This window comes from Haliotis cracherodii, unplaced genomic scaffold (genome assembly GCF_022045235.1).
Source record: "Haliotis cracherodii isolate W230 unplaced genomic scaffold, xgHalCrac1.p SCAF_13, whole genome shotgun sequence".
NCBI classification, from domain to species: Eukaryota; Metazoa; Mollusca; class Gastropoda; order Lepetellida; family Haliotidae; genus Haliotis; species Haliotis cracherodii.
In genome coordinates this window covers 9,795,773-9,916,933 of record NW_027266268.1, presented here as the reverse complement: position 1 = coordinate 9,916,933, position 121,161 = coordinate 9,795,773, and the positions used below count along the sequence as shown (strand labels likewise).

The 121,161-nt window shown below is 45.3% G+C and overlaps 6 protein-coding genes across 8 annotated transcripts; 5 read left to right on the top strand and 1 right to left on the bottom strand.

The window, feature by feature from the left end:
- Positions 1–1,453: 1,453 nt before the first annotated feature.
- On the top strand, positions 1,454–12,152 carry LOC139459601 (1-acyl-sn-glycerol-3-phosphate acyltransferase alpha-like). Its single transcript, XM_071241164.1, has 6 exons — positions 1,454–2,332; positions 4,196–4,329; positions 7,615–7,790; positions 8,194–8,289; positions 10,052–10,118; positions 11,888–12,152. The coding sequence occupies exons 1-6, from the start codon at positions 2,163–2,165 to the stop codon at positions 12,010–12,012; spliced, it is 768 nt and encodes a 255-aa protein (XP_071097265.1). The 5' UTR covers positions 1,454–2,162; the 3' UTR covers positions 12,013–12,152.
- A 3,696-nt stretch (positions 12,153–15,848) lies between these two features.
- Positions 15,849–25,862, top strand: LOC139459600 (1-acyl-sn-glycerol-3-phosphate acyltransferase alpha-like). Its single transcript, XM_071241163.1, has 6 exons — positions 15,849–16,549; positions 17,919–18,052; positions 19,120–19,298; positions 20,927–21,022; positions 22,506–22,578; positions 25,454–25,862. Exons 1-6 carry the CDS (start codon positions 16,374–16,376, stop codon positions 25,600–25,602), a joined length of 807 nt encoding a protein of 268 aa, XP_071097264.1. The 5' UTR covers positions 15,849–16,373; the 3' UTR covers positions 25,603–25,862.
- Positions 25,816–27,297, top strand: LOC139459450 (uncharacterized). Its single transcript, XM_071240896.1, has 2 exons — positions 25,816–25,824; positions 26,107–27,297. The coding sequence occupies exons 1-2, from the start codon at positions 25,816–25,818 to the stop codon at positions 27,295–27,297; spliced, it is 1,200 nt and encodes a 399-aa protein (XP_071096997.1).
- A 606-nt stretch (positions 27,298–27,903) lies between these two features.
- LOC139459595 (epidermal growth factor-like protein 7) lies at positions 27,904–52,384 on the top strand. 3 transcript variants are annotated; one of them, XM_071241157.1, is made up of 8 exons: positions 27,904–27,981; positions 40,782–40,913; positions 43,754–43,872; positions 47,101–47,196; positions 48,645–48,761; positions 50,000–50,088; positions 51,007–51,217; positions 52,169–52,384. In XM_071241157.1, the coding sequence occupies exons 2-8, from the start codon at positions 40,813–40,815 to the stop codon at positions 52,243–52,245; spliced, it is 810 nt and encodes a 269-aa protein (XP_071097258.1). In that variant the 5' UTR covers positions 27,904–27,981; positions 40,782–40,812; the 3' UTR covers positions 52,246–52,384. The 3 variants fall into 3 exon arrangements, with proteins under 3 accessions (XP_071097258.1, XP_071097257.1, XP_071097259.1); XM_071241156.1 differs by lacking the exon at positions 27,904–27,981 and adding an exon at positions 29,997–30,248; XM_071241158.1 differs by lacking the exon at positions 27,904–27,981 and adding an exon at positions 38,615–38,653.
- A 4,177-nt stretch (positions 52,385–56,561) lies between these two features.
- LOC139459597 (epidermal growth factor-like protein 7) lies at positions 56,562–95,038 on the bottom strand. Its single transcript, XM_071241159.1, has 8 exons — positions 94,226–95,038; positions 67,511–67,636; positions 65,587–65,705; positions 64,802–64,897; positions 63,361–63,480; positions 62,966–63,054; positions 62,401–62,620; positions 56,562–61,772 (listed from the first exon to the last, which is right to left on the bottom strand). The coding sequence occupies exons 1-8, from the start codon at positions 94,327–94,329 to the stop codon at positions 61,726–61,728; spliced, it is 921 nt and encodes a 306-aa protein (XP_071097260.1). The 5' UTR covers positions 94,330–95,038; the 3' UTR covers positions 56,562–61,725.
- Positions 95,039–103,898: 8,860 nt separating this feature from the next.
- On the top strand, positions 103,899–104,450 carry LOC139459449 (uncharacterized). Its single transcript, XM_071240895.1, has one exon. The coding sequence runs from the start codon at positions 103,899–103,901 to the stop codon at positions 104,448–104,450; it is 552 nt and encodes a 183-aa protein (XP_071096996.1).
- Positions 104,451–121,161: the final 16,711 nt, after the last annotated feature.

Genomic DNA, 121,161 nt, shown 5'->3' with positions numbered 1-121,161 from the left:
TATACAGTGATGTGTATATGGATAGAGAGTATGAAATATACAGTCAGGTCTATGTGGCTAGAAAACGGAGTTATTCAGCAAGGTGTATGTGACTAGAAGACTTTTGGGTTATACAGTAAGGTGTATATGACTGGAAGACTATGCTTTATATTGATAGATGTTTTGGGCCAGAAGACGGGGTGTATTTGACTGGAAGACTATGGGTTTATTCAGTAGGGTGTATTTGGCTAGAAAACTATGGGTTATATTGTGAGATGTGTTTTGGCCAGAAGACTGGGTTATACAATAAGGTGTATATGACTAGAAGACTATGGGTAATACAATAATCTTTTTATTTGAAGTTCACCCAATATACAGTTTTTCCATTGGACTAGAGGTCGGTTACATGACTGCGAAGTTGTTCATTTAAGAATCGACTTTCACGTTGTGTAAGTTTATCGGAGAATGAACCTTCATAGAGTGAGGGCCAAAATGTATGAACATCGGAGCTTGTGTTCAAGAATAAAGGGTCTAAATGTACAGAAAGTACGTTTCTGTATGTATTCATATAGTTATGAACAATTTTGGGGTCATGTGACCGACCTCTCGTCCAATGGAAAAGTAATATATCGTGTAAACTTCAAATTAAAGAAATTATAAGTGTGTTGACGACACAATTTGACGATCTTTGTTTGAAGCTGATCCGGAAAGGTTGTTCTCTTCCACCAGGGCAATTAAATGCGCCAATATACATATCAGTTCTTGCCATAGCTATCTACGTATGTGGCTTTAAACTCCTTCAGCACTCAACATCTGGCTCCGTCAGACTTCCATCTGTTGCCAAGCACGAAGAAAGCTCCATCAGGAACCTATTACGACTCCAACGATGACGTTATAGCAACTGTGGACAACTAAGGGGACGTCTATGAAACCGGCCTAAAATCTTCCCAACATCGTTACCCCACCGTTAACAAAAGATGGAAAGGGGTTATGTTGACAATTACATCATTTTAAAATCATTAGGTCAAGTGATTCTATGTTGTCTGACCAATACTCGATTACATACAGACCGCCGTCATATAGCTGGAATGTTGCTGAGTGCGACAACAAAGAAATAACTAATAGTACGAAGTTCATTCGAGTGATGACAGATTACAGTTTCATGTGATGGGTTTGACAGATAAGTTGAGCATACCACCATCTGATAGCATAGATGGTTATAACGTAAGGGAAGACATATACATCCCATGATGGCTGTATTGTATTATTACACCGATTTACAAGCTCGGACTACGCGTGGCACATTTGTGCCATACCTATTGACTATAGTCATACTGTGTGAGAGATAGCCGAGTCCCCGTGACATCACCGGCAGCAGATAAGCGTGGCTGTCGAGATATGAGTAGCAGGTCACACGTGGTCGCTAGACTATGAACTCAGCTCTCTATTATTCACTATCGTTCGAAGGGTTTCCTCTAACGGCGTTATGCTACTTGGACCACTTTAGCTGCCCGCAGTTTGAAGAAGTAAGGCCTCTCTTTTTGTGGAGGTTTCTCTGTTGGCTGAAGACGTTATCACATCTGAAACGCGTCGTCGCTCTCGACTGATACACAACACGTCGTCGCGCTCGGTGGATACCACGACAACACAAGTCGTTCTCTGTGGCTACCACGACAACACAAGTAGTCTTTCTCGGTGGATACATCGACAGCTCAACACATCGTCGCTCTCTGTGGCTACCACGACAACACAAGTCGCTCTCTGTGGATACCACGACGACACAATACTTCGTCGCCCTCGGTGGATACCACAACAACACAACACTTCGTCGCCCTCGGTGGATTCCACGACAACACAACACTTCGTCGCCCTCGGTGGATACCACGACAACACAACACTTCGTCGCCTTCGGTGGATTCCACGACAACACAACACTTCGTCGCCCTCGGTGGATACCACGACAACACAACACTTCGTCGCCCTCGGTGGATACCACGACAACACAACACTTCGTCGCCCTCGGTGGATACCACGACAACACAACATTTCGTAACCCTCGGTGGATACCACGACAACACAACACTTCGTCGCCCTCGGTGGATACCACGACAACACAACCCTTCGTCGCCCTCGGCGGGTACCACGACAACACAGAGTTCCTCCATCTGTCCAGACCGAGCGTCATGTGGCTGGTGGGTTTGGGCCTGCTGGGCGTGGCGTGGGTGCTGTGTAAACTGAAGCCCACGGTCCAGCTGTATGTGAAGTTCTTGACGTACTACACGTTTATGTCGGCGTCTGCTGTCGTGGTGATGTTCCTGTCGATGCTCAGCCCCGGTAACGCCAACAACTTCAGGTGAACGATGATTCTATGATATATGTGTAGAGATCTGTGATGGATAGAATAGTGCGAATAGAGATATGTGTGTGATGGAAAAACACGTGTAGAGAACTATCTGTGTGATAAAATATCGCGTGTAGAGATATGTGTGTGATAGAGTGAGTGAGTTGGGTTGTAACGCCGCTTTTAACAGTTATATCCCGGCGTGTCAGCTTAATGTGGGAGGAAAGCCCGAAGTGATGCAGGTCTCAGACGTTTACCACTTCGGTGAAACCCACGAGCACGGGTATGGTGCTGACAAACCTAGAAACATAATCGGGGCGAACTGGGATTACAATCCACAAACATAGGTTTCTGACGTGCCGAAGGGACGTGTAAAGAGTGTGTAAAATAGTGTGTGTAAAGATCTATAAGTGATAAAATAGCATGTGTAAAGATATGTGTGTGAAAAATAGGATGTGTAAAGATCTATTTGTGATAAAATAGCGTGTGTAGAGATATGTGTGTGATGGAATGACGTTTATAGAGATATGTGTATGATAGAAAGAAGTGTGTAGAGATATGTATGTGATAGAATGGTGTGTGTAGAGGTATGTGTGTGATAGAACGTAATGGACAAAGGGCACACACATCTAAAATCGCACAAGTTCAATCACACGTCACATTAATAGCGTGTATGACCACCCCCTGCTACCAGACACGCAATAACTCCCCGGCTCATCATCTGATGACCTCACGTGGGATACGTCGCCATTCTTCTTGTCGGGCTTTGATCAGTTCTTGTCGGTTGGCTGGAGGATGTGGTTGGTCGCTGTTGAACACGACGATCCATGGCATCCCACAGGTGTTCTATAGGGGACATGTCTGGGGAGCGTGCAGGCCACGGCAACACGTTGACGTTGTTGGCTGCAAGGAAGCTCTGTACTATTGGGGCTGTATAGGGTCTGGCGTTGTCATGGATACCATGGACAAGGACACCACGTGGCAGCTGTTGTAGAAGTGGTAGGACAATCGGACGATGAATGTCACCAATGTATCGCTGAGCTGTCAAATTTCCGTTAACGATGACCAGTGGTGTTTTCACCTGCCCTCCAGTTCCTCCTCACACAATCAACCCCCTCCTCCATACGGAACTTACCTCCTGAACGTCATATGCCGACGTTCGTCCTCACCTTCGACGATAAACACGCTGTCTTCCTTCAGCTCAGAACAGACAGAACCGGCTTTCATCAGTGAAGATGACTCTCTGCCAGTCACGTCAACGCGAACGACGTACAGTTCAGGCCCAACTCTGACGATGATTTTGCGCTGTCCTCTGTAATGTCTGTAAGCCCCTGTTCCTGGCCTGGTCACTGTCTGTCAACTAATTATATGCCCTACAGAGGCAATCATCGCTTTTAACGTCACTATCAGGAATGGATTTCGGAAATGCAAAGCACGCGATTACCGGTCTCATTGGGCGTAGTTACCCTGGGTCTGTCTGTTGTTTGCGTGCCTAATGTCTGTCCGGTCTGTCCGTTAACGTTGCATCAGGTCAGCGATGTGGGCATGGATGCCTCCAATCTGTGTCATACCCAGGTCCTGCTCACGATGTTCGAGTGTCAGTCGTGGCATTTCTTTTTTTCTTTCTTTTTTTTTTAATCAGTTTGAGTGTCTGACATGTCGTCCGTATCATTTATATATTCTTATTGCACGGGTATTTTCGGCTTCCCAAGCGGCACGTGTTTTTCACATTTTCTAAGAGAAAAAATGTGCCGTGAACGTGTATCACTTTATGCATGGAGCATTGTTGTGTTGTAACTGTGTAGCTAGTTATGTTAGACGACATAGCTCACGCTGTGGACTGAGACCTACCATGTATATATACGTGTGTTTCAGATATCTGATACCACCGTTCGGTGTCTGTTCTTTATTGCTCGGGATCCGTGCAGAGTTGCGAGATCTGCACAACTTGGAGTCAGACAAGCCCTATATCCTCGTGTCCAACCACCAGAGCTCGCTCGACTTCATAGGTATGGTATGTCCAACTTACTCGTTAGTGCGATGTGTGAAATAGTTTGTCATCAGTACTGACAAGCCGGACTAGCTGGACAGTTCTTAACTCGTCACATTCAGAGTTAAGTCGCCATTTTCCCTTCCAAATACAAGGAGAAATCTGGTAGCAGAGAGGGGAAATATTTCAAATTTCAAAAAGGTTTGAACTACAAAGCTAGCGAGATCGCGGGAGCTGAATAACAGGAGCTATTGCTTTTGGAACTTGATCTTATTCTTCAAGCGAAAATTTTCTATTTTAGAAGGGGGCAAATCTAAAAAAAATAGGTTAGCCAGTCGCCAGATTGTTTTCACTCGCAGGAAAGCAAAGAAACAAGCCACGGGCTACCGGACAGACGCATATTTTTAACATCCTGCGTGTATGTAGGCGTTGTCCAACCGCCAGAGATAGCTTCTCTTTTAGATAATTAACATAAATAAAAGCACCAAAATATTCCCATAATCCTAAGAAATCTCTGCTAATGTTTACCCACCAGCGCCACTTTGACTTTCTGGGTAAGAGTTTGTCAAACCGTGGATTTTCTTACCTTAATCAATAAGAAGGTAATCTACTTTTTTTTCGTTACTGACCTAGGTTATCTGTAGATATAAATTGAATTTGGAACCGAATGCTCAGCTCCACATTGAAAACACATTATTTTTATCTCCATTCTTCCATGACTAAATGAAACGCGAACGCGTGGTGTTAGTGAAGATAGTGATTGAAGCGCCATGGGTTGTAGCCAATGTTTTTCAGAGGGTTTTCGATTTGATTTAAAGAAACACCGACGCTAGCCTATAAACACAATATGTAGCTGAATATACTCAAACACGGTTATTTTACATCATTATACGTTACTGTCAAGCATTGCTTAGGGTCACACGTGGCTAAGTCGACTGAGGCGCAGCAGTGCGCTGTGCAGAGTTGCGTCCCTTCGGCACGTCAGAAACCTATGTTTGTGGATTGTAATCCCAGTTGGCCCTGATTATGTTTCTAGCTTTGTCAGCACCCTACCAGTGCTCGTGGGTTTCACCGAAGTGGTAAACATCTGAGACCTGCATCAATTCGGGCATTCCCCTCAGTATTAAGCTGACACGTCGTGATATAACTGGAATACTTTTCAAAACTCACTCATTCACTCAAGCATCGCTTATTGTGACGCAAAAGATATGACATATCAGTCGGATATAGAAACGCGCCAAATTCCAAGCCCAATGTCCAAGCACAAACTGTTTCAGTGTTCACGTGAGTCCGTCAGGGCTGTGTGTTAACTGTTTCAATGTTCACGTGAGGCCGTCAGGGCTGTGTGGTAAGTGTTTTAATGCCCACGTGAGTCCGTCAGGGCTGTGTGTTAACTGTTTCAGTGTTCACGTTAGTCCGCCGGGGCTGTGTCTTAACTGTTTCCGTGTTCACGTGAGTCCGTCAGGGTTGTGTGTTAACTGTTTCAGTGTTCACGTGAGGCCGTCGGGGCTGTGTGGTAAGTGTTTTAATACCCACGTGAGTCCGTCAGGGCTGTGTGTTAACTGTTTCAGTGTTCACGTGAGTCCGCCGGGGCTGTGTGTTAACTGTTTCAGTGTTCACGTGAGTCCGTCGGGGCTGTGTGTTAACTGTTTCAGTGTTCACGTGAGTCCGTCGGGGCTGTGTGTTAACTGTTTCAGTGTTCACGTGAGGCCGTCGGGGCTGTGTGGTAAATGTTTTAGTGCCCACGTGAGGCCGTCAGGACTGTGTGTTAACTGTTTCAGTGTTCACGTGAGTCCGTCAGGGCTGTGTGTTAACTGTTCCAGTGTTCACAACAACAACCTGTCTTCACTCTAGGTGACCACCAACGAAGAATTGAAATTGGCCTGTATGAGCTAGGCTCTGTGCAGTCGCCTTTTCTTTTGTAAATAGGCCTAATTATTCAGCTAGCCAAATATCAGGTAATATGCCAGTGGTAAAAATAAAGTTAAAATATTTAGTATGAAATGGTCATAATTTTTAAGCTGAAGAGATTAGATATTCATTTGTAATACGATCTAGTCCAGAAGACTTCCTCGTTTTTATTCCATTAATGGATGTCAATATTGCTGGAGTGAACCATGTGTCACTGTAAATGTATTACAGGTCTGAGCTAAGTGATACTGTATTCTTGTATTGCTGTGTCACTCCGTAAATGTATTAAGTTGTGAGCTAGTTGATGCCGTGTACTTGTATTACAGGTGTGAGCTAGGTGATGCTGTGTAAATGTATTACAGGTGTGAGCTAGGTGATGCTGTGTACTTGTATTGCTGTGTCACTCTGTAAATGTATTAAGGTGTGAGCTAGGTGATGCCGTGTACTTGTATTACAGGTGTGAGCTAGTTGATGCTGTGTAAATGTATTACAGGTGTGAGCTAGGTGATGCTGTGTACTTGTATTTCAGGTGTGAGCTAGGTGATGCTGTGTACTTGTATTACAGGTGTGAGCTAGTTGATGATGTGTACTTGTATTACAGGTGTGAGCTAGGTGATGCTGTGTACCTGTATTACAGGTGTGAGCTAGTTGATGCTGTGTACTTGTATTACAGGTGTGAGCTAGGTGATGCTGTGTAAATGTATTTCAGGTGTGAGCTAGTTGATGCTGTGTACTTGTATTACAGGTGTGAGCTAGGTGATGATGTGTACTTGTATTACAGGTGTGAGCTAGTTGCTGCTGTGTAAATGTATTGCAGGTGTGAGCTAGTTGATGCCGTGTACTTGTATTACAGGTGTGAGCTAGGTGATGATGTGTAAATGTATTTCAGGTGTGAGCTAGGTGATGCTGTGTACTTGTATTTCAGGTGTGAGCTAGGTGATGCTGTGTTAATGTATTGCAGGTGTGAGCTAGTTGATGCTGTGTACTTGTATAACAGGTGTGAGCTAGGTGATGCTGTGTAAATGTATTTCAGCTGTGAGCTAGGTGATGCTGTGTAAATGTATTTCAGGTGTGAGCTAGGTGATGCCGTGTTCTTGTATTGCAGGTGTGAGCTAGGTGATGCTGTGTAAATGTATTGCAGGTGTGAGCTAGTTGATGCTGTGTACTTGTATTTCAGGTGTGAGCTAGTTGATGCTGTGTAAATGTATTTCAGGTGTGAGCTAGGTGATGCTGTGTAAATGTATTGCAGGTGTGAGCTAGGTGATGCTGTGTACTTGTATTTCAGGTGTGAGCTTGGTGATGCTGTGTAAATGTATTACAGGTGTGAGCTAGGTGATGCTGTGTAAATGTATTTCAGGTGTGAGCTAGGTAATGCTGTGTTCTTGTATTGCAGGTGTGAGCATGATGATTCCCCGCAGGTGTACCTTCCTTGCGAAGAAGGAGCTGCTGTATGCCGGCCCTTTCGGCCTTGCGTGTTGGCTGTGTGGTTGCATCTTCATCGACCGCATGCACCACGAAAGCGCCATCTCAACCATGGTTAACACCGCGAGCACCATCAAGAGGAAGAATGTGAGTACTGTGTCAGTTCGGTAACGTCAACGTGCGTTACCCCTCACTCACCCTAACCCTCCACCATCAAGAGGAAGAATGTGTGTCGGGTGACATCAACGTGCGTTATCCCTCACTCACCCTGACCCTTACACCGTCAAGAGGAAGGATGTTTGTCTGGCGACATCAACATGCGTTATTCCTCACTCACCCTAACCCTCACACCGCCAAGAGGAAGAATGTGTGTCTGGTGACATCAACATGCGCTATCCCTCACTCACCCTAGCCCTCACCGTCAAGAGGAAGAATGTGTGTCTGGCGACATCAACATGCGTTATCCCTCACTCACCCTAACTCTCGCACCATCAAGAGGAAGAATATGCTGTAAACTAATCCTTCGCTGACCACTTAGTTGTTTTTTTAGGTCATTGTCTGGATTTTCCCTGAAGGAAAACGCAACCCCAAGAAAGGACTGCAACCATTTAAGAAGGGAGCATTTCACCTAGCAGTACAAGCACAGGTGAGCTATGGGACCACAGTACTAGCACAGGTGAGCTATGGGACCACAGTACTAGCACAGGTGAGCTATGGGACCACAGCACAAGGTGAGATGTGGGGAAACAGTACAAGCACAGGTGAGATATGGGGAAGCAGTAAAAGCACAGGTGAGTTATGAGGAAGCAATAAAGGCACAGCACAAGGTGAGATGTGGGGAAACAGTACAAGCACAGGTGAGATATGGGGAAGCAGTAAAAGCACAGGTGAGATATGAGGAAGCAATAAAGGCACAAGTGAGTAGTGAAACCACAGCACAAGCACAGGTGAGATATGGGGAAGCAGTACAAGCACAGGTGAGTTTTTTTAAAGCAGTACAAGCACACATGAGATGTGACACCACAGCACAAGCACAGGTGAGATATGGGGAAAAAGTACAAGCACATGTGAGATATTAGGGAGCAGTACAAGCACAGGTGAGACATGGGGAACCAGCACAAGCACAGGTGAGACATGGGGAACCAGCACAAGCACAGGTGAGCTATGGGGAAACACTTCAAGCACAGGTGAGATATGGGGAACCAGCACAAGCACATGTGAAATATGGGGAACCAGCACAAGCACATGTGAGATATGGGGAACCAGCACAAGCACAGGTGAAATATGGGGAAACACTTCAAGCACAGGTGAGACATGTGGTCACAGTACAAGCACAGGTGAGACATGTGGTCAAAGTACAAGCACAGGTGAGACATGTGGTCCCAGTACAAGCACGTGTGAGACATGTGGTCACAGTGTAAGCACAGGTTAGACATGTGGTCACAGTGCAAGCCCAGGTTAGACATGTGGTCACAGTACAAGCACAGGTGAGATATGGGGAAGCAGTACTTATACAGGGAAGCAGTACAGGTATATTCACTATATGTACATGGCAGTCAGCGGTCGCCTGGGTAATCTGCATGTTTGTTGTGTCGTCTTGTACAGGGCAGTCAGCGGTCACCTGGGTAATCTGCATGTTTGTTGTGTCGTCTTGTACAGGGCAGTCAGCGGTCACCTGGGTAATCTGCATGTTTGTTGTGTCGTCTTGTACAGGGCAGTCAGCGGTCACCTTGGTAATCTGCATGTTTGTTGTGTCGTCTTGTACAGGGCAGTCAGCGGTCACCTGGGTAATCTGCATGTTTGTTGTGTCGTCTTGTACAGGGCAGTCAGCGGTCACCTGGGTAATCTGCATGTTTGTTGTGTCGTCTTGTACAGGGCAGTCAGCGGTCACCTGGGTAATCTGCATGTTTGTTGTGTCGTCTTGTACAGGGCAGTCAGCGGTCACCTTGGTAATCTGCATGTTTGTTGTGTCGTCTTGTACAGGGCAGTCAGCGGTCACCTGGGTAATCTGCATGTTTGTTGTGTCGTCTTGTACAGGGCAGTCAGCGGTCACCTGGGTAATCTGCATGTTTGTTGTGTCGTCTTGTACAGGGCAGTCAGCGGTCACCTGGGTAATCTGCATGTTTGTTGTGTCGTCTTGTACAGGGCAGTCAGCGGTCACCTGGGTAATCTGCATGTTTGTTGTGTCGTCTTGTACAGGGCAGTCAGCGGTCACCTTGGTAATCTGCATGTTTGTTGTGTCGTCTTGTACAGGGCAGTCAGCGGTCACCTGGGTAATCTGCATGTTTGTTGTGTCGTCTTGTACAGGGCAGTCAGCGGTCACCTGGGTAATCTGCATGTTTGTTGTGTCGTCTTGTACAGGGCAATGAGCGGTCACCCGGGTAATCTGCATGTTTGTTGTGTGACAGGTACCAGTCGTCCCCGTAGTGTTTTCGGGCTATCATTTCTACGAGAAGAAGAAAAGACTTGATGCAGGTGAGTAGTGTGTGTCCCACAGTGTGGCTGTGTCCTTGTGTGTGCGTTCGTGTGTGTGCATGCGTGCGTGTATACATATATGTACGTGTGCGTGCGTGCGTGTGTATGTGTGTGTCCCACAATATACATGTGTCTTTCTGTGTGTCTCACATGATGACTGTGACCTGTTGTAAGTGTGGGGAAAGTATCATTTGCGAGATGCGTTTTCTATAATGGGATTTAAGAATAACATTATGTGATTTAGATGGAGGTTATCACGACATGGCTGTATAAGTACAGTGTTTATTCCTAGTATGGGATACTTATAGGATAACTAAAGGAGCTGTACTAGGACCGGACTAGGACTATTTACACTACACCTCTGTGAGATATTGCTCGGTCACATCTGCCACTCATCATATGCTCAATGTCAGCCAGACGAATTAATACTCCCACCTCTCAGGCTGTTTGTTTGTTTGTTTGTTTGTTGTTTAATGCCGTACTCAGCGATATTCTAGCTATATGACGTCGGTCTGTAAATAATCGAGTCTTAACCAGACAATCCAGGGATTGACATCATCAGCACTGATCTGCGCAATTGGGATACGATGACATGCATCAACCTAGTCAGGGAGCCTGACCATTCGATCCCGTTAGTCGCCTCTTACGACAAGCATAGTCGCCTCTTACGGCAAGCGCGGGTTGCTGAAGACCCCGGATATTCACGGGCAACAATCTCAGGATCAGAATTTGGGGCTTGGTCATGGAACCCAGAGACGTGGAAGCCCGAGACCTGGATGTGATGTTTCACTTGTTTCTAAGCGCCGTGTCAAACATCAAAAGGGCACACTACAACATCAGGAACATCAGCCAAATTAGAAAGTTGATTATCACCAAGATAGTTGCCACTTTGGTACAGCCATGTGTTATGTCACATCCTGGCTACTTGTCCAAAAAAAACAAGAAAATGCCACCATCTAAGTCCCGTCTTACAAGACAGAATAAAGTTCAAGATCCCCATGCTGGTGTTGAAAACTAGACATGTCCTTTCTTCACTCTACCTCCTGGAGCTCATTCAGGAGTATACGTCAACCAGAGCCTTGAGATAAAGAGGCCAAATTCTTCTTTGTGTCCTCTAAATACGTTTGGTGACCATGGTTTCTCCAGAGCAGATCCCATGCTCTCTCCCACCCAACATTAGAGATATTCAGGAGCCGAAAAATTCAAGGCACAATTGACTGACCTTTTCACATAGGCTTAATATCAAACAATACGATTAGTTCTTCCCGGGCCTGTGTTATGTTCGGCCATCATCATGATTGCAAGTAGTCACAATTTGCTGTTATGTATCAAGTCGGATGTGGTCTCTTCAAGCGCTTTCGAGCAATTGTTTTAAGTGGATTCTAGCTCTATACAAATGTCTAGTTATTATCATTATCCCAAAAGATACTCGCGTGAAAACTTCTACAGCAAACTACGGTTATAATATAACGAAGTGAAAGGGACCACTAATTTTAATTCGTTTTAACCGTAGTTCGTTATAAGCAAATGTTCGGAATATATACAGCAAATGGACAGGACCAAAAACAGTTGGTTATATCCGTCAGTTCGTTATAAGCGTGTTCGTTATAAACGTTATTTTACTGTATATATGTGCTAGTTGTATCTGTGTGTGCGTGTGCGTGTGCGTGTGTGTGCGTGTGTGTGTGTGTGTGTGTGTATCCGATGACTATTTTTATGTGTGTAAATTGACATCATCGACGACTTTCGAGGGTGTATTGTCTCCACAGGACGTTTCACCATCACTGCACTGCCGCCGGTCTCCACAGCAGGGTTGACTGGGGACGACGTCGGGGCCCTCACTGAAGATATACGACAACGGATGCTGGATGTTTACAACAAAACGACGTCATAGCAACGTTATGCGACGTGATATTGACAACCTTTGACGTTGCCACGTACCTTGAGGTGGTTAACATAGTGTGTAATGTGATGTGAAACAGCGCACAAGGTCAAGGTCTTAGTGTACATATGTGTATAGAATAAACAAACTTCCCGCCGTCAAATAGTTTTGTATTGATGTTTCGCTACAGACAACAATCTTTAAAACAAAGTTAAGGTGTTTTGATTTACAGAATTGTATTTGGCTATTTATAACTTGCTTGGGAGGCATTTGAAAATTGGTGTACTAAGTAAGATACTAGGTAAGGTGAAATGGGGTTCACGTCGCGCCCAAGATTATTGCACTTATATAGCGACGTGTGTGTGTGTGTGTGTGTGTGTGTGTGTGTGTGTGTGTGTGCGTGTGTGTGTGTGTGTGTGTGTGTGTGTGTGTGTGTGTGTGTGTGTGTGTGTTTGTGTTTGTGACTGCTTTTACTAGTCGAGGCCGATGCCGATTTTATTGTGCTTGCCCACTGAGATAACATGCCGCAGTTTAACATGAATACCCCACACAGAGACAGTCTACTAACTCCGAGCCGACCAGTCCTTGTTTTAGCCCGTTAATGCCGAGCGCAAGGAAGGGTAACATCCATGGTAAAGTGCCATCTTTTTACCTCTGTTGGTATTAGGCGAGCGGGGATCGAACCCCCTACCTTAAGTAAGATAATAGTATGGATAAGATAGATAACATATATGGATGAACATCTTCTTTATTACAATTAGAAGCGACGTTTCTGTGTAAGTTATACACCGTTATCAAGCAAGTGACTCCAACAATCAATCAACCGTAATCAAGACATTTACATACATCCTCTTTACCATCCTCTCTTCAATGGGTCTAGTCATGGCGCCATCCCTCCACATGATGCGTGGCCCAGAGGATTAGTCATGGCGCCATCCCTCCACATGATGCGTGGCCCAGAGGTTAAGTCATGGTGCCATCCCTTCAGAAGATGCGTGGCCCAGAGGTCTAGTCATGGTGCCATCCCTTCAGAAGATGCGTGGTCCAGGGGTCTTGTCATGGTGTCATCCCTCCAGATGATGCATGGCCAAGAGGATTAGTCATGGTGCCATCCCTCCAGATGATGTGTGGTCCAGGGGTCTTGTCATGGTGTCATCCCTCCAGATGATGCGTGGCCCAGAGGATTAGTCATGGTGCCATCCCTCCAGATGATGCGTGGCCCAGAGGTCTAGTCATGGTGCCATCCCTCCAGATGATACGTGGCCCAGAGGTCTAGTCATGGTGCCATCCCTCCAGATGATGCGTGGCCAAAGAGGTTTAGTCATGGTGCCTTCCCTCCGGATGATGCGTGGCCCAGAGGTCTAGTACTGGTGCCATCAATCTAGATGATGCGTGGTCCAGAGTTCTGAACATGGTACCATCCCTCCGGATGAAACTTGGTGCAGAGGTCTTGTCATGATGCCATCCCTCCAGATGGTGCGTGGCCCAGGGGTCTTCTATTGGTGCCCTCCCTCCAGAGGATGCGTGGCCAAGGGTTTTGGTCATGGTGCCATCCCTCCAGATGATGCGTGGCCCAGAGGTCAAGTATTTGTGCCATCCCTCTAGATGATGCGTGGCCCAGAGTTCTGAACATGGTGCCATCCCTCCAGATGATGCATGGCCGAAAGGTCTAGTCATGGTGCCATCCCTCCAGATGATGCATGGCCGAAAGGTCTAGTCATGGTGCCATCCTTCCAGATGATGCATGGCCGAAAGGTCTAGTCATGGTGCCATCCCTCCAGATGATGTGTGGTCCAGGGGTCTTGTCATGGTGTCATCCCTCCAGATGATGCGTGGCCAAGGGTTCTAGTCATGGCGCCATCCCTCCACATGATGCGTGGCCAAGAGGATTAGTCATGGTGCCATCCCTCCACATGATGCGTGGCCCAGAGGTCTAGTCATGGCGCCATCCTTCCAGATGATGCGTGGCCAAGAGGATTAGTCATGTCGCCATCCCTCCAGATGATGTGTGGTCCAGGGGTCCAGTCATGGTGCCATCCCTCCAGATGATGCGTTACCAAGGGGTCTGAGCATTACCTGTATTACCATTGTCCAGAAGCCTTCTATTCATTGATGGCACCAGATTCATCCACAGTGACCCCAGAGTTCTTGTAGGGAGCTGGAGTTTAATGTTCTGGACAAAGGTAGATAAGTTACATTTGCAAACAATCTATCCATAATACCGTAATATGTTGTGGTTTAGTCCACTGAGCGATTCCTGACTATGTCAGGCGTATGTGCTTATGAATAACTATAATGACACCAGGTGTTCGCATAAAGGTGCGATTATCCTGCTTATCCTATGGTGGCACCCGTCACAAACACATACAAAGTCGAATAGCAGGTGAGCCCCGCACTCCCAGTGTTATGTCCCTTCCGACACATCGCTGTTACTGGTGAGCCCTGCCCTCCCTGTGTTATGTCCCTTGCTACACATTGCTGTTATTGGTAAACCCCACCCTCCCAGTGTTATATCCCTTCCGACACATCGCTGTTACTGGTGAGCCCCGCCCTCCCTGTGTTATGTCCCTTGCTACACATCCCTGTTACTGGTGAGCCCCGCCCTTCCCAGTGTTATGTCCCTTGCTACACATCGCTGTTACTGGTGAGCCCTGCCCTCCCTGTGTTATGTCCCTTGCTACACATCCCTGTTACTGGTGAGCCCCGCCCTCCCTGTGTTATGTCCCTTGCTACACATCCCTGTTACTGGTGAGCCCCGCCCTTCCCAGTGTTATGTCCCTTGCTACACATCGCTGTTACTGGTGAGCCCTGCCCTCCCTGTGTTATGTCCCTTGCTACACATCCCTGTTACTGGTGAGCCCCGCCCTCCCTGTGTTATGTCCCTTGCTACACATCCCTGTTACTGGTGAGCCCCGCCCTTCCCAGTGTTATGTCCCTTGCTACACATCGCTGTTACTGGTGAGCCCTGCCCTCCCTGTGTTATGTCCCTTGCTACACATCGCTGTTACTGGTGAGCCCTGCCCTCCCTGTGTTATGTCCCTTGCTACACATCGCTGTTATTGGTAAACCCCACCCTCCCAGTGTTATATCCCTTCCGACACATCGCTGTTACTGGTGAGCCCCGCCCTCCCTGTGTTATGTCCCTTGCTACACACCCCTGTTACTGGTGAGCCCCGCACTCCCAGTGTAATGTCCCTTCCGACACATCGCTGTTACTGGTGAGCCCCGCCCTCCCTGTGTTATGTCCCTTGCTACACACCCCTGTTACTGGTCAGCCCCGCCCTCCCCAGTGTTATGTCCCTTGCTACACACCCCTGTTACTGGTCAGCCCCGCCCTCCTCAGTGTTATGTCCCTTGCTACACACCCCTGTTACTGGTCAGCCCCGCCCTCCCCAGTGTTATGTCCCTTGCTACATACCCCTGTTACTGGTGAGCCCCTCCCTCCCCAGTGTTATGTCCCTTGCTACACACCCCTGTTACTGGTGAGCCCCGCCCTCCTCAGTGTTATGTCCCTTGCTACACACCCCTGTTACTGGTGAGCCCCGCCCTCCCCCGTGTTATGTCCCTTGCTACACACCCCTGTTACTGGTCAGCCCCGCCCTCCTCAGTGTTATGTCCCTTGCTACACACCCCTGTTACTGGTGAGCCCCGCCCTCCTCAGTGTTATGTCCCTTGCTACACACCCCTGTTACTGGTGAACCCCGCCCTCCCTAGTGTTATGTCCCTTGCTACACACCCCTGTTACTGGTGAGCCCCGCCCTCCCCAGTGTTATGTCCCTTGCTCTACATGAGCTGATAACCGATATTTGTCACACGTCGCCACGGTGGCCTCGCTGACACTGGTAACAATACATGTCATATATCAGTGCTGGAAGTGTGCACTGTGGGAGGTCATCCCGACCTGACTGGCTGATTGTAAGTCCCCTCAGTCAAAGCGAGGGTTTCTGCCGCTGTAACCGCCGCCCCATCTCACCCACATCACACCCGCACCTCAAGCCAGACCTCACCCGCATCTCACCTCCTCCGGCAACAGATTCACGTGCTCCACACAAACAAACATCCGCCTCGTGGACACTTGCTGTCACGTGACCCACATACCAATGTTGTCAAGTGTACAGTTCGGCAAGGCTCCCCGTATTTGCGCTCACGGAATGTACAGTTTGTGAAGCTTATAGCTGATCTAACCCCTACGGGCAGGACATAACTGACCGAAAACAGACGTGAAAAGAAGAGTGTAAAGGAAAGTGAAAACGAAAGTGAAAACAGAAGCGGAAACAGGCGAATCAACCCGTGCAGCTAGCGTGAACCAAGCCGCGTAACTACAAGTGTGTATTGTGTGTCTGTATTGTGCCCCCCCGTGCTGACCCCCCGGAATGTATGTGTGGGTGGTACTGCTGGTCTTCCTCCTGGTTCTCCCGGTCCTCCTCCAAATTAGCCACACCCTCAAGTACTACGTCAAGTTCACCATCTACTACGTGCTCCTCACAGCCATAGGGTCAGGGGTCACAATTCTGTCTCTCTTCAAACCGAAAGACTTAAACAACTTCAGGTATGTCCGCCATGTTTTCCCAGCCCCTCTGTTGGTGGGGAGAGTCTGTTCTCTGTTGTATTAGTGGGGAGTGTCTGTCATGCAGACCCTGAAACAAATATATCCAATACAGCCCATGCAAGCCGATAATGTTTGGTAAGTCTAGATTACCGCATTATCTTAAAATGAAGAAAGTCTCTGGGCTCCTTTTTAAAATATTTTCTAACTATAATTTAACAACTTTTTTTTCTGTAAACGATGTTTATTTCAGAGACTAGATGTTAGTGTAGTGTGGAGTGTCAGTTACCTGTTATATAAGTGGGTAGTGTTCGTTTCGTATTGTATAAGGGGAAAGCGTCTGTTATCTGCTGTATAAGTGGGGAGCGTCTGTAAGCATGATGCAAAGGAGTTGAGCGTATGTTACTTATTGTATAAGGGGGTAGTGTCTGTTAGCTGTTGTAGAAGTGGGGAGTGTCTGTTACCTGTGGTATAAGTGGGGAGTGTCTGATACCTGTGGTATAAGTGGGTAGTGTCTGTTACCTGTTGTAGAAGTGGGTAGTGTCTGTTACCTGTGGTATAAGGGGGTAGTGTCTGTTACCTGGTGTATAAGTGGGGAGTGTCTATTACCTGTGGTATAAGGGGGTAGTGTCTGTTACCTGTGGTATAAGTGGGGAGTGTCTGTTACCTGTGGTAAAAGGGGGTAGTGTATGTTACCTGTGGTATAAGGGGGTAGTGTCTGTTACCTGTTGTAGAATTGGGGAGTGTCTGTTACCTGGTGTATAAGGGGGTAGTGTCTGTTACCTGTTGTAGAAGTGGGGAGAGTCTGTTACCTGGTGTATAAGTGGGGAGTGTATGTTACCTGTGGTATAAGGGGTTATCGTCTGTTACCTGTGGTATAAGGGGGTAGTGTCTGTTATCTGGTGTATAAGTGGGGAGTGTCTGTTACCTGTGGTATAAGGGGGTAGTGTCTGTTACCTGGTGTATAAGTGGGGCGTGTCTATTACCTGTGGTATAAGGGGGTAGTGTCTGTTATCTGGTGTATTTGTGGGGAGCGTCTTTTACCTGGTGTATAAGGAGGTAGTGTCTGTTACCCGGTGTATAAGTGGGGAGTGTCTGTTACCTGTGGTATAAGGGGGAAGTGTCTGTTACCTGGTGTATAAGTGGGGAGCGTCTGTTACCTGTGGTATAAGGGGGTAGTGTCTGTTACACAGTGTATATTGAACCAGTGGGTAGATGCGGCTGAATACTCGCCCACTAACTCACTTTAGTATCAGGTATAGCGTGTTTGTTATCTGTCATACCAATAAGTAGTGCCTAGCTCGTTTGTGTATTAAAAGGCCGCAGATCACTCTGACATAACTCTTTATTATAACCGGATGCTATATTTCAGTTATGCTGCTGTAGCGTTCAACCTGGTGCGGAAGGCGTTTGGTATCCATACGGAAGTGATTGATGAGGAGAACCTCCGTTCAGATGAACCGTACATCCTAGTGTCCAACCACCAGAGCTCCTTGGATCTAATGGGTGAGTCAAAGCTCCCTGGATCTAATGGGTGAGTCAGAGCTCTCTGGATCAAATGGGTGAGTCAGAGCTCCTTGGATCCCATGGGTGAGTCAGATCTCTCCACATCTCATGGGTGAGTCAGAGCTCCCAAGACCTCACTGGCGAGTCTCAGATTTCCCTTGATCTCATGGGTGAGTCAGATCTCAATGGATCTCACGGGCGAGTCAGATCTCCCTCTGTCTTATGGATGAGTCAGATCTCCCTGGATCTCATGGGCGAGTCAGATCTCCATAGATCTCACGGGCGAGTCAGATCGCAAAGGTGAATAAGATCTCCTTGGATCTTATGTGTGAGTCACAGATCTCTCAGGGTCTCAGGGCCTAGTGGTTAAAGCGTTCGCTTGTCACGCCGAAGACCCGGGTTCGATTCCCGACATGGTAACAATGTGTGAAGCCCATTTCTGGTGTCCCCCGCCGTGATATTGCTGGAATATTGCTAAAAGCGGCGTAAAACCATACTCACTCACTCACTGAACCTACTGGATGATTTTTATGAGGGGCGGTCGGGTGGCCTAGTGGTTAAAGCGTTCGCTCGTCACGCCGAAGACCCGGGTTCGATTCCCGACATGGTTACAATGTGTGAAGCCAATTTCTGGTGTCCCCCGCCGTGATATTGCTGGAATATTGCTAAAAGCGGCGTAAAACCATACTCACTCACTCACTGAACCTACTGGATGATTTTATGAGAATACAAAGCGCTCGTAAAATATCATCATTATGCGTGTCAGGTGATGTGGCTTTGTGATCTGGGTGTAACGCAGCTTCGAACTGTATTCCAGTTATATCACGGCGTATCAGCTTGATGTGGGAGGAAAACTCGAAGTGATGCTCGTCACTGATGTTTACCGCTTCGGTGAAACCCACGAACACAGATATGGTGCTGACAAACCTAGAAACATACTCGGGGGGCGAACCGGGCGAAACAATCATAGGTTCCTGGCGTGCACAAGGGACAGAACCCTCCTCAGCGAATTGCGGCGCGTTTAGGATGACGTGTTTACTGACGTGACGTTATATTTGTGCACCCAGGAATGGCTGTTATCAAGCCCCCGAATTGTACTTGTCTGGCTAAGAAGGAGATTAAGTACGCAGCAGGACCTTTCGGACTGGCGATATGGTTGAGCGGCGGCATTTTCATTGACCGCCTGGACAAGGAGAAGGCCATGTCCACCATGGCGAAGACAGCTGACATCATCAACAGAGACAAGGTGGGTCAAGGTCAACGCGTAACTAAAGTTCTCACGGAAATGAAAAAAACCTGTTTTTTCGATCTCAGATTTTAAATAAATGCAGTTGATATACAAAATATATAAATATTCAAACAACTCAATTGGTACTAATTGGGCCTTGGCACAAATACAGCGTATCAAAGGTTTTTATGTCTTTTTACACGTAAAAGTGTGTAAAAATATGAACATAACAGACTACTGTGAAACTGAGCATAACCAGGTGTTAGTAGATCAAGGTGAATGTCCATGACCTATGACACCTTGACGACAGGTGAAAACAGGTGCTTGAAACCCACGTGCATGTGATTGTCAGTGGTTAGTGATTTGTCAGTGGCATTGTGGGATAGTGAATCATCGTCAAAATATCAGAACGTAAAAGTAACATATTCCCTTCTCAAACAACAACTTACATGTCATTATTTTTATGTACATAAACATACCTGTTCTTTTTATTGTTGTTTTGATAACTTTTTTTTCCAGGCTAATTTGCATAATGCCTATAGCCTGTTTCTGCCATGTCAATTTGGACTTTTTTCATTTCCATGAGTACTTTAGTGTAGGTCAGGGATAAGGTGCAGAAAAGCTATAGGTCCGGGGTGACGTACAGAGACGCTATCAGTCGAGGTTGACGTACACGGACGCTATAAGTCAAGGTTGCCGTACAGAGACACCATCAGTTGGGGATGCCGTACAGAGACATCAGTCGAGGTTGACGTAAACAGACGCTGTAGTCGAGGTTGACGTACATAAACGCTGTAGTTGAGATTGACGTAAAGAGACGCTGTAGTCGAGGTTGACGTAGAGAGACGCTGTAGTCGAGGTTGACGTACATAAACGCTGTAGTCGAGGTTGACGTAAACAGACGCTGTAGTCGAGGTTGACGTACATAAACGTTGTAGTCGAGGTTGACGTAAAGAGACGCTGTAGTCGAGGTTGACGTAAAGAGACGCTGTAGTCGAGGTTGACGTAAAGAGACGCTGTAGTCGAGGTTGACGTAAAGAGACGCTGTAGTCGAGGTTGACGTAAAGAGAAGCTGTAGTCGAGGTTGACGTAAAGAGACGCTGTAGTCGAGGTTGACGTAAAGAGAAGCTGTAGTCGAGGTTGACGTAAAGAGATGCTGTAGTCGAGGTTGACGTAAAGAGAAGCTGTAGTCGAGGTTGACGTAAAGAGAAGCTGTAGTCGAGGTTGACGTAAAGAGATGCTGTAGTCGAGGTTGACGTAAAGAGACGCTGTAGTCGAGGTTGACGTAAAGAGACGCTGTAGTCGAGGTTGACGTAAAGAGATGCTGTAGTCGAGGTTGACGTAAAGAGATGCTGTAGTCGAAGTTGACGTAAAGAGATGCTGTAGTCGAGGTTGACGTAAAGAGATGCTGTAGTCGAGGTTGACGTAAAGAGATGCTGTAGTCGAGGTTGACGTAAAGAGATGCTGTAGTCGAGGTTGACGTACAAGGGCACGCACGAAGCCCATAAGCACGAGTGCCACAGAACATGTAGTACAGTGCATGTTTATGCAGAGACAGTTGATTGACACACTACAGGTACCTCTGTAGTGTAGTGTGTTAGGGACGTGACAGTCTATAAAGACAATGTAATTCATGTCCTCTGCAGTGCAAGGTGTGGATCTTCCCCGAGGGAAAGAGGAACCACGGGGGATCCCTGCTGCCCTTCAAGAAGGGGGCGTTCCATCTGGCAGTACAGGCAAAGGTAAGTAGAGCGGGAAGGGGAATATCTACTAGACTAGAACAGTCGAGCGTTGTCACTAGTGGGTTGAGATATAAGAAAGTGGTCAGTGCATGTGTTGAGACATGTAGTAAGTGCAGGTGTTGAGACGTGTAGTAAGTGCAGGTGTCGAGACATGTAGTAAGTGCAGGTGTCAAGACATGGAGTAAGTTCAGGTGTCGAGACATGTAGTAAGTGCAGGTGTTAAGACATGTAGTAAGTGCAGGTATTGAGACATGTAGTTAGTGCAGGTGTCGAGACATGTAGTTAGTGCAGGTGTTAAGACATGTAGTTAGTGCAGGTGTCGAGACTTGTAGTAAGTGCAGGTGTCGAGACATGTAGTTAGTGTAGGTGTCGAGACATGTAGTAAGTGCAGGTGTCGAGACATGTAGTAAGTGCAGGTGTCGAGACATGTAGTAAGTGCAGGTGTTAAGACATGTAGTAAGTGCAGGTATTGAGACATGTAGTTAGTGCAGGTGTCGAGACTTGTAGTAAGTGCAGGTGTTAAGACATGTAGTAAGTGCAGGTGTTAAGACATGTAGTTAGTGCAGGTGTCGAGACTTGTAGTAAGTGCAGGTGTCGAGACATGCAGTTAGTGCAGGTGTCGAGACATGTAGTAAGTGCAGGTGTCGAGACATGTAGTAAGTGCAGGTGTCGAGACATGTAGTAAGTGCAGGTGTTAAGACATGTAGTAAGTGCAGGTGTTAAGACATGTAGTTAGTGCAGGTGTCGAGACTTGTAGTAAGTGCAGGTGTCGAGACATGCAGTTAGTGCAGGTGTCGAGACATGTAGTAAGTGCAGGTGTAAAGACATGTAGTAAGTGCAGGTGTCGAGACATGTAATAAGTGCAGGTGTTAAGACATGTAGTAAGTGCAGGTATTGAGACATGTAGTTAGTGCAGGTGTCGAGACTTGTAGTAAGTGCAGGTGTCGAGACATGTAGTTAGTGCAGGTGTCGAGACATGTAGTAAGTGCAGGTGTTAAGACATGTAGTAAGTGCAGGTGTCGAGACATGTAGTAAGTGCAGGTGTTAAGACATGTAATAAGTGCAGGTGTTAAGACATGTAGTAAGTGCAGGTGTTAAGACATGTAGTAAGTGCAGGTGTCGAGACATGTAGTTAGTGCAGGTGTTAAGACATGTAGTTAGTGCAGGTGTCGAGACATGTAGTAAGTGCAGGTGTCGAGACATGTAGTATGTGCAGGTGTTAAGACATGTAGTAAGTGCAGGTGACGAGACATGTAGTAAGTGCAGGGGTCGAGACATGTAGTAAGTTCAGGTGACGAGACATGTAGTAAGTGCAGGTGTCGAGACATGTAGTAAGTGCAGGTGTCTAGACGTGTAGTAAGTGCAGGTGTCTAGACGTGTAGTAAGTGCAGGTGTTAAGACATGTAGTAAGTGCAGGTGTCGAGACATGTAGTAAGTGCAGGTGTTAAGACATGTAGTAAGTGTCAACCGTCTGTCAGTGCAGGTGCCCGTGGTCCCCGTGGTCTTCTCCTCCTACTCTGGATTCTATGACAAGGAGAACAAGCATTTTGATACGGGTAGGTGCTCAGTACTTTGATACTTTCTCCTTCAAAACTCTAGAGAACTCGCTATGTATTCAGTGACCTGCGACCAGAGCTCGTGCGTTATAACTAAGGTATGCATTACGTCATGTTTTTATGCCACATTAAGCTGTGATTCAACTTAAATACTTTTCATAGCGGCGTCAAACCAAACTCACTCACGCCGTCTATATCCTTCTCGTTGAACTCGGGGCGTGTTTGTAGTCTAGTGGTTAAAGCGTTCGGTCGTCACGCCAAAGACCCGGGTTCGAAAACCAACATGGGTACAATGGGTGAAGCCCATTTCTGGTGTCTTCCTTCGCGATATTGCTGGAATATATCAAAAAATTGTGTAAAAGCATACTCACTCACTCTATACTCTTCTCGTTGAACACTCATTTTTCTTGCTATGCACTTTTATTGACTTTAAGTCAATACTCTAACTACATCGTCTCAAAGATCTATCGGGGCGGTCGGGTAGCCTAGTGGTTAAAGCGTTCGCTCGTCACGCCGAAGACCCGGGTTCGATTCCCGACATGGGTACAATGTGTGAAGCCCATTTCTGGTGTCCCCCGCCGTGATATTGCTGGAATATTGCTAAAAGTGGTGGAAAACCGTACTCACTCACTCACTCACTCGCTCACTCACTCACTCAAAGATCTATCAATGTTCTCTCTCCACGCTCTCACAGATCTCTAAATACCCCCCCCCCTGCACCTTCTCAAAGATCTCTCAGTGCTCCCTCTACATCCTTTCAAAGATTTCTCAATACCCTTTCTGCATCATCTCAGAGATGTTTCAAATCTCCCTCTTCACCCTCTCAGAGAACTCTTAATGTTCCCTCTCCACCCTCTCAAAGATCTCTCAGCGCTGTCAGTGCTCCCTCTACACCCTTGCAAATTCAATTTCTCAATATCCCTTCTACGTCGTCATTTCAGAGATATTCTAAATATCCCACTCCACCCTCTCCACCCTCTCAGAGAACTCTCAATATTCCTTTGTGAGTTCGAAGCCCGGTTGGTTCTGAATATGTTTCCTGGGTTGCCAGCACCATACTCGTGTTCGTGGGTTGCACCAAAGTGGTAAATGTCTGAGACGCGCATCACTTCGAACTCCCCCCTCTACATCCGCTCAGAGATATCAACACATCAGGTGTATGACTGACGCATAAAATATGAAACATCAACGCCAGAGAATTAGAGCCAGTCTCGATCAGACCACGAAACAGATTCCATTGGGGTGAACATTAGTTGAATGGATGACATCTGATCGTATGTATCATAGCAACCGGATATAACACACCAGGGCAATGTGTGTCATGTCCATGGTATTAACACATCAAGTCAACATGTGTCATGAACCACTGACTGAATCCGACAGTGAAGTGAACCACCGCACCAGAGTAGATGTCGCATAATGTCTGTCTTGAGTCGTATTGTGTAGTTTATTCTATGGTGTAGAACATCAAGTGTTTCATTTTGTGTGCTGAGTGTTGAGTGTTGTTTGTTGTTGTGTCGTCCTGTGTAGAACATCATGTTATGTTGTACGTCGTGTTGTGTAGAACATCATGTTGTGTTGTACGTCGTGTTGTGTAGAACATCATGTTGTGTTGTACGTCGTGTTGTGTAGAACATCATGTTGTGTTGTACGTCGTGTTGTGTAGGACATCATGTTGTGTTGTACGTCGTGTTGTGTAGAACATCATGTTATGTTGTACGTCGTGTTGTGTAGAACATCATGTTGTGTTGTAAGTCGTGTTGTGTAGAACATCATGTTGTGTTGTACGTCGTGTTGTGTAGAACATCATGTTGTGTTGTACGTCGTGTTGTGTAGAACATCATGTTGTGTTGTACGTCGTGTTGTGTAGAACATCATGTTGTGTTGTACGTCGTGTTGTGTAGAACATCATGTTGTGTTGTACGTCGTGTTGTGTAGAACATCATGTTGTGTTGTACGTCGTGTTGTGTACAACATCATGTTGTGTTGTACGTCGTGTTGTGTAGAACATCATGTTATGTTGTACGTCGTGTTGTGTAGAACATCATGTTGTGTTGTACGTCGTGTTGTGAAGAACATCATGTTGTGTTGTACGTCGTGTTGTGTAGAACATCATGTTATGTTGTACGTCGTGTTGTGTAGAACATCTTGTTGTGTTGTACGTCGTGTTGTGTAGAACATCATGTTGTGTTGTACGTCGTGTTGTGTAGAACATCATGTTGTGTTGTACGTCGTGTTGTGTAGGACATCATGTTGTGTTGTACGTCGTGTTATGTAGAACATCATGTTGTGTTGTACGTCGTGTTGTGTAGAACATCATGTTGTGTTGTACGTCGTGTTGTGTAGAACATCATGTTGTGTTGTACGTCGTGTTGTGTAGAACATCATGTTGTGTTGTACGTCGTGTTGTGTAGAACATCATGTTGTGTTGTACGTCGTGTTGTGTAGAACATCATGTTGTGTTGTACGTCGTGTTGTGTAGAACATCATGTTGTGTTGTACGTCGTGTTGTGTAGGACATCATGTTGTGTTGTACGTCGGGTTGTGTAGAACATCATGTTGTGTTGTACGTCGGGTTGTGTAGAACATCATGTTGTGTTGTACGTCGGGTTGTGTAGAACATCATGTTGTGTTGTACGTCGTGTTGTGTAGAACATCATGTTGTGTTGTACGTCGTGTTGTGTAGAACATCATGTTGTGTTGTACGTCGGGTTGTGTAGAACATCATGTTGTGTTGTACGTCGGGTTGTGTAGAACATCATGTTGTGTTGTACGTCGGGTTGTGTATGGTATCATGTCGTGTTTAGGGCCGTGTTCTGTGGCCTGTTTAGTGTGTCATATCACTGACCAATTCTCACTGACTTTGTCCCAACAGGACGGTTCACCATCACGTGCCTGCCTCCCGTCCCAACTACCGGGATGACGTCGGATGACGTCACGGAGCTCACGGACAACGTCTATACCCGGATGTTGGAGGTTTATAACCGGACGTCACCACCTCCATCTGGTGGCTGTACCCAATGATCCTTCTTCGCTGCCGGAAGTGGAACAAGTTGTTTGTTGTTTCGGTGTATTTGTGTTTCCCGACTGACGCCATGACACACAGTACTACTTCCACAACACGGGGAGACCGCTATCTCCATGGGGTGGAGAGAACCAGAAGACAACTGTGGCAAATATAGGATGTAACATCACATGCCTGGGCTGTGCTAGACCAGGTCGTACTCCAAGAAAGAAATGAACAGTGTATATAATGCCCTTGTAATAAATACTTCTGTGGTTTTTGTTTGCTCTTATTAGACTTCTAATAGGTCCGTTGACCGACCCTTTGAAAATCGTGTGTCTCCCTTCCCCACACAGCCGGCCCCCACCCGAGCCCGTGTGTCTGCCTTCCCCACACATTACCGGACCCCACCCCAGCCCGCGTGTCTGCCTCCCCTACACATCACCGGACCCCACCCCAGCCCGTGTGTCTGCCTCCCCTACACAGCCGGACCCCACCCCAGGCCTTGTGTCTGCCTTCCCTAGACATCACCGGACCCCACCCCAGCCCGTGTGTCTGCCTCCCCTACACAGCCGGACCCCACCCCAGCCCGTGTGTCTGCCTCCCCTACACATCACCGGACCCCACCCCAGCCCGCGTGTCTGCCTCCCCCACCACATTACCGGACCCCACCCCAGCCCGTGTGTCTGCCTCCCCCACACGGTCGGACCCCACCCCAGGCCTTGTGTCTGCCTTCCCTAGACAGCCGGACCCCACCCCAGCCCGTGTGTCTGCCTCCCCTACACATCACCGGACCCCACCCTAGCCCGTGTGTCTGCCTCCCCTACACATCACCGGACCCCACCCCAGCCCGTGTGTCTGCATCCCCTACACAGCCGGACCCCACCCCAGGCCCGTGTGTCTGCCTCCCCTACACAGCCGGACCCCACCCCAGCCCCTTTGTCTGCCTTCCCAACACACTACCGGACCCCACCCCAGGCCCGTGTGTCTGTCTCCCCTACACATCACCGGACCCCAACCCAGCCCGTGTGTCTGCCTCCCCTACACATCACCGGACCCCACCCCAGCCCGTGTGTCTGCATCCCCTACACATCACCGGACCCCACCCCAGCCCGTGTGTCTGCATCCCCTACACAGCCGGACCCCACCCCATCCCGTGTGTCTGCCTCCCCTACACATCACCGGACCCCACCCCAGCCCGTGTGTCTGCATCCCCTACACAGCCGGACCCCACCCCAGGCCCGTGTGTCTGCCTCCCCTACACAGCCGGACCCCACCCCAGCCCCTTTGTCTGCCTTCCCAACACACTACCGGACCCCACCCCAGGCCCGTGTGTCTGTCTCCCCTACACATCACCGGACCCCAACCCAGCCCGTGTGTCTGCCTCCCCTACACATCACCGGACCCCACCCCAGCCCGTGTGTCTGCATCCCCTACACAGCCGGACCCCACCCCAGCCCGTGTGTCTGCCTCCCCTACACAGCCGGACCCCACCCCAGCCCCTTTGTCTGCCTTCCCAACACATTACCGGACCCCACCCAAGCCCGTGTGTCTGCCTCCCCTACACAGCCGGAGCCCACCCCAGCCCGTGTGTCTGTCTTCCCCACACATCACCGTTCCCCACCCCAGGCCGTGTCTCTCCCTTCCCCACACATCACCGGACCCCTCCCCAGGCCGTGTGTCTGCCTCCCCGAAAATGCCCAACCCCACCCTAGTCCGGGTAGTCTGCGTAAAGCCTCAAGGGTGACTTTTAAACATACAGGGGCGGTCGGGTAGCCTAGTGGTTAAAGCGTTCGCTCGTCACGCCGAAGACCCGGGTTCGATTCCCGACATGGGTACAATGTGTGAAGCCCATTTCTAGTGTCCCCCGCCGTGATATTGCTGGAATATTGCTAAAAGCGGCGTAAAACCATACTCACTCATTCACTTTAAACATGAACCTGTTGCTTATGTCAACTAATCAATCGGTGACCAGCACAACTGTAACTACCGTGCACATTTCCGTGTACGTTAGCAGTGGAGCAGACACTGTTTCTGGCACTGGCTTTGGACCAGGAAATGTACAGATGCTATGACGGACGTGTCAAATTCTTTATAAATATTCCACTGCTGCCAGATGAAAGAGCAGCACAGTTTAGCAACAGGAACCTCCACTTAACTCCGTCGCCTGCTTCATCAGCGTTGAACACATTCTGCAAACACAGGCGACGTAGAACATCTACACAAGACACGCCAGCACACATACTATCAAACTGGAGAAGACAATCCGTAACACACACGATTAGACACTGCAGAAGACACTCCGCGACACCTACCGCGGTCTAGTGGTAGAGCGTCTGTCCGGAGGGCGGAGGGTCAGGGGTTCGATCCACGGCCGCATCATAGCATAGACGATAAAGGTAGTATTTGTTGCTACTCTGCCTGGCGCTCAGCGTTAAGGGTCTAAAACAAGGACTGGTCGGCTCGGAGTAGATATACTGTGTCTGAGTATGAGCGAATGTCAGATGTGGTGGTTGATGCTTGTGAGATATCAGACAAATGTTGGACAGTTAAAATTAGTGTCTGTGGGATATCTGGCGAATGTTGGACAGTGGGGTTGGTGACTGTGAGATATCAGACACATGTTGGACAGTGGGGTTGGTGACTGAGATATCAGTCGAATGTTGGACAGTGGGGTTGGTGACTGTGAGATATCAGACACATGTTGGACAGTGGGGTTGGTGACTGAGATATCAGTCGAATGTTGGACAGTGGGGTTGGTGACTGTGAGATATCAGACACATGTTGGACAGTGGGGTTGGTGACTGAGATATCAGACAAATGTTGGATAGTGGGGTTGGTGCCTGATATATCAGTCGAATGTTGGATAGTGGGGTTGGTGACTGAGATTTCAGACAAATGTTGGATAGTGGGGTTGGTGACTGAGATATGAGTCGAATGTTGGATAGTGGGGTTGGTGACTGAGATATCAGACAAATGTTGGATAGTGGGGTTGGTGACTGAGATATCAGACAAATGTTGGATAGTGGGGTTAGTGACTGAGATATCAGACAAATGTTGGATAGTGGGGTTAGTGACTGAGATATCAGACAAATGTTGGATAGTGGGGTTGGTGACTGAGATATCAGACAAATGTTGGATAGTGGGGTTGGTGACTGAGATATCAGACAAATGTTGGATAGTGGGGTTGGTGACTGAGATATAAGTCGAATGTTGGATAGTGGGGTTGGTGACTGAGATATCAGACAACTGTTGGATAGTGGGGTTGGTGACTGAGATATCAGTCGAATGTTGGATAGTGGGGTTGGTGACTGAGATATCAGACAAATGTTGGACAGTGGGGTTGGTGACTGAGATATCAGTCGAATGTTGGATAGTGGGGTTGGTGACTGAGATATTAGACAAATGTTGAACAGTGGGGTTGGTGACTGAGATATCAGTCGAATGTTGGATAGTGGGGTTGGTGACTGAGATATCAGTCGAATGTTGGATAGTGGGGTTGGTGACTGAGATATCAGACAAATGTTGGACAGTGGGGTTGGTGACTGAGATATCAGTCGAATGTTGGATAGTGGGGTTGGTGACTGAGATATCAGACAAATGTTGGACAGTGGGGTTGGTGACTGAGATATCAGTCGAATGTTGGATAGTGGGGTTGTTGACTGAGATATCAGACAAATGTTGGACAGTGGGGTTGGTGCCTGAGATATCAGACAAATGTTGGATAGTGGGGTTGTTGACTGAGATATCAGACAAATGTTGGATAGTGGGGTTGGTGACTGAGATATCAGTCGAATGTTGGATAGTGGGGTTGGTGACTGAGATATCAGACAAATGTTGGACAGTGGGGTTGGTGACTGAGATATTAGACAAATGTTGAACAGTGGGGTTGGTGACTGAGATATCAGACACATGTTGGACACGAGGTTTGGTGACTGAGATATCAGACACAGTTGGACACGAGGTTTGGTGACTGAGATATCAGACATATGTTCGACACGAGGTTTGGTGACTGAGATATCAGACACATGTTGGGCACGTGGTTTGGTGACTGAGATATCAGACACAGTTGGACACGAGGGTTGGTGACTGAGATATCAGACACAGTTGGACACGAGGGTTGGTGACTGAGATATCAGACACAGTTGGACACGAGGGTTGGTGACTGAGATATCAGACACAGTTGGACACAATGTTTGGTGACTGTGGGATATCAGGAGAATGGGGGACGTGGAGTTCACTTTGCAGGACCTTAGGTGTGTACGTACGAGATGGCAAATGAGAGATAGATGTTGTTATAATAATTTGCCAGCGATTGAGTCACAACACTAGTGTTTGCCACTCTACAGTCTACTGGAGTGTATGCATCGGGATGACTCGCAGCGACTCACGGTCACAGTCGCTGCAGGCTGCCGCTGGGAGCAGCACGGAGACGTGCTGGCAGTGTGTGAGGATGGTTGCTTCATGACAGATGCGAGAGGTGTTTGCAATGACAATTCTTGTCCTCTGAAGTTACAGACTAGTGTGTACGCATCCAAAGCGGCATGGGATTCGCCACGTGGATGATGTCGCTTGTGGCCGAAGTGGTGGTAGTGACAGCTCTGACCCAGAAGCAGAGTACAGCACCACGATCTGAATCTGTACAAGGGAATATACTACGACCTGGGTATGTACAGAACACTTCGACCTGGATATGTACAGAACTTAATACTACGACCTGGGTATGTACAGAACTTAATACTACGACCTGGGTATGTACAGAACTTAATACTACGACCTAAGTATGTACAGAACATTATACTACGATCTGGGTATGTACGAAACATTATGCTATGATCTGGGTATGTGCAGGACATTATGCTATGACCTGGGTATGTACAGGACATTATGCTATGACCTGGGTATGTACAGGACATTATGCTATGACCTGGGTATGTACAGGACATTATGCTACGATCTGGGTATGTACAGAACACTATGCTATGACCTGGGTATGTACAGGACATTATGCTATGACCTGGGTATGTACAGAACATTATGCTATGATTTGGGTATGTACAGGACATTATGCTACGATCTGGGTATGTACAGAACACTATGCTATGACCTGGGTATGTACAGGACATTATGCTACGATCTGGGTATGTACAGAACACTATGCTATGACCTGGGTATGTGCAGGACATTATGCTATGACCTGGGTATGTACAGGACATTATGCTATGACCTGGGTATGTACAGAACATTATGCTATGATCTGGGTATGTACAGGACATTATGCTATGACCTGGGTATGTACAGGACATTATGCTATGACCTGGGTATGTACAGGGCATTATGCTACGATCTGGGTATGTACAGAACACTATGCTATGACCTGGGTATGTACAGGACATTATGCTATGACCTGGGTATGTACAGAACATTATGCTATGATCTGGGTATGTACAGGACATTATGCTACGATCTGGGTATGTACAGAACACTATGCTATGACCTGGGTATGTGCAGGACATTATGCTATGATCTGGGTATGTACAGGACATTATGCTATGACCTGGGTATGTACAGAACACTATGCTATGACCTGGGTATGTACAGGACATTATGCTATGATCTGGGTATGTACAGGACATTATGTTATGATCTGGGTATGTACAGAACACTATGCTATGACCTGGGTATGTACAGGACATTATGCTATGATCTGGGTATGTGCAGGACATTATGCTATGATCTGGGTATGTACAGGACATTATGCTATGACCTGGGTATGTACAGGACATTATGCTATGACCTGGGTATGTACAGGACATTATGCTATGACCTGGGTATGTACAGAACATTATGCTATGATCTGGGTTTGTACAGGACATTATGCTATGACCTGGGTATGTACAGAACATTATGCTATGATCTGGGTTTGTACAGGACATTATGCTATGATCTGGGTATGTACAGAACATTATGCTATGATCTGGGTTTGTACAGAACATTATGCTATGACCTGGGTATGTACAGGACTTTATGCTATGACCTGGGTATGTACAGAACATTATAGTGCGATATTTTGGTTGATTTACGACTGGGTGAGCAAAAGAGGGAGTTGGTGAATGATTCTGTGGGCGAGCTAGGCGAAGTTATTATTAAGATTCATATTGGAGCTTACAAAAATCATAAATGAAACTATCATCTTTACCATACTTCTTTTACAGCATATGTACTAATGCATCAGAAAGCAATAAACAAATCAAGAAAGAAATTAGGAAGCAACGAACAAATTAGGAAGAAATGAACAAATCAATGAACAGAAGCGCTCTGCTTTGTTTACAATTCTTGGATATTAACAAAGTGATAGACGAATTCACAGTGCTACTTGGAGTGTCACACGTCACAGATTAGCATCATGTTGGCCATTAATGGTCGGATTGATTTTGAATCCAAGAAAACCGAAGCCATCATCTTACCATTTGATGGAACAGATTTTGCCTTCTTTCTTCTCCGTGGTTGCTCAACAAAATCAGCTTGGTCTGCTTGAGAACGACGTAAATTCTCACGAATGACGACGAACCAGTGCCCCGTTCCACAAAGCCATCTTAGCGCTACGACTACCGTAAGCCTATGTAAAAGTAAGGGAGTTACGATCATCTTAGCGCTACGACTACCGTAAGCCTATGTAAAAGTAAGGGAGTTACGATCATCTTAGCGCTACGACTACCGTAAGCCTATGTTAAAGTATGGGAGTTACGATCATCTTAGCGCTACGACTACCGTAAGCCTATGTTAAAGTATGGGAGTTACGATCATCTTAGCGCTACGACTACCGTAAGCGCTAGCCTATGTTTAAGTATGGGAGTTACGATCATCTTAGCGCTAAGATGGCTTTGTGGAACAGAGACCAGGAGCGGTTTCTGATGAGGAGGTACCTATGTCAGGTTCATTCACCCAGACTGTTCTCAACTCGCTTATGTCAGATGCCGACTGTATTGGCTATATGACGTGGATGAGTCCTCGACCATCCATAATCAGATCATGTATTTTATGAACTTTCGTTGAAGGTCTTCCTGAGCTTTGATAATCTTTGAGGCTCCCTCTTCCCTCATCACCCCATCTGTACAACAGTGTAAAACGGGTACCAAAAGTCCCCTGAGGGGACAACAAGGATGTCCGCAAGGATTGCTTGTTGTAGTTGGCTTTTTCCATCGGAGATACTTGATGATGGCCAGTTTTGCCCATTGTCATCCAGCAAAAATACCTAGTCATTTTTTATGCCTGCAGAAATATGCAGCCTGGTTGTGTGTGAGCTCAAATGCATACGCTGGATAAGGGGGTACTATCGTCCTTCGCAGTTCATAACGTTTCAGCTCCCCCAACCCCGTCCCCCTTGTATATGGGCAGCTCTGTAGTATTTGAACACCCCTACAGAACACAAAATGTATAAAGCAGATCTATATTGTTTGAACACCTGTTCAATTTCCCACATGATTGCATTATGTGAAACTTATTTCTGGTGTCCCCTGTCGTGACGTTGCTGGAATAATGGTAACGTTTGATGTACTTGTGTGTAATAAACTTGAACACAGTGTTAGATTTGGAAAGCGTGCTGTAGCTGGATGTGTTATTGTGTTGACATTCCTTCCATGGTCGTTCACTTGGTGCCCACTCAGCATTAAAGTAGATCCCCAGACGATTCTGCACCACATCTCCACATCTAACCCCGCCCCCACCCATCACCCCCAACAACCAGTCCACACCACCCCCATTGTGTCCACAACCCCACCCATCAGCCACCAGTCCACCCCACCCCAACCCTCCCTCCTAGACTCGACACTTCGCTCACTGTTTCACATGAGCGAATCCCATGCGTAAACCACGGCACATCTGCCAATGAGGGGCATCATGTTTTCATGTTTATTTGACGGCTGCACACGATTTTTACATTATATAATCATGCAGTATTTTCATAAGCCTCTGGCTGCTACGCCACGCTCCCTCATTACACGGCCCTTCACAGATTAAGTTGATGTCACGTGACATTGGCACTACAGGGGGATTTATGGAAGTACACACTGTGATCATTAGTTGCGGCAAAAAAGGTTGTCTCTCGTGACCTCTGACCTCATTAACAAGGCATGGGCGAATCTCTGGTTAACGCCCAGGGCGGATCTGAGAGGACAGTGTTACAGTTACCCCACTGCCCTCAATGATGCATTAAGTACACCTCTGTTGTCCTGGCTGTCAGGTGTTAAGTACACCTCTCTTGTCCTGGTTGTCTGGTGTTGAGTACGCCTCTGTTGTCCTGGCTGTCTAGTGTAGAGTACACCAGTGTTGTTCTGGATGTCTGGTGTAGAGTACACCTCTCTTGTCCTGGTTGTCTGGTGTTGAGTACGCCTCTGTTGTCCTGGCTGTCTGGTGTAAAGTACACCTCTGTTGTCCTGGATGTCTGATGTAGAGTACACCTCTGTTGTCCTGGATGTCTGGTGTAGAGTACACCATTGATGTCCTGGATGTCTGGTGTAGAGTACACCTCTGTTGTCCTGGATGTCTGGTGTAGAGTACACCTCTGTTGTCCTGGATGTCTGGTGTAGAGTACACCTCTGTTGTCCTGGATGTCTGGTGTTGAGTACACCTCTGTTGTCCTGGATGTCTGATGTAGAGTACACCTCTGTTGTCCTGGATGTCTGGTGTAGAGTACACCATTGTTGTCCTGGCTGTCTGGTGTAGAGTACACCAGTGTTGTCCTGGATGTCTGGTGTTGAGTACACCAGTGTTGTCCTGACTGTCTGATGTAGAGTACACCTCTGTTGTCCTGGATGTCTGGTGTAGAGTACACCACTGTTGTCCTGGATGTCTGGTGTAGAGTACACCATTGTTGTCCTGGATGTCTGGTGTTGAGTACACCAGTGTTGTCCTGACTGTCTGATGTAGAGTACACCTCTGTTGTCCTGGATGTCTGGTGTTGAGTACACCTCTGTTGTCCTGGCTGTCTGGTGTAGAGTACACCTCTGTTGTCCTGGATGTCTGATGTAGAGTACACCATTGATGTCCTGGATGTCTGGTGTAGAGTACGCCTCTGTTGTCTTGGATGTCTGGTGTGGAGTACACCATTGTTGTCCTGGCTGTCTGGTGTAGAGTACACCAGTGTTGTCCTGGATGTCTGGTGTTGAGTACACCAGTGTTGTCCTGACTGTCTGATGTAGAGTACACCTCTGTTGTCCTGGATGTCTGGTGTTGAGTACACCTCTGTTGTCCTGGCTGTCTGATGTAGAGTACACCTCTGTTGTCCTGGATGTCTGGTGTTGAGTACACCTCTGTTGTCCTGACTGTCTGATGTAGAGTACACCTCTGTTGTCCTGGATGTCTGGTGTAGAGTACACCTCTGTTGTCCTGGCTGTCTGGTGTAGAGTACACCTCTGTTGTACTGGCTGTCTGGTGTCGAGTACACCTCTGTTGTCCCGACTGTCTGGTGTTGAGGACACGACTGTTGCCCTGGCTGGCTCTCATCTTATGTCAATATTCTATCGTTGACTGAGGATCACAATCTCGAGGTTGACTGAGGATCACAATCTCGTGGTTGAATGTGGGTCAGTCTCGTGGTTGAATGAGGATCACAGTTTTCAGATTCACTGCGGGGCAGAGTCTCCTGGTTGACTGAGGGTCACTATGTCCTGGTTGTCGGGTACTGAGTTCACCACTGTTGCCCTGACTGTCTAGTTTTGAGTACTGCGTTGTTTTCCTGGCCGTCTAGTGTAGACTGAAAATACATATTTCTTAATACGTCTTCAAATACTAGCTACTTCATCACTAGCTGATTAAGATAACCACACAAAACCAAATCCGTGTGAAAACAAAATAAACAACCTCGATTATATGACAAATAATCAATATATCTAGAATTATCATAACATAAAAGCACACTGTAGGCTTTCTTCAGTATCCTACCGTCATGCGTCTCTATTTATTTTAGCCAATACTCAACAGCTCTACACGGAGCGTTGACATACAAAGAGTAACGGTCGCAATCACCAGGCAATAACATTTGGTGTCTGAAGTTCAACATTTAGAAGTTTCTGACATGACATTAAATTTATATATTATATCTTGTCAAATCATTTAGACCCTACAATTCAGAACCATATAATATAATTGGTTGTATTTGTTTATCAAGATGTTTTTAATGATACAGTCGACAATGTAAAGTTTGCTGAAGTAAACAGTTACCTTCTTTATAACTTATGTCGCTCTTGAAGCTAAATCTTCAATACTTTTATTCATTTTTAAAGTACTAGAGGAAATAATTCTTAAATATTTATATGCATTTGAAAATAACATTTGCTTCCCTTTATAAAACCACACTTCTTTTGGCGTCCACCTACATGAAACAATATTTGTCTGTTTTAAATTAACTCTTACACTCCACACATCTGCGCATTATTCAAGAATGGGGTTGCTCCTGTAATCCAGATATTGCGTCAGATACCAGAATGACATCATCAGCAACCTTAAGTAGCACGATATCTTACATGTCAGGACATTTGTTTTGCAGATAATTCGATATGAAGAATGAAATAACAATGGACCTTTTATGCAGCCCTGCCTTAATCCTATAGGACACACAAAATAATCTGTACAAGTTTTGGTATTAGTCATTACACATGTTTTTACAGAGAAATAAATACTGTTAAATTTCTTTAACGTTTTCCCATTTAATCAAGCTGAATACAGGCAGTGCCAAATCTTAGTAAGATTTTCAGAGTCAAATGCTTTTCTAAAATCAAAGAAGGCAAAAACAATTTTTCTTCTTCTTGGTAAATGTTTCTGAATATATTCATGCAAAGACAAAAATGATCTCTCACCTGCGTCCTTCTTCCATGAAGCTGACAAGTCTGATTTCACTGGAATACTGATAAAAGTGGCGTCAAACCAAACCCACTCACTCACTCTTAACTCACTCTTAACTCTCTCTAACCTGTCTCAGGTTTAACTCTAGGTTTATGAGCTCTTTCAGTCTGAAGTCTACCTCTCTCAAAGTAACTTGTCTCAACTCTAGATTCTCAAATCTAGCCACCTAAAATTTGCTTGTCTCAAATCCACTTAACTTAACTCAATGTACTCGCCAAGTTGTAGGACGTGAGTGTACTCGCCAAGTTGTAGGACGTGAGTGTACTCGCCAAGGCGTAGGACGTGAGTGTACTCGCCAAGTTGTAGCACCTGAGTGTACTCGCCACGGCGTAGGGCGTGAGTGTACTCGCCAGGGTGTAGGGCGTGAGTGTACCCGCCAAGTTGTAGGGCGTGAGAAGTACTCACCACGGCGTAGGGCGTGAGTGTACTCGCCAAGTTGTAGCACCTGAGTGTACCCGCCAAGTTGTAGCACCTGAGTGTACTCGCCACGGCGTAGGACGTGAGTGTACTCGCCAAGGTGTAGGACGTGAGTGTACTCGCCAAGGTGTAGGACGTGAGTGTACTCGCCAAGGTGTAGGACGTGAGTGTACTCGCCAAGTAGGGCGTGAGTGTACCCGCCAAGTTGTAGGGCGTGAGTGTACCCGCCAAGTTGTAGGACGTGAGAAGTACTCACCACGGCGTAGGGCGTGAGTGTACTCGCCAAGTTGTAGGACGTGAGTGTTCTCGCCAAGTTGTAGGGCGTGAGTGTACTCGCCAAGTTGTAGGACGTGGGTGTACTCGCCAAGGTGTAGCACGTGAGTGTAATTGCCACGGCGCTGGAAGTCAGTGTAGTCGACAAGTTGTAGGACGTGTGTGTACTCGCCCAGGTGTAGCACATGAAGATACTCGCCAAGGTGTTGCACGTGAGTGTACTCGCCAAGGTGTAGCACGTGAAGATACTCGCCAAGGTGTAGGACGTGAGTGTACTCTCTAAGGTGTACTCGCCAAGTTGTAGGACGTGAGTGTACTCGCCAAGGTGTAGCACGTGAGTGTAATTGCCATGGCGCTGGAAGTCAGTGTAGTCGACAAGTTGTAGGACGTGTGTGTACTCGCCCAGGTGTAGCACATGAAGATACTCGCCAAGTTGTAGCACGTGAGTGTACTCTCTAAGGTGTACTCGCCAAGTTGTAGGACGTGAGTGTACTCGCCCAGGTGTAGCACGTGAAGATACTCGCCAAGGTGTTGCACGTGAGTGTACTCGCCAAGGTGTAGGGCGTGAGTGTACTCGCCAAGGTGTAGCACGTGAGTGTACTCGCCAAGGTGTAGCACGTGAGTGTAATTGCCACGGCGCTGGAAGTCAGTGTAGTCGACAAGTTGTAGCACGTGAGTGTACTCGCCAAGTTGTAGCACGTGAAGATACTCGCCAAGGTGTGGCACGTGAATGTACTCGCCAAGGTGTAGGGCGTGAGTGTACTCGCCAAGGTGTAGCACGTGAGTGTACTCGCTAAGGTGTAGCACGTGAACATACTCGTCAAGTTGTAGCACGTGAACATACTCGCCAAGTTGTAGAGCGTGAGTGTACTCGCCAAGTTGTAGAGCGTGAGTGTACTCGCCAAGTTGTAGCACGTAAGTGTAATCGCCAATTAGTAGCACGTGAGTGTACTCGCCAAGGTGTGGTACGTGAGTGTACTCGCCAGGGTGTAGCACGTGAGTGTATTCGCCAAGGTGTTAGACAAAGATTTTTCTGTAAAAGTGCAACGAGTCTGGGACATTCTATTGCCAGATAAAATACATGTATATAAATAGTGATGTGTATAATTCTAATTTACTGTAAGTGAAAGAGCTTTTCTAACCTTAGGTAAGGCATAAATACAAGCATTATGATAATTCCGGCTGCACGAAATAGGCAGACAGTTTTATGTTGTTCTTTATTCAATTATGCCTGCCTCCAGCCCTCCGCCGCTGTCTTATCAGCAGCATCCAGATCTAGCCTGCGGTCTTAACTGTTTACAAGTGTATATACAGCTTGCTTTGGTTAAGGCTCATAATCCAGAAGGATCAAATAAAATATCCAGTGTCACGTATTTCATGAGCTAATATGCTATAATTTGCAGGTGCCGTGCTATAAACGGCAGTAGTTATCAACCTATGTAAAGCTAGCACCATGGGCCATAATTGACTCCAACACAGGTAGGTACCACCACATCCTCCCGTTGTCTAGTGGGGTCAACTCTTGCTCCCTGTGTTGGAGGTACCACCACGCCATCCCGTCGTCTAGTGAGGCCAACTCTTGCTCCCTGTGTTGGAGGTACCACCACTTCCTCCCGTCGTCTAGTGGGGTCAACTCTTGCTCCCTGTGTTGGAGGTACCACTACGTCCTCCCGTCGTCTAGTGGGGTCAACTCTTGCTCCCTGTGTTGGAGGTACCACCACACCATCCCGTTGTCTAGTGACGCCAACTCTTGTCCCTGTGTTGGAGGTACCACCACGTCCTCTGTCGTCTAGTGGGGCCAACTCTTGTCCCTGTGTTGGAGGTACCACCACGCCATCCCGTTGTCTAGTGAGGCCAACTCTTGCTCCCTGTGTTGGAGGTACCACCACGCCATCCCGTTGTCTAGTGAGGCCAACTTTTGCTCCCTGTGTTGGAGGTACCACCACGCCATCCCGTTGTCTAGTGGGCCAACTCTTGCTCCCTGTGTTGGAGGTACCACCACGCCATCCCGTAGTCTAGTGAGGCCAACTCTTGCTCCCTGTGTTGGAGGTACCACCACGCCATCCCGTTGTCTAGTGGCGTCAACTCTTGCTCCCTGTGTTGGAGGTACCACCACGCCATCCCGTTGTCTAGTGGCGTCAACTCTTGCTCCCTGTGTTGGAGGTACCACCACGCCATCCCGTTGTCTAGTGAGGCCAACTCTTGCTCCCTGTGTTGGAGGTACCACCACTTCCTCCCGTTGACTAGTGAGGCCAACTCTTGCTCCCTGTTTTGGAGGTGCCACCACGCCATCCCGTTGACTAGTGAGGCCAACTCTTGCTCCCTGTGTTGGAGGTACCACCACTTCCTCCCGTTGACTAGTGAGGCCAACTCTTGCTCCCTGTGTTGGAGGTACCACCACTTCCTCCCGTTGTCTAGTGGCGTCAACTCTTGCTCCCTGTGTTGGAGGTACCACCACGCCATCCCGTTGTCTAGTGAGGCCAACTCTTGCTCCCTGTGTTGGAGGTACCACCACTTCCTCCCGTTGACTAGTGAGGCCAACTCTTGCTCCCTGTTTTGGAGGTGCCACCACGCCATCCCGTTGACTAGTGAGGCCAACTCTTGCTCCCTGTGTTGGAGGTACCACCACTTCCTCCCGTTGAATAGTGAGGTCAACTCTTGCTCCCTGTGTTGGAGGTACCACCACTTCCTCCCGTTGACTAGTGAGGCCAACTTTTGCTCCCTGTTTTGGAGGTACCACCACGCCATCCCGTTGACTAGTGAGGCCAACTCTTGCTCCCTGTGTTGGAGGTACCACCACGCCATCCCGTTGACTAGTGAGGCCAACTCTTGCTCCCTGTGTTGGAGGTACCTCCACTTCCATCCAGTTGACTAGTGGGGTCAACTCTTGCTCCCTGTGTTGGAGGTACCACCACATCCTCCCGTTGTCTAGTGGGGTCAACTCTTGCTCCCTGTGTTGGAGGTACCACCACGCCATCCCGTTGACTAGTGAGGCCAACTCTTGCTCCCTGTGTTGGAGGTACCACCACTTCCATCCAGTTGACTAGTGGCGTCAACTCTTGCTCCCTGTGTTGGAGGTACCACCACATCCTCCCGTTGTTTAGTGGGGTCAACTCTTGCTCCCTGTGTTGGAGGTACCACCACGCCATCCCGTTGACTAGTGAGGCCAACTCTTGCTCCCTGTGTTGGAGGTACCACCACTTCCATCCAGTTGACTAGTGAGGCCAACTCTTGCTCCCTGTGTTGGAGGTACCACCACATCCTCCCGTTGTCTAGTGGGGTCAACTCTTGCTCCCTGTGTTGGAGGTACCACCACGCCATCCCGTTGACTAATGAGGCCAACTTTTGCTCCCTGTGTTGGAGGTACCACCACTTCCTCCCGTCGTCTAGTGGCGTCAACTCTTGCTCCCTGTGTTGGAGGTACCACCACGCCATCCCGTTGTCTCGTGACACCAACTTTTACTCCCAACTACATTCTGTATATATAACCTCTCCCCGTGGATACATCATTAAAGAAGAAACATGTCTTTATTTGCAGAAACGTACACTCTTATAGTTAGTGTCATAGTTGCACACCAGTTATCGCCCTTTCTCTCTCTCGTTCTAGACTTCACATCTGTCGCCAAGATGCAGTTGTCATGCAGCCAGTTCCCACAACAAAAGCAGTATGTGTTCCATACTACCAAAGGAGTTATCTACCTTGCAGAGGAAACAAGACAGGAGTGTGTCCACATATTAGGTGAGACGCCGCCGTTCACAACAGCTGCACACGCACGCACACACGCACGCATACACGCACGCACGCACGCACGCACCCTGAACCTTCTTGTCATGACATGCAATGAAGGCACAATCGATATCTGTTATTGTCAGATATGGAAGGTATTTAACAGATAAGTTTGAAATACAATCTGTCATGTACACATATTGAAGGTACAAGCTGAGTGTTTGTATCACTGTCGTGTATGGAAGATACAAGATGTGCCTGCCTCTGACCATTCAGTTACTGGCACACCTTGTACCTTCCATACATTGCAAATACTGGCACACCTTGTACCTTCCAGACATGACAGTTACTGACACACCTTGTACCTTCCATACATGGCAGTTACTGGCACACCTTGTACCTTCCAGACATGACAGTTACTGACACACCTTGTACCTTCCATACATGGCAGTTACTGACACACCTTGTACCTTCCATACATGACAGTTACTGACACACCTTGTACCTTCCATACATGGCAGTTACTGACACACCTTGTACCTTCCAGACATGACAGTTACTGACACACCTTGTACCTTCCATACATGGCAGTTACTGACACACCTTGTACCTTCCATACAGGACAGTTACTGACACACCCTGTACCTTCCAGACATGACAGTTACTGGCACACCTTGTACCTTCCAGACATGACAGTTACTGACACACCTTGTACCTTCCATACATTGCAAATACTGGCACACCTTGTACCTTCCAGACATGACAGTTACTGACACACCTTGTACCTTCCATACATGGCAGTTACTGACACACCTTGTACCTTCCATACATGGCAGTTACTGACACACCTTGTACCTTCCATACATGGCAGTTACTGACACACCTTGTACCTTCCATACATGGCAGTTACTGACACACCTTGTACCTTCCATACATGACAGTTACTGACACAGCTTGTACCTTCCATACAGGACAGTTACTGGCACACCTTGTACCTTCCATACCTCACAGTTACTGACACACCTTGTACCTTCCATACAGGACAGTTACTGACACACCTTGTACCTTCCATACATGACAGTTACTGACACACCTTGTACCTTCCATACATTGCAGTTACTGACACACCTTGTACCTTCCATACATGGCAGTTACTGACACACCTTGTACCTTCCATACATGGCAGTTACTGACACACCTTGTACCTTCCAGACATGACAGTTACTGGCACACCTTGTACCTTCCAGACATGACAGTTACTGACACACCTTGTACCTTCCATACATGGCAGTTACTGGCACACCTTGTACCTTCCATACAGGACAGTTACTGACACACCTTGTACCTTCCATACATGACAGTTACTGACACACCTTGTACCTTCCATACATGACAGTTACTGGCACACCTTGTACCTTCCATACATGGCAGTTACTGACACACCTTGTACCTTCCATACAGGACAGTTACTGACACACCCTGTACCTTCCATACATGACAGTTACTGACACACCTTGTACCTTCCATACATGACAGTTACAGGCACACCTTGTACCTTCCATACATGACAGTTACTGACACACCTTGTACCTTCCATACATGACAGTTACTGACACACCTTGTACCTTCCATACAGGACAGTTACTGACACACCTTGTACCTTCCATACATGACAGTTACTGACACACCTTGTACCTTCCATACATGACAGTTACAGGCACACCTTGTACCTTCCATACATGACAGTTACTGACACACCTTGTACCTTCCATACATGACAGTTACTGACACACCTTGTACCTTCCATACATGACAGTTACAGGCACACCTTGTACCTTCCATACATGACAGTTACTGACACACCTTGTACCTTCCATACAGGACAGTTACTGACACACCTTGTACCTTCCATACATGACAGTTACTGACACACCTTGTACCTTCCATACCTCACAGTTACTGACTCACCTTGTACCTTCCATACATGACAGTTACTGACACACCTTGTACCTTCCATACAGGACAGTTACTGACACACCTTGTACCTTCCATACAGGACAGTTACTGACACACCTTGTACCTTCCATACAGGACAGTTACTGACACACCTTGTACCTTCCATACAGGACAGTTACTGACACACCTTGTACCTTCCATACATGACAGTTACTGACACAGCTTGTATGTTCCATACAGGACAGTTACTGACACGCCTTGTATCTTCCATACATGACAGTTACTGACACAGCTTGTATGTTCCATACAGGACAGTTACTGACACAGCTTGTATGTTCCATACAGGACAGTTACTGACACACCTTGTACCTTCCATACAGGACAGTTACTGACACACCGTGTACCTTCCATACATGACAGTTACTGACTCACCTTGTACCTTCCATACAGGACAGTTACTGGCACACCTTGTACCTTCCATACATGACAGTTACTTACACACCGTGTACCTTCCATACACGACAGTTACTGGCACACCTTGTACCTTCCATACATGACAGTTACTGACACACCTTGTACCTTCCATACAGGACAGTTACTGACACAACCTTGTACCTTCCATACAGGACAGTTACTGACACACATTGTACCTTCCATACAGGACAGTTACTGACACACCTTGTACCTTCCATACATGACAGTTACTGACACGCCTTGTACCTTCCATACAGGACAGTTACTGACGCGCCTTGTACCTTCCATACAGGACAGTTACGGACACGCCTTGTATTAGTTACGTGCCACGTTCTGTTGTAGATTGTCATACAGGACAGTTACGTGCCACGTTCTGTTGTAGATTGTCATACAGGACAGTTACGTGCCACGTTCTGTTGTAGATTGTCGTACCGCGTGGAGATGAGGCGCATGATTGAGATGAGGCCCCACTATAATACCCGCTTCTCCTGCTGTCCGGGCTGGGCGGGATATGACGCCCAAGAAAACGCCTGCCTGGAACGTAAGTCATTGTGTCTACATACCGTGTCTCGATCTATTCATGACTTGTCCAAAGTTGCTCACAACAAAATATCATGACTTGTATCAGGTTTCTCACGACAAAATATCGTGTAAATGGTTTGGTTTTGGTTGATTTGGTTTGTCGATAGAATTGTATTTCAAGGGAGATCACTCGTGATACCATGTTGGTCAACTATGCAGCACTTCTCTATCTTAGCATACATCAGCGTATATCGGGCGTCGCTATCTCTGTAAAGACTATTTGACCAGCACATATCAGGAGTGAGTTCCCTGCGACACAATATATACATCCGGTTCATCTACAGGTGTGACTCTTTGACTCAACTACAGGAGTGACTCTGTGCCCTGCAAAACAATAAATACAGCTGGTTCATCTACAGGAGTGACTCTGTGTCCTGCAACACAATATGTACATTCTGATTCATCTACAGGAGTGACTCTGTGTCCTGCAACACAATAAATACAGCTGGTTCGACTACAGGAGTGACTCTGTGCCCTGCAACACAATATATACATTCTGATTCATCTACAGGACTTAACTCTTTTACTCGTCTACAGGAGTGACTCTGTGCCCTACAACACAATATATACATTCTGGTTCATCTACAGGAGTGACTCTTTGACTCGTCTACAGGAATGACTCTGTGCCCTGCAACACAATATATACATTCTGGTTCATCTACAGGATTGACTCTTTGACTCGTCTACAGGAGCGACTCTGTGTCCTGCAACACAATAAATACAGCTGGTTCATCTACAGGAGTGTGTTTGTGCCCTGCAACACAATATATACAGCTGGTTTATCTACAGAAGTGACTTTGTGTCCTGCAACACAATAAATACAGCTGGTTCATCTACAGGAGTGACTCTGTGTCCTGCAACACAATATATACAGCCAGTTCATCTACAAGAGTGACTCTGTGTCCTGCAGCACAATATATACAGCTGGTTCATCTACAGGAGTGACTCTGTGTCCTGCAACACAATACATACAGCTGGCTCATCTACAGGAGTGACTCTGTGTCCTGCAACACAATACATACAGCTGGTTCATCTACAGGAGTGACTCTGTGTCCTGCAACACAATACATACAGCTGGTTCATCTACAGGAGTGACTCTGTGTCCTGCAGCACAATATATACAGCTGGTTCATCTACAGGAGTGACTCTGTGTCCTGCAACACAATATATACAGCTGGCTCATCTACAGGAGTGACTCTGTGTCCTGCAACACAATACATACAGCTGGTTCATCTACAGGAGTGACTCTGTGTCCTGCAGCACAATATATACAGCTGGTTCATCTACAGGAGTGACTCTGTGTCCTGCAACACAATATATACAGCTGGTTCATCTACAGGAGTGACTCTGTGTCCTGCAACACAATACATACAGCTGGTTCATCTACAGGAGTGACTCTGTGTCCTGCAGCACAATATATACAGCTGGTTCATCTACAGGAGTGACTCTGTGTCCTGCAACACAATACATACAGCTGGCTCATCTATAGGAGTAACCCCGTGTCCTGCAGCATAATAAATACAGCTGGTTCATCTACAGGAATCAATCTGTGTCATACAGCAACAATATATACAGATGGTTCGTTTATAGGAGTCTGTCTATGTCCTGCAAGACAACATAATAATTATAATAAACATATACACGTCTAGGAAAGGGGGTCGTGAAGGTTTGCAAGCCTCTCATCAGAAAGGTTGTTTGGGGTATGCTGGGTGGGGCAGGGGGAGGGACCACGTCATAAGAGACATTGCAGACATGGTAAGGGGGAGGGGTGGGGGGGTGGGGGTACATGCCAAGCAGGGAGTGGGTCAGGTAATAAGACTTGGGATATTGGAATTAGGAGGTGGGTTTAAGGGGTACTTAACGCCACATATGTTATCATAATCATTCTGATTAATGAGCTTCACATGTATGTTGTGCACACGTAACCTGCTATCAGCCAGGGTCAAGAAGAGTTTGTTGTCATTACGCTAATTAGTTACTTAATGACGATAATGCACCAATGATCATTACACGCCACACAAGGACGCAGTGCCCTCTACAATCACACATACATGTTAAGCACTGGTGTATCACGTGTAACAATATATGCTGCGCCAGTAGGGGATCTGCAAACTGTGACAAACACACCAGTGCAGGACCCATCCTAACTGCCTCACCAGTGACACTTGACTCTCCCAACTGAGGAAAGACACCATGTTCACACTTGTAACTGGCAGATCGACATGTGCCTTCTGCATTTACGGGTTCATTGATGGAAAATACTGAATTACAGCTTCGCTTTCATAAACCTGGCAAACATAATTGCCTGTTACGTCGGCTAATTGATAAGTTCTGAGCCTCTCATAGTAAGAATTGACGTCAGGGCGGTATTATGATATAGTTTTCAACATAAGCCCCTTCCACGTTGATACGCTTTTGCCAACGATGTTGGAAGGATCAGTCCTCTTGGCTGTCCAAACGTTTTTCACAGCTGCTTTGTCGTCATCGTTCCCCGAGTCAAAATGGGTTCTGGCTAGAGTTTTTTTTATCTTTGGGAAGAGATGGAAATCTGACGGAAATATATCAGGAGAATAACATGGAGTTTAAAATCACACTCGTGGATTGTAGCCATGGCATTGACTGAATTGTCGCATTGTCCTGGTGGAAGAGCACCCCCATTTCTCAGCTTCCCTCGTCTCTTGGTCTTAATTTCATCTTGTAATTGCCTCATAATATGCTCCGTTTATTGTCTGGCATTTAGGAAGATAGTCCCCCACGATGACACCATAGACATCCCAGAACAAGGAGGCCACACCCTTTCCAGCTGATGAGACAGCTTTTGCTGTCTTTGGTGGTGGTGATGTCAAAGTTTCCACTGTTTTAATCCCGTGAAGATCCGGGGCAGAATAGGTCTTCAGCAACCCATGCTTGCCGTAAAAGGCGACTATGCTTGTCGTAAGAGGCGACTAACGGGATCGGGTGGTCTGGCTCGCTGACTTGGTTAATGCATGTCATCGTATCCCAACTGCGTGGATGGATGCTCATGATGTCAATCACTTGATTGATCACTCGATTATTTACAGACCGCCGTTATACAGCTGGGATATTGCTGAGTGCGACGTTAAACAACACAAACAAACTACATAGTTGAATGTATTTAGAGATGCGGCATCAGTCAGATTGCTTCGTCTACATTTGTTTTCCCCAGCTGTCTGCATCCCCGCGTGTCAACACGGCGGCAAATGCCATGTGCCTAATACGTGCAACTGTGATGAAGGATGGAGTGGCAGTTCTTGTCAATCTGGTGAGTTTTTCAGACTGATTCGTCATGCATCAACTGTAAGTGTATGTGTATCGTGACTCATGTGTATCAATATTATGTCCATCGCATCGCGTATAAATACATGACTGTAATGCATGTATTCATCATTTAACTAAAGTGTGTATCCATTACGTAAATACATATGAATGACCGGAAACGGCACTTTTTTCACTGAAATGACACCTTTTCACTGAAACGGCGCTTTTTTTCCCACTGAAATGACACTTTTTTCACTGCCACGACACTTATGTCACTTAAACGGCGCTTTTTTTTCACTAAAACGGCACTTGTTTCACACCAATACCTCTACGAATGTAACGAGTTGTGTTACATCGGTACATGGTTTCAGCTTGCCTAAAACTTGTGGCCAATGCTTGACGGAAATCGTACTGAGAACGTCAAACCATCCACTGTAGACGTCAATCTGTAGACGTCAACACCACTTACACATCGCTTTGCGCTCCACCAAATCAAAACACGCAGATAACTGGTTACAATAACCATTCTGTGAATAATTACTGTCTCAAAGCACAAACAAACATCTAAAATAATTTCAGGAAGCATTCCATCAAACACAATAACACCCCAGTTTGGTTTGTTCCCAAAACGGTCTAAAACATAACCATTAAGGTTGTTATACCTCCAAGTCCAGTTCCAGCCCAACGACATCTGGATCGAAAGTGACGGTGTCGCCGACTTAAATTTACTGTTGAGACCTATCCGTCCTCGTGACGCCCCACAAGTGATAGCGACATGCCTGTAACGTGTCTGTATGTTTCGCGAGGACATGCCTATAACACATCTGTATGTATCTGTAGGACATACCTGTAACGTGTCTGTATGTTTCTAGAGGTCTTGTTTGTAACGTGGCTGAATGGTTCTGTAGGACATGCCTGTAACGTGTCTGTATGTTTCTGCAGGACATGCCTGTAACGTGTCTGTATGTTTCTAGAGCTCATGTCTGTAACGTTTCTGTATGTTTCGCGAGGACATACCTATAACATATCTGTATGTTTCTGTAGGACATGCCTGTAACGTGTCTGTATGTGTCTTTAGGACGTGCCTGTAACATGTCTGAATCTTTCTGAAGGACATGCCTGTAACGTGTCTGTATGTTTCACGAGAACATGTCTGTAACGAGGCTGTGTGTTTCTCAAGGACATGTCTGTGACGAGGCTGTGTGTTTCTCAAGGACATGTCTGTAACGTGTCTGTATGTTTCACGAGAACATGTCTGTAACGTGTCTGTATGTTTCACGAGAACATGTCTATAACGTGTCTGTATGTTTCACGAGAACATATCTGTAACGAGGCTGTGTGTTTCTCAAGGACATGTCTGTGACGAGGCTGTGTGTTTCTCAAGGACATGTCTGTAACGTGTCTGTATGTTTCCCAAGGCCATGTTTGTAACGAGGCTGTGTGTTGTTTCAGACGTTGACGAATGCCAGAGCAAGCCCTGCGAGCAGAGATGCGTCAACAGTGACGGGAGCTACCACTGCGAGTGTCACCATGGTTACCACCTCTCCGGGGACGGCCGCACCTGCACTTGTGAGTACATGGACATCATCGTGTCCTTTTATTTCCAGTAAATTTTCAAATATAACTATGTAACCACACACTGATACAGATCACACATACAAAGAGGCTCGCATGCTTGTGGTGAGGTTAACATAGATGGTTAATACATGTACAAAATGACCGATATGGCCATGTTGATACTTGAGTCTGTAGTTCACACAGGCACTCACATACCCGTATGCCATGTTGATATTTGAATCTGTAGTTCACACAGGTACACACATACCAGTATGCCATGTTGATACTTGAGTCTGTAGTTCACACAGGAACACACAGACCCGTATGACCATGTTTATACTTGAGTCTGTAGTTCACACAGGTTCACACAGACCCGTATGGCCATGTTGATACTTGAGTCAGTAGTTCACACAGTTTCACACTGACCCATATGACCATGTTGATACTTGAGTCTGTAGTTCACACAGGTACACAAATACCCGTGTGGCCATGTTGATACTTGAGTCTGTAGTTCACACAGGTTCACACAGAGCCGTATGACCATGTTGATACTTGAGTCTGTAGTTCACACTGGTACACATAGACCCGTATGGCCATGTTGATACTTGAGTCAGTAGTTCACACAAGTACACACAGACCCGTATGACCATGTTGATACTTGAGTCTGTAGTTCACACAGGTTCACACAGACCCATATGACCCTTATGGCCATGTGATGTTTGCATGAGTGGTTCCTACGGGTACAAACAGGCCTACATGGCCGTGTTGATACTTGAGTCTGTAGTTCACACTGGTACACATAGACCCGTATGGCCATGTTGATACTTGAGTCAGTAGTTCACACAAGTACACACAGACCCGTATGACCATGTTGATACTTGAGTCTGTAGTTCACACAGGTTCACACAGACCCATATGACCCTTATGTGATGTTTGCATGAGTGGTTCCTACGGGTACAAACAGGCCTACATGGCCGTGTTGATACTTGAGTCTGTAGTCCCTAAAGGTACTCACAGCCCCATAGGTTGATTTGTGAATCTGTAATTCATATATACGGGTGCAAAGAGACCATAATATGCTTGTGTCAATGTTTGAATCTGTAGTTTAAATATTTATATGGGGATAAATAGAATCCATATGATTGTGTTGATGTTTACACATGTAGTTCATGTGGGTACAAAGAGACCCATATGCCGTGTTGATGTTTGAATCTGTAGGTATAGAAAACTACCTGCTGTTGATGTTTCAGTCTGCCTGTCCTGCACAGATGAGTTCACGACCATGTTACAAGACCAGAAGCATCTCACGCAGACCGTCAACATCATACATGTCGACAATGTAAGTTACAGCCCTGCTACACAGGCTAGATGTCACTATATGTCTACAATGTAAGTTACATCCCTGCTACACAGGCTAGACGTCACTATATGTCGACAATGTAAGTTACAGCCCTGCTACACAAGCTGGATGTCACTGTTTGTCTACAATGTAAGTTAAAGCCCTGGTACAAAAGCAAGATGTCACTTTGTCGACAATGTAAGTTACAGCCCTGCTACACAAGCTGGAGGTCACTTTATGTCGACAATGTAAGTTACAGCCCTGCTACACAAGCAAGACGTCACTATGTCTACAATGTAAGTTACAGCCCTGATACACAAGCTGGACGTCACTTTATGTCGACAATGTAAGTTACAGCCCTTCTACACAAGCTAGACGTCACTATATGTCTACAATGTAAGTTACAGCCCTGCTACACGGGCTAGACGTCACTATATGTCTACAATGTAAGTTACAGCCCTGCTACACAGGCTAGATGTCACTATATGTCGACAATGTAAGTTACAGCCCTGCTACACAGGCTAGACGTCACTATGTCTACAATGTAAGTTACAGCCCTGGTACACAAGCTGGACGTCACTATATGTCGACAATGTAAGTTACAGCCCTGCTACACAAGCTAGACGTCACTATATGTCGACAATGTACGTTACAGCCCTGGTACACACGCTGGACGTCACTATGTCGACAATGTAAGTTACAGCCCTGCTACACAAGCTAGACGTCACTATGTCGACAATGTAAGTTACAGCCCTGGTACACAAGCTGGACGTCACTATATGTCGACAATGTAAGTTACACCCGTGCTACAAAAGATGGAGGTCACTTTATGTCGACAATGTAAGTTACAGCCCTGCTACACAAGCTAGACGTCACTATATGTCGTCAATTTAAGTAAGTCGTATTTTAACTTTCCAGGATATACTGACGCTGAACGTAACCAAGCTTCACAAAGATTTGCGGACACTGTCAACATTCCCAACTTCCCAGCCCACCCAGGAGCTACCACGCCCTCCTAGCTCAGCCACACCCTCCCCCGAGCAGCAGGTGCCGGATGCGGCCAAAATAAACACCTATTTGTCATCCCTGAGTGAACAGATTGCTATGCTGGAGGAGAGACTGGATGTCTGTAAGTTGGGGGTGCACACATGTTCGCAATGGACTGGATTTGTGCATGGAAGGGTGGGTAGAGAAGGATATGCAGGTGGGTGATAGGTGCCGGGTAGGTGTTATAGACGGGTGGTTTAGTGGACTGATGTATTGATAGATGGTCGGATGTATTGATAGATGGTCGGATGTATTGATAGATGGTTGGTAGTATTGATAGATGGTCGGGTGGATAGGTAGGTGGGTGGTGGGCTGGTACATGGGTGGATGAATAGATGGGTGGGTGGGTGTTGGATGGTTAGAAGGGTGGGTGGGTGGTGGGTTGGTGCAGGGATGGGGGCATAGATGGGTGGATGGGTGGGTGGTGGTCTGGTACATGGGTGGATCGTTAGATGGGTGGGTGGGTGTTGAGTTGGTGGATGGTTAGATGGGTGGGTGGGTGGGTGGTGGGCTGGTACATCGATGGATGAATAGATGGGTGGATGGGTGTTGGATGGTTAGATGGGTGGGTGGGTGGTGGGTTGGTACAGAGATGGGCGCACAGATGGTGGATGGGTGGGTGGTGGGTTGGTACATGGGTGGATGGTTAGATGGGTGGGTGGGTGTTGAGTTGGTGGATGGTTAGATGGGTGGGTGGGTGGTGGGTTGGTACACGGGTGGATGGATAGATGGGTGGGTGTTGGATGGTTAGATGGGTGGGTGGGTGGTGGATTGGTACAGATATGGGCGCATAGATGGGTGGGTTTGTACATGGGAGGACGGATAGTTGGGTGGGTGGGTGGTGGGTTGGTTCATATCTATTGACGCATAGATGGGTGGGTGGTTTGTGGATGGGTTGGTACATAGGAGGACGCATAAATAGGTGGGTGGTGGGCAGGCTGGTTGGTTGGTACATGGGTGGAAAGAGATTTTTGACCTGCATATATACTCCCACACAACCTGACCTGTACAAATACTCTCCCTCTTTTTCCAGGTACATGTACCAAGCAGTCACGCCAGATGACGGCGATGCCCGGGCCCCGTGCGAGATCCAAACCTCGACACGGTTAGATAAATGAGGCCAGTGATCGGACCTCAGCCCCACCTCAGCATAGAGGTCGTGTGTTGCCGCCGAACGTTGGGCTTCATCTTGAGATAGTGACTCAAATGTGACAGCGTTAACTTTTCAGATAGTAAATATCTATAGCGATATAGTGATCTATTTGTTTCTTCTTTCTTATGAACGCATATCATGCATACACATATAACTATTTTATTGAGTGATTGAGTGATTATTTGGTTGGTTGATTGGTTGGTTGGTTGGTTGAATGGTTGATTGGTTGGTTTGTTGGTTTGTTGGTTGATTGCTTGCGTGCTTGATGCAAGTAGTCCCCAGTGAAATGGTTAGCATGGGACAAGTATATGATGTAATCTAGATCTATGTGTAGAAATATCAGGTATATGGACGTACGTACATGTATTATTTCGGACAAAGTCCTACGGATCGGGAAAGGTTCAGAGAGGTCGGCCAAGCACTCCCGACAGTATGGTGCGTCCGGTAACATTCGGGGAACTCAGCCGATTTTGTCTAGTCGGATTACAATCGTGACTATGTCGTGGCAGATTCTGCTGTATCGGATCAAAATCGTAACAATTTCCTGTGTTGTCGGGACGGTGTCCTGTGGATCAGGACGCTGTCCTCATGAACGGGCATGAATTGTCGGGACAGATTCGGTCGTTTTGTACCATGCGGAATATACAAATCGGATAAGATTCGGATTGAGAACGGGAGAGTCGGGACGAATTCGACTGGAAACGGCTGAATCGGGACGCTTCCTAAACAATATCTGATTGTTTGTGAAATTCCCGCAACCAATCACTGGATCTTGATCAGACTTTTGACAAATTTTAATCGGGAATGGTCCTATCAAGGGCGGCAGTCAAAATCCTGAACTGGTGACTGAGCCCTGATAATGGCATAGGATGAGGCATGAGTAGGTCTTCAGCAACCCATGCTAGCCGTAATAGGCGACTATGCTTGTCGTAAGAGGCGACTAATAGGATCGGGTGGTCAGGCTCGCCGACTTTGTTCATGCATGTCGTCGTATCCCAATTGCGTAGATCGATACTAATGATGAACGTCGATCACTGAATTGTCTGGCCCAGACCGCCGTCATATAGTTGTACTATTGCAGAGTTAGCGTTGAACAGCAAACAAACAAAACAAACAAACAAAACAGATATACGGACATGAAGAACACGAAATGACATGATCATAGAATGTTTAATACGCTGACTATCCTCCATCAAGCAAATTGAATTTCACGAAAGGCACTTTACATATATCAGACAACGCCATGCTTCCTATTATCTACCTGTATGTCAGTAGACTGCAGCCGCCTGTATTTCGTCCTAATACAACAACCACCTGGCAATGTCCGCTACACACGTGTGTGGGAGTCAAGAACGTTTTGTCATGGAGTCAACGATGTATTGTGAGACGGCTACGTCAATCCACTGATAAAGGCTAGCCTGCGATATTTATATACCTAGTAGAAACATTGTCTTTAAATAACTCCCTTTTCCGCTCCGGACGTAAATCGGGCCTGGTTATTTCGGCGATTGCCAAAACGAGGCTGGCCCACACACACCTGGTCTGCAGACCGGGGGCAGGATATTCACTTCATAACTCTCACATTATTACATGAAAAATATGTTCAAAGAACTTTCATTATCCTTCCCCTCGTTTTTCCATCACCCAACCTGACCCCCCAGCCAGCTCCCGGAGCTTTGCCTCACATGTGGACGTACGGCTGTCAGTGTTGCTTCTCCATACATTCATCCTCTTTGAACTGATGTATGATGACAGCTGCGCAAGCTGAACCGCAAAAACCGGAAGTGAGTTCAGAACCCACGTCAGGTCCTCGGGGACCTCCTTGACGTAACAGATAGACAGGTGTTAAGCCATTGTGACAGACTTACATGTATTTAGGCCATTGTGACAGACTGACATGTATTTAAGCCATGGTGACAGACTGACAAGTATTTAAGCCATGGTGACAGACTGACATGTATTTAGGCCATGGTGACAGACAGACATGTATTTAAGCCATGGTGACAGACTGACGTGTATTTAAGCCATGGTGACAGACTGACATGTATTTAAGTGATGGTGACAGACTGACGTGTATTTAAGTCATTGTGACAGACTGACGTGTATTTAAGTCATTGTGACAGACAGACATGTATTTAGGCCATTGTGACAGACTGACATGTATTTAAGCCATGGTGACAGACTGACAAGTATTTAAGCCATGGTGACAGACTGACATGTATTTAGGCCATGGTGACAGACAGACATGTATTTAAGCCATGGTGACAGACTGACGTGTATTTAAGCCATGGTGACAGACTGACATGTATTTAAGTGATGGTGACAGACTGACGTGTATTTAAGTCATTGTGACAGACTGACGTGTATTTAAGTCATTGTGACAGACAGACATGTATTTAGGCCATTGTGACAGACTGACATGTATTTAAGCCATGGTGACAGACTGACAAGTATTTAAGCCATGGTGACAGACTGACATGTATTTAGGCCATGGTGACAGACTGACATGTATTTAAGCCATGGTGACAGACTGACGTGTATTTAAGCCATGGTGACAGACAGACATGTATTTAAGCCATGGTGACAGACTGACATGTATTTAAGCCATGGTGACAGACTGACATGTATTTAAGTGATGGTGACAGACTGACGTGTATTTAAGTCATTGTGACAGACTGACATGTATTTAAGCCATGGTAACAGACTGGCATGTATTAAAGCCATGGTGACAGACTGACGTGTATTTAAGCTATGGTGACAGACTGACATGTATTTGAGTCATTGTGACAGACTGACATATATTTAAGTCATTGTGACAGACTGACGTGTTTTTAAGCCACGGCGACAGACTGACATGTATTTAAGTCATTTTGACAGACTGGCGTGTATTTAAGCCATGGTAACAGACTGACATGTATTAAAGCCATGGTGACGGACTTACATGTCTTCAAGGTGTGGAGACGAGCCTGTTTCACTTATCTTCAGCGAACTAGCCGTGGTGGCGAGCGTTTGTGACATTCAAAGAGCTCAGACAGCGCTCTACATGACTGAAATACCCGTGTTTAACAACCATATGTGTGGGTTCTGATATATATGTATTTAACATGTGATATGTGTTTGAAAACCTTTTTGTGTACAGCTCTTGGATAGACGTGTTTGACAACCACCTTTGTTAACAGGCTTGTGATACATGTGCTTCACAACCGCCTGTGTGTTCAGCCCTGAGATACACGTGTTTGACAACCCTCTGTGTTTACAGCTCTGAGATACACGTGTTTGACAACCGTCTGTGTTTACATCTCTGAGATACACGTGTTTGACAACCCTCTGTGTTTACAGCTCTATGGTACATGTGTTTGACAACCCTTTGTGTTTACAACTCTATGGTACATGTGTTTGACAAATACATCATAGTGTAATATGGAAACCTAGGTGGGACATTGTCGCCTTGTCGCCCTCACAAAAACAAGTAAAAAGTTTCGAACCTATTCAAAGCGCGACAATGCGACAATACAACACGACAAATATCGCGTTGTCAAATTGTGGCGCTTTGGTTAATTTTGACACCGTTTCATTGTTTGGGTGACAATGCGACAATGTCCCTTCTAGGGTTCCATATAATATCCAACATGCGTTGGCTGTGACAGGGTGCGACAGGTCTGCATGATACTGCATGTAATGCATACGGAAGGGTGATGGTCACAATGCTTGACATATAATTAGCGTAGTATGATTGCACTGTTTGACCAGAGGGAACGCTGCACGAATGTGCGCACACAGAGTGCTCCAGCGTTGTATGAATAGCAGGTTTGACGGAGAGGGTTGGTGGACATAGGGAAGCTATTTTACATCAACCCTCCCAACGCCTCATCAACCTGTTCAATGCCCTGTCAACCCTCTCGCCGCCTCCGTGGTCTTGAGGTAGATCGAAAGGTCCGGGGATCGATCCCCGGCCACGTCAACGTTTCATCAACCTTCTCAACATGTCTTCAACCCTCTCAACGTTCCATCAACCTTCTCAACGTGCCATCAACCCTCTTAACGTCCCACCAACCTTCTCAACGTGCCATCAACCTTCTCAACGTTCCATCAACGTTCCATCAACCTTCTCAACGTTCCATCAAGCCTCTTAACGTCCCATCAACATTATTCACGCCCCATCAACCTTCTCCACAAGCCACCAACCTTGTCCATGCCCCATCAACTTCATCTACATTCGATGAACCCACTACATGTCCCATCAACGTCAACCAACCAGGAACAATTGAACTCATAAAACGAACAAGTGTGTTTATTCGTCTGGAATTCTTGCATGACAAAGATTATAACTAATAACTAAGCTATACGGGGCGTAGCTAACCCTACCTTTGCTAGGTATGGAATCGTTTCATTGATATGAGGCATGTTAAGAGCTGTCATTGTATATATCTTCTTCACCTCAAGGCTGAATGTATTATTCACATGCTAATTTGAGAGTGTCGTCAATTTTATCTAACAGGACTAAAGTTCTTAAGTGCACCTAGTCAAGTTACTTGTAAATGCTTAACCAGGGCTAAGATGTGGGAATATGTTACAAGGAATATGTATAGGGAGTGGGTGTAATACCTGGTTTCGTTATGTGATAAACATAATCCTTGAAATAGTGATAATAGGATTATACATATTTTCTGAAGTGAATTTTTTGTCAGAATAGGTTTTGAATGGATGCATGGAACATGTTCTTCTCCCCCTTTTACGAACACCTGGTGTCGTCACTGATTTTTAGTGATTCATATAATTTTCACGTCCAATGGAATCTTCTCGGCGTATAATCGAGACTGGTTATTCTCTGGCGTTGACGCTTTATATTCAAGCTCTGTTTTACTGGTCTGCCAGTACCGTGCAAGCCTTCGTCTTCATAACCCATTTTCCTTATTCGTACTCGCTGTCTCTACAACTGACACCCGGCAAGTAAAGGATAAGGCGGATAGGATCCCGAATACTGAAACGTGTAAATGTTGCCATGTTAATTGCTGACAATAGTCCATGTTTATACTTACACATACTTGTATCTTTCTTACATGTTTTGGACTTCTCACAAATACTTCAATAAGGATAAGTGAGCGAAAAGATGATTTCTGGATCGTCAGAATGGGTAAGCGTGTTTCTGTGTTTCACATATGTTTAGACTAACATTTAGTCTCAGAAATAGTTATCCTTTTCAAAAATATATATCTACAAAACAAAACAAAATATAATCTAAATGAAGCCTTGATGACCCTTAATTTCCTAGATCCGAGGCAAACTAGACTTGCCAAATCATTCTAGACTTAAGTTGAACTCCTTTTTCAATTTATTCTGTTGGGTCAGAGAGACAGGCCAAAAGTGATGTAAAGTGCCGGGTAAACGTGTTCTGCTGCCTCACAGCAGTGATGTATAGTGCTTAGAAGGTGTGCTTCTGTGGCGCAAATTAGTGATGTAAAGCACTTGATAAGCGTGTTTCTTGTATCTGACAAAGGTGATGTAAAGTGCTGAGTAAGCATGTTTCTGTGTCTCACATAACTGATGAAAGTAATGGGTAAGCATGTTTGGGTGTCTCACATACGTGAATTAAGTGATGGGTAAGCCTTTTTCTGTGGCTCAAATAAGTGACTTAAAACACTGGATAAGCGTGTTTGTGTGTATGACATAAGTGATGTAAAGTGCTGAGTAAGCGTGTTCATGTGTCTCACATACGTGAAGTAAAGTGATGGGTAAGCCTTTTTCTGTGGCTCAAATAAGTGTCTTAAAACACTGGATAAGCGTGTTTGTGTGCATGACATAAGTGATGTAAAGTGCTGAGTAAGCGTGTTTATGTGTCTCACATAAATGATGCAGAGTGCTAGGTAAGCGTGTTTCAAATGTCAATTTCGAGTGAATCAGGCATTACACATCAGCCCTGACACTTCCAGAGATTATGCCCTGAGTATACGTACTCCCTGTAACATATATACATAACCAGGACATGGACTATTTTACTCCTTTTGTTTTATATAACGGAGGACTTAATTCAAACATTACCGTAGTCGACGTAATAAGCGCCCCGCTCTAATAAGCGCCCACGCCGATATTTGTTGATATATTAGCTAGTGAACAATCCCTATTAGCACCCTTCCGATTGATCCATGTACACAAGACTAATTTATTCGTGTATAATACGCACTAGTGTGTTATATGCACTCTTCATTACGGGCAATTAAATTTATCTGTCGTGATAATACGCACATACTTTTCTTTTGTATCATTTCAGGCTGTCAGCGTAAACCACGAAATTTACGATCTTTCAACGCTTTTATCAACATTATATTCTAATAAGAACCCCCTATTTCTAATTTTGAGAGCGCCCTGGGCGCTTATAACGTGGAATACGGTAATCTATATTTGTCTATATTCTAGCAGTATTTGTCTATATTCTAACAGTATTTGTCTATGTTCTAACAGTATTTGTCGATGTTCTTACAATACTTGTCTATAGCTTTACAATACTCGTCTCTATTCTCACAGTATCCGTTTATATTTTTACAGTAGTCGTCAATATTCTTACAATATTTATCTATATTCAAACAATTGTCGTCAGTATCTACTTATCTATACTCTCACAGTACACAACTATATTCTCACAGTGTTACATAGCGCACAAAGGACTCAGCGACAGAGATATATCTAAATATGAATCAATTTTGTAATATTTACATACATATTTGAAAATATTCAAGACATAAAATACACAGGCATCCAAGCACGTGCATCTACACACGAGATCCGACAGACGTCTCGATATATGATGTCCTGTAAAAGGGTACTATTTGACTATTATATCGGTTACCTAGCTAGACATGGGATAACCGATTTGAAAAAATCTAAATTACAACAGTTTCAATGTCCGCGACGACAGAGGTTGAACACGGTATTCCTAGTGGCAGCATGCCTACCTCTAACAAATCGTTATGTTTATAACTGATAAAGTCATAAGGTTATAACATGGTCTCACCATGTGACATTAGGACGTCACAATACTGTCTCTTCATGGTGACATTCAAACATCCCAACATCGTCTCACCATGTCGACGTCATTACGTTATTACATTGTCTCACCATGTCGACGTTATTATGTCATAACATTGTCTCACCATGTCGACGTTATTGTGTCATAACATTGTCTCACCATGTCGACGTTTTTACGTTATTACATTGTCTCACCATGTCGACGTTTTTACTTCATTATATTGTCTCACCATGTCGACGTTACTGCATCATGACATTGTCTCACCATGTCGACGTTATTACGTCATTACATTGTCTCACCATCGTGACCTTATAACGCCACACCATTGTCTCACCATAGCAATATTAATATTTTGTCATTCAGTGTAATATCATGATGGCGTCTTGCCCTTGCCTAAACATGAAGCGTAATATCAGTTGTTTTGTCGAATAACATCTTCACCAAACCACCACTGTTATATATTAGTTCATATATCTCTCCGATATTATCTTATATGATATTGGCTATATGGGCGCTATCATAGTTACGTAGAATATATTTCCACATGGACCTCATTATTATAGTTATGTAGGATATATTTCCACACTGAACTTATGATCATTAGCGTAGGGTATACACCACCAAGCTAATCCGTTATCATAATTGCATACGATATTAGAGAAGACAAAGATAATAATTTATGACCAGGCGTTTCAGAAGGAGAAGCATATAACATGGATTAGTTCCATAAGTCAAATATGTAATGTTAAAGAAGGTTGGTTTTACTTGTTATACGGGGGTTGATTGAGAAGTTCTGAGCTCCACCTAGACGACGAGGAAGAGTGAAGGCTTTTGTGGTGGACCTTTCGTGATATCATAGAGGTATATACTAGAACACCTGAGACAATTGAGCAAATTGTTTCTATGTGACAAATCAGTAGAAAAGGAGGTATGTGAAGTTTGGAAAATGGACAAACTGGGGGAACGTGCAGTGATAAAGTACTAGCAGAAAAATAGCTCAACACCAAAAGCCATCCACGGACTATAACACTATCAAGGATGTCCCTTCCTATGTCACCGTAAAGGGGTGGGTAGCACTAGAGAACAGAACTTATAAATCAACCCTCGAATAGAATTATATATAGATTGACAGATTACGCTAAAGTACGACATCCAAAGCACACCAAGGCTTGCCGAGTTTACTTGTATTATCGTACTGGATATAAAGAAAGCTCCTGTCAGGCACGAAGCCATGTTTATATAAACGGAGAGCAAAGGAAACTGTCCGGCTCAGTTGATTTTATCATATGTTTGATTTTCAATTGAAAATATCTTAAGTTAGCGATATTATATCAAAAAATAAACTTCCATGGTGCTTCGTCAGCACTAAAAGAAGTTTCTACATGGTTTAATTTTTTAACTTTTAAATAAAATACACAACTGCTGAAGGGTACCTCAGACATCGTATCTTTGAAAATCATTTCAAACATGATAGGAGCCATGTGGTTGCAAATTCATGTCTTACTCCATCCTTCATTGAACCAATTTGTGTTTATACCAAATTACCCAGCCACAGATTACGTTTTACAGTTTTACAAAGTGTTGAAGGAATGAGTGGATGCAAAATGGACATAATCAAATTTAACAACAGTTCTTTCAATTTTCAATTATATATTTAAAAAAACATCGGTATATTTTCTTTTGCCCGCCAGTTTAGACGCTACCAACAGAGATATTAAGATTGACAGGTTTCCGAACTGACGGTGTCTGGACTTCCGGGTTTCGCTACATCAGATATATCAAGTACAACGTAGTGTATACACTTGCATTGAAGATAAAGCACACCCATACATCTATCAGTTTACAAGCAGTATGTCTGTAGCATGAGTAACACATTCGATTTTCCTGAGAAATGAAGCTCGATCTGAGAATACTCTCGGACCGTTCGCGAAGAGGCACACGACATGGACGAACAGAAGTCTGTACAGGAAGTGGTATATCTGTACAGGAAGTAGTATGTCTGTACAGGAAGTAGTATGTCTGTACAGGAGTGGGCGTGTCTGCACGGACCACCAAACAGTCTAGTCTGTCCTTTTGGTGGTAGATGCAGGTGTCGTCACTTCCGGGATGTACAAATCATAAATCGTCTTATGTATGATGTGGCCAATGCTGGATGTTGCAAGAATATATAGCGTCTGTAGCTTGTTGGCGCACACATTGAAAACGTCCGGTGTTGACAGGTGCAGCTGAGCAGATCATCCCGACATTCACTTCATAGATGGCTGCATTCCGCCTACATCCGCCACCCAACTCCTCGTCAGCGTCATCACGACGTCAGTGTCAACACAACGTCATTATCACCACCACGTCGGTATCAACACCACGTCAGTGTCCAAAACACGTCAGTAGCAACACCACGTCATTTTTTGTATCTTCAGTAGTTTCCCCGGCCTCGTCGTTTTTCGTTGTTCCTGCAGGTACCTGTTGACAAGACATTTGTTTTAGATGAGCAACTGGTACTACTACTACTACTACTACTACTACTACTACTACTACTACTAGTACTACTACTACTACTACCGCCATATAGCTGGACTGTTGCTGAGTGCAGCGTTAAACAACAAAGAAAGACTACAACTACTTATGCTTATGCTAATGCTTCTGTTAATGCTACTTCGACTATCATTCCTGTTGCTGCATCTGCTGCTGCTACTATTGCTGGTACTACTACTTATTCCTCTACTGATACTGCAAGTGTAACCATTAAGTTTGCCACTACTCCTTGTGCTTCTGCTACTATTACTGATACAACATCTAATCCTTCTATCCTTACTGCTACTACTACTGCTGAGGCTATTACAACTACTACTGCTGCTACTGCGATAGTTATTGCAACAGTTTTACTGCTTTTGCTAGTGTATCTGACACTGCTGTTGCTACTGCTACTTCTGCTGCTGCTACTACTGCTACTACTGCTACTTCTGCTACTACTACTACTACTACTACTACCGCTACTGCTACTTCTGCTGCTAATACTACTACAACTACTACTACTACTACTACTACCGCTACTGCTACTTCTGCTGCTGCTACTGCTACAGCTACTCACATCCCTCCAGCCTCTCCTCCAGCAGTGAGATCTGTTCACTCAGCGAGGCTATCCGGTCCAAGGGGATGGAGCCATGCTGGTCGTACGCCGGATGGGACTTGATGGGGTCAGGCGTCGTTGTTGTGGGTGGGGACCTGGTAGCTAGCTTCAGCTCGTGCATGGTTACCATTGCTTCCTCGTAGTGGTCGGCCAAGTATGACACGTTCCCCATCAGGAAGTTCTGGAAGAGGAGAACGAGTTACGCCAAGGGAAGAAGACATCCTAGCAAACGTCGAGGACTCGTGTGTTACCACAGCGACACATGTATTCCAGATCTAAAGAACATGTTATGCACGTGTTACCATAGCAGTGACCGAGTGAGTTTCATTTTACGCCGCTTTTAGCAATATTCCAGCAATATCACGGCGGGGGACACCAGAAATTGGCTTCACGCATTGTACCCATGTCGGGATTCGAACCCGGGTCTTCGGCGTGACGAGCGAACGCTTTAACCACTAGGCTACCCGACCGCCCCTGTTACCATAGCAACACAGATAGTCAAATATTGATATGAAGTAATGGTCACCTTCTCATCCTCGAGATTCTTCACTTTGACCATGAGGTGGCTGATTGTGGTCTTCATCTCCTTGTACTCCGACATGCAGGAGATGCACACTGAAACAAGTCATGGATATACAGTGAGTGTGAGTGAGTATGGTTTTACGCCGCATTTAGCAATATTCCAGCAATATCACGGCGGGGGACACCAGAAATGGGCTTCACACATTGTAACCATGTGGGGAATCGAACCCGGGTCTCCGGCGTGACGAGCAAACGCTTTAACCACTAGTCTGCCCGACAGCCCCCATGGAGATACAGAGTTAGGGTGACAGGAATATACAGAGTGCCACACTGACGCATATATATAGTGTCACACTAACGCGGATATACACAGTGACAAGCTGACACAGATCTACTCACATTTACACGTCACTTTGTCCGGAAGCAGATCGAATCCATCATGACATGCGCACTCGTATCTTCCGGGTAGATTGTGACAGACCTGTTGACAGTTGTTGGGTCCGGCACATTCGTTGATATCTACAGGCAACAGAGACAAACAGAATATTATACCATGATGGATAAACTTATTTGTAAGGGTACTACTCCATGATGCATACACCTATATATCTAACCTTTGTTTGATGACGTAGAACAAGCGAGCTGTGCTGGCGGGTTAATGTTAACAGTAATGTTGAAAAACACAATGAGTTGCATTGTACATTGTACACAGACAATCTAAGTGACATCTCTGAAGAAGACTTGTTTAAGGTTTTACAGAACTCGACTGACTTTACAGTACGGACCTATCAAGGGCGTGTGACGCAGCTAGTCGAACTGCGTCCTTTATTCCGTTCCATAGCACGTCGTGATATGACTGCGATATAACACGTCGCTATATGACTGTGATGTAACACGTCATGATGTGACTGTAATATAACACACCGTGATGTGCCTGTGGTATAACACACCGTGTTCTTACAGTGATATAACACACCGTTATCTGACCTTGATATAACACGTCATGATATGACTGTGATATAACACACCGTGATCTGCCTGTGGTATAACACACCGTGATCTTACAGTGATATAACACACCGTGATCTGACTTTGATATAACACGTCATGATAAGACTGTGATATAACACACCGTGATCTGACTTTGATATAACACGTCATGACATGACTGTGATATAACACACCGTGATCTGACTTTGATATAACACGTCATGATATGACTGTGATATAACACACCGTGATCTGACTGTGATATAACACACCATAATATGACTGTGATAAAATTATGTGTTTTGACCGTGATATAATACGCCATGATCTGTCTGTGATACAGCACTCCATGATCTGAATGTTATATAACACGCCATGACATGACTGTGATATTACACACCATAATATGATTGTGATACAACACGCCATGATATGACTGTGATATAACACGCTGTGATATGACTGTGATATAACACACCATAATATGATTGTGATACAACACGCCATGATATGACTGTGATATAACACACCATAATATGATTGTGATATAACACGCCATGATATGATTGTGTTACAACACGCCGTGATATGACTGTGATATAACACACCATGATATGATTGTAATACAACACGCCATGATATGGCTGTGATATAACACGCTGTGATCTAATTGTGACATGATACGCCGTGATATGGCTATGGTATAAAACACCATGATATGACTGTGATATAACACGCTGTGATCTAACTATGATATGAGACGCCGTGATATGGCGAAAAAATACCAACAATTATTTGGCTAACACCATAATTACATCCAAAAAGCCGCATCCGCGCTTGGTGTACCTACCCTGGTCACACGTCTTGCCCGTCCATCCCTCCGAGCACTCACACGTGTGGGGGCCCGTGCACTGACCGCCATTGAAGCACCCTCCCTTGCAGACCGCTGCAACAAACACACACACAGTCAGGAGATACATCGTCAAATACCAACTACCGTTACTTCACCCTCTCATATTGACGACATTTTGCGTGGGTAACGAAATGCCAGACCGTTTTCCTTTGAACTATGGTGCATGTCATGGAGCTGTTTCCACAACTGAAATCAGACATGTAGCATTTGGATTGAAAACGTACATAAAGAAAACCGATACAGCTTCACTTGAGGAAATATTTTCACAACATCTCCGGCAAGTTGACGCTTGTCCCGCCCTGCAGCTGCAGCCATGATAACGTAGGTCACGTGACACCTGTCGCAGTTTACGCACAGATCACGCTTTATTGTAACTGCACCTACTCTTGCTTGTAGACCAGTTTTAGTCACCTAGTCACAATGTTCAGTATTCACCAACAAGCTGCATTTCTGTGCAGCATCGATCTGATATTACACAACGTCTGCCAACTTCCGGTTGGTTTGATGTACGTGATGACGTTTCATCGTCCGGTGGAGGAAGGTCGAAACGCTTCCCGTTTGGGCGTAATCAGGAGTTCTGACGCAAAATGGCGTCTGCAGACTGAATGTCGAACTGACTTGTCTGCAGTGATCGTTCGTGGTTCAGGCCGCAATATTACAGTATACATGTTGATGTAATGTACATATACAGACGTGTAACCTCATGTGTTTTCACTACTTACGTTTCAAGCAGTCTTTGTCTCGCTTTGACTTCCGACCCCATCCGGGGCAGCATTCGTGGACGCTCTTCGTGCTGATGCGGACGTGGAAGATGGTGCGGAACGCTACCCCGTAAGCTACGCTGTAGCGGAAGATAACGCCATCAATATACACGACAGCAGTCAACTATTCACATTGTTATTAAGGATTTATCGTTTATGGAGTTATAAACATAAATTCCGGTGAGGACACCTTTCGTAAATGTGCTACGCTTCGCGGAGTTACGTAGTGCGCACACTGGTACTTGCGTTTACACCACCATAAACGCAAAACATATTGAAGTATAAACCGGTGTACGCACTGTGTAAACCCGTGTAACTGATGCAAAGTGTTCACACCGGTTTTTATGTTCATAAGTCCATAAACGCAAAACATATTGAAGTAAAAACCGGTGTACGCACTGTGTAAATCCGCGTAACTGATGCAAAGTGTTCACACCGATTTCATAAGTCCATAAGAGCAAAAACATACTGAAGACAATTCTTATAAATACATCAACAACAATAACTTCATAGTGTCCTTATTTAATCATTAACATACAAAAACATGGACAACAATACGAAATCAGTGACGTGGTTCAGCGCAATAATGTAAGACAAGCCCCGCCCATTCTATTATAAGCCAATCAAGAAACAGTAGTCCGTTAGTGGGCGTAGAATTTTTTTCGATTTACGAAAAAGAAAAACCAAAAAGAAATCGTCAATCAAATGGCACATGATCACAGATCCCCATGGTCTGTGTGTGTGACCTACTTATAACGGGGACAGATCCTGCAGTTGTCACAGATCTACATGGTCTGTGTGTGACCTATATATAATGGGGACAGACCCTGTAGTTGCCACAGATCTACATGGTCTGTGTGTGACCTAACTTTAATGGGGACAGACCCTGTAGTTGTCACAGATCCCCATGGTCTGTGTGTGACCTACCTATAATGGGAACATACCCTGTAGTTGTCACAGATCAACATGATCTGTGTGTGACCTACCTATAATGGGGACAGACCCTGTAGTTGTCACAGATCAACATGGTGTGTGTGTGACCTACCTATAATGGGAACAGACCCTGTAGTTGTCACAGATCTACATGGTCTGTGTGTGTGATCTACTTATAACGAGGGCAGCTCCTGTAGTTGTCACAGATCTACATGGTCTGTGTGTGACCTATATATAATGGGAACAGACCCTGTAGTTGTCGGAGATCTACATGGTCTGTGTGTGTGATCTACTTATAACGAGGGCAGCTCCTGTAGTTGTCACAGATCTACATGGTCTGTGTGTGATCGACTTATAACGGGGGCAGATCCTGTAGTTGTCACAGATCTACATGATCTGTGTGTGACCTACCTATAATGGGAACAGACCCTGAAGTTGTCACAGATCAACATGATCTGTGTGTGATCTACTTATAACGGGGACAGATCCTGTAGTTGTCACAGATCTACATGATTTGTGTGTGATCTACTTATAACGGGGACAGATCCTGTAGTTGTCACAGAACTACATGGTCTGTGTGTGATCTACTTATAACGGGGGTAGATCCTGTAGTTGTCACAGATCCCCATGGTCTGTGTGTGTGACTTACTTATAACGGGGACAGATCCGGTAGTTGTCACATATCTACATGATCTGTGTGTGATCTACCTATAACGGGGACAGATCCTGTAGTTGTCACAGAACCCCATGGTCTGTGTGTGTGATCTACTTATAACGGGGACAGATCCTGTAGTTGTCACAGATCTCTATGGTCTGTGTGTGTGACCTACTTATAACGGGGACAGACCCTCTAGTTGTCACAGATCCCCATAGTCTGTGTGTGTGATCTACTTATAACGGGGACAGACCCTGTAGTTGTCACAGATCCCCATGGTCTGTGTGTGTGACTTACCTATAACGGGGACAGATCCTGTAATTGTCACACATTCCCATAGTCTGGCGGTACATGGGCCGGATGTAGCTCTGCCGCACGGGGATGGGTTGCGCCATCTGACGGTGATGAACACAGACGTGGCGCCTGTGAGTGGAGACAAGGAGACCTCATTATTCAGACAATTAACAATCGTTGAAGGCATGTCAAGATAAATGCTAATAGGATATATGCAGCTATAGAGTGAATTAATAGAGGGCAGGTGTGTGGTAGGAGAAAGTTGGGTTTTTCGCAACATGCAGCAATATTCCAGCAATACCAGAAATGGGCTTCACACATTGCACCCACATGAAGGTAATCGAACCGGACCTTCGACGTGACGAGCGAACGCTTTAACCACCAGGCTACTACACCGCTCCGGGCGGGTGTTGGTGCATTTCAGGCATCTGATGAAATCAAATCCGAACACGACGTAGGGTGCAGGCATCACCACTTTCACTAAGCTTTCACTCAAACCAGACGATATGTCCACACACAGTACAAGATGACGATGGTAATCACGATATGCCCCATACAGTACAAAATGACGATGATAATCATGATATGTCCATACACACTACACAATGACGATGACAATCACGATATATCCACACACAGTACACAATGACGATGATAATCACGATATATTCACAGACAGAACACAATGACGATGATAATCACGATATATCCCAAAACAGTACAAGATGACGATGATAATCACTATATGTGCCGTACAGTAGAAGATGACGATGATAATCACGATATACAGACACAGTACAAGATGACGATACTAATGACGATATGCCCCATACAGTAGAAGATGACGATGATAATCACGATATATCCCAAAACAGTACAAGATGACGATGATAATCACTATATGCCCCATACAGTAGAAGATGACGATGATAATCACGATATACAGACACAGCACAAGATGACGATAATAATGACGATATGTCCCATACAGTAGAAGATGACGATGATAATCACGATATACAGACACAGTACAAGATGACGATAATAATGACGATATGTCCCATACAGTAGAAGATGACGATGATAATCACGATATACAGACAAAGTACAAGATGACGATAATAATGACGATATGCCCTATACAGTAGAAGATGACGATGATAATCACGATATACAGACACAGCACAAGATGACGATAATAATGACGATATGCCCTTACAGTGGAAGATGACGATGAAAATCACGACATGCCCACTCAGTACAAAATGGCGATGTTTCCAACACACAGTACAAGATAACGATGATGATGAAGATGATGATGACTATGTGCCTCTTCCTTCCACCACCCCTCCCCCCGCACTTAGCACATGGTGATGACGGCGACGTGCCCGCCACACAGTGCAAGATGACGTGTCTTTGTAATAATGGCATACTGAACGAGTGACATCTGAACCCTGTCGCAGAGTCACCTGCAGCGCCGGCCCGAGAACACTGAAATACACACCGCAATAATAAAGCCAAGCCTCTTGTGATGTTATTCACCTCTGAAGAAACCATAGCATGAATCGCAAGTTGTTACTGCAAAAATTTGACATGCTTGAACCAAAGAGTCAAGTATGTTTGAAGGTGTGAAATGAATCTCTTTATACGCATGTGTTTTTGTTGGGCTGTGTTATGAAAACTCCCTTGTGTGGAGTCGTTCGGCTTCTTCTCTCCCAGAAACAGGAAGGTTTGTACTGTTAGTTTCCTGCCGAGGTGAGGGTCGTGCTGATGCTGCAGCTTTTCACGCTAAATGTGCCCGCAGGTCTGTTTTTGTTTCCATTGTTTTAGCTAATAAAACCGTCGTGAGAAGCAGGCTTCCCATTATACAAGCATCCCACTGCATGATACAGTGAGTGTAACAGATTCATCTGGAGGCGTCAACAGTTGACTTTAGTGTACAAAGAGTGAGACATCACCTACACGTCATCACCTGTTTGCAAGTGTACAAACAGTAAGGCATCTCCTACACTTCATCACCTGTTTGCAAGAGTGTACAAACAGTAAGACATCCCCTACACGTCATCACCTGTCTGAAAGAGTGTACAGACAGTAAGACATCCTCTACACGTCATCACCTGTCTGTAAGAGTGTACAAACAGTAAGACATCCCCTACACGTCATCACCTGTTTGCAAGAGTGTACAAACAGTAAGACATCCCCTACACGTCATCACCTGTCTGAAAGAGTGTACAGACAGTAAGACATTGACTACACGTCATCACCTGTCTGTAAGAGTGTACAGATAGTAAGACATCCCCTACACGTCATCACCTGTTTGCAAGAGTGTACAAATAGTAAGACATCCCCTACACGTCATCACCTGTCTGTAAGAGTGTACAAACAGTAAGACATCCTCTACACGTCATCACCTGTCTGTAAGAGTGTACAAACAGTAAGACATCCTCTACACGTCATCACCTGTCTGTAAGAGTGTACAAACAGTAAGACATCCCTACACGTCATCACCTGTCTGTAAGAGTGTACAAACAGTAAGACATCCTCTACACGTCATCACCTGTCTGTAAGAGTGTACAAACAGTAAGACATCCTCTACACGTCATCACCTGTCTGTAAGAGTGTACAAACAGTAAGACATCCCTACACGTCATCACCTGTTTGCAAGAGTGTACAAACAGTAAGACATCCTCTACACGTCATCACCTGTCTGTAAGAGTGTACAAACAGTAAGACATCCCCTACACGTCATCACCTGTCTGCAAGAGTGTACAAATAGTAAGACATCCCCTACACGTCATCACCTGTTTGCAAGAGTGTACAAATAGTAAGACATCCCCTACACGTCATCACCTGTCTGTAAGAGTGTACAAATAGTAAGACATCCCCTACACGTCATCACCTGTCTGTAAGAGTGTACAAACAGTAAGACATCCTCTACACGTCATCACCTGTTTGCAAGAGTGTACAAACAGTAAGACATCCTCTACACGTCATCACCTGTCTGTAAGAGTGTACAAACAGTAAGACATCCCCTACACGTCATCACCTGTCTGTAAGAGTGTACAAACAGTAAGACATCCCCTACACGTCATCACCTGTCTGTAAGAGTGTACAAATAGTAAGACATCCCCTACACGTCATCACCTGTCTGTAAGAGTGTACAAACAGTAAGACATCCTCTACACGTCATCACCTGTTTGCAAGAGTGTACAAACAGTAAGACATCCTCTACACGTCATCACCTGTCTGTAAGAGTGTACAAACAGTAAGACATCCCCTACACGTCATCACCTGTCTGTAAGAGTGTACAAACAGTAAGACATCCCCTACACGTCATCACCTGTTTGCAAGAGTGTACAAATAGTAAGACATCCCCTACACGTCATCACCTGTCTGTAAGAGTGTACAAATAGTAAGACATCCCCTACACGTCATCACCTGTCTGTAAGAGTGTACAAATAGTAAGACATCCCCTACACGTCATCACCTGTCTGTAAGAGTGTACAAACAGTAAGACATCCTCTACACGTCATCACCTGTCTGTAAGAGTGTACAAACAGTAAGACATCCCCTACACGTCATCACCTGTCTGTAAGAGTGTACAAACAGTAAGACATCCCCTACACGTCATCACCTGTTTGCAAGAGTGTACAAATAGTAAGACATCCCCTACACGCCATCACCTGTCTGTAAGAGTGTACAAACAGTAAGACATCCCCTACACGTCATCACCTGTTTGCAAGAGTGTACAAACAATAAAACATCGCTTACCGTATGACCTTTTTGTAAAGATCCTTATACCGTTGTCAAGAAAGTTAAGTCTTGCTTGACAACGCTATAAGGTCTTTACCGAAACGTCGCCTTCACAGTATTAAAGAAGTTGTAATCCATACATTGTGTCTACTTTGTCATCCTTCAACTAAGTAATGCCTATCAAGCAATTTATATAACTATGTACCCATCCTTCCTGTCCTTGCATCCCGTTCATGAAACCCAGAACAGGTGCCCCAGGAAGAAAAGAAGAAATCAGTTCCCTATTCATTTGTTCTCTGAAGCCTCGCCTCTTCAGTGAAAACTCAGGATTCCATTTCACATGCTTCATATAAGCAGTACTATGTTCGTGTTTAAACTGCGGGTCTTTGTTCGACAATCAGCCACGAATCTTAATTTCACCACTGTGCGGCCTGTCGACTTTTTAGCCTTTAAAAGCATCGCGGGACACGTGATCTATTTTGCGCGGATCCTGTGAAACTATACCTAGGTGGGTCGAGATCTCTGCAGATTTGATGTAATGAAGAAAGGGAGTAGACAAGCACTTATATGCAGATAAAGATGATACCGACTTCGCGGGTCAGTGTCTTCTACACTGTGACATTGAAACATTTGAAAACGTCTGGCCCGAAATTGTTTTGCGGTGTCGCATTGTGAAGAGTGGAGCTGACGAAACATTTCACTTGGCTGGCGTGTGCACGTCAGTGGGTCGTACCTATGTATGTGTGTACCAGTGATGTCTGGACTGCACGTCAGTGGGACGTACCTATGTCTGTGTGTACCAGTGATGTCTGGACTGCACGTCAGTGGGACGTACCTATGTCTGTGTGTACCAGTGATATCTGGACTGCACGTCAGTGGGACGTACCTTTGTCTGTGTGTACCAGTGATATCTGGACTGCACGTCAGTGGGACGTACCCATATCTGTGTGAACCAGTGATGTCTGGACTGCACGTCAGTGGGACGTACCCATATCTGTGTGTACCAGTGATGTCTGGACTGCACGTCAGTGGGACGTACCTATGTCTGTGTCTACCAGTGATGTCTGGACTGCACGTCAGTGGGACGTACCCATGTCTGTGTGAACCAGTGATGTCTGGACTGCACGTCAGTGGGACGTACCCATGTCTGTGTGAACCAGTGATGTCTGGACTGCACGTCAGTGGGACGTACCTATGTATGTGTGAACCAGTGATGTCTGGACTGCACGTCAGTGGGACGTATCTATGTATGTGTGTACCAGTGATGTCTGGACTGCACGTCAGTGGGACGTACCTATGTCTGTGTCTACCAGTGATGTCTGGACTGCACGTCAGTGGGACGTACCTATGTCTGTGTGTACCAGTGATGTCTGGACTGCACGTCAGTGGGACGTACCTATGTATGTGTGTACCCATGTCTGTGTTTACCAGTGATGTCTTGACTGCACGTCAGTGGGACGAACCTATGTCTGTGTGAACCAGTGATGTCTGGACTGCACGTCAGTGGGACGTACCTGTGTCTGTGTGTACCAGTGATGTCTGGACTGCACGTCAGTGGGACGTACCTATGTATGTGTTTACCATTGATGTCTGGAGTGCACGTCAGTGGGACGTACCTATGTCTGTGTCTACCAGTGATGTCTGAGCCACAGAGGTACTACATAAAACGTGTAACGAGATCAACTCACCAAGTTCTTTCGTAGCCAATTTCCCTGTAAACACCCATATAAATCTATACACTCGCATCAAGCCAGTACATGGAGCTACATAATGAGACGTGGATGAATACATGGAAGCCGTACAAGCGTCTTCAGAAGCTCACAATATTGTGACTTTTCGATCCGAGTCAAACACCCTGCCCAGGATTTGTACCGGAAACTTACCGAATTTCTTTCATAACGCGAATATTGCATATTGCTGTCCAGCTGGGGAAACGGTGTATTTTTGTATGTAAACAGGGCAGGAAAGTTTTAATCAGACTCAACATGGCGGTGTCGCTTAGGGCGTAGGGCTTTGAAGTACTACACTCTTCCACTTTGAAGCCGCTTGAAACTACATAAAATAGATGCAAAAGTTGTACGCATATGGCCCCAGCAGCGTGTGACACACACGCTTCTTAAGTAAGTTTACCCTCAACAGCGAAACTACATCCGTTAACAAATATGTCTCCTGATCGACACTCCCTTCGCCAGTAACAACGAAGAGAAGGCTTCACCAGAACGTCATTTCATAACAAGAGTACACCATTTAACACGGCCGATTCTTTGCAACAGAGATCAAAGTCTCCCACCTACGTATAGTTCCGTGTTGGGGTACCTCCTTATACACAACAGATATGTAGTTCCGTGTTGGGGGTTCTCCCTATATACAACAGATATGTAGTTCCGTGTTGGAGTACCTCCCTATATACAACAGATATGTTGTTCCGTGTTGGGGTACCTCCTTATATACAACAGATATGTAGTTCCGTGTTGGGGGACCTCCTTATACACAACAGATATGTAGTTCCGTGTTGGGGGACCTCCCTATATACAACAGATATATAGTTCCGGGTTGGGGGGCCTCCCTATATACAACAGATATGTAGTTCCGTGTTGGGGGACCTCCTTATACACAACACATATATAGTTCCGTGATGGGGTACCTCCTTATACACAACAGATATGTAGTTCCGTGTTGGGGGACCTCCTTATACACAACACATATATAGTTCCGTGATGGGGTACCTCCTTATACACAACAGATATGTAGTTCCGTGTTGGGGGGCCTCCCTATTACCAACAGGTATGTTGTTCCGTGTTGGGGGACCTCCTTATACACAACAGATATGTAGTTCCGTGTTGGGGGACCTCCCTATACACAACAATAGTCCATCAATATCACTGCGGGGGAAACCAGAAATGAGTTTCACACATTGTACCCATGTGGGGAATCGAACCCGGGTCTTCGGCGTGACGAGCGAACGCGAACAACTAGGCTACCCCCACAGCCCTTCTATGTTGGAGGAACGACCGATATACAATACATATACAAAATAAAATAACATTGAATTTGACTAAAAATTGCAAACGTTATTATCAAAACGTTACTAGGCTTAAAACAGTCGCTGAAACACTGCAAACGTAAGACCAAAGAACAACTATGATTGCCGTATCAAATACTTCATCATCAAATAAACATTTTCTGTTTGTTTCTTTTTAAACCACCATCAAATAAAGGTTGGCGGCGTAAAATTATATTCACTCACTCACTCACTCGAAATAGGTTATTTCAGCACAATGTAAACACACACAGAATCAGATACAGCTCATGTCGAGGAGGAGACAGTGGAGAACACATATATAAGAGATGGGCGAACATCAGATGAACATTGCCAGAACAGATCATATGTGCAGAATATGCTTCATTTCGGGCTATAGCTTTACAGTAAAGGGATGGGCGAAAGGGAATAAAATATGGTTCAGAGGCTGTGAGACAGACCAACGTCCTGTATTGACGTGCACTTCTCACAAGCCTACACGTTTAATCTACATAGCATGTCTTGAACTACATTTCATTAATCAAATACGTTTATTGTAACCTGCATCTTTGACATTTGACCTTTCTCTGCAGCAGGAACGTGGGTTCTCAGCTGAAGACGGCTTCGCCATAATGGCCTTTTCTCGGTGGAGTGTAAGTGTGAAATATCTGTGCGAGAGTATTTCTTCTCTCATTGGGTGTCGACCTTATAAGAAGGTCATCCGCCATTAGGAGGTCAGTGTATCAAAAACTCGTAAAACAGGGGAAATGTCATGCTGTCCTTTGATCAGAAACAGTAGCAGGGATCAGCCAAAACTAACATTGGCGTCTACTTAAATGTGTCTACCTTGGCTATAAGCGTCGACTGTAGACAAATGTTATCACATGCATGGAGTCAAAGGTGGTGGTTGTGTACGCTCCGGGGTTGTGTTGATAACGACAATACCGTCTTATCGTTAAGTGAGACAATACCGTCTTATCTTTAAATGAGCCAATACCGTCTTATCGTTAAGTGAGACAATACCGTCTTATCGTTAAGTGAGACAATACCGTCTTATCGTTAAGTGAGACAATACCGTCTCATCGTAAAGTGAGACAATACCGTCTTATCGTTAAGTGAGAAAATACCGTCTTATCTTTAAGTGAGCCAATACCATCTTATCGTTAAGTGAGACAATGCCCTCTTATCGTAAAGTGAGACAATACCGTCTTATCGTAAAGTGAGACAATACCGTCTTATCGTAAAGTGAGACAATACCGTCTTATCGTAAAGTGAGACAATACCGTCTTATCGTAAAGTGAGACAATACCGTCTTATCGTAAAGTGAGACAATACCGTCTTATCGTAAAGTGAGACAATACTGTCTTATCGTAAAGTGAGACAATACCGTCTTATCGTAAAGTGAGACAATACTGTCTTAGTAAACTGAAGCAATGCCGTCATATCGTAAAGTGAGACACTCCCGCCTTTAGTAAAGTGAGACAATACCGTCTTATCGTAAAGTGAGACAATACCGTCTTATCGTAAAGTGAGACAATACCGTCTTATCGTAAAGTGAGACAATACCGTCTTATCGTAAAGTGAGACAATACTGTCTTATCGTAAAGTGAGACAATACCGTCTTATCGTAAAGTGAGACAATACTGTCTTAGTAAACTGAAGCAATGCCGTCATATCGTAAAGTGAGACACTCCCGCCTTTAGTAAAGTGAGACAATACCTTCTTTAGGAAAGTGAGACACTCCCGTCTTTAGTAAAGTGAGACAATGCCGTCGTTAGTAAAGTGAGTCAATACGATCTTTAGTAAAGTAAGACAATACCGTGTTAATAAATACATCGGACAATAAGGTATTGTGGTTGAATAAGACGATACCGTCTTATATATAGTCAGACAATACACTTAATCCTTTCAGTCAGACAATACTGCGTCTCAGTCTAGTCAGACAATCGCAGTTCTCAGTAAAGTCAGACAATGACACGCTAAAGTGAAGAACAATACAATGTATATGTAAATGAGACGCTATCTTGCCTCAGTGAATAAGAAACTACCATGTCACACTGGGTTCGTCAAGTACGTGATTAAGCATCGCTTTGTGTCAGGTGGTGCCTCCTCAGCCGTGCCTACTAGCAGGCAGTCAGTAGGCCACACGAAATAGTTCCGATACTTGGAGGAGGTCACAGGTCACATTTCACATGGAGGTAATAATACGTGACACTGGACACCCACGAGTTGCCCCCCTTTGTTATCCAGGCTAATTACTGGGAGGATATCTGTCCGGGTCAGAGAGTGAACAACGGCCATAAATACCAGCACTGAGAACAGCAGGGGGAGACAACTCTATCCCCGACCTCTAGTCAGTGCTTATATTATGAATATACTTCAGACTGTTGAAAAATAAAGAAATCGTCCGCCACAAAAACAACATTGTTGCAAGATTTTTTCAATGGAGACGCTAAGGATCACAATTTGATTTAAAAAATGGCTGGCTCAGAAGATTCTGAAAGAATATATGTAGCTGGTGTGTGTATACATGTAGCTTGGATGTATGTGAGGTGTATGACGTATGTATCTAACTAAGTACAGGCAGAGTGTATAATTAGTGTGTAATGCTAGCATGTATAATTATTTCGTTACCGTAGTATGCATAGCTGGTGTCCATGGCTAGTTTGTAAAGACAGCGTAATTACTTGGACTAACATTTATAACATTTCTTTAAAAGAATTGTAAATGTTATCTTCAAAGGAGCCTTTCCTCCCCTGCTGTTTTCATATATGGAATCAAGGAAACTAGACTTTATTTAGTTTGATCTAGGGGCCGGTCGGGTAGCCTAGTGTTTAAAGCGTTCGCTCCTCACACCGAAGACCCGGGTTCGATTCCCGACATGGGTACAAAGTGTGAAGCTCATTTCTGGTGTCCCCCGCCGTGATATTGCTGGAATATTGCTAAAAGCGGAGTAAAACCATACTCTCTCACTCACTAGTTTGATCTAGACTTGCTTAGACGTTTGGTAGAAAATATTTTTAAAGATAATATAGATAAAGATTGTATGTTCAGTTGGTGTGAAGGCAGTGTGTACATAGTGTGTCTGGGTTTGTTTAGATGGTACTCCAGGTTATCTTTGTCTCCTCACGCTGTGGTTCATCCACTCCGAGTGACATATGTGCTGTTTAACAGTAGTACAGCTCGACCTTGAGTGAGATGATATACTCTGTTACATGCACCATCTGTTTTGATTGGGAAATGATGCTGTGATAGACTGAAAACACATTTATATGTAACTATGCCTATGTTGATGCTAGTAGGTGATGCCGTCATCATCCCAATCCCGAATCCAATGAGCCCCCGACCCCCAACCCCAGCACCCCCTAGCACCGCCGTGTATCTGGCGGTACACATAACAGCGGCCTACATGTCCCGACCCCCACGGGATGGTGCCTGGAAAGTCAATAGTTTCCTGTTTTCGGTGTGAATTGGTTGTTACTGTAGGAAACCCTACTCTCAAGGTGTTCGCTCTAATTACTTCTCTCGTCAATAGGTGACACATCGTACTACCAAATATGGACATGTATACATTACCTTATATAGACATATGACACTGACATTGGAGAAGGCTTCAGTTTCAAATCTGTAAAGAGTAAGTCTCTTGCGTCTTCAAAGATGGTAATGAAGAATTTGTTGTCAAGCGTTTACTATTACAGAAGACATTAAATGGCGGCCTTATTTATTCCCGGAATACAAGTCCTCCATGGGAATGTATACACCACAAACCCCCCACCAGCCAGCCATTATCTACAATTTCATTCCTCCAAACCAGTCAAACCTTCCTCGCCACCCGACACATTCTCCCACCACTGTCCCACAAATACACCCAACCCACAATCTTCTACTAGCCGCCACTTTCCCACCCAACACCAACCTACAATCCACTACTAGCCGCCACTCTCCCACCCAACACCAACCTACAATCCACTACTAGCCGCCACTCTCCCACCCAACACCAACCTACAATCCACTACTAGCCGCACTCTCCCACCCAACACCAACCTACAATCCACTACTAGCCGCCACTCTCCCACCCAACACCAACCTACAACCATCTACTAGCCGCCACTCTCCCACCCAACACCAACCTACAATCCACTACTAGCCGCCACTCTCCCACCCAACACCAACCTACAACCATCTACTAGCCGCCACTCTCCCACCCAACACCAACCTACAACCATCTACTAGCCGCCACTCTCCCACCCAACACCAACCTACAATCCACTACTAGCCACCACTCTCCCACCCAACACCAACCTACAATCCACTACTAGCCGCCACTCTCCCACCCAACACCAACCTACAATCCACTACTAGCCGCCACTCTCCCACCCAACACCAACCTACAATCCACTACTAGCCGCCACTCTCCCACCCAACACCAACCTACAATCCACTACTAGCCGCCACTCTCCCACCCAACACCAACCTACAATCCACTACTAGCCGCCACTCTCCCACCCAACACCAACCCACAATCCACTACTAGCCGCCACTCTCCCACCCAACACCAACCTACAATCCACTACTAGCCGCCACTCTCCCACCCAACACCAACCCACAATCCACTACTAGCCGCCACTCTCCCACCCAACACCAACCTACAATCCACTACTAGCCGCCACTCTCCCACCCAACACCAACCCACAATCCACTACTAGCCGCCACTCTCCCACCCAACACCAACCCACAATCCACTACTAGCCACCACTCTCCCACCCAACACCAACCTACAATCCACTACTAGCCGCCACTCTCCCACCCAACACCAACCCACAATCCACTACTAGCCGCCACTCTCCCACCCAACACCAACCTACAATCCACTACTAGCCGCCACTCTCCCACCCAACACCAACCTACAGTCCACTACTAGCCGCCACTCTCCCACCCAACACAGCCACCCCACAATATCCTACCAGCCACCGCTCTCTCATCCAACACAGCCATCCAACGATCTCCTACCAACCACCGCTCTCTCATCCAACACAGCCACCCCACAATATCCTACCAGCCACCGCTCTCTCATCCAACACACCCACCGCACAATCTCCTACCAACCACCGCTCTCTCATCCAACACACCCACCGCACAATCTCCTACCAACCACCGCTCTCTCATCCAACACACACACCCCACAATCTCCTACCAACCACCGCTCTCCCAAACAACACACTTAATACAACAAACACACCTAGCACATCTACCTCAGCATCCGATACTCGTCGTCCACTATCTCAAATATCTCTGTCCTCCAATCCTGTCAACCCTTCAAACCTCCTACAGTAGTGCTACCCCGTCATCCTAGTAGTGGCACTCAACACCTGCTCTAGGACCCTCGTGATCAATGTCGGTGTTTGATAACAGAGTGGATGTATAGCCAACACTATCCCTCCACACCTGACGGTGGCGAGCGTTTGATACCAGTGGCAATATACAAGCAACATGAGCAGGCAACACCTGATGGCGGGCGTGAAGAGTAGCTGGAGTAACACGACCCGCGCAGAGTGGTGGATGTTTCTGTCTGTAATGGGGGTATGATCAACCAGTCACTCCACAACAATAGGAAGCAGATTGGCCACAAGGCCTCTTCGCCAGAACAAATGTTAAAATAATACTACACCAGACCAGTGATGAACACACTACACCAGACCAGTGATGAACACACTACACCAGATCAGTGATGAACACACTACACCAGACCAGTGATGAACACACTACACCAGACCAGTTATGAACACACTACACCAGACCAGTGATGAACACACTACACCAGACCAGTGATGACTCCACTACACCAGACCAGTGATGAACACACTACACCAGAACAGTGATGACTCCACTACACCAGACCAGTGATGACTCCACTACACCAGACCAGTGATGAACACACTACACCAGACCAGTGATGAACACACTACACCAGACCAGTGATGAACACACTACACCAGACCAGTGATAAACACACTACACCAGACCAGTGATGAACACACTACACTAGACCAGTGATGACTCACTACACCAGACCAGTGATGAACACACTACACCAGACCAGTGATGAACACACTACACCAGACCAGTGATGACTCCACTACACCAGCCCGGTGATGAACACACTACACCAGAACTGTGATGAACACACTACACCAGACCGGTGATGAACACACTACACCAGACCAGTGATGACTCCAATACATCTGACCAGTGATTAACACACAAAACCAGAACTGTGATGACCACACTACACCAGACCGGTGATGAACACACAACACCAGACCAGTGATGACCACACTACACAAGACCAGCGCTACACCAGAGGCTGTGTTAAATTTGAAACACATGTAATCGTGTTTGGACAAATTTATGAGACAAACATTCAAAATAGATCCTGTAATGAAATAACACATAAAATTTACATTTTTAATTTTTAGAACTCGGTTCTACAGGCATACCTAACAAAGTGTCTTAATTACACACATCAACAGAAATCATTTGAGGCAGTCAGGCACACAGCCGGTGTTGTAACAGTATTCCAGAGTCCAGGATGCCTCACTCCTCGTGTGAGTCTGCTACTGAACTTAGCGGGACTGTAAACTCTGAAATGTCATAACTCCAATTTATCTTTATCGAACCTGTTTCACTTCTCCCCGGAGACGTTGATGTTGGGGAGGGGGTGATAAAGAGGGGGATGTTATGTGGGGAAGACTGGGCAATGTGCGGGGGGAGGGGGGGGGGGGGTGGAATTATGAGGCTGCAACCTCATTTTGGTACGGGACTCGGGGACTACTTAGAGGGTTCTCGGGAGGCAGCAGTGTTGTACTCGGGACACAGATAAAATAGTACTTGGTAAAAAGATTCCAAATTGAAATAAAAATAACGATGTTCGTAAAAACATATCCTGGTATTTTTACGATATTTGTTCAATAGCTGAACCTTAAATTGCCGCCTTTTATGACCAGAGAACGTGTTCTATAGGTTTTCGCCTTTGGTCAACATTCTACCTTTGAAGAGTGAATTCAGACATGTGCTGTTGATATTTGTGTTAAGAAGTATTCGAGATTCAGGATAAGCAAATGAGACTGAATGCATCGGAGGGAGGGTTGGCACCCTCAGAAATATCACGAACCTAAATAATTATTTAGGTCCACAGTTATATGTTGGTGATGGGAGGCGGGGTGGGAAAGAATCGGCGCACACAGCAACACAACTCCCCATCAGGTTTAATACCAACTCTGGAGGATGAAGATCCAATACGAAGTGCTAATAAGACATAACTACGAGTCCCGTGCCAGGATAAGATAAGCTCGCAGAAAGATTTATGACCCTTAATTAACTATATAAGTAGCAAAAACATGACACGTTCCGCCCCCTGGTCGACACAAGCAGATCTGACAGAAATGTTTATTATTACCTTGGCTGGACTGATAATTTATAGCACTGAGGCGGAGAGGAATTTTGAGTGTGGTTTTGAATAAAAATTGACGTTACTTCCGGGCACAATGCATCACTATAACGTCACTTCCTGTATTATACACAGAAAACGTTGACAGTGTAGTGAGTGAGAACAAACGCTAGTTGGCCTTGGTTACTCTGTGGTGCTCATGTGGTTTTATTACAATACCAAGAACTCAATGTTATATCATCCCGGGCCATGAGATTACTGTTATACAATCCCAAAGACATGGGATCCGCTGTTATACCGTCCCAGGCCATGAGACTCACTGTAATACTATCACAGGCCATGAAACTTTCAGATGTACCATCCCCAGGCAATGGGACCCTCTGTTATACCGCCCCAGACCATGGGACCCGCTGTTATACCGCCCCAGACCATGGGACCCGCTGTTTTACCACATCCAGACTACGGGAATCATTGTTATACCACCACAGGCCATGAGACTCACTGTTATACTAACCCAGGCCATGAGACTCACTGTTATACTAACCCAGGTCATGAGACTCACTGTTATACCACCCCGGGCCATGAGACTCACTTTAATACCACTCAGGCCACGAGACTCACTATTATATCACCCCAGGCCATGAGACTCACTGTAATACCACCACAGGCGATGAGACTCACTGTAATACCACCCCAGGCCATGAGACTCACTGTTATACCACCCTAGGTCATGAGACTCACTGTAATACCACCCCAGGCCCTGGCACTCACTGTAATACAACACATGCCATGAGACCCACTGTAATACCACTCAGGCCATGAGACTCACTGTAATACCACCCCAGGCCATGAGACTCACTGTTATACCACACATGCCATGAGACTCACTGTAATACCACCACAGGCGATGAGGCTCACTGTAATACCACCCCAGGCCATGAGACTCACTGTAATACCACCCCAGGCCATGAGACTCACTGTAAAACTAACCCATGCCATGAGACTCACTGTAATAACACTCCGGGCCATGAGACTCATTGTTATACCACCCCGGCCATGAGACTCACTGTAATACCACTCAGGCCACGAGACTCACTATTATATCACCCCAGGCCATGAGTCTCACTGTAATACCACCCCAGGCCATGAGACTCACTGTTATACCACTCATGCCATGCGACTCACTGTAATACCACTCAAGGCCATGGGACTCACTGTTATACCACACATGCCATGAGACACATTGTAATACCACCACAGGCGATGAGACTCACTGTAAAACCACCCTAGGCCATAAGACTCACTGTTATACCAACCCAGGCCATGAGACTCACTGTAATACCACTCCAGGCCATGAGACTCACTGTTATACCACACATGCCACGAGACTCACTGTCATACCACCCAAGCCCTGGCACTCACTGTAATACCACCCCAGGCCATATGCCTAACTGTTATACCACCCCAGGCAATGAGACTCGCTCACAGACAACTGTCTGTGGCCGATGGTGCCGGTGCCGTCCATGTCGAGCCAGCGGGAGGGGCAACGCGGCAGATCTTGAATGTAAACAGCAGCAAGCTGCATGTTGGCGTCACGTGGAGATAAGGAACACTGGCCGCTGATAGATTTGTGCTAAAGTGACATAATCTCAAGTTATAAGCATTCTTGCTTTAATAGGAGTGTTTAAGAATGACATAAAATAATATATAATGCTATAAGAGATATTACACTAGGAAATAGCACGAGAGTCCGGTATGTGAGTCGGAAATGAGTTTCGATCTTCCCGACATTCCGTTTAGTGAATCAAATAAACTAGGTCACTCAGGGTAGGTCTGTTGGTAAAGACACACAGGGTAGGTCACTTACATTAGGGCGGGTATAAGAGCAGAGCAGTTGGTTATTACACAAAGGGTAGGTCACTAAGGGGGGACACCAAAGGTATGACAGTTGGTCATTGCATACTGGCTAGGTCACTCAGAGAGGGCATCAGGGTAGGACAGTTGGTTATTACCTACAGGGTAGGTCACTCAGGGAGAACACCAAAAGTAGGACAGTTGGTTTATACATTCAGGATAGGACAGTTGGTTATTACCTACAGGGTAGGTCACTCAGGGAGAACACCAAAAGCAGGACAGTTGGTTTATACATTCAGTTTAGGACAGTTGGTTATTAGCTACAGGGTAGGTAACTTAGGGGGAACGTCAAAGGCGGGACAGTTGGTTTATACATTCAGGGTAGGACAGTTGGTTATTAGCTACAGAGTAGGTAACTTAGGGGGAACGCCAAAGGCGGGACAGTTGGTTAATACATTCAAGGTAGGGACAGTTGGTTATTACTCATAGGCTGGGCTATAGAGCCCGTGTGTGTGCCTGTAGATATCACTGCCTATGGATAGCGCGTCTGTAGACGTATTTAGAGCTCCAGTGAACTGTGGATTACTCCAGTAAGCCTTCATTGCTGGATGAATTAGAGAAGCACTCGACCTACATCTACGTATCAAGATTACAGATCTACCAAGGAGACGGGATATCTCCTTGGAGACTTTTTTCATGCCTGTTTGAAAACCCCTAACTGTGAGCAGCTTGAACACTTGACAAGTCTAAGACATGATAGGTTTCTCTGCTAGGACTGCAATGCCCTCCTGCCTCCGTGATGCCTTCAAATAACCTGCAGTCACACTCGTCAGTCACATCCAGTCGCACAAACAAACAGCACGCAGACAAACAACACAAAAACAGCATACGGACACACAAGACACACAAGCAGCATACAGAGAGCCAAACACACAAACAGCAAACACACAGCACACAGAAACACAGTGCACAGACACACAGTACACAGTCACACAGACACACATGCACAGAGCACACAGACAGACATACACACATACACAGAGCACACAGACAACACACAGACAGATATCACAGAGCACACAGACACACAGCACGCAGACACACATACACGAGGACACAGACAGACATACACACATACACAGAGCACACAGACAACAGACAGACAGCACAGAGCACACAGACACACATACACAGAGCACACAGACAGACATACACACATACACAGAGCAAACAGACAGACAGACAGCACAGAGCACACAGACACACATACACAGAGCACACAGACAGACAGACATACACACATACACAGAGCAAACAGACACACAGACACACAGTACACAGAAACACAGTACACAGAAACACAGTACACAGACAGACAGCAAACAGACTCACAGTAAACAGGTTCACAGCACATAGTCACACAACACACAAATACACAGCGCACAGACAGAGAACACACAGACAGACAGCACACAGACTCACAGCACACAGACAGACAGCGCACAGACAGACAGCACACAGACAGACAGCACACAGACTCACAGTACACAGACAGACAGCATACAGACACAGCGCACAGACAGACAGCACACATACAGACAGCACACAGACTCACAGTACACAGACAGACAGCACACAGACAGACAGCGCACGGACAGACAGCACACAGACTCACAGTACACAGACTCACAGCACACAGACAGACACAATAATACGACAGACAGCACACATACACACTGCACACGGACAGACAGCACACATGCAGACAGCAGACAGACTCACAGTACACATACAGACAGCACACAGACAGACAGACACAGTAATAAGACAGACAGCACACATACACACTGCACACGGACAGACAGCACACATGCAGACAGCACACAGACTCACAGTACACAGACAGACAGCACACAGACAGACAGCGCACAGACACATGTCACACAGACAGACAGCACACAGACTCACAGTACACACACAGACAGACACAGTACACAGACAGACAGCACACATACACACTGCACACAGACAGACAGCACACATGCACACAGACTCACAGAACACCGACAGACAGCGCACAGACTCGCAGTACACAGACAGACAGCACACAGACAGTACACAGACTCACCTTACACGGACAGACAGTAAACACTCAGACGTAATAGATTCCCTATTTACTTGCACCTCCCCTACACAGACACGCAGACAGACAGCACACAGACACACAGCACACGGAGAGACAGCACACCGACTCACAGCACACAGACTCACAGCAAACAGGCTCACAGCACACAGACTCACAGCACACAGACTCACAGCACACTGACTCACAGCACACAGACTCACAGCACACAGACTCACAGCACACAGACTCACAGCACACTGACTCACAGCACACAGACTCACAGCACACAGACTCACGGCACACAGACACATAGCACTCAGACTCACAGTACACTGACTCACAGCACACAGACAGACAGCACACAGACTCACAGCAGACAGACTCACAGCACACAGACTCACAGAACACAGACAGACAGCACACAGACTCACAGCACACAGGCTCACAGTACAGACAGACAGCACACAGGCTCACAGCACACAGACAGACAGCACACAGACTCACAGCACACAGACAGACAGCATACAGGCTCACAGCACACAGACAGACAGCATACAGACTCACAGCACACAGACAGACAGCACACAGGCTCACAGCACACAGACAGACAGCACACAGGCTCACAGCACACAGACAGACAGCACACAGGCTCACAGCACACAGACAGACAGCATACAGACTCACAGCACACAGGCTCACAGCACACAGACAGACAGCACACATGCTCACAGCACACAGACACACAGCACACAGGCTCACAGCACACAGACAGACAGCACACCGACTCACAGCACACAGACAGACAGCACACAGACAGACAGCACACAGACAGACAGCACACAGACAGACAGCACACAGGCTCACAGCACACAGACACACAGCACACAGACACACAGCACACGGACTCACAGTACAGACAGACAGCACACAGACACACAGCACACAGACAGACAGCACACAGACAGACAGCACACACTCAGTGTGAGATTTACTTGCCCCTCCAGTACCGGACCACGACAGATCATCACCATAACTCACATAAGTTTCTCCCCATTCAGGGATTGCATGGGAACGTGTAATGTAATGGAGGCTAACGACTCTACCATTTCTCTTGGCGTCACCAGTCCACCAAGCTGATTTCAGAGTTTGTGGTGGGACCCAGCGCGCACCTGTGTCTCGCACGTCACGCCAACACGTTAGTTGGCGCCCGCCATTCGCTGACATAGATTTTGACAGTGTGTTAGAGAGTGAATATAACGTGAGTGAGTTAATTTAACATTGTCACATTGGTAGTTGGCACCCGCATACCAGTAAATTTGTGACGGTCGATCCACGCTTTTCCTCTTTAAATCACACCGGAAATAAAGTCAAAAACATTCTTATCTGGTCCTCTGGTCTCTTCTGTTATGTATTGACAAGTTTTGGTCTTAGCTGTCAAATGTTTGGTTTTAGCTGCCACATGCTCTGTTTTCCCCGACGAACGTTTGCTTTTAACTGGCCAAACAATGTTTATTGTTGCTCCAAGTTTCTGTTTATGATTCAATTCACAGACAGACAGTCAGAAACATTCTTATCTGGTCATGTATTGATAAAAGTTTGGTTTAAGGTGACCAATGTTGGGGTTGGCATGTTTGGTATATATTACCAAACATCCGTGAGAAAAAAACAAGCATTTGTAAGCTAAAATCAAACATCCATCAGCAAAAAACCCAAACATTTGTTAGCTAAAATCAAACATCCGTCAGCAAAAAAACAAACATTTGTTAGCTAAAATCAAACATCCATCAGCAAAAAAACCCAAACATTTGTTAGCTAAAATCAAACATCCATCAGCAAAAAAAACAATCATTTGTAAGCTAAAATCAAACATCCGTCAGCGAAAACCAAACATTTGTTAGCTAAAATCAAACATCCATCAGCAAAAAAAAAAAACATTTGTAAGCTAAAATCAAACATCCATCAGCGAAAACAGTGGCAGTGTTTGAAGCAGTGTCTGGGGCAGTGTCTGAAGCAGTGTCTGAAGCAGTGGTGCAGTGTCTGAAAATGCGTCTGTTGTGATGGAGCAACGACGTAACATGTAATGACGTGAGCTGAGGGCTGCTGTCTAGACCCTGAGTATGTCCTGCCGGCGGCGACGATTCCGGAAGTATACATGGAGACCATCGCTCTGTCTGGCAGCAACGAGACACGTGATTGTTGACATCCTTCCAAGCGTGCACAAACAAACATCCACGTAGCACCAAGGGGACGTAACCCAGTGCTACCTGCCACAGAGAGGGTGGTACAGATGAGAGAGCGCTAAGTTGGCATGAGAATAATGAGGAAATGTGATAGTATTTGCAATAAACATAGAAAACAGCGACATAATGTGATAAAATAAACATCCAAATAAACGGCATGCCATGCATGCGCCTTGGGTCTGTCTGGAACACATGGCTGATCAGGGAGGTCGGCCAACGTTGTGGCAATATCAAGGATACATCATCTATGTGGGTAGGTAGGTAGGTAGGTAGGTGGGTAGGTGGGTAGGTGGGTAGGTGGGTAGGTCGGTAGGTAGGTAGGTAGGTAGGTAGGTAGGTAGGTAGGTAGGTAGGTAGGTAGGTAGGTAGGTATTCTAGGTGAACTGTTTTATCGTTATAATAATATATATATTATAATCTTGTGCCCGCCTACGAACAGGATCACAAATGTGACGTGACAAGCAAGTCACGACACCGTAAACACAATGCATCATGATGTCAGAACAGGCCGGCCGGCTGACTTGTATATATTAGCCAGTTAGATTGCTGGATATTTATGACGAATAATGAAAATATTTAATATTGACGTCTGTGTCAATATGTCAAAATGTTAGAATGTGACGTCATTATGCACGACACCAAAAATGGGGTCAGAATTACGTCAACAATTGCCGTGAACGAACTAAGCAATGCACTCTACTCACGTTTACAGACTAATTAATTTTGAACCACGTGGCTAATAACTGCATGCATGATTATGAAAGTCATCATGAAACTGGTAACGTAAAGTAAAAAAACTAGAACCGTCGTAAAAAAATACTCCGCGGTTGGCTAACAACATGACGAAACGGAATGACAGCTGAAAACTCCACAGCATGGGAACATGGATATACGTGTAGTAGCCGCAATCATGCTCCTTCTTGTTGTCACTCATAACACTCAACATAAACATCGAGAACTTCGGACAAGCTGGAATCCATGTTCTCATGCCTGCCGGCACAGCATGTCGCCCGCCGCAGCCACAGCACAGCATGTTGCGGCAGAAGCCGTCACCACCACCCCCCTACCCAATGTTATCTGGCAGGATGCTATTTTCTTTGTTACTGATACACATAAGTCATAACCGTTTTTCTGTGATAATTTGACCGATCATTCCTTCCCTTGCATGTTTTGTCCCTCGGCTCGACGGGAGGTGGCCCTTGTTCCATATAGTTGCGCTGCCTATTCCCTAGCCTTGCTCAAAGGCTGTACTGAATGATAAATTCAAGGTATTCATGTGTATTCATGTGTATAGTAATTCTATTATTATAATATACAAGTCTATATAAGCGGACTGTACAAAGACGCCAGTCTCTTACAGGGACAACTTGTTCTTATTATTTATATAAATTTAAAAATAATGATTTAAACGAATAATTTTTGCCTTAGAGCCTTTTGCAAGGCTGTCTATTCGAACAGAATGGCACACTACGTGTGTCAATGGACGGAATGTTCACGTAAAAAGCAAGAATGTCTTCAGTGCTGGAGTCCAAATGCAAGTAGATCTGATGCAGACCGGCATATACCGGCGTATATCAGGGGTATAGCTGGCTTCATCAACACGTCAGATCTGCTGAAACCTGTCTTCAGGGTAGACCTGGAAGCAGTGGGCGGGGTTACACAATGTTGACAGTGCGATATATCGCTTATAGCACATGTATATAGAGAAGTCTGTGATGGCAGAAAGGCCGTGTGTACACCGCAGACTTAATCATCCCACATTACACGCCAAGCATCAGTGTGAGTGCCTATTCCGAATACACGGCTCGCTTCCTTCGTAATTACTCCGCGAGTTGGGGAAATGTTCCCTTTAAATTTACCCAGATGGCAACATAGTTGACGACGAACCCAGACCAATAATGTCAAATAAAATAGTTAATAATAACAAAGTAGAAGCTATTAGTTTCTGTTTCATTTAAGATTTGTATTTCACTGGTGAAATGTTTACAGAAGCTGCCAGAAACTATGCTATATAGAGGTGTATAGCATGGTATATAGTTTTTAATTTAACGCCACACTCAGCAATATTCCAGCTATATGACAGTGGTCTGTAAATTATGGACCATATGGACCAGACAATCAATCCATCGATATGACATCATGAGCATTGATCAACAGAAATGGGATACGATTACATAAGCCACCCGATCCGGTTAATAATAGTCGAATCTTGCGACAACCATGGGTTGCTACAGACCAGTTCTATTCCGGATCTTCATGGGGTGAGTGGTGTATATTGTTATACATGGGAGATGAAATGGAGTTTAACGTCGCGTCCAATATTGTTGCACATACAGTAAACTACGGATATAACGAACACGTTTATAACGAACTGACGGATATAACGAACTTTTTTTGGGGTCCCGACTATTTGCTGTAGTTATGCTGTATATATGCTTATAACGAACTACGGTTATAACGAATAAAATTAGTAGTCCCCTTGAGTTCGTTATAACCGTACTTTACTGTATATAGCGATGTGCATGCAAGTGTATGTGTGTGGCTGCTTGTACCAGTCCGGACTGATGCCGATTTTATAGTGCTAGCCCAGTGAGATACCATGCCGCAGTTTAACATGAATACCCCACTCAGACACACCCCACTCAGACATGAATACTGACTCCGTGCTGACCAGTCCTTGTTTTAGCCCCTTAATGCCGAGTTCCAGACAGGGTAACACGGTATGATGCGGTCAGGAATTGAACCACGGACTTTCCGCTCTCCAGGCCGACGCTTTACCACTAGACCACGGAGGCGGTGCAGCAGTGTATAGAGTGGTATATAAAGTTGTATCGAGAGTGGTATATAGAGCAGTATAAAGAGCGTCATACAGAGTGGCATATAGAGTTTTATCTTGTGTGGTATAATGAACAGTATATAGAGCGGTATATAAGATGGTATGCAGAGTAGTATGGTGAGCGGTATAGAGAGTGGTATGTCGAGTGGTATATGGAATAGTATACAGAGCTGTATAGAGAGCGGTATCTGGAGTGGTATATAGATTAGTATACAGTGTATATACAGCGTTAAGTAGAGTGATATATATGGTGTTATAAAGTGGTATTTAGAGCGGTGTATATAGTCGTATATAGAGAGTATAGAGAGCTGTATATAGAGCGGTATGTAGAGTTGTATATAGAGAGGTATGTAGAGTGGTATATAGAGAGGTACGCAGAGCTGTATATAGAGTGGTATATGTAGTGGTGTATAGGATGGTAAACAGGGTATACAGAGCGGTATGTAGAGTGATATATATGATGTTATAGAGTGGTATTTAGAGCGGTGTATATAGTCGTATATAGAGAGTATAGAGAGCTGTATAAAGAGTGGTATGTAGAGTTGTATATAGAGAGGTATGCGAGCGGTATATAGTGTCGTATATGGAGTGGTGTATAGAATGGTATACATGGTATATAGGGCGGTATGTGGAGTGATATTCAGAGAATTACGGAGCGGTATATAGAGTGGTATGTAGAGTTGTATATAGAGAGTATAGAGAGCTGTATATAGAGCGGTATGTAGAGTTGTATATAGAGAGGTATGTAGAGTGGTATATAGAGAGGTACGCAGAGCTGTATATAGAGTGGTATATGTAGTGGTGTATAGGATGGTAAACAGGGTATACAGAGCGGTATGTAGAGTGATATATATGATGTTATAGAGTGGTATTTAGAGCGGTGTATATAGTCGTATATAGAGAGTATAGAGAGCTGTATATAGAGTGGTATGTAGAGTTGTATATAGAGAGGTATGCGAGCGGTATATAGTGTGGTATATGGAGTGGTGTATAGAATGGTATACATGGTATATAGGGCGGTATGTAGAGTGATATTCAGAGAATTACACAGCGGTATATAGAGTGGTATGTAGAGTTGTATATAGAGAGGTATGCAGAGCGGTTTGTAGAGTGGTATGTAGAGTGGTATATAGGGAGGTATGTAGAGTGGTGTATAGAATGGTATACAGGGTATGCAGAGCGGTATGTAGAGTGATATTCAGAGAATTACAGAGCGGTATATAGAGTGGTATGTAGAGTTGTATATAGAGAGGTATGCAGAGCGGTATGTAGAGTGGTATGTAGAGTGGTATATAGGGAGGTATGTAGAGTGGTGTATAGAATGGTATACAGGGTATGCAGAGCGGTATGTAGAGTGATATTCAGAGAATTACAGAGCGGTATATCGAGTGGTATGTAGAGTTGTATATAGAGAGGTATGAGAGCGGTATTTTGAGTGATATGTGGATTGGTGTATAGAATGGTATACAGGGTATATAGAGCGGTATGTAGAGAAATATTCAGATAATTATAGAGCGGTATATAGAGTGGTATGTAGAGTGGTATATGAAGTGGTGTATAGAATGGTATACAGGGTATATAGAGCGGTATGTAGAGAAATATTCAGATAATTATAGAGCGGTATATATAGTGGTATGTAGAGTTGTATATAGAGACGTATGCGAGCGGTATATAGAGTGGTATATGGAGTGGTATATAGAATGGTATGCAGGGTATATAGAGCGGTTTGTAGAGTGATATTCAGAGAATTATAGAGCGATATATAAAATGGTATATCGTTTGATATATAAAGAGTTATATTAAGAGATATACACCGGCGAGTTGGGTTGCCACCACCCGACCACGATGTCTAGCGAGTATAGCTGAATGATGTATATGTTCGTCCTAGACTGCCGCACAGTGCAACATGACAATTTGACATTAACGTCCATGATAAGAAGAAGTTTCCGCCATATAAACAGGAATATTTGTGACGTGTGTCTGTGTGATGTAAGGTGGTACGAGTATGCGACACGAGGTGATATACTCGTGTGAAGTAGGGCGGTAACTGTCGGATATTAGGTGTGTTGTTAAACATGTCACGTGTGCTTTAACAAAGGCACATATACATGTGTGTGTATAATTAAGAAAAAATTTAGTTTATGTGTGTGTTGATACTATAGTGTTAAACCTACGCCAGGCTATAGTGATAGAGATATAGAGTAGTGTTCTATGTATGTGCGAATTTAAATTGTGTAACGTCAATAGTGTGATATAGTGGAGTGTTATAAGTACGTGAGACCAGAGATTGTGTAATGTTATGCGTGAGATATAGAGTAGTGTTATGAGTACATGAGACTATAGACTATTTGATATAATGTGTGAGATAAAGAGTAGTGTTATGAGTACATGAGACAATATCGACTGTGTAATGTGATGTGTGAGAAATAGAGTCGTGTTATAAGTACGTGAGACTATAGACTGGTTAATGTTATGTTTGAGATAAAGAGTAGTGTTATGAGTACATGAGACTATAGACTATTCAATGTTATGTGTCAGATAAAGAACAGTGTCATAAGTACATGAGACAATATCGACTGTGTAATGTGATGTGTGAGATATAGAGTCATGTTATAAGTACGTAAGACTATATAGGCAGTTAAATGCCGTATGTGAGAAATAGAGTAGTGTTATAAGTACGTGGGACTACAGACTGGTTAACTTTATGTGTGAGATATAGAGTGGTGTTATGAGTACATGAGACTATAGACTATTTAATGTTGCATGTGAGATATTGAGTAGCGTTATAAGTACGTCTGGTCATCTAAACCCCATACGTGAGTTAAAGACATCGCGATGAAAGAGACTTCTGGTCCCTCAATCTGTTCATCTGGTCATCTAAACCCCATACATGAGTTAAAGACATCGCGATGAAGGAGACTTCTGGTCCCTCAATCTGGTCACCTGGTCATCTAAACCCCATACATGAGTTAGATACATGGTGCTGAAGGAGACTTCTGGTCACTCAATCTGGTCATCTGGTCATCTTAACCCCCATACATGAGTTAAAGACATCACGATGAAAGAGACTTCTGGTCTCTCAATCTGGTCATCTTGTCATCGAAACCCCATACATGAGTTAAATACATGGTGCTGAAGGAGACTACTGGTCCCTCAATCTGGTCATCTGGTCATCTAAACCCTATACATGAGTTAAAGACATCACGATGAAGGAGACTTCTGGTCCCTCAATCTGGTCATCTTGTCATCTAAACCCCATACATGAGTTAGATACATGGTGCTAAAGGAGACTTCTGGTCACTCAATCTTGTCAACCTGTCATCTAAACCTCATACATGAGTTAAAGACATCACGATGAAAGAGACTTCTGGTCCCTCAATCTGGTCATCTGGTCATCTAAACCCCACAAATGAGTTAAATACACGGTGATATGGTCGCACTTACCCAGGACGAAAGTGTCTGGTGCTGTTGGTCGGTGCGGCGTCCATGACGGCGTACATCCCAATAGTCTCCAACAGCAACATGCACCACCACGGCGTCAGCTTCATCTCGTACGCACGACGTTGTCCACTCTAGTCTCACAGGTATCCTCGCGCGTCCACTGATCAGCCTCCGGCCAACTGACCAGCCATCTACTGCACCACACAATCAACTGCCCACCACCAGGGTGAAATCATTCAGTGGGAAATATCACCAAAACTAAAAATGACCAATTTAATTTGTTCACAGGACTTCCACTGAATATAATAATAATTGCACATCTGTCAGAGCCGACGATAGTCGAGTCTGTCTCGTGTCCACCTGAGACGGCCGTCTTCACAGCGCGCGTTCCTTGTCGTCTGCCTACGATCGTCTGCTTACAGTTTCACAGCTACCACACTTGAATGACGACGGAGAACCAAACCTCCGCTCTAACTCCCGTCTGTAAGGGGGTGCGTTCTCGACTCTCGAGTAGCCGGCCGTTAGAGAGTTCTCCCTCTCGCTCCTTCCTACAGTCAAACGGTGGGGGACGGCAGCTGACAAACCGTTCTGTCCTAACTATACCCGCGTAGCGCGTCCGTCGAGGGGGGAGAACCTACTTGTGTAACGTTCCCTCACTCACAGCGCCAGATTATCGCTTTTCCTGTCACATGATATGCTTTATACTGATAGTCTGCGATGTTCTATTTCGCCAGATGCTGGTCCTATATTCATCTGTATATAATACGCAATCCTTAACGTAGTCAAGAAAGCCTTTACCGCGTGGCTACTACTGAGAGTAGCGCGTGCCCACTGAGGACGGCGGCATTGACGGACTTCCCGCGAGCTACGTCCTGACGCCGGAACATCGTCAAGTTAGATTCCTGGTCGGTAAATGCCCACATTTTGCTTTCAAAACAAACACTAAATAGTGCAGCTGTGAAACACAATATAGGCATTATCTCCACTATAAACACCGACTTAGATGGATTCAGTGATACTGTTGGCTATATTTACTGGGGAGTCATCATTACTGACTACAGGGGGTATTTAACTGCATATTGAGTTTCCTAGTCAACATCGTTGTGCTGCCACCCGTATCCGTCAAACATCCTCACGTCCTTCGCATTTCTCCAAGTTCCCCGTCCGTATCAATCTCCACAAACCCTCCCCAGTCCTTACAGGATGACCCACGAAGGGTGTATCTATAGGAGATGCCCCACGTTGTATCTATAAGGGAAGACCCACGTTGTATCTATATGAGATGCCCCACGTTGTATCTATAAGGGAAGACCCACGTTGTATCTATAGGAGATGCCCCACGTTGTATCTATTAGGGAAGACCCACGTTGTATCTATAGGAGATGCCTCACGTTGTATCTATAAGGGAAGACCCACGTTGTATCTATAGGAGATGCCCCACGTTGTATCTATAAGGGAAGACCAACGTTGTATCTATAGGAGATGCCTCACGTTGTATCTATAAGGGAAGACCCACGTTGTATCTATAGGAGATGACCCACGTACGCTGTATGTAGAGGGGATGACCCACGGACGTTGTATCTGTAAGAGATGACCGACGTTGTATCTATAAGGGAAGACCCACGGTGTATCTAAAGGAGATGTCCTACGTACGCTGTATGTAGAAAGGATGACCCACGGACGTTGTATCTGTAAGAGATGCCCCACGTCGTATCGATAAGGGAAGACCGCGTTGTATCTAAAAGAGATTACCAACTTTGTATCTTGAAGGGATAACACACGTACGTTGTGTCTAAAAGTCTTAAAAGAGATGACCCACGTATTCTGTATCTATAAGAGATGACCCACGTATTCTGTATCTATAAGAGATGACCCACGTTGAATATATAAGAGATTACCAACTTTGTATCTTGAAAGGATAACACACGTACGTTGAGTCTAAAAGTCTAAAAGAGATGACCCACGTATTCTGTATCTATAAGAGATGACCCACGTATTCTGTATCTATAAGAGATGACCCACGTTGTATCTATAAGAGATGGCCAGCGTACGCTGTATCTGAAGGTGATGGCCAACGTAAGTTGTATCTGTAAGAGATCCCCCGCGTACGTTGTTTCTAAGGGTGATGACCAACGTACGTTGTATCAACGCTCTATCTATACGGAATTTTTGTTCAGATTATCCAGGCCTCGCTTGCTTCTAATCAGAGACCATATACTATTTTATGGTCTCTGCTCTAATCAAGGAATACGAGCTGCTTGTGGTTAACGTGTTCTCCAACAGGTACCTCACGCTTCTTGGGATTGTCTTACTTAAATGTTTATTGGCTATGATAGAGAGACCCTGTCTGTGGGCAAATACAGGAAGCCTATGAGTAACTCTTGTTATCAGGTGATCTTGATCTGCATCAGGTCGCTAATTTCAATAACTCGTTGCCTACTTCATGCCTTCCGTAAAGCGGCGCATGCGCTCCAGGAGGCTATCGTTTGCAGTCATTACGACAGTTAACCCCAGGCCTCTCTAGACTACGTCACAGCACAGCCACGATAAGTCACAGTTGTCACACACAAAATCATTACATTAGAACCAACATGGTCGCTCCCTGAGTTTACGTACGGTATGATAAAATCTCGTCAATCGTTTGATCGTATGAGGCTACCGATAGTCTATCTCTCAGCGTGAGTGTAGATCTATCGTTATGAGCGGAGTGCCCATAATTAGCAGATACGTGAATCGGGCAGCTGATGAAGTACATAGGGAACCCTTTAATCTGCCACGAAGGAGTGTGTGAGTGAGTGTGTTTGGTTTAACGCCGCTTATAACATTATTCCAGTTATGTCACGGCGTGTCAGCTTAATGTGGGAGGAAAGACCGAAGTGATGCAGGTCTCAGACGTTTACCACTTTGGTGAACCCAAGAGGATGGTGTATGGGTGCTGACAAACCTAGAAACCTAGAAATAATCGAAGCGTTGTATTGTTGTACATCCAGCTTTGTATTGTTGTACATCTAGCTTTGAATTGTTGTACATCCAGCTTTGTATTGCTGTACACCTTGTTTTGTATTGTTTTACATCTTTCTTTGTATGGTTGTACGTCCAGCTTTGTATTGTTGTACGTCCAGCTTTGTATTGTTATACATCTTGCTTTGTATGGTTGTACGTCTTGCTGTGTATGGTTGTACGTCCATCTTTGTATTGTTGTATATCTTGCTGTGTATTGTTTTACATACAGCTTTGTATGGCTGTACGTCCAGCTTTGTATGGTTGTACATCCAGCTTTGTATGGTTGTACGTCCAGCTTTGTATGGTTGTACGTTCATCTTTGTATGGTTGTACGTCCAGCTTTGTATGGTTGTACGTCCAGCTTTGTATGGTTGTACGTCCAGCTTTGTATGGTTGTACGTCCAGCTTTGTATGGTTGTACATCCAGCTTTGTATGGTTGTACGTCCAGCTTTGTATGGTTGTACATCTTGATTCGTATGGTTGTACGTCCAGCTTTGTATGGTTGTACATTCAGCTTTGTATGGTTGTACATCCAGCTTTGTATGGTTGTACGTCCAGCTTTGTATGGTTGTACGTCCAGCTTTGTATGGTTGTACGTCCAGCTTTGTATGGTTGTACATCTTGTTGCGTATGGTTATACGTCCAGCTTTGTATGGTTGTACATCCAGCTTTGTATGGTTGTACATCTTGATTCGTATGGTTGTACGTCCAGCTTTGTATGGTTGTACGTCCAGCTTTGTATGGTTGTACATCTTGATTCGTATGGTTGTACGTCCAGCTTTGTATGGTTGAACAACAAGCTTAAATTTGTATTGTTGAACAGCAAGTTTTGTATTGTTGTATATCCGGCTTTGCATTGGTGTACGTCCCGTGGCGTGATGTGAGTTGTGGCCCTTAGCTGTCAGGATCCGCTTGTCGGTTTGTTTACCCCATTAACGTTTCTTGCTGTCATCGCCTAGCCACCCCTTGCTGGCAGGTTTCACCACTTTCTTGTCGCGTTATTGAAATTATCTCGCTCAGATTTTAACTTTAGTAATGTTTAAAGGTACATGGCCGATTGTGTGGTGGTGCGTAACGATGATGAACTACCAGCAGCTGGTTTGACTGATGGAGACCCGAACATGTATTATTCGACGTAATAAGCGCCCAGGACTCTCTCAAAATTAGAAAAAGGGGTAAAGATCGGTAATATTGTGGTTTATGCTGACAGCCTAGTTTGATACAAAAGAAAAGTTTGTGCATATTTTACACGACATATATATTTTCCAGAATTTAAATACCCATGATTAATGGTGCATATAGCACACAAAGGCGTATTATGCATGAATAAATAAGTCTTGTGTACACTGATCAATCGGAAGGGGTGCTAATTGGGATTGTTCAACAGCCAATATATTAGCAAATATCGCCATGGGCGCTTATTAGAGCAGGGCGCTTATTAAGTCGAATACGGTTTGTGTGTATATTCGCAGCCTGAGTGACACCTGCATGACGTGTATCAAAACAACACTGACACAACACAACAACGACACAAACACAACAACGACACAACACAACATTGATAAAACACAGCCTAAGGACACGTTTGGGTCACGTGACTGGCAGACGTCCGGGTGTGCATGACTCGCCAGGTGATAGGTAGCTGGATAAACACCCATCTTCCATCCTCATCAACAGTAAGCCGGTGTGGGACACTTGATAGTGTGGTAATCAAAGTCACGCTGTAAACAGAGCACTCATCCAGACACTTGCAGAGGTTCAAGCCTAATGACCTTGTTATACCTCCGCCAGACATCCAAATCCCTCCGCCGCCTCTTCAAAACATCTGGTCAGTTAAGTAGGAACACTATGTTATGCTATTCCGTCAATGTGGTGTGGTGTTCCCTCAGCTGCAAACAAGTAGTTCGCTGGCTAATTCCGGGCTAGTTTTGATATTGCCGGCCCCAACAGGTCTGTCTTCCTTATTCCCATTTACTGGACGCCGTACTGAAAGAAACCAGACGCCTCTATGTCAGCAACACTTGCAGCGAGTATGTCCACACGAGGTGGTGGTGGTATGTGGTGAGGTGGTGGCGAAGGTGGTGGTATGTGGTGAGATGAGGTTATATGGTGTTACGAGTATGTCCACACGAGGTGGTGGTGGTTTGTGGTGAGGTGGTGGCGAAGGTGGTGGTACGTGGTGAGATAGGGTTATATGGTGTTACGAGTATGTACACACGAGGTGGTGGTGGTATGTGGTGAGGTGGTGGCGAAGGTGGTGGTATGTGGTGAGATAGGGTTATATGGTGTTACGAGTATGTACACACGAGGTGGTGGTGGTATGTGGTGAGGTGGTGGCGAAGGTGGTGGTTTGTGGTGAGATAGGGTTATATGGTGTTACGAGTATGTCCACACGAGGTGGTGGTGGTTTGTGGTGAGGTGGTGGCGAAGGTGGTGGTATGTGGTGAGATAGGGTTATATGGTGTTACGAGTATGTCCACACGAGGTGGTGGTGGTTTGTGGTGAGGTGGTGGCGAAGGTGGTGGTACGTGGTGAGATAGGGTTATATGGTGTTACGAGTATGTACACACGAGGTGGTGGTGGTATGTGGTGAGGTGGTGGCGAAGGTGGTGGTATGTGGTGAGATAGGGTTATATGGTGTTACGAGTATGTCCACACGAGGTGGTGATGGTATGTGGTGTGGAGGTGGCGAAGGTGGTGGTATGTGGAGAGATGGGGTTATATAGTGTTAAGGGGGTGAGTATGTGATATGGGGTAGGGTGGAATTGTTCCACGACTGCATCAGCGACAGGTCGATACGCTCGCTCGCTCGTTCACTCACTCACACTTTCACAGTATGTGGTGATGGGTGGTGAGTATGTGGTGATGGGTGGTGAGTATATGGTGACGGGGTGGTGAGTATATGGTGAGTATGTGGTGACGGGGTGGTGAGTATGTGGTGAGGGGGTGGTGAGTATGTGGTGACGGGGTGGTGAGTATGTGGTGAGGGGGTGGTGAGTATGTGGTGAGGGGGTGGTGAGTAAGTGGTGAGGGGATGTGAGTATGTGGTGAGGGGGTGGTGAGTATGTGGTGAGGGGTGGTGAGTATGTGGTGAGGGGGTGGTGAGTATGTGGTGAGGGGGTGGTGAGTATGTGGTGAGGGGGTGGTGAGTAAGTGGTGAGGGGATGTGAGTATGTGGTGAGGGGGTGGTGAGTATGTGGTGAGTATGTGGTGAGGGGGTGGTGAGTATGTGGTGAGGGGGTGGTGAGTATGTGGTGAGGGGGTGGTGAGTAAGTGGTGAGGGGATGTGAGTATGTGGTGAGGGGGTGAGTATGTGGTGAGGGGGTGGTGAGTAAGTGGTGAGGGGATGTGAGTATGTGGTGAGGGGGTGGTGAGTATGTGGTGAGGGGGTGGTGAGTATGTGGTGAGGGGGTGGTGAGTATGTGGTGAGGGGGTGGTGAGTATGTGGTGAGGGGGTGGTGAGTAAGTGGTGAGGGGATGTGAGTATGTGGTGAGGGGGTGGTGAGTATGTGGTGAGGGGGTGGTGAGTATGTTGTGAGGGGGTGGTGAGTATGTGGTGCGGGGGTGGTGAGTATGTGGTGAGGGGGTGGTGAGTAAGTGGTGAGAGGGTGGTGAGTATGTGGTGAGAGGGTGGTGAGGGGATGGTGAGTATGTGGTGCGGGGGTGGTGAGTATGTGGTGACGGAGTGGTGAGTATGTGGTGACGGATGGTGAGTATGTGGTGAGGGGTGGTGATTTTGCGCTTAGTATGTGGTGATTATGTGCTTAGTATGTGGTGAGTATGTGGTGACGGAGTGGTGAGTATGTGGTGAGGGATGGTGAGTATGTGGTGAGGGGTGGTGATTTTGCGCTTAGTATGTGGTGATTATGTGCTTAGTATGTGGTGAGTAGTGGTGAGGGGGGTGAGTATGTGGTGAGGGGGGTGAAGGGTGGTGAGTATGTGATGAGGGGGTGGTGAGTTTGTGGTTAGGGGTGGTGAGTGTGTGGTGAGAGGGTGGTGAGTATTTGGTCAGGGAATTGTGAGTATGTGGTGAGGGGTGGATATAGTGTAAGAGTGGTAAGTAAATGTGTTAGGGTGGTGAGTATGTGGTGATGATGTGGGTTGGGATTCACTCACTCCCTCACACACACCAGGTTGAACATAACACTGCAGAATACTTTCATTCATGTTCTCATTAAAAATAAAGGCTCGTTTTACCAGAAATAACCGGATAGGAAATACTGCAGCCATATTTGACCCCACCGGATCAAGCGATTATTAACTTACATAAGGGAAGGTCATGTCACCCTGATTGTCATTGCCTGCGTGACGTCATGTGCAGCGACGTCATATCCTTACTGAGTAATCCAACTTCTAACTGCCTCTCAAAGAAATGTCCAGGGAAGTGTGAGACGTCTTCTTGCTTGAAGCTTGTGACGTCAAGTTGATTGAACTATGTGACGTTTTTTTAATAGAACTGTTCAGCTCCATCAAATTCACAATGCCTATTACCAACATAAACAATATGCGTCAGTATGTGTGCTCATTTGTACCGCATCTATGATGGTTGCCACCGACCTTACCTTAACGACGAAGCCGCGGGACAACTCCGGACAGGCGCAGAGCACCACATATTTCTACTCTTTACCATTTAGAAAGTGAACCACATTTCACGCCTTGAGTCTCTGAGAGTAAACACTGCTCGCACTTTGTTTTTGTTTACATTGTAATTTTGCTGGAGCTAAGCAAAAAGTTATCATGATTAGGGTGATAAAATCGAGTGCGCTATGAAACCGACGTAGCGTGTGTACAGATCCCAGCTGTGTGCCACTCTTCGTGAAGCTCCTACACTTGGGACATTGGGACACCAGTCACAGACAGACAGGCCGGCCGACAGACAGACAGACAGACAGACAGACAGACAGACAGATAGAGGGGGGGGGGGGGGGGGGTATTGGGACAAGAGGTGACTGACACACAGAGGTGTACACATAACTTTACGGCCAAAAGAAACTTAAAGTTTTAAATCACCCTAGTTTAAAAACCACAAAAGATGGTTGCATGAAGTAAAATGTAATGAAAAGATCAAAATCTGAACAAAATCGACATATAAAATGACAGTCATACAGCAACCGATCTTGACATGACAGTTGCCCGAGTTGAGGTGGGGTGGCAAAAACAAGTTTTCAACGTAATTGACAAACGGCACACGCATCTAAACTGGCTCAAGTTCCATGACACGTCAGATTAATAGCTTGTGTGACCTGATACAAGACACACAAAACCTCTCCGGTGCACAGAAAAAGGCAGTCGTCTGATACGTCACGTGGATCAGGTTTTGTCGGTTGGCTGGAGGATGTGGTCGCTGTCGAACACGAAGATCCATGACATCCCAGGGATGTTCTACGTGGGACAAGTCTGGGGTGCGTGCAGGCCACGGCAACACGTTGACGTTGCTGGCTGCAAGGAGGTTCTGTACGATTCGGGGTGTATGTGATCTCGTGTTGTCATGCTGATGAAGGACACCACGTGACAGCTGTTGTAGAAATGGTAGGACAATGTTACGAAGAATGTCATCCTTGTAATGCTGAGCTGTCAAATTTCTGTTAACGATGAACAGCGGTGTTCTCCCATGCCCACAAATTCCTCCCCACACCATAACACCCCCTCCACTAAAGGGAACGACCTCCCGAACGCAACATGCCGCCGTTCGTACTCCTCTTCAGCAGGACACACGCTGTTTTCCATCAGCTCATCCTCTGTAGGGTTTGTAAGACCTAATTCCTTTAGCCCTGAGTCTCCTGGGAACTGTATGTCGACTAACCATGTTTCGTCGCTGATGACGTCACTGTCTGGAATCGATTCCAGAGATACAAAGTACGCAAGTACCGATCTTCACTAGGCGTAGTTACCTCGGCCTGCCTGTCCTGTGCCTGTCTGATGTTGCACAAGGTTAGTTACAGCAACACGGGAGCAACCCAGAGTTCTAGCAATGTGGCCTGCTCGTGTTGTTTTGGTGTCAGTTGTGGCATTTCTGTGGTGTTTTTTATCAGTGTGAGTGTCTGACATGCCGTCCGTATAATGTATAAGCTCTTATTGCACGTATAGTTTCGGTTTCCCGGTCTACAGAGGAAGTGTGGACTGTGGGAGTGTGTAGCAGCTCAGTGAAACGGATGACTGTAGACTGTAGGGGTGTGGACTGTGGAAGTGTGGAGCATCCAAGTAAAACAGATGACTGCAGACTGTCGAAATGTGGAAATATAGAATGTGGAAGTGTGGACCATCCAAGTAAAACAGATGACTGTAGACTGTGGGGGTGTGGAAATATGGAATGTGGAAGTGTGGACCATCCAAGTAAAACAGATGACTGTAGACTGTCGAAATGTGGAAACATGGAATGTGGAAGTGTGGACCATCCAAGTAAAACAGATGACTGCAGACTGTCGAAATTTGGAAATATGGAATGTGGAAGTGTGGAGCATCCCAGTAAAACAGATGACTGCAGACTGTCGAAATGTGGAAACATGGAATGTGGAAGTGTGGACCATCCAAGTAAAACAGATGACTGTAGACTGTGGGGGTGTGGAAATATGGAATGTGGAAGTGTGAACCATCCAAGTAAAACAGATGACTGTAGACTGTCGAAATGTTGAAATATGGAATGTGGAAGTATGGAGTATCCCAGTAAAACGGATGACTGCAGACTGTCGAAATGTGGAAATATGGAATGTGGAAGTGTGGAGTATCCCAGTAAAACAGATGACTGCAGACTGTCGAAATGTGGAAATATGGAATGTGGAAGTGTGGAGTATCCCAGTAAAACGGATGACTGTAGACTGTCGAATTGTGGAAATATGGAATGTGGAAGTGTGGAGTATCCTAGTAAAACGGATGACTGTAGACTGTCGAAATGTGGAAATATGGAATGTGGAAGTATGGAGCATCCCAGTAAAACGGATGACTGTAGACTGTCGAATTGTGGAAATATGGAATGTGGAAGTGTGGAGCATCCAAGTTAAACAGATGACTGCAGACTGTCGAAATGTGGAAATATGGAATGTGGAAGTATGGAGCATCCCAGTAAAACGGATGACTGTAGACTGTCGAATTGTGGAAATATGGAATGTGGAAGTATGGAGCATCCCAGTAAAACAGATGACTGCAGACTGTCGAAATGTGGAAATATCGAATGTGGAAAGTGGAAGTGTGGAACACCCCGGTAAAACGGATTACTGCAGACTTTAGAAATGTGGAATGTGGGAGTGTGGACTGTGGAAGTGTAGAACACCCCAGTAACACGGATGACTGCAGACTGTCGGAGTGTATGAACCATTCCAGCAGATTATGAGCAGAATGTTGTCCCCATATTACGTCCCCTTAGTGAACTCAACAGTACATGCATAACAGCTTCCAGTGACTCACCAGTCCATTCTAAACAGCTTGCTGTGACTCACCAGTCCATACTAAACAGCTTCCAGTGACTCATCAGCCCATGCTAAACAGCTTCCAGTGACTCACTAGTCCATGCATAACAGCTTCTGGTGACTCCCCAGTCCATGCTTAACAGCTTCCAGTGACTCACCAGACCATACTAAACAGTTTCCAGTGACTCACCAGTCCATGCGTAAAAGCTTCCAGTGACTCACCAGTCCATGCTTAACAGCTTCAAGTGACTCACCAGACCATACTAAACAGCTTCCAGTGACTCACCAGTCCATGCTAAACAGCTTCCAGTGACTCACCAGTCCGCACTAAACAGTTTCCAGTGACTCACCAGTCCATGCTTAACAGCTTCCAGTGACTCACCAGACCATACTAAACAGCTTCCAGTGACTCACCAGTCCATGCTAAACAGCTTCCAGTGATTCACCAGTCCGTACTAAACAGTTTTCAGTGACTCGCCAGTCCATGCTAAACAGCTTCCAGTGACTCACCAGTCCATACTAAACAGTTTCCAGTGACTCACCAGTCCATACTAAACAGCTTCCAGTGACTCACCAGTCCATACTAAACAGCTTCCAGTGACTCAACAGTCCATACTAAACAGCTTCCAGTGACTCACCAGTCCATGCTAAACAGCTTCCAGTGACTCACCAGTCCATGCTAAACAGTTTCCAGTGACTCACCAGACCGTGCTAAACAGCTCCCAGTGACTCACCAGTCCGTACTAAACAGCTTCCAGTGACTCACCAGACCGTGCTTAACAGCTTCCAGTGACTCACCAGTCCATGCGTAACAACTTCCGGTGACTCACCAGTCCATACTAAAGAGCTTCCAGTGATTCACCAGCACATGCTAAACAGCTTCAAGTGACTCACCAGTCCATGCTAAACAGCCTCCAGTGACTCACCAGACCATACTAAACAGCTTCCAGTGACTCACCAGTCCATGCTTAACAGCTTCCAGTGACTCACCAGTCCATGCTAAAGAGCTTCCAGTGACTCACAAGTCCATGCTTAACAGCTTCCAGTGACCAACTAGTACATACTAAACAGCTTCCAGTGACTCACCAGTCCATGCTAAACAGCTTCCAGTGACTCACCAGTACATACTAAACAGCTTTAAGTGACTCACAAGTCCATGCGTAACAGCTTCCAGTGACTCACCAGTCCATACTAAACAGCGTCCAGTGACTCACCAGTCCATGCTAAAAAGCTTCCAGTGACTCACCAGTCCATGCTAAACAGCTTCCAGTGACTCACCAGTCCATGCTAAACAGCTTCCAGTGACTCACCAGTCCATGCTAAACAGCTTCCAGTGACTCACCAGTCCATGCTAAACAGCTTCCAGTGACTCAACATACCGTGCTAAACAGCTTCCAGTGATTCACCAGTACATGCTAAACAGCCTCCAGTGACTCACAAGTGATACACACTACACAGGGTCCGAGGCTTATTGATGGATATACACACTACACAGGGTACAGGGGTTATTGATGGATATACACACTACACAGGGTCCAGGGGTTATTGATGGATATACACACTACACAGGTTCCAGGGGTTATTGATGGATATACACACTACACAGGGTCCAGGGGTTATTGATGGATATACACACTACACAAGGCCCCGGGTGAGGTTGAGAGGGTTACCAACTGTAAATTTAAGGACGTCAGTGAGCTGTGAAAAAAACGGGATGGGGTCTCTCATGACATGTTTATTTGATTTGTCTTGACACGTGAAGAAGTTTGGAAATTGGCTTCATTTTGCAAATTTGGAAATGATTAGAAAACCATGAATTTAAAAAATGTCATTTTTATGTAAAAATATCCATTTAGAGGCTTTGTTTTTGTGAGGTACTTAGCAAAATATGCCAAGAGAGTATCCTATTCATTTCACTGGCATGTCCTTAATGTGATATATATGTAATTTTGAATAAACAATCTTACCAATCTTTTTAAATTTCACATTTTGCTACTCTGCACATGCGTGGAATCGTCAAACGTAAATGTCACGTGACCTGCAGCTGCACAGGGCCGTCAGTGAATTGCGTTAACTTTTATCAAAAATCCCCGAACAAAAACACCCCCTTCCTCCCGTTACGACCCAATCTCCCCTCGTTCTGCTCTCTAAATAAATATTGTTTCGTTTTATTTCAAACACAGGACGAATCTGCGTAATATCTAGGCTTGGGTTTCACATAGAAATGAGAATTGTATGTTTTAACAACACTTAAAGCAAAAGATTGGACACATGAAATTCTTTTTACTTCGGCTTGGGATGAATACTGGACACTGATACGACTGTACCTTCTGTACCACCTGTACCTATATTACCATATGCACATTTGTACCATCTGTATCACTGTACCATCCGTATCCTCACCTCTGAGGAACTAGTGTCTGCACCAGTTGCCCCATCTCTGTTAGGAACCAGTGTCTGGCTGTCTCTATCTACGGGGAGTTTCCCCATCTCTGTTAGGAACCAGTGTCTGGCTGTCTCTGTCTACGGGGAGTTGCCCCATTTCTGTTAGGAACCAGTGTCTGGCTGTCTCTATCAACGGGGAGTTGCCCCATTTCTGTTAGGAGCCAGTGTCTGGCTGTCTCTATCTACGGTGAGTTGCCCCATCTCTGTTAGGAACCAGTGTCTGGCTGTCTCTATCAACGGGGAGTTGCCCCATTTCTGCTAGGAACCAGTGTCTGGCTGTCTCTATCTACGAGGAGTTTCCCCATTTCTGTTAGGAACCAGTGTCTGGCTGTCTCTATCTACGGGGAGTTGCCCCATCTCTGTTAGGAACCAGTGTCTGGCTGTCTCTATCTACGGGGAGTTTCCCCATTTCTGTTAGGAACCAGTGTCGTGCTGTCTCTATCTACGGGGAGTTTCCCAATTTCTGTTAGGAACCAGTGTCGTGCTGTCTCTATCTACGGGGAGTTTCCCCATTTCTGTTAGGAACCAGTGTCGTGCTGTCTCTATCTACGGGGAGTTGTCCCATCTCTGTTAGGAACCAGTGTCGGTGCTCCGTCTCTGATAGGGTCTGACACTGACATCTACAATAGTATTCCCGTCTACCATGGATGACTCTCTACTGCAGACACAGTACTACACAGTACCAGACAGTACTACACAGTACCAGACAGTACTACACAGTACCAGACAGTTCTACATTGAAGCAAGTACCCCAGTGTTCCATGCACGACTAACGGGGAAGCGGGGTAATGATCCCTGGTAATGTAATATTTCCATCTGTTCGGATCAGGAGTTATTTACATAAGAAACAAATAGCCATGTAATTCATGGTAAGATTTATTGCAGAGCTCAAATATCTCATTCTTTGTTGCAACATTTCGCGCTCAGTAGAATTAATAAACAAACAAACTGAGATGAAACGTTGCCGATGTACTTTGTACCCAGTATCATTATGTGCAACGATTTAATGAGTCCGGATGAAATAGTCTGTAACGACATAGCGTCTTTAACAACATAGTCTGCAACATCACGGTGGGGTCGTCCCACTGATCATAGTGGAAGAACGTCCTTTCAGGCCGCACTGGGCAATGTGGGCAATGTCCCCGACAAACCCACCATCCGTATACCAATCGCCTATATAACCATTATTCGTATACCATTACCCATATCCCCACCATCCGTATACCAACCCCCATATACCCACCATCCGTATACCAACCGCATATATACCGTCCATCCGTATACCAGCCCCCATATACCCACCATCCGTATACCAACTCCATATACCCACCATTCGTATACCATTACCCATATACCCACCGACATTATACCCACCACCAATATGTCCACCACCAATATACCCACCATCCATAAACTTACCACACACCACACATCACACACCACCACACACCACTACACACCACACACCACTACACACCACACACTACACACCACCACACACCACACACCACTACACAACACACACCACTACACACCACTACACACCACACACCACTACACACCACACACCACCACACATCAATACACACCAAACACCACACACCACTACACACCACACACCACACACCACACACCACTACACACCACACGCCACACGCCACACACCACACACTTACTCCTGGACTTGCAAAAGTCTCAATGGCAATAATTATTAGTTCAAAACAAAATTTCTTGATTCTATAATAAGAACAAGTTTTGCCTGTCAGAGACTCCGCTTATTTAGACCTGCCTATTATAAGGGTAGAATAACTATACTCTAACGGTCTTACCATTCAGTACAGCCTTGACGCAAGGCTAACTTACTCCGGGATCTTGGATCTCCGGCAACGAGAAGTTAGCATGTTATTCGTCATTCGTCAAAATTAAAATACATTCAAATGGCGAATGACGAATGACGACTTCTGGTAGCCGGATCTCAACGTTGTGGTAAGATTTTACAACCTGCGTCCTGTCGGGCTGTCGTCCTACATCTGACATGCAAGGCACTGGGATATTAAGTTAGTTGTTGTGAGTGTTTTTTAGAACTGTTGTGATGGATGGCTATATGTGAGGCCTGCAGTGGTGCAATGTTAAACATCACCTGGCGGTAACACCTGCGATATAGGACGTGTTGACGCGTGGATGTGAGGGCACGACAGACAGGTACTCCCAGCTGTTTCAGTTGTATGGCAGCTGTAAGACCTCCATTGTTCAGTTGTGTTGATTTCAGTGACACGGTATGCTACTTAGAAATTGATACGACATAAATTGTTTACTTAAGATACCGTATTTTCTCTTGTAAGAGACGGTTTGGTAATACAAGCTAACTTCTCGTACACCGCCACCAGGTCAAGTTTCTGTTCATTGACGTCACTGCCAGATATGAACCCAGGGTCTCTGACAATCGCGGACAGCTATGAAACCTGGTTCTCCGATAAGCGCCCGTAGTCTAGAATATGTTGGAGGGTATATACGGTATTAGCAATGGGATGTTTTGTACCGGTGTAAATAACTATGACAACATCGACGAAGGTAACTCCTACAACATCAACGCCGCCCTGCAACAACACGTCTACGTAACGGCATATCTCCGGTTTATCTGCAGGACCCGCCTGTAACAGACCCCGATGTGTCACACTGCAGTAGACCACCTGGCTGTATCACTGGTCCCTGGATCCATTCAATGATGGGGAATATGAGACAGACAGGGTCAACATTCATGACTTCCTACTTATGTGCGAGTATCAGCACTCGCTAAAACCACTTCCACATTCAGATAACGCATTCACATACTTTGTCAAATTTTAAAAGATATACCATGTACCACCATGTGTTACACAGACCCACTATGTATCGCCATGTGTTACACAGACCTACCATGTACCACCATGTGTTACACAGACCCACCATGTACCACCATGTGTGACACAGACCCACTATGTATCACCATGTGTTACAAAGACCTACCATGTACCACCATGTGTTACAAAGACCCACCATGTACCACCATGTGTTACACAGACCCACTATGTACCACCATGTGTTACACAGACCCACCATGTATCACCATGTGTTACACAGACACACCATGTATCACCATGTGTTACACAGACCCACTATGTATCACCATGTGTTACAAAGACCCACCATGTATCACCATGTGTTACACAGACACACCATGTACCACCATGTGTTACACAGACCCACCATGTATCACCATGTGTTACACAGACACACCATGTATCACCATGTGTTACACAGACCCACTATGTATCACCATGTGTTACAAATACCCACCATGTATCACCATGTGTTACACAGACACACCATGTACCACCATGTGTTACACAGACCCATTATGTACCACCATCTAATACACAGACCCACCATGTATCACCATGTCTTACACAGACCCACTATGTATCACCATGTGTTACAAAGACCCACCATGTACCACCATGTGTTACACAGACCCACCATGTACCACCATGTTTTACACAGACCCACTATGTATCACCATGTGTTACAAAGACCCACCATGTACCACCATGTGTTACACAGACCCACCATGTACCACCATGTTTTACACAGACCCACCATGTACCACCATGTGTTACACAGACCCACCATGTATCACTATGTGTTACACAGACCCACCATGTACCACCATGTGTTACACAGACCCACCATGTATCACCATGTGTTACACAGACCCACCATGTATCACCATGTGTTACACAGACCCACTATGAATGACACAGACCCACCATGTACCACTATGTGTTACAGAGACCCACCATGTACCACCATGTGTTACAAAAAAAAACATGTACCAAGTCACCAATGACTCACTCTCGATGTAGTGGGAAGAATTTACATGAAGTCCCAAGCGGTAGAATGTATTACGTAGTGCAGATGTTTCTCAACTCCCTCGGGAGAATCCTCTGGTGCAACGGTGCCCTGGGGGTTCACAGCAACATAGTCTCTCCTTCCATCGCACCTGTTTCCCACTGGGAGATGCATGCTCCTTCTCCGCCACCACAGTCACACCGACCTCCCAGGGTGTGCACTCATCAGTCCGGAGCAGATTCGCCATATACTTCTGGACGAGGGTGAGGAGGGCTGGAAGCGCTTCAGTAGAACATGGATACTATGTATCTCGGGTAGGTCATATCCCCCTTTGATAATAGGGTAGGGAGGTCATGTACCCATTTATGAGTGGAGGAGGGAGGTCATATACCTCTTTAGGAGTGGAGCAGGGAGGTCATGTACCCCTTTCGGAGTAGAGCAGGGAGGTCATCTACCCCTTTCGGAGTAGAGCAGGGAGGTCGTCTACCCCTTTCGGAGTAGAGCAGGGAGGTCATGTACCCCTTCAGGAGTGGAGCAGGGAGGCCATATACCTCTTTAGGAGTGGAGCAGGGAGGTCGTGTACCCCTTCAGGAGTGGAGCACTGAGGTCATCTACCCCTTTAGGAGTAGAGCAGGGAGGTCGTGTACCCCTTTCGGAGTAGAGCAGGGAGGTCATCTACCCCTCCAAGAGTGGAGCAGAGAATCTACATTTCAGGAATCTAGAGCGGAGTGGTCAGGAGCAGAGTAGGGAGGTCCTAGCCACAAGGGGCATAGTTGCTGTGAGGCCAAGTATCGGTGTTACGACAGACGTAGCCGTTCTATGAGTGAAGCATGCGTTGGCGTGATCCTACTTCCTGCTGCTGTGTAATATGTGTGCACTTCAATTTCCTTACAGTCATGTATGTTCAAGTAGCTCTTCACTGCTGGTTAATTTGTACACCCCTTGAGTCGACACGATGAAGCTGGAGACTCAACAAGAAAATAACTGAAATAACTGTTTGAAAAACTTAAATAATTGTCACGTGATTACAACTGTCATGCACACACACGGGTAGAGTAACACACAGACGGGTTGAGTAACACACAGACGGGTAGAGTAACACACAGACAGGTTGAGTAACACACAGACGGGTTGAGTAACACACAGACGGGTAGAGTAACGCACAGACGTGTAGAGTAACACACAGACGTGTAGAGTAACACACAGACGGGTAGAGTAGCACACAGACGGGTAGAGTAACACACAGACGGGTAGAGTAACACACAGACAGGTAGAGTAACACACAGACAGGTAGAGTAACAAACAGACAGGTAGAGTAACACACAGACAGGTTGAGTAACACACAGACGGGTAGAGTAACACACAGACGGGTAGAGTAACAAACAGACGGGTAGAGTAACACACAGACGGGTTGAGTAACACACAGACGGGTAGAGTAACACACAGACGGGTAGAGTAACACACAGACGGGTAGAGTAACACACAGACAGGTTGAGTAACAAACAGACGGGTAGAGTAACAAACAGACGAGTAGAGTAACACACAGACGGGTTGAGTAACACACAGACGGGGAGAGTAACACACAGACAGGTAGAGTAACACACAGACGGGTAGAGTAACACACAGACGGGTAGAGTAACACACAGACGGGTAGAGTAACACACAGACGGGTAGAGTAACACACAGACGGGTAGAGTAACACACAGACGGGTTGAGTAACACACAGACGGGTAGAGTAACACACAGACAGGTTGAGTAACACACAGACAGGTAGAGTAGCACACAGACGGGTAGAGTAACACACAGACGGGTTGAGTAACAAACAGACGGGTAGAGTAACACACAGACGGGTAGAGTAACACACAGACGGGTAGGGTAACACACAGACGGGTAGAGTAACAAACAGACAGGTAGAGTAACACACAGACGGGTAGAGTAACACACAGACGGGTAGGGTAACACACAGACGGGTAGAGTAACACACAGACAGGTAGAGTAACAAACAGACGGGTAGAGTAACACACGGACGGGTTGAGTAACACACAGACGGGTTGAGTAACAAACAGACAGGTAGAGTAACAAACAGACGGGTAGAGTAACAAACAGACAGGTAGAGTAACACACAGACGGGTAGAGTAACACACAGACGGGTAGAGTAACAAACAGACGGGTAGAGTAACAAACAGACAGGTAGAGTAACAAACAGACAGGTAGAGTAACAAACAGACAGGTAGAGTAACAAACAGACAAGTTGAGTAACAAACAGACGGGTAGAGTAACAAACAGACAGGTAGAGTAACAAACAGACAGGTAGAGTAACAAACAGACGGGTAGAGTAACACACAGACGGGTAGAGTAACAAACAGACAGGTAGAGTAACACACAGACAGATAGAGTAACACACAGACGGGTAGAGTAACAAACAGACGAGTAGAGTAACACACAGACGGGTTGAGTAACAAACAGACGGGTTGAGTAACACACAGACGGGTTGAGTAACAAACAGACGGGTAGAGTAACACACAGACAGATAGAGTAACACACAGACAGGTTGAGTAACACACAGACGGGTTGAGTAACAAACAGACGAGTAGAGTAACACACAGACGGGTTGAGTAACAAACAGACGGGTTGAGTAACACACAGACGGGTTGAGTAACACACAGACGGGTTGAGTAACACACAGACGGGTTGAGTAACAAACAGACGAGTAGAGTAACACACAGACGGGTTGAGTAACAAACAGACGGGTTGAGTAACACACAGACGGGTTGAGTAACAAACAGACGGGTAGAGTAACACACAGACAGATAGAGTAACACACAGACGGGTAGAGTAACACACAGACGGGTAGAGTAACAAACAGACGGGTAGAGTAACACACAGACAGATAGAGTAACACACAGACGGGTAGAGTAACAAACAGACGAGTAGAGTAACACACAGACGGGTTGAGTAACAAACAGACGGGTAGAGTAACACACAGACGGGTAGAGTAACACACAGACAGGTTGAGTAACAAACAGACAGGTTGAGTAACAAACAGACAGGTAGAGTAACAAACAGACACAGACAGAGAGATGTGGAGTACCAGACTGAGAGAGTAACAGAAAGACAGTCAGGTAAAGTAACACCGAAAGTCAGCTGGAATAACAGACAGGCGGGGGAAAGTAACAGAGTAGATTGAAAATGACAGTCACACAGCCAGGGAGACAGACAGACAGACGGATAGACAGACAACCAGGGAGAGTAACAGACAGACAGGGAGAGTAACAGACAGATAGACAGGAAAAAACTGACAGACAGGAAGAGTAACACAGAGAGACAGAGAGAGTACCAGACATACATGGTTTGGTAACACACAAACACACAGATAGAGTAACAGACATACACGGAAAAAAACAGACAAGCAGACAGACAGACAAGAAGAGTAACACAGAGAGACCCAGGTAGAGTAACAGACATACAGACAAACGGAGAATACAAACAGGAAGAGTAACACACATCACGTGGGTATATCATAGGCATTCCTCCACTACTAAAAGCAACGTCTGCCAGATGCAACGTATTGGTAGTTTTACATTCAGATCAAGATTATCAGTCATTACAAAATGTCCCCTTTGTTTTTACAAGCGTTAAAAACAGTTCGACTGACACTCACCAAGCGGCCCCACAAGGATGGTTTACAGACGGATATGTGCATATGTTATTCATAGAACTATAAATCATTAATGATTTTTACGAGTTCACATAGTTGTTTCTGAACAAGAACAAACACAAGCCCTAAATACAATATGTCCAGTCGCCTTTCACCACAAGTATTTGGTATTTTGAGGAATTTGAATCCTAGGAGTTCAGTCTAGCAGGAACTACTTAGCACTAAGCTCTTAAACCATTCAAAAATGTCTTGGCATAATAATACACATCATATTGTTTATGTGAAATAAAAACATGTATACGATGTCTACACAAACATCACATATTTCCATGCATATATGAATAACTTTCATATTTTCTATAGCAGGTATTTGTTGCCCCAACGGCTGAGGAAATAAACATGGCCGCGACATGTAAGTGGTTCTCATGTAAAACACAGCAGATGTCAGAATACTACCCAGATATAATGCATTTAAACAACCTTTTGTCATCACACTATTTGCCAGGGTTTCCGTCAGCTCCAAAGATGCCCCTGCAATGTAAGGAGACCGCCAGCACCTGCAAGCCGCTATTTCTGGAGATGGAGAAGCTCTGGGGTGAATTAGGGGCAGAAATACCACAAATATACACGGCCGGTCAGTTATCCCGGGGGTGGCAGGCATTGAGGTGGAAGTTGGGGAAGAGAGGTATTATCCGACTGATATCCCTACCCTTCTGTCCCGTGTCATAAGTACACAGGAAACACAAACATACCTAGATTCACTGAAAATACACACATATTACCCGGGTACACGGGGGACATACACACATATTATCTGGATACAAGGGGATTATACACACATATTACCTAGATACACAGGAGATATACACACATATTACCTAGATACACAGGAGATATACAAACATATAACCTAGATACACAGGAGATATATACACATATTACCTAGATACACAGAAGATATACACACATATAACCTAGATACACAGGAGATATATACACATATTACCTAGATACACAGGAGATATATACACACATATTACCTAGATACACGGGGGACATACAAACGTATTACCTGGATACACAGGAGATATATACACATATTACCCAGATACACAGGAGATATATACACATATTACCTAGATACACAGGAGATATACACACATATTGCCCAGGTACACGAAGGACATACACACATATTACCTAGATACACAGGAGATATACAACATATTACCTAGATACAAAGGAGATATACACACATATTACCTACATACACAGGAGATATACACACGTATTACCTAGATACACAGGAGATATATACACATATTACCTAAATACACAGGAGATATGTACACATATTACCTAGATACATGGGGGACATACACATGTATTACCTGGATACACAGGAGATATGTACACATATTACCTAGATACACGGGGGACATACACAAATATTATACCTGGATACAAGGGGATTATACACACATATTACCTAGATACACAGGAGATATATACACATATTACCTAAATACACAGGAGATATGTACACACATTACCTAGATACATGGGGGACATACACACGTATTACCTGGATACACAGGAGATATATACACATATTACCTAGATACACAGGAGATATACACACATATTACCTAGATACACAGGAGATATATACACATATTGCCTAGATACACAGGAGATATACACACATATTACCTAGATACACAGGAGATATATACACATATTACCTAGATACACATGAGATATACACACATATTGCCCAGGTACACGGGGGACATACACACATATTACCTGGATACAAGGGGATTATACAAACATATTACCTAGATACACAGGAGATATACACACATATTACCTAGATACACAGGAGATATATACACATATTACCTAGATACAAAGCAGATATATACACATATTACCTAGATACACAGGAGATATACACACATATTACCTTAGATACACAGGAGATATATACACACATTACCTAGATACACAGGAGATATACACACATATTACCTAGATACAAAGGAGATATACACACATATTACCTAGATACACAGGAGATATACACATATATTACCTAGAATCACGGGGATTATACACACATATTACCTGGATACACAGGAGATATACACACATATAACCTAGATACACAGGAGATATATACACATATTACCTAGATACACTTGGGTAGACACACATATTATCTAGATACACATGAGATATACAGTCACACATATTACCTAGACACGGGGATTATACACACATATTACCTAGATACACGGAGGATATACACAAATATTACCTAGATACACAGGAGATATACACACATATTACCTAGATACACAGGGGATATACACACATATTACTTAGTTACACGGGGGATATACACACGTATTACCTAGATACACAGGAGATATACACACATATTACCTAGATACACAGGAGAGATATACACATATTACCTAGATACACAGGAGATATATACACATATTACCTAGATACACAAGAGATATACACACATATTACCTAGATACACGGGGGTAGACACACATATTATCTAGATACACATGAGATATACAGTCACACATATTACCTAGACATGGTGATTATACACACATATTACCTAGATAGACGGAGGATATACACAAATATTACCTAGATACACAGGAGATATATACACATATTACCTAGATACAAAGGAGATATACACACATATTACCTAGATACACAGGGGATATACACACATATTACTTAGTTACACGGGGGATATACACACGTATTACCTAGATACACAGGAGATATATACACATATTACCCAGATACACAGGAGATATACACACATATTACCTAGATTCACAGGGGATATATAGACATATTACCTAGATACACAGGAGATATATACACATATTACCTAGATACACAGGAGATATACAGTCACACATATTACCTAGATACACAGGGGATATACACACATATTACCTAGATACACAGGAGATATACACACATATTACCTAGATTCACAGGGGATATATAGACATATTACCTAGATACACAGGAGATATATACACATATTACCTAGATACACAGGGGATATACACACATATTACCTAGATACACAGGGGATATACACATATATTACCTAGATACACGGGGGATATACACACCTACTGCGAAGGCACACAAAGGCCACATACACATATTGCCGAGGTACACGGAGAAATTATACATATGACCTAGGTACACGAGGGATATACACACATATTACCCAGATACACGGAGAAAATATAAATATTACCTCGATACATGGGGGATATACACACATATTACCCAGATACACGGAGAAAATATAAATATTACCTAGGTACACGGGGGATATACACACATATTACACGGAGAAAATATAAATATTAGCTAGATACACGGGGGATATACACACATGTTACCCAGATACACGGGGAAAATATACATATTACCTAGATACACGGGGAAAATATACATATTACCTAGATACACGGGGGATATACACACCTATTGCGAAGGTACACAAAGGCCGAATATACTGCCTGAGTATGTACATGTCTATAATTTGAGTAAGTACACTCCTAGAACCTGAGTATGTACACACATACGACATCAGTATGTCTACACATATAAACCTACATGTATACATCCATGTCAGTGCCTTCAGTTGGCAGGGGCATCATAGATGCAATGCCTTTCTCCTATAGAGTTGATTCTTTCAGAACACACTCTAATTGTTAAAGGTTTTTTATTGTCGCCACAGACTTACAGACTTACGTAGCAGAGAGGCCATGAATTGCAAAAAAACTGTTTAATGAAGGAAAGGAAAACTTCCTCTCTGACGCCAATTAGGTGGACTATGAGCAACGGGCTTTGTTAAGATGGATGTTTTTTAATCTTTCATGAATGGAACTACCGACGTCTTTGTGTCTACGGCATCAGGATGATTCGGATGTAGCCGAGAAGGTCACTGAGTCAGGGGGATAAGTGGCCGCCAATTAAAACACAGACGTTTGTCACGTGACACACTGCACGGCCATGTTTGAAAACGGATTATAGGTTATGCCCACACATTGCAGTAAACATTTACCGTAATTGGCCGGAATGAGGTGCGTGCAACGACCAGTTTTCATCGCTAGGTCGTCTACCATTAAATAGTGAGAGGTGCATACATTGTCCAGTTGTTAGGGAAAGGTTATATTACCATTAGCGATAGAAAAGGTTGTGTGCAGTTTCCAGTTGTTATGGAAAGGTTATATTACCATTAAATAGTAAGAGGTGGGTACATTGTCCAGTTGTTAGGGAAAGGTTATATTACCATTGGCTATAGTAAAGGTTGCGTGCAGTGTCCAGTTGTTATGGAAAGGTTATATTACCATTAAATAGTAAGAGGTGGGTACATTGTCCAGTTGTTATGTAAAGGTTATATTACCATTAGCTATAGTAAATGTTGCGTGCAGTGTCCAGTTGTTATGGAAAGGTTATATTACCATTAGCTATAGTAAATGTTGCGTGCAGTGTCCAGTTGTTATGTAAAGGTTATATTACCATTAGCTATAGTAAATGTTGCGTGCAGTGTCCAGTTGTTATGGAAAGGTTATATTACCATTAAATAGTAAGAGGTGGGTACATTGTCCAGTTGTTATGTAAAGGTTATATTACCATTAGCTATAGTAAATGTTGCGTGCAGTGTCCAGTTGTTATGGAAAGGTTATATTACCATTAGCTATAGTAAATGTTGCGTGCAGTGTCCAGTTGTTATGTAAAGGTTATATTACCATTAGCTATAGTAAATGTTGCGTGCAGTGTCCAGTTGTTATGGAAAGGTTATATTACCATTAAATAGTAAGAGGTGGGTACATTGTCCAGTTGTTATGGAAAGGTTATATTACCATTAGCTATAGTAAAGGTTACGTGTAGTGTCCAGTTGTTATGGAAAGGTTATATTACCATTAGCTATAGTGAAGGTTGCGTACAGTGTCCAGTTGTTATGGAAAGGTTATATTACCATTAGCTACAGTAAAGGTTGCGTACAGTGTCCAGTTGTTATGGAAAGGTTATATTACCATTAGCTATAGTAAAGGTTGCGTGCAGTGTCCAGTTGTTATGGAAAGGTTATATTACCATTAGCTATAGTAAAGGTTGCGTACATTGTCCAGTTGTTATGGAAAGGTTATATTACCATTAGCTATAGTAAAGGTTGCGTGCAGTGTCCAGTTGTTATGGAAAGGTTATATTACCATTAGCGATAGAAAAGGTTGCGTGTAGTGTTCAATTGTTATCGATGTCATCTTACATGTCACTTACAATAGGTATGTGTAATATCCAGTTGACATAGGATATGTTACCATTGAATAGTAAAAGTTGCGTCCATTGTCCAGTTGTCATCGCTAGGTCATCTTACCTGTCACTTGTAAGAGCTGCGTGATGTATCCAGTTGTCATTGATATGTCATCTTTCCATTCACTCCTATCAGGTAATTGTCCCGTAGTCATCGATAAGTCTTATCATTAACTAGTTAGGCGTATCTGGCTTGATCGGTGTGTGTGCATCTGGGCTTTGTCTGTATGTCTGGCTAGGTCTGTGTGTTTGGCTAGGTCTGTGTGTTTGGCTAGGTCTCTGTGTCTGGCACGGTTTGTATGTCTGGCAAGATCTGTGCGTCCAGCATGATCTGTCTGTCAGTCTGGCTTGGTCTGTGCGTCTGAATAGGTCTGTGTGTCTGGCTAGATTTGTATGTCTGGCGAGGTTTTTGCGTCCAGCTTCATCTGTGCGTCCAGCTTTATCTGTGCGTCCAGCTTGGTCTGTCTGCCAGTATCGCTTGGTCTGTGCGTCTGATTAGGTCTGTGTGTCTGGCTAGATTTGTGTGTCTGGCGAGGTTTGCGCGTCCAGCTTCATCTGTGCGTCCAGCTTGGTCTGTCTGTCAGTATCGCTTGGTCTGTGCGTCTGTGTGTCTGATTAGGTCTGTGCGTCTAATTAGGTCTCTGTGTGTCTGATTAGGTGTATGTGTGTTTGATTACGGCTGTGTGTCTGATTAGGTCTCTGTGTGTCTGGCTAAATCTGTTTGTCTGGCTAGGTCGGTTTGTCTGTCTAGATCTGAGGTTAAGTGCATATCAGCCTACTTAAAAGAAATACAATGCTTATATTTCAGTTTCCACATTGCAGCCGGCGTGTGTGGAGTCTCAGTTTCCAAGTGGACTGGGATGTAGATACATCAACTGTCCCGCCATATTGTGAACTGCGCACGCGACTCCCGTCCTTGGGAACGTCGATAGCCAGAATCGCTGTTCAACTCGTTTGCTAACAATTAGTCTCTGAAATGAACATATTTTACAGAAAAAAGTTGTTAAATTGATAAGGAGCCAAGATATTTTCTTCATTTTCAGATACTAATAGTTTTCTGATGTTGCAGTAATCTAGACTTGTCAAAAAGACTTGCATTGGCTTTATTGGATGAATTTTTTCCAGGTATATTTGTTTTCATTCTGCACTTCTCCAACTG

What these genes read in the sequence shown, in the direction of transcription:
- LOC139459601 (XM_071241164.1), top strand. Translation starts at nt 2,163, where the DNA reads ATGTGGCTGGTGGGTTTGGGCCTGCTGGGCGTGGCGTGGGTGCTGTGT. An exon ending in GAGCTCGCTCGACTTCATAG is followed by an intron (nt 4,330 to 7,614) that starts GTATGGTATGTC and finishes CTTGTATTGCAG; the next exon opens with GTGTGAGCATGATGATTCCC. An exon ending in GAAGAAAAGACTTGATGCAG is followed by an intron (nt 10,119 to 11,887) that starts GTGAGTAGTGTG and finishes TTGTCTCCACAG; the next exon opens with GACGTTTCACCATCACTGCA.
- LOC139459600 (XM_071241163.1), top strand. Translation starts at nt 16,374, where the DNA reads ATGTATGTGTGGGTGGTACTGCTGGTCTTCCTCCTGGTTCTCCCGGTC. An exon ending in ACATCATCAACAGAGACAAG is followed by an intron (nt 19,299 to 20,926) that starts GTGGGTCAAGGT and finishes TGTCCTCTGCAG; the next exon opens with TGCAAGGTGTGGATCTTCCC. An exon ending in ATCTGGCAGTACAGGCAAAG is followed by an intron (nt 21,023 to 22,505) that starts GTAAGTAGAGCG and finishes CTGTCAGTGCAG; the next exon opens with GTGCCCGTGGTCCCCGTGGT.
- LOC139459595 (XM_071241156.1), top strand. Translation starts at nt 30,127, where the DNA reads ATGGGATTCGCCACGTGGATGATGTCGCTTGTGGCCGAAGTGGTGGTA. An exon ending in GGGAATATACTACGACCTGG is followed by an intron (nt 30,249 to 40,781) that starts GTATGTACAGAA and finishes CTCTCGTTCTAG; the next exon opens with ACTTCACATCTGTCGCCAAG. An exon ending in GGAGTGTGTCCACATATTAG is followed by an intron (nt 40,914 to 43,753) that starts GTGAGACGCCGC and finishes GTTCTGTTGTAG; the next exon opens with ATTGTCGTACCGCGTGGAGA.
- LOC139459597 (XM_071241159.1), bottom strand. Translation starts at nt 94,329, where the DNA reads ATGAAGCTGACGCCGTGGTGGTGCATGTTGCTGTTGGAGACTATTGGG. An exon ending in ACCAGACACTTTCGTCCTGG is followed by an intron (nt 67,637 to 94,225) that starts GTAAGTGCGACC and finishes CTCCACTCACAG; the next exon opens with GCGCCACGTCTGTGTTCATC. An exon ending in GGGCAAGACGTGTGACCAGG is followed by an intron (nt 63,481 to 64,801) that starts GTAGGTACACCA and finishes TGTTGCCTGTAG; the next exon opens with ATATCAACGAATGTGCCGGA.
- LOC139459449 (XM_071240895.1), top strand. Translation starts at nt 103,899, where the DNA reads ATGACTGCAGACTGTCGAAATGTGGAAATATGGAATGTGGAAGTGTGG.